The sequence below is a fragment of the Sinohyriopsis cumingii genome, chromosome 14, assembly GCF_028554795.1.
Source record: "Sinohyriopsis cumingii isolate HCF-2022 chromosome 14, ASM2855479v2, whole genome shotgun sequence".
In the NCBI taxonomy this organism is placed as follows: domain Eukaryota; kingdom Metazoa; phylum Mollusca; class Bivalvia; order Unionida; family Unionidae; genus Sinohyriopsis; species Sinohyriopsis cumingii.
In genome coordinates this window covers 9,248,920-9,393,098 of record NC_142974.1, presented here as the reverse complement: position 1 = coordinate 9,393,098, position 144,179 = coordinate 9,248,920, and the positions used below count along the sequence as shown (strand labels likewise).

Below are 144,179 nucleotides of genomic sequence, written 5' to 3'. Positions count from 1 at the left end.
TGAAATATAAGTTTAAAAAAAAACACAACAAAACTTCCAAACAAACAATTAAATTAAATATACATAACAGTGCAGAACTGGTATATGTGCCTAACTAAGCAGAAAACATGTCTAGACCAAACGGAACATCAGTGGTAAAGTACTGAATTTAAGCCTCAAAGGTGAATCCGGGAAAAGGGTGAAAAGATCATATCCTCTAATGGGATTTGAACAATAGGCCGCCATGTTGAAATGTACAGAGATAACAAAAGAAAAAGAAAACCTCTCCAACCACCCTCAAACAGCAACAACAACAACAACCCTAAATAAACCCCACACCTGTTGTCTAAACATTGGTTCAGAGGATTTTCATAGGATGTGTTTGCCTGCTTAGAAAGATTAACTGTAATTTGCTTTGTCTACTTAGGCGGGAAATGAAAGTCCATGGAAGCAAGCATGGGCAAGATGTAACGCATCTATTTATAAATGGTTACAGTGTAAGTTATTGTATTAGACGCCATAGCGGACAAAATCTGGTCCAAAGTGAAAGTTACAGATGAAATTTCGATGTCGCAGGTCGAGAAATCCAATATCACGTGTTGGATCAAATTATATGTACTTAAAGTTCCATTTTCTACATCGAGACTTTAAATTTTATATGTTGGATTATACAGTGGTGGTGTAAAGTTCTATTTCCTATGTCGACGTTTTACAATGTATATTTTGAATTACACAGAGGTGGTTGAAATTTCAATGTCATATGTTGAAAATCCTTCATTCACACGATGTATGTCACTGTTTGTGATGAAAGTTCCATTTCATATGGCGAGTAGCCTAATTTCGTCTGTTGAATTTCACAGCAACAAGAAGCAGCATCCTTTTTTAAAAAATAACGCTGTCCATTCACGAGAGCGACCTCAAGCGACGAAATTCAAAGTAATTATTGACCTGTGAATGTTAACTTTCAAACTGTAAATGAAAAGTAATGGCGCCTCATAATTGAATACACGAATGATGTATCTTAATACTAGATATTATTTTGAATTGTTAATGTGGGCACATCATTTCACCATATAAAAATAAAAATTCTGACAAGCACAATAAAATATCCAACCACCGCTGTGTAATTCAACAGATATAATCTAAAAACTCATCATACTAAATGGAACTTTCAACACAAACTCTTTGAACAGATTCGTAAATTAGGAATTCTCGACGTAAGACTTGAAATTTCAACCACCGCCGTGTAATTCAAACGACACAAACTAAAACTGCGACATAAAAAAAATATAACTTTCAACCACTACTGTTTAATTCAACAGATACAATTTAAAATTTCGACCTAGAAAATGGAACTTTAAGGACTGTAATTTTTTTTATACAACACGTGACATTGTAATTCTGAACATATGACATTACAATTTCAACGGCAACGTTCTAATTCGACCAGCTTTTGTCCGCTACAGCGCCTCATACTATTATATTTATTTATGTGATAATAGGTGGAGTCTAACTTGGAAATTACCACGGCAGCATGTTTTATATTCGGTCTGTGTATGCAAATTTCTGTCGATCTATGAAGAGCGCATTAACTTGAGGTCGGAGAGCAATTAGTTAGATTTATGGGGACAGGTGCTTGTTAAATTGCTATATTGCAATGATGTCTAATGTCTGTGTCGGGAGAGGAAGTGATTCTTCATTAAACCTTTGTTTAATTAGCCGTTAGACGACTAGAAAAGGGACGAGTACCTTCGATTTTCTATTGGAACTGTCAGATTTGAAATTTTCCAGATCTGTTGTTTGGAATTCTATAAGTCATGCTGACCATAATTTTGGCACCTATTTATAAAAGGCAGTAAATATATTTAATCCTGATTGGTTACACTAAAAATGTGGCGTGGTTCCCACATGGAAATCCTTGGGGTTAAATTGCCCTTATCCAAAGAAATCTAGTCAGTCTGCAATTGTCCTGCAAGAGTGAAAATACAAGGGACCCGGAGAGTAAATTTGGAAGAAATTCTCTCGTAAAACATTGGTCAAAGCAACCAGATGACGGAAAATTAGTTGTGGACTTAATTAATTGTTGTTTCGTATATCTTGTATTGCTGAACTTTAATGACAATAAGCAGGGGAAATAACACCCAATAGGGCACTATGGTTTACGTGAGTGATTTCTCTTTCATTCCTGTTTGATTAGGATTTACAGACAGTTGCAAGGAAGTGTTCGATACTCTGATAATGTTGTTCCTTATATTACCATCTAAACTCCAGATTTTACTTTCGTTTCAAAAGCGAAGCTCTGAAAACAAAATATACTGCTACAGTTTTATCTTTTCGATGACATATACAAGCAATGTAATTTCTTGTTGCGGGGGGGGGGGGGGGGTCATGCGCGTCTGTTTAAAAATACTATACATAAAACATATCATTTATAAAGTCGAAAATATTTTTGTGAATTTATATTATACGAGAAAACCCATTAAGTCTTTTTGTGGATAGATTGATGTAGAGAAAGGCAACGCAAATTTTAAAGGTTTTGTAATACACACAATGAACACAATGGTCTCTCGTTGGAGTTTACTTCACATGTATTGTAATTTTAAAATCGATCTAACGCTTAAAGGATGTAAAGGTCCCCCCCCAAAAAAAAAAAAAATGTTAAAAAGTAAATAGTTACAAAATATTATTCAGTCTATAAGTCACGCCCTATTATTTCAATGTAAGCAAGAACGAAACGAAGAACAGAGAGGTTGCCCTCGACTCTGCTTTTTCTGTGTCAGGACGTCAGATTTTACCGAAGAGGCCGCCATTGTGAATTGAATTTATAAAAAATGAACCTCTAACGTAACGAAATAATATATCTTTGTGTATAAGGAAATTATTTATTCATTTCCAAATCTGAAATGGCTTTAACTTAAAATGCCTCATAACAGTGCCCAAAACCCTATCTTTGGTAACTAATACCATTGTTTATAGAACAAACAAAACGGATTACATTGAATGTTATCACCACTAGAATGGACATAATGAAAGGATGTCGGATAGGACTGTAGGAATAATAAACTATTTAAATTATATATATTACTTCAGAAAGATATTACATTTTCCTTTTGCTGTTTTTAATCCGTCCCAGAAAATGTAAAATGACATCTCTTCTCCCGTGACAAGAACTCAGACAGCATGCCATTCAAAAGCCATAGACGAAAACGTTCCTGTACAAAAAGTACAGAATTTGTATAAACAAAAAAATAAAAAGAATAAAAAAAAAAAATAATGGAAGCAACAGTGGGGGTTGGTGGTGTTTCAGTGAAGTATTTAAGAGTTTATTCTTTGGTAACATAACCTACGTGTTCTATGTATGACAACTTACCCTATTTGAACAATGCCAACATAACCAACTCCAGCTATGATAACATATCAGATTTTGATTTATGACAAAACAACCTGTTTCAACTATGGCAACATATTTCATTTCAACTATAACAACTTGACCAATTTGAACTAGAGCCCACATATCCTATTCAGCTCTGGCAAATGAACCTATTTCAGCTATGAAAACAGCCTATTTGAGATATCGCAAGTTAACCTATTTGGACTATGGCAACACTGTGGCAACATATATTTCAGCCATGACAATACAACCTATTTGAAATATGGCAACATAATTTATTTCAATAATGAATACATCACCTATTTTAACAATGACATCATGGCCTATTGGAACTATGTCAACATAACCTATTGGAACTATGTCAACATAACCCATTCAAACGCTGACAACATAGCCTATCCGAACCATGGCCACACAACGTATAGGAACTGTGGCAATATCACCTATTTGGACTATGGCCACAAAACGTATTGAACTATGGCAATATTACCTATTTGAACTATGGCCACACAACGTATTGAACTATGGCAATATCATCTATTTGGATTATGGCGACACAGCGTATTGAATTATGACGATATCACCTATTTGGACTATGGCTACATAACGTACTGAACTATGGCGATATCGCCTATTTGAACTATGGCCACACTACGTATTGAATTATGGCAATATCACCTATTTGGACTATGGCCACACTACGTATTGAACTATGACAATATCGCCTATTTGAACTATGGCCACACAACGTATTGAATTATGGCAATATCACCTATTTGGACTATGGCCACACAACGCATTGAACTGTGGCAATATCACCTATTTGGACTATGGCTACACAACGTATTGAATTATGGCAATATCACCTATTTGGACTATGGCTACACAACGTATTGAACTATGGCGATATCACCTATTTGAACTATGGCCACACTACGTATTATATTATGGCAATATCACCTATTTGGACTATGGCCACACAACGTATTGAACTATGACAATATCGCCTATTTGGACTATGGCCACACAACGTATTGAACTGTGGCAATATCACCTATTTGGACTATGGCCACACAACGTATTGAACTATGACAATATCGCCTATTTGGACTATGGCCACACAACGTATTGAACTGTGGCAATATCACCTATTTGGACTATGGCCACACAACGTATTGAACTGTGGCAATATCACCTATTTGAACTATGGCTACACAACGTATTGAACTATGGCGATATCACCTATTTGAACTATGGCCACACTACGTATTATATTATGGCAATATCACCTATTTGGACTATGGCCACACAACGTATTGAACTATAACATTATCGCCTATTTGGACTATGGCCACACAACGTATTAAACTGTGGTAATATCACCTATTTGGACTATAGCCACACAACGTATTGAACTATGGCAATATCACCTATTTGGATTATGGCCACACAACGCATTGAAATGTGGCAATATTATCTATTTGAACTATGGCTACACAGCGTATTGAATTATGGCAATATCATCTATTTGGATTATGGCTACACAACGTATTGAACTATGGCGATATCGCCTATTTGAACTATGGCCACACTACGTATTGAATTATGGCAATATCACCTATTTGGACTATGGCAACACAACGTATTGAACTATGACAATATCGCCTATTTGAACTATGGCTACACAACGTATTGAATTATGGCAATATCATCTATTTGGATTATAGCCACACAACGTATTGAATTATGGCGATATCACCTATTCGGACTATGGCTACACAACGTATTGAACTATGGCGATATCACCTATTTGAACTATGGCCACACAACTTATTGAATTATGGCAATATCACCTATTTGGACTATGGCCACACAACGTATTGAACTATGACAATATTGCCTATTTGGACTATGGCCACACAACGTATTGAACTGTGGTAATATCACCTATTTGGACTATAGCCACACAACGTATTGAACTATGGCAATATCACCTATTTGGATTATGGCCACACAACGCATTGAAATGTGGCAATATTATCTATTTGGATTATGGCCACACAACGTATTGAATTATGGCAATATCATCTATTTGGATTATAGCCACACAACGTATTGAATTATGGCGATATCATCTATTTGGATTATAGCCACACAACGTATTGAATTATGGCGATATCACCTATTCGGACTATGGCTACACAACGTATTGAACTATGGCGATATCACCTATTTGAACTATGGCCACACAACTTATTGAATTATGGCAATATCACCTATTTGGACTATGGCCACACAACGTATTGAACTATGACAATATTGCCTATTTGGACTATGGCCACACAACGTATTGAACTGTGGTAATATCACCTATTTGAACTATGGCCACACAACGTATTGAACTATGACAATATCGCCTATTTGAACTATGGCTACACAACGTATTGAATTATGGCAATATCACCTATTTGGATTATGGCCACACAACGTATTGAATTATGGCGATATCACCTATTCGGACTATGGCTACACAACGTATTGAACTATGGCGATATCACCTATTTGAACTATGGCCACACAACTTATTGAATTATGGCAATATCACCTATTTGGACTATGGCCACACAACGTATTGAACTATGACAATATTGCCTATTTGGACTATGGCCACACAACGTATTGAACTGTGGCAATATCACTTATTTGGACTATTGCCACACAACGTATTGAACTATGGCAATATCACCTATTTGAACTATGGCCACACAACGTATTGAACTATGACAATATCGCCTATTTGGACTATGGCCACACAACGTATTGAACTATGGCGATATCACCTATGTGAACTATGGCCACACAACGTATTGAATTATGGCAATATCACCTATTTGGACTATGGCTACACAACGTATTTAACTATGGCGATATCGCCTATTTGGACTATGACCACACAACGTATTGAACTGTGGCAATATCACCTATTTGGACTATGGCCACACAACGTATTGAACTATGACATTCTCGCCTATTTGGACTATGGCCACACAACGTATTGAACTGTGGTAATATCACCTATTTGGACTATAGCCACACAACGTATTGAACTATGGCAATATCACCTATTTGGATTATGGCCACACAACGCATTGAAATGTGGCAATATTATATATTTGAACTATGGCTACACAGCGTATTGAATTATGGCAATATCATCTATTTGGATTATGGCTACACAACGTATTGAACTATCGCGATATCGCCTATTTGAACTATGGCCACACTACGTATTGAATTATGGCAATATCACCTATTTGGACTATGGCCACACAACGTATTGAACTATGACAATATCGCCTATTTGAACTATGGCTACACAACGTATTGAATTATGGCAATATCATCTATTTGGATTATGGCCACACAACGTATTGAATTATGGCGATATCACCTATTCGGACTATGGCTACACAACGTATTGAACTATGGCGATATCACCTATTTGAACTATGGCCACACAACTTATTGAATTATGGCAATATCACCTATTTGGACTATGGCCACACAACGTATTGAACTATGACAATATCGCCTATTTGAACTATGGCTACACAACGTATTGAATTATGGCAATATCATCTATTTGGATTATGGCCACACAACGTATTGAATTATGGCGATATCACCTATTCGGACTATGGCTACACAACGTATTGAACTATGGCGATATCACCTATTTGAACTATGGCCACACAACTTATTGAATTATGGCAATATCACCTATTTGGACTATGGCCACACAACGTATTGAACTATGACAATATTGCCTATTTGGACTATGGCCACACAACGTATTGAACTGTGGCAATATCACTTATTTGGACTATTGCCACACAACGTATTGAACTATGGCAATATCACCTATTTGAACTATGGCCACACAACGTATTGAACTATGACAATATCGCCTATTTGGACTATGGCCACACAACGTATTGAATTATGGCAATATCGCCTATTTGGACTATGGCCACACAACGTATTGAACTGTGGCAATATCACCTATTTGGACTATGGCCACACAACGTATTGAACTATGACAATATCGCCTATTTGGACTATGGCCACACAACGTATTGAACTGTGGCAATATCACCTATTTGAACTATGTCTACACAACGTATTGAATTACGGCAATATCATTTATTTGGATTATGGCCACACAACGTATTGAATTATGGCAATATTACCTATTTGGACTATGGCTACACAACGTATTTAACTATGGCGATATCGCCTATTTGGACTATGGCCACACAACGTATTGAACTGTGGCAATATCACCTATTTGGATTATGGCCACACAACGTATTGAACTGTGGCAATATCACCTATTTGGATTATGGCCACACAACGTATTGAACTGTGGCAATATCGCATATTTGGACTATGGCCACACAACGTATTGAACTGTGGCAATATCACCTATTTGGACTATGGCCACACAACGTATTGAACTGTGGCAATATCACCTATTTGGATTATGGCCACACAACGTATTGAACTGTGACAATATCGCCTATTTGGACTATGGCCACACAACGTATTGAACTGTGGCAATATCGCCTATTTGGACTATGGCCACACAACGTATTGAACTGTGGCAATATCGCCTATTTGGACTATGGCCACACAACGTATTGAACTGTGGCAATATCACCTATTTGGACTATGGTTACATAACCCACTTCAGATACGACAATATAACCTATCTGAACTAAGGCTATGACAACTTAACCGATTTGAACTGTGACAATGTAGCCTATTTGAACTGCGGCAAGATAACCCATTTCAAAGTATGATTGGTGAATATATGATTATATAAGAAGCTTAAAAGCAGCGTAACGTCTCAAGCTAACGTTTTCATCAATGGAAATATACAATATTGTTAAGGATAAGGATATAAGTTGACGTTGTCATAGAAATGATGATCGATTCACATTAAATTCTGTTAAAAACAGAATAAGTTCCAAACATTGAAAACCTACCGCTCAGTTTGTTTATATGTTATGTTACACGGTCAGCGTTCGGTCTTACTGTATATTACCATTTCGTAGCGTTCTAAAATGCCTTCCTAATCGTGCGGTCTCCGCTTCGTACCATATTAAACTGTACCGTACTCAGGGTCAGACCCAGGGGGATGATTGGGTGGGCGAAGCCTGCTCCCCTTTCCTCCTCAAATTGTGCGGAAAATAACTGGAACGTTTTCTAGACTAATTTTTCGTTGCACTTGCAAAGTTAAAATTATACCCTGGAAATGCTTAAAATGCAGGAACTTCACATACACACACACACACAACCACACACACACACACACACACACACACACACACACACAAACCGCGGTGGTTCTGTCCCTACTTCTGTATCCCCCCCCCCACTACGATACTGAACGATTTTTTATGTGCACTGTACCTATCAAAAGGGCATCTCCATTTGACTTTTAAGACATACAATAAGGTCGAGACTGTCGTAGCAATTATATTCATTATTTTTATATGGAATAACTACAGGGCATGGCCGGTCACGGATAGATACGGTATTATGTCTTTTGTAAGTAAAGTACCTTCAACTTGTCGAATCTGCTAGTTTTATGAAAAAGTTTGGAGACCTTTTATATGAAGACATTAATAATCTATGCTCCGAACTATTAAACGAACGATGATTAAAATATTTGTTAACACCAATTCAAATCCATAGGCGATTTATTGAATATCATAAAGTACAAAAATGAACATGTATTTATGGCCTTGAATCTGATAGTTTAAATAACAAACAGGCTCCATGCATTAGGAAAATATATCATGGTTCATGATAGGTGACAAATACAGTAAACATGTTTTTACTGCCAACTATTTTTGGATTACAAACATACTGTTTTAGGTTTATAGGACTGACCTTTCGTCCTTTTATGAAAGTCAGTTCTTTGTCTATACATTGTTGATTTGTGTGAACTTTTAATGTTTCTTTGCACGGTACGAATCTGGGCTATATCGCCTGAAGTCCAAGATACGTCCCTTTATATATCCTGTGGATAAACCTGGGAATTTGATTCTTCTAGCCTGAACGCTAGATGTTACATGGAAGACAGTGATAGTTTGTATCGACGATTGGTCATAATACTTGTTTGGTTATAGAAAGTAATTCAAATTTGTCAGTGTTTTGATAATTACGGACATATGAAAGGAATGGAATTGATGACCCCTATCTGTCCCCCCCCCCCCGAAATGTCCATGCACGATGAATTTGATAATCGACTGAGAGAGACAACAAATGTATGTTTCATATATCAGTTAATTTCATAAATGTTCATTATTGGCGTGTTTCCTCATTGGAACAGCTGACCGTTAGCTATACTACAGCAAACTATTAATTCCTCATTATATAGATGTATGTAAACTGTAAATACGGATCACTGTAAATACTGATCATGTATGCAATATATTGGGCCTGCATCAGTCTTACCTTGGGCCTGCATCAGTCTTACCTTGGGCCTGTATCAGTCTTACCTTGGGCCTGCATCAGTATTACCTTGGGTCTGCATCAGTCTTACCCTTGGGTCTGCATCAGTCTTACCTTGGTCTGCATCAGTCTTACCTTGGTCTGCATCAGTATTACCTTGGGCCTGCATCAGTATTATCTTGGGTCTGCATCACTTTTACCTTGGGTCTGCATCAGTCTTACCTTGGGCCTGCATCAGTATTATATTGGGTCTGCATCAGTCTTACCTTGGGCCTGCATCAGTCTTACCTTGGGTCTGCATCAGTATTACCTTGGGTCTGCATCAGTCTTACCTTGGGCCTGCATCACTTCGGTCTGCATCAGTCTTACCTTGGGTCTGCATCAGTCTTACCTTGGGTCTGCATCAGTATTACTTTGGGTCTGCATCAATCTTACCTTGGGTCTGCATCAGTCTTACCTTGGGTCTGCATCAGTCTTACCTTGGTCTGCATCAGTATTACCTTGGGCCTGCATCAGTATTACCTTGGGTCTGCATCAGTCTTACCTTGGGTCTGCATCAGTCTTACCTTGGGCCTGCATCAGTATTACCTTGGGTCTCCATCAGTATTACTTTGGGTCTGCATCAGTCTTACCTTGGGTCTGCGTCAGTCTTACCTTGGATCTGCGTCAGTCTTACCTTGGGTCTGAATCAGTCTTACCTTGGGTCTGCATCAGTCTTACCTTCGGTCTGCAACAGTCTTACCTTGGGCCTGCATCAGTATTACCTTGGGCCTGCATCAGTATTACTTTGGGTCTGCATCAGTCTTACCTTGGGCATACATCAGTCTTTCCTTAGGCCTGCATCAGTCTTGCCTTGGGCCTGCATCACTTGGGTTTGCATCAGTCTTATCTTGGCCTGCATCACTTGGGCCTGCATCAGTATTACCTTGACCATACATCAGTCTTACCTTGGGCCTGCATCAGTTTTACTTTGGGTTGCATCACTACCTTATCCTGCATCAGTATTGCCATGTTTCTGTATCAGCATTGCTTTGGGTCTGCATCAGTCTTACATTGGCCTGCATCAGTCTTACCTTAGGCCTGCATCACTTGGGTCTGCATCAGTTTTGACTTGGGCCTGCATCAGTCTTACCTTGTCCTGCATCAGTATTACCATGGGCCTGCATCAGTCTTACCTTTCGCTTACATCATTCTTACCTTATCTTGCATCAGTATTACCACTGTTTTGTACCAGTGTTACCTTCGGCCTGATTTCATGGGACTGCATTAGTCTTACATTGGCCTACATCATACCTACCTTGGGCCGGCATCAGTCTTACCTTGGGTCTGCATATCAGTCTTACCTTGGGCCTGTATCAGGCGTACCTTGGGCCTGCATCAATGGTACCTTCCAGCAACATAAAGGACGAGGTTAGCAGACAGTAGTAAGATATGACCAATTTTGACTGTAAGTAATTTATGGTTTACATTGTATTGTTTCCGGCAAATGGTCTATACATCTCTTCCAAGATATATTTAGCCTGCTATCAAACATAAAATATTCTTTCGGACAACAGTTTTATGAATTCTGATCAATGTCGAATAGAGAGAATGTCATTTGTTACAATCGTCCTCGGAATTTATCAACAATGAAACTCACTCTAGTCGAAATTTTGAAAGCTGACAGCAACAGACAAAGGCGCCGTCTTAAGGCTTATGTTACATGATCCCGGAGACTCTGTGTGTGTGTGTGTGTGAGATTTAGATGTTTCATGTAGCTTTAACAATTTTAGTCACAATCCTGCGATGTCTGCAGTGTGGCGGTTTATATTGATGTCTAGGACTTGGTCTCAAGCCGCAGACGCATGGCATCATGTCCCAAACAGCCACCTTATCCTGACACCAGGCTGACCAGTCCAAACACTAACCTTTTAATGCTGAGCGCCAAGCGAGGCAGCTGCTAGTGCCATTTTTATGTTTTTGGTATGACTCCCTGGCTCAATACTTGTATCTCACTATAACCAGTATATAACATGCAACTTAAGTATTACACACCATGAGAATTTTGGAGGGTGATTATTATTGATGGAGTTAGACTCACGCAAATCTGAACAATTTCGAATAAAAATAATGTCATTTGTAATACTCATCCACGGAATTTCTCAGCATTCCTTAAGATCATCATAATAAATAGAATTTATGCAATTCTACACAAAACACTTGATTATCTTTAGATACGATGTAGTACATTCGGGGAGGCTATGTTGTTTCCACGTATATCAAATTCATTTACATCTTTCAGTCGAATATAATTTGATAGGGCTCCATATTGCATTAAACTTTAATTGGAGACAATATTCACAATCGGTGCAAGCTCTTGCGTATCTCGCAAAGAGATCTATGGAATTTCTGATTAAGATACAAGAACTCGCCGATAGACGTTTCACCACTTTATCTCAATCCGACCGTGATAGTTACAATTCCCCGGACGGTTCATATTTCCTTTCCACTGCAACATTATTCATCTATCTAGCTCACACTTAGCCAATCGAATCCGGAATTTGGTGGAAAGGTAGCGAAAATCCACACTAGAGAGTGAAGATCTTCAATTTAGGGAAATACAATAAGAAATATTACTGGCTTAGTTTATATATTAGTGTCAGTTTTATAGTCAGTCTGTACACTAAGTTCATTAAATTTAGTTGCAATAATTACCTATGTGCAAACATAGTTCCGTAGTTTGTGACAAATTAATACCTAGAAAGACCAAGACAGAGCGTGCTGAGATAAAACCCCATTCATCGATATCGACCTATACGTATTTGAACTGGTCTTGCTTAACAGCGGGTTTATTTCTGTTTCTCACACAGGTGACTGTCGGGAAAGTTTTCTGTTAACTGGGATATCTGGAACAATAATTAAATCTACTGAAAGTCATGAAGAATATAGTAGAGTTTCTTCTCCTGGTGTCGTGCTCTGCCATGGTGGGTAAGTATATATTAAGTTCAGTTTTATCATTGTGAAATTCATTATATACTTGCTTTTCAAAATATGGATTTGCATTGACAAGGCAGAACATATTTTACCGAACTACCGTCACTTGAACGAGAGAGAGAGAGAGAGAGAGAGAGAGAGAGAGAGAGGAGGGTTGGGGTTGGGGTGGTCAGTGTACTGTTGGTTGAATGGGCTAGACCAACTTTAAGATATTTTGCCCAGAGAATTTGGTTAATTTTGTTAGATAATGGGAGTAAAGAGTATCCCCCACTGACACAAAAAAGAACCTGCCCTAAAATCGAATCCGGTATTCCTTGACGTGAACACAGCATATGAAAATTGGACTTCATTATATTTACACCTTCATATGTCAGTCTCTTCCATCACTGTCTGTTCATGACGTGCCGCTTTTCAATCGTCGTCCAGTTGTACTTATTTAGTACAGAGCATTATCAAACACTATTTTTGTTATTTATTATTGTTGTTGTTGTTGCTATTATTATTATTATTATTATTAGTAGTAGTAGTAGTAGTAGTAGAAGAAGTAGTAGTGGTGGTAGTAGCAGTAGTAGTTATAGTATTATTATTACTATTATTATTATTATTATTATTAGTAGTAGTAGTAGTAGTAGTAGTAGTGACATAAGAAAATTGAACGACGTTACCAACAGTCGATAGTTATAACATTAATTCACATTTATACGTTATCTAGTTATGTTGGAATTAGTACAACAAGCTGAATATGTCAAACATGCAGTGAAATAAAATTCATTTAACTAAAACGTGAATATAAAATATATTCATAGAATTTAATCTTATTAGCAGCTGATTGACCAAACCACAAAAACCTCCATGACCCTGTTTACAATTAATATTTAAATAGCAGACGGTGAAATCATTCCACATCCTTATTCATTTAAGTGCGTGCACGCTGATTCAAAGATGCTTTACTCTACGATGAAAATAAACAGTCCATTAAGCGTAGTATTACTCACAATCAGGCGTTCGTGTGAGCTGTGTAGCTGTATTTCATTAACTGTAATAATAGTTGTATTTCATTGGCTCTAATACTCAAAATCAGGCGTTCTTTTGAGCTGCGCAGTTGTATTTCATTAGCCGTAATAGTAAAATCAGGCGTTCATGGGGGATTTATAATTGTATATCACTACCGGGCTCACACAAACGCCTGATCTGAGTATTACAGATAGTGAAATACAACTAAACAACTCACACAAACGCCTGATTTTGAGTATTACAGGTAATGAAATACAACTACACAGCTTACACGAATGCATGATTTTGAGCATTACGGCTAAAGAAATATCACTACCGGGCTCACACAAACGCCTGATTTGAGTATTTTGAGCATTAGCCGTAATGCTCAAAATCATGCCTTCGTGTAAGCTGTGTAGTTGTATTTCACTACCTGTAATACTCAAATCAGGCGTTTGTTGTTGTTGTTGTTGTTGGGTTTAACGCCCTTTTTCAACACACGACAGGCTATACATGGCGGCCAGTGTTAATAGTGGAGGAAGAACCCGGGAAAACCCCGGAAAGAACCATCGACCCACGAGAAGCTACTGGCAAGTTTTCTCACATACCCACATTGGCTGAATCCGAGACTCGAACCGGCGCAGACAGAGGTGAGATGGCAGTGATCCGTAACGGAGAGCGCTTTAGACCACTCGGCCACTCGGGGCCCCATCAGGCGTTTGTGTGAGCTGCGTAGTTTTATTTTATTAGCTGTAATAGTCAAATCAGGCGTACATGTGAGCTTTATTATTGTATTTCATTAGCTGTAATACTCAACATCAAGCATTCGTGTGAGCTGTGTAGTTGCTTTTCATTAGCTGTAGTAGTCAAATCAGGCGCTCGCGTGAGCTGTGTAGTTGCTTTTCATTAGCAGTAATATTCTCAAAATCTTTAATTGTTACGAGCAGTGTCAATCCATTACCTAACCGGTTAGACAGAAAAATCTTGATGCTTTGGAATCAATAAAATCGGCAGTTTCGCTTGTGGGCGGCCGATAGCTACTAATAACAATAACACTTATTCATCTCTAGAGCGATAAAAAAACAAACTACAGTAAAGTATATGTTAGTTTGGTATTGAAACTTGTATTATCTTTTGGATGTTAATGTACCAGTCGTGTACGCTAAACGATAATCATAGACACAGACAAAGTATGTTTATCTATCCACGCCTACCTATATAGACCAGAACTATGTGATTAGGTTTTGTTCTCACGGTCCAATGATCATTTTCTCCAGTGTAGAACACAGCAAGCCAATATACTGCATCCAATGACCGTAGTCTTGCATCACATGACGATAAAACCGCGTTTTGGTTGGCTCCTCGCCACTTTGAGTTGTTTGAATAATAATAATAATAATAATAATAATATTGTCGAGTTAGTTCAGCGCCCATTCTTTAGAGGATCTAAGTGCAGTACTATATTACATAACAAATGAAGACATATACAACGACGAAAATTACACACACACACACACACACACACACTAACACTATTATGTCGTCAGACACATAACGCAACTATTGTTATCTGATATTATATTGCCTTAATTTCAGTATTTATGTATTGTAATCTATTATTCAACTTTTCATCGAATTGTTTCCGTGTGGACCTAACAGTATACACCTCTTTATACATTGAAAATAATGCAATGTGTATTTTTTGTCGTATTTAAAGTTTGTCTGTACTGACAGGGCGCCATTTTGTTTATCATCGAGACTTTGTAGTCAGGAATGTTAGACGAACTATCTTTATTGTGCATCGTTGTTAGATAGTAAATATTACGAATTTACACAACACCAAATTATTTTTAAAGCTCCACCTTCAGTTATTTATTGTGGCAATGAGAATTTGGAAAAATTGCTTGATTTTTGAACTAAGAAACGCAGTACGCAGGTGAAAACTGTGAAACTATGTACATGTCAAAAACGTGTGCTCCTAAATGCAAACCATTTCACAGATGTACAGACATGTTGTCCTCGACGTATGGATCTTTGTATATATATATATATATATATATATATATATATATATATATATATATATATATATATAGTATGTACACTGTATCAATGATATACCACGAGATGTATATATTTTTCATTAAGAGGAAACGAGGCTTGCCGAGTTTTTATGAAAAATGTATGCCAGTGGTATATCATTGATACAGCGTACATACTATAAATATATTTGCCCTTTGAACGTAGGTAAGATTTGCTACAGGAAGCTGTGTATTCACCGAGTGAATGAACTCGTCACATCCCCAAGTGTGTCCGCTACAAAATGTAGTTTAATGCCTTTTGTGGCTTTTCACAATCACGTTTGCATATTGACAAGTTTATTGTTTTCATTTTTTAGTATTTAGTTTTCGTCACATTGATTAAATCAATATAATACACACTTATGATTTAAGCATGAAAGATGTTTTTAATGATAAAAGTAGAGCACTACAAACACTTGGTTAGCTACGCCATTCACATGAACGCTATGCCATTCATGTACCGTCGCATGGAAATTAATGTGGAATAGAAACTAAGCGAAATGACGAACCAAGAAGAGATAATTAAAACATTTTAATATATTTAGAATTCATCTAAGTCATTATTCTACTTTAGTGACAGTACCATGACCATAATCTCTCTCTCTCTCTCTCATCCTTTGGTCTGTTTGGCTTAACATTTACCGCCATTCATAAGTCCAGAGACATCGTGGGATGACACAAATGATATCTTGTACGCTCGTCATTCGGTAGAAGTTAGACCATATCTGGCTAAGATGGTCCATCCACAGAGAGAGAGAGAGAGAGAGAGAGAGAGAGAGAGGAAGGGGCGGGGGAGATGTGGGCCTTTGGATATTTTCATATTTAATTATTAATAACCGATTTTTAGATCATTATAGTATGTTTAAGAAACAGCAACAACAAAAAAAAAAACAAAAACATTAAATACATAACAGTATGTGCACCACGTAACTGAGAAATGTACTCTATCATATCGACATGTTTGTAATTCTGTATCATTGATAAACACTGTAGATAAATCCCAAGGAAAGTGCACATATATCGTTACGACGAACCATGTTCTTGTAGGTTACATGGTGTAATTTGTATTTAAAGGTTTTAATCCAGCCCAAATTTATTTTCTCTCTCACTCCACATTTCTGCTTAGTTTGCCCGCTATGCATGAGAGGTGAGGGGGAACATAAACCAAAAAGGATTGTGATGAAAATGTGTACCATATTAAATTGATTTAGAAAATGGGGATTATGAATACTTTTTATCGTTATTTTCATACGTCACTAATGATCAATGTGTGGAAATATATCATTGATCTAGAATCAACTGCAAACGAGCGTGAGAACGTTTAAATATGCGTATTATTGCGCTTGGGCGGATTACAATTTGATGTATCAATAGTATTGATATATCAACTTGCTTTATACCAACACTTTAAATGCCATATTATTTTTAATGTATGTGGTATATATATAGTGTGCCCGCCCTGAAAAAATAAAAATGATATATGGTTTCCGTAAAATGTTTTTACTTCGGATGAATGAATATACAATTAGAAAAATTGTTTTTATTGCTTTTGAGTTTATCGTGTATAACGGAGAGAACTTATTACGGAATCGGTTTCGACTGCTGTGAATTGGTTTTATCAATCAGATGCCATACGTTAGATTGAAGTTTAATTAAATTACTACAGCGCGGTAAAACTGATGAGCAAAACATATGCGTTATTCTCCGAGTTTCAGCTAAAGTCAAGCATTTAATAGCAATCACTGATCATATTTTGACATCACCCACGCATCATAAATAAACGCAATGGTCTTCAGTGGGGCGTTACAATCGAGCTATAATCTTGGTTGAGACTATCATAATACTTGGAAGACAAACTCGTATATTCCGAATAGACCATTAGTTTGTATGAGGTGGGTACAGTGCCGGTTTAACCGCTAGGCGACCTAGGCGGCCGTTTAGGGCTCCAAATTTTTTTTGGGAGGTGGGATGGGCACCAAAAATGGAGTACACCAACCGTCATGTTATTCATTTTTTTTGGCCATTAAATTTGATGGCTAACTAATGGCATTAATACATTATAACGAGAAACGTGTAAATAATAATGAACAGTTTGTAATAAGCGATGCCCTGGGGCTGGGTGGGGTGAGTGCGCAAAGTGGAAAATTTGCCTTGCACCGGCCCTGGGTGGGTACAATTCCCTATATTAACTTGCCTTTATTGTTAGTGGTGCCAACAAATAAATAGAAACGGCTTTAGCTGTTTGTGAAATTCAAGCAGTATATTAATAGATCATTAATGGTTATTACATGATGTTGTCTCCTTGCTTGAATGAAACGTTGGGATTGTGCATGCGTTGGGGTTTTGTTTTGTTTATGATAAGTTAAACACCTCTTTATGTCTAGGACTTTTACTATTTTACCTTTTTTGTCAAATTCTAGCTGATGTTTGGACTAAAAGTTTGATTGACAACGATACTAATGATAATGTTTACTATTGTTATTATTATTATTATTATTATTATTATTAGTGGTAGTAGTAGTAGTAGTAGAAGTAGTTATCTCTTATACGGCCATTTAATTGTAAGTTTGATTACTTCTTCTTCTTCCCAAGGAAGGGTCACTTCCCATGACCTTGGAAAGGACCTTTCACTGTATATTTGATATTCTAAAGAGTCCCTCATTTTGCAGCAGACTTTGAGATTACACAGAATTTGAACACTCACGATAAGATTATGTTGAAACTTTTGACTACTGCCTGGTCAGTTATTTGAAATTGGTGGTGGTGGTGGCACCAGACAGATGCTCCCCCCCCACTTCCAAGAAAAGGAAAAAGTGTTTTATGTGTATGTGTATCCCCCAGACATGTTGTTTGTTTTATTTTTTATAAAAAGAATTTTCAATCAAAAATTTATTTATTTTAAATTTTTGATGGTGTATTTATTGTCCCTAGTGTTATCTATTGGGGTGTTCATGCGAGCCAAGTTTCATTCACCTATCTCGAATTCGCTCCCCTAGTTCGTGTTTGTGACCTTTGCAAGAGGTCTCATTAGTCTCGTGTTTGCTATATGTGTACTGCTATGTGTGTGAATGCTATAATTGTTTTCATGTTGAGACAGCATATCAACCAATTTTCCCGTTTTCCTTAGTACCGGTTTTATTTTATATTATTAATTAATATCTTTTTATTAATAATATTTGAAGGGGCGACTGAGCCGTGTACTATTTTCAATAGAAAAAGAAAAAAGCCTAGTGTTTTATATGCGTGCTTATATGTGTCGCTCATCGCATGATTTACTTCTTTGAAATGAGGCGGGCTGTACTCGAGTGAGGGTCCATAATTTATTTATTTATTGTATTTCGCCCGACTCGAGTTTTGGCCCCCTCTGTTATTTATTATGGCCAAAATTCAACTATTATTAGTTAACTATACAGTACTGCAGCTGTATAGTTAAGAGAGAGAACGAGTTAGCAATAGTTAGGAGTGTTATATTTGTTTTTGTGTTTTGCATGTGCTAGTGTTCCATATGGGGCGTTTTTCTAGTGCTATTCGCTGAGTTTTCACACTGTCACAGTGTCCATGGCACGGGTTCTTGTGCTCCCTTCACAACTGATTTAATGGCACTGCCCTTGGTTTGTTTCTTGTTTGCTCCTTCGACGCTAGAGTTCAAAGGTTGCTGATAAATCTATGACACAGGCCTGTCCCCTCCGCCATATAATATTATTCTACTCAAAATCCTACTATAAATTATATTGACTAATCAAGAGGTTGCATTTGCCAAATTTCGAGTAATATTTCCAAATCTTTAGTAACACTGATTACTAGAAATCTTGAATATCCTTTCACGGTAAAGTTGTCAGGTGCCTTTATTTGTTGCCTTTATTTGTCAATCAATGCTATTTTAGCCTCTTATGCTACATCATGTGAAAAGTCTCGACTTTAAAATGCCACAGTAGTTATACCTTGATGTTCTCAACAACTATGTGTACTTAGCCCATACATGTTGTTGTTGTTGATGTTGTTGAAGGGTTTAACGACATTTGTCAGCACACGATAGGCTATACATGGAGGCCAGTATTAATGGTGGAGGAAGAACCCGGAAAATCTCCGGAAAGAACCATCGACCCTCGAGAAGCTACCGGCAAGCTTTCTCACATACCCACATTGGCCGAGTCCGAGACTCGAACCCACGCAGACAGAGGTGAGATGGCAGTGATCCGTAACGGAGAGCGCTGTAGACCACTCGGACACTCGGGGCCCCGCCCATAAATGTACATATATGCCAGATTAAGACCACGGATGTCATGCCAAAACTCTGGTCTAGTGTACTGTACGCAATGATCAGATACTTTACTGGGATTGTTTTCTTCACTGTTTCACATATTCTTCAACTCACACGAGTAGACTCCACGATGCCAGCTGTGCAACAGTGTATGACGGCCATGTATAGACCCTTCAATTTAATTCTGAACAATAGTGCTTTTTTGCCCTTCAAACGAAAATTTTCTACTTTTATTTCTCAAGTCTTTAATTTTCGAGCTTGTAGCAAAAACTTCTAGGTAATTGCAACCTCAATCCACTCCATTTGTTTTAATCTCTGGTTGTTTGCCAGTTTAATGCCTTCTTTCTTTCACGATCGCTATCGTCAATGCTAACAGGCATGTACAGTTTGATTTCAGCTTCCATTTGAATGTCAGCCGTTAAAATCCATATGGAAGCAGCTTGTCTAGCTTCTTATCGTCACAGAATAGCAGGGATTTGTGATTTTGGAGTTCTCTCTTTTGGAGTTCATTTTTGGAGTTCTGATTCCTCTGTTGATATCTTGTCCTATGCTCAGTATACTCGTCCTACTCGAACAGCTTCTCGTAGCGTAACTTTTGATTCGAACTTTGCAATATTTTTGTTGTTGTTGTTGTTGTTCTTCTTCTTCTTCTTATTATTATTATTATTATTATTATCTCAAAATGTGTTAGATTATAAGTCATTTCCATAATGATTAAGTTTGGTACTGGGATTTTTTCTTATCTCATGCAATTTTGTTTTTGAGATTATGCAGTCTGTGATCATTTAAAAAAAACATTTCACATCAAAGCATGTACATTTTACCAAGGAGTCTCTGCATGTTTATCACCTTTTGGTTTATTCTGTACGAGCTAGAGTAAAAGGCACAAACTGCCTCAATAATAATCTAATATTGTACGAATAGTCTGTTTTATTTGATTTCCAAGAGATTCTATTCACAAATGAAGTTATCTAAATGAAGTATTATAAAGACAGTTTGTCAAAACATGCTCTGTTTTCAACGCTATAAGGCTTCTGGAAGCTAAAACTGGTGAGAAACTCCATTAGCACACACACACACACACACACGCGCGCGCGTTTTCCTCGCTCTTCCGGTGGTCGTGATATCGCAAATGCCTATAAACCACCATCTTTGGAAAAGGCGTAAAAATATCCACCATGTAGCGCACCGACACGAAACAACCACTCACTGCAGCTCAGATAAAAACTGGGGTGTAGTTGGTATTCCCAAAGTAGCTGCATGTTTCCAACAGCTCTAAAACCCATTAAGATTATTACGCAAGCTGCATGTTTCCAACAGCTCCAAAACCCATTAAGATTATTACGCAAGCTGCATGTTTCCAACAGCTCTAAAACCCATTAAGATTATTATGCAAGCTGCATGTTTCCAACAGCTCTACAACCCATTAAGATTATTACGCAAGCTGCATGATTCCAACAGCTCTACAACCCATTAAGATTATTACGCAAGCTGCATGATTCCAACAGCTCTAAAACCCATTAAGATTATTACGCAAGCTGCATGTTTCCAACAGCTCCAAAACCCATTAAGATTATTACGCAAGCTGCATGTTTCCAACAGCTCTAAAACCCATTAAGATTATTATGCAAGCTGCATGTTTCCAACAGCTCTACAACCCATTAAGATTATTACGCAAGCTGCATGTTTCCAACAGCTCTAAAACCCATTAAGATTATTACGCAAGTTGCATGTTTCCAACAGCTCTAAAACCCATTAAGATTATTACGCAAGTTGCATGTTTCCAACAGCTCTAAAACCCATTAAGATTATTATGCAAGCTGCATGTTTCCAACAGCTCTAAAACCCATTAAGATTATTATGCAAGCTGCATGTTTCCAACAGCTCTAAAACCCATTAAGATTATTACGCAAGCTGCATGATTCCAACAGCTCTAAAACCCATTAAGATTATTACGCAAGCTGCATGTTTCCAACAGCTCTAAAACCCATTAAGATTATTACGCAAGCTGAAGCTTACTTTGCCCTGGAGTCACATAAGCCCTAGTCTGTGCTCACAAGTAGCTTGGTCATCTTCTTGACTGGCCGCTATGTTACTACACAATGACTGAATTAAATCTAATCAAAAACGAAAGGGCTGTGAATCAGACTTGGCGGTAACGGAATTAAAACTTTCAATTGGCGGCTGCATATCATTACTTGAAGTGCGAAATATAGATTATAATAAATGACAATTGGAACATCCTCGGCCTTTCTCTCACTGCATGCAAGAAACAAATAAATAAATAAAATCCATTTCGACTATCTTATATCAATGCTTGTTTTGTTCATAATAACTTCATGAAGTTACGACAGCTAGTTGACGTATCGTCACTAACAACAACGTAAGCAGCAGTTTCAGGTTACTCTAACTGAATTCTTTCAATAATTGTTAATTACTATTTTGCCGGAAATTAACGTTCCTCGTTGCTGAAATTTCATCGAATGTTATTGTCAACACCTTTCGTTTCATATGACTCTGTTTTTCATTCATCTTGGTCCATGTTTTTCCTCCTAAAGCTGGTAATTTTAGGTTTGAAGCCAGTTCAAAGTGGCCTTGTGTAAATCATTAGATTGTCTAGCATGCGATGGAAAATCCCGGTGACGTTCCTATTTTTAACTTGCCGGTATGGAAATTACGTCATGAATGTGTGAATTACGTCAATGAGTAACCAGACGGGATGCAGTGATTATTCTAGTTACTGGTCTATAATGGTCGACACTTTAGGCGGGTAACAGTTAATGAATCTCACCAAAAATTTTTTAGTCAATATAAATTTAGTATAATTCGCCTTCTTCTCGTCCTGCGTTGTCAGTTGTGAAAATTAATTGATACTTGAAAGATTTCCTATAATCGATAAGAACTTTAACCTCCATTCCACTGACATGAAAATCATACTGATATTGGTAAAATCTGCATATATTCTGTTTACAATATTCAAATGATTGTTATCGAAAGCTTGCATTCCTTTAAAACACTTTGACTTCTAATTCAATACGAAAACATTTGTGTTCAGAAGCGTGAAGTTCATAAATCCACACGTGCATTGATGATATTTTGTGCATCACCAAACATGACGAAATGCATACAACAGTCATATTATCTAGTTGACAGACAAATTGAATATATTATGCAGTGATATATGTATTCATAATGATAAGAGTATTGCAGAGGTGTAGTGTCATAATCAGTACGTATATCAATCTCTGTATTATAATGGATAAGAATAATGCAGACAAGTAACGTCATAAGCATTGTATATACACCTGAACGTATTATAATTGTATTAGAGACATGTAATGTCATACTGTGTATATCAACGAATGTATTATAATGCATGGGTCTATTGGATACGTGTCTATTTCACTACTGAAGACATGTACTGTCATACACTGTGTGTGTATAGATGACTGTATCACAATGCATGTGACTACTTGAGACGTGTAGTCATACACAATGTGTGTCAGTGAATATATTATAAAGTATGTCACTATCGGAGACTTGTACTCTCATTTATTATATGCTCATTTTGTTCCCCGTTAACTTTATATTGTCAGAATCGTTCAATATTACCCGATACTGAACTCACGCGACAATACACATATAGCATTCACGTGCATAAAGGAACTACTTTCTATTGTAAACAAACAATGGACACAGAAGCCAGCACTTTTGATTTTTACACAAATCATGTACACTCGCGTAAGAGGCTCTTTACGTTGTGGTTGTTTTAATTTGTTTCTGAATGAACTAAAACATGTTTCGTGGCCTGCAAAAAACCCAGCTGTTTTGGCACATTCCGCGTTGATGCAATGTTACGGATTTAGGCTAGCTACATTATATAACAGACGGAAGATAAGGTTCTTACAAATAACATAAAAGTGACAAGTCCTATACTCTCTTCTTTAGCTCGTGATAAGAATGGCAAAATAAAATATACTTACAGTTTTACATCCTGAATTTCCTCAAAATGTATTTTCTTAATTATGCAAATCCGAATTACATGAGCCATGTCATAGGTTTTCAATCTGGATTACACATTTCTAAATTCTGATGTAATTTCGATGATATGTGCAATTGCATCCTCCTTACTGCACTCAAAATGAAATAAGCATTAAATTCTATAACGTCTTTTTGATGATTGCAATTGAAAGACTTCATATTTTTCTCATATTATGATTTCAAACATTCAATGACAGAAACAGAAACACATTTGCAGATGTAAACATGCTTCTCCCGCGCCACTTCAATCCGATGTATTTCATGTATAATTTGCACAGATGAATCCAGTCCAAAATCACAAACTTTCGTCGAATCGAAACAAAATATATTCTTTTCAGATCAAATGGTAAAGTTGTTGCAATGCGCATTCATTCACAATATGACTGTACATTTCAATTTTAACTAGACACACCATTTTGTTTCGAAAGTTATGTCGAGCGCGCGACTAAGTTCAAATTTATCTGGGCGAAGTTATGTGCTCATTAATAATGATGTCATTCATTTACGTTGTTTCTTGTAGAGTATTTTGTTTATATAATTAAACCTTAGGTTGAATAAAAAAATGAGCATATAATAAAAAGGTTACTGCATTTGTATGGGAAAATATGAACTCGTTTTGTCGGAAGGATATACTGCACTCCCAAGGTCGTGCAGTATTCCATCCCAAAACTCGTTCATATTTTCTGTTACAAACGCAGTAAGCTATAATTATTATATGCTCATTTTTTTCCGTTAACTTTACATTACCAGAATCGTGCAATATTTTATGATATTGCACACATTCATGTTGAACTCACATGCAGGACACGTGTGCCCAATAGTGTATTAGGAACTAATTTATAAACAAATCATACACACTTGTGTAGCAGACGCTTTACATTTTGGTTGATTAAATTTGTTTCTGAATGAACTAAAGCAAAAGTTTCGTGAACTGCTACTTACCAGCTGCTTTGCTACATTCCGCGTTAACGTTTTAGATACAGTGTTTTGGATTTTGGAGATAGACGCCAGATTTCATAAAATTGATGGGTACCTACAAATAACATGCAAGTTACAAGGCATAAACTGTCTCCTTTAGCTGGTAATAAGAATGGCAAAAAATATACTTACAGTTTTACATCCTGAATTTCCTCAAAATGTACTTTCTTAGTTCAGCAAATCCAAATTACATGAACCATGTTATGGGTTCTCAAGCATGATTACGCATTTCGAAATTGTACTGTAATTTCGACTGTATTCCACGTGCAATTACATCCTCCTAACCGCACTCAAAATTAAATAAACATTTTCTTTAAAAGTGTATGTCTAGCACGCGACTAAGTTCAAATTTATCTGGGCGGAGTTAAGTGCGCATTAATAATGTTGGTGTGTAATGATGAATATGCGCTTGTGTATTTAGTTTGGAATACGGCATACATTCAGTTACGTTGTTTCGTGTAGGGTATTTTTGTTTACATGCGTAAGCCTTAGTAGAATAAGAAAACGAGCATATAATAAAAGGGTTACAGCAGTTGTATAGGAAAATATGAACTCGTTTTGTCGGATGGATATACTGCACTCCTAAGTTCGTGCAGTATTTTCATCCGAAAAACTCGTTCATACTTTCCCATATAAATGCAGTAACCTATAAATACAGTATGTGTATCGTGTACATCGATGACTATATGAAATGCATGTGACTACTGGATACTGGTAGAGTCATGCACAGTATGTGTATTATTAAATATATTGTAACGCATGCCGCTGTAGTGTTGTGCACAATATGTATATAGATGACTCTGTTATAATACATGTGACTTTTGGAAACGTGTAGTGTCATGCTCACTGTGTATCAGTGAGTGCATTTTAATGCACTAGACTATTGCAGGTGTGTTGAATACTAATGTATATCAATATTGTAGACATGTATTTTGATACTCAAAATATGTATTATAATGAACGAGCCTATTGCAGAGGTTCATTCTTTTTTCTCGATGTGTGTGTATCGACGAATTAGTATGATCATCAAACAATCGCAAAGGCAGAGTTTGTTCCTCAGTGTGTGTAGGATAATGTGTTATAACGTATGATACAATTGAAAGGTGCAATTTAATATCACGTGTGTCTATCGGAGAATGTGTTATACTGCATGATAGTATTGAATAGGTGTAGTTTGGTACCAGCTGTGTGTGTCGAAGAATGTTCTATAAAGCATAATACTATTGAAGAGGTGTAGTTTGGTACTCAATTTGTGTAGTAAAGAACGTGTTATACTGCATGCTACCATTGAAGGCATAGCTTGATACTCAATGTGTGTATCGAAGAATACGTTATAACGCATGATACTATGTTAGGGATGTAGTTGGGTTGGTATTAACTGTGTGTATTGAATAACATGTTTTAATGCATGATACTATTGAACTGTATGTATCGAAGAATGTGTTATAACGCATCCTACTAATGAAAAGATGTCGTTTGGTACTCAATGCGTGTATTGAAACATGTGTTATGATGCATGGTACAGGTTTTGTTTGACACTCATTGTGTATATCGATGAATGCATTATAATGCATCAGAATATTGCAGACGTGTAGTTGGATACTCGATGTGTGTACTGATGAATGTATTATAGTGCATACCAATATTGGAAACGTGTAGTTTGATTCTTAACGTGTACTCACGCTATCACGAATGGACATGATTTAACTGGCTTTCAAAGCAAGTTTCTTCAACTGACGTCGTAGATGTGAATTAAATAGATTTTAATTTCCCCAGGGCTTTAATTGTAAATTCAGAATAAATAAAACAGCATTTGTTTACGTTCGATTTTAGCTGAACCATTGAAAACAAACACAATTAGCAGCGACGAGCGCCAATTTCTGCTCATGAATATTTGATTCGACATATTCTTGGCTCTATAGTCTATACCGTCAACTGTGTATTATTAAATTTCATTTTGTTACGGCATACTTTCAGCTACATTATGTAACAACTGAAAATCGATAATATTTTTTTATTTACGACAGAAAATTGGTATTATATTGATGTTTACCAAGCTTCTGTTGAACATTCCAATTTAGTTAAAGAACTGATTCTATGTTTGCTTTCACCGGAACATGCAAAAACAAACACAATCACCGGTATCGAGCTTAACTTCCACTGCAAAATATTTGACAAGTTCTTTGGTACCGGAATATCTATTTTCCTGCATTGAAACAAAACTGAGTCGTATTAACCACGTTGTCCTGTTTAAACCGTGAATGCAGTTCTTGTCGTCTGCTCATCTGCCCTAAATTCTAGCAATCGCCTAGTATCGATGCACTTCTTTAAAGAATTATCTGTATTGTTGATTGTTCGTTTATTTCGTGAGGTAAAAAAAAAGAACAAACGTTTCATAACACTTTTAGGGAGTGCTTGGATAGAGAAAAATTAAATCACATATCTCGTACTATTTCTTTTCATTACGAGACATATTAAAAATAGTTCAGGATGATTGATATGCATTATATCATGAACGAGCACCCACATTAATTCATAAACCACTCATATCGTGAGAAGGTCATTCTCATGCAGTGTCAGTCATGATGAAAGCTGATATTTTTCCATAAATATTTCTTGTGATGGTACACATATTTATCCCTTATTTATAAAAAAAAAAAAAACAGACAAAGAAAACACACACACACACGCAGAGAGAGAGAGAGAGAGAGAGAGAGAGAGAAGAAAACATTGTTCAATGCATGAGTGTGTGTACGTGTGATTTGGATTTTTAACGTAACCATTTTTCAGCCACATCGCTACGATTCCTGAGTGTGACAGTTTAAAGTGATGTCTAGCACTCGGGCATCATGCCGCACACATGTAACACTATGTCCCACCCATTCACATTATCCTGACACCAGGCCGACCAGTCCTAACACTAATGCATTAATTTTTGTGATATATAACATATACGCATATGTATCCCTTATTAAAAAAAAAAAAAAAAAAAAAAAAAAAAAAAACACAGACAAAAGCAAACACACACACGCAAAGAGAGAGAGAGAGAGAGAGAGAGAGAGAGAGAGAGGAAAACATTGTTCTATGCATTATTATTATCATTATTATTATTATTAGTAGTGGTAGTATCAGTAATATTAGTAGTGGTAGTAGTGGTAGTAGAAAACAAACTGGCACGTATTAATAAAGCAGACAAAACAACGCTTTCTTACAGAGCATGATAGAATATTACATTTGCCAACATTTCTCCTTTATTTCTTACTCTCAATCGAAATATAGAAGTTTGATTTAATTTTTTGTATCCATGCATGTCCTTGCTATCGCTATCATTTACATAGCTAATATATAATTTATTATCACGTTTAATCGAACATTGTACTATGGAAATAATTATTTAAATGGAACTGTTTTCTCCGTTTTAAAATTTGTTGCTTCATAGGCACATGTTTAATTTACTTGGTCAAATGAGATGGCTGTTTTCATCCGGAAACTCTGCACTCGGATGATAACATCGGAATGAACATTACTTCCGTTCTACCGCGCATGATCTGCTAATCGTCAGTTCTAAAACATTATCATTCAAAATGCAGCAAATCAAACCTTTTATGTGTCTCATTTGTATGTATCAGTTTGTAACAGTAATCACGTATCAAGATTGAGCAATGTTGCATAAAGTGCAATTAGTAGTTATTATTTCCTTTGCGGCAATCTGATATTTTTCAGATTGAATCTCACTTTATGGAGGAAGAACCAGGGAAATCCTAGGAAAGAACCACCGACCCACGAGAAGCTACCGGCAAGCTTTCTCACATACCCACATTGGCCGAATCCGAGACCCACGCACACAGAGGTGAGATAGCAGTGATCCATAACGGAGTGCGCTTTAGACCACCGGGGGCTCCAGTTATGACTGTCTAAATGACATGATGTTTCTAGCTTCAATATATCTACAATGTGTTGCAGAGTCATATGAATAGATTTCATAAAGCAGATGCTCTGCGGTTAAAAAAAATAGAAAAGATGAGAAAATATGTATTGTCAAACGTTCTCATGGGAGTTAGAATATTTGTAGAATTAATGTGTTGTCTTTCCGGATTTCATCGAAAAATGAGAATTACATTACAGTAACTGACTGTATTTTCTATATCGCTCAAACATCTAGAAACAATCACATAAACTAGATGTCAATAGCAGATTTCTTGCCGTAAATATTTGATGAAATTGGTTGCCGTGGTTTCTATCTTCGAATGTGAACGATAACATCTTAATATTTGTTATCAGAGCGATTGTTTTAGTTTGTATTAGGACTGTATAAACATCTGAGTTGACTTCTAATTTTGGACATATTTCTAAAATAGATAGGTCGATCTGAGCTTGGCATGAACATTTTCCTGCCCTTTTAGAAGAGATGATTCTGCATTACTAGGTATCCTTGATAGTTTTTGGAATCAGCAAGTTGTATTTTGATTTTGTTTTTGTTACAAATAATTACAAACAACCTGATCAATACAGATTGTTTTTGAGAGTGTTACAATTAATGTATTCTTTAAATATTATCTTCCAATGAGTCCGATCTAAGTACTATCCCGGAAGGTCAAAGTACAATCCTGGTAGGTCAAAGTACTATCCAGACAGGGCAAATTACAATCCAGACAGGGCAAAGAACAATCCAGGCAGGGCAAAGTACAATCCAGGCAGGTCAAAGTACAATCTAGTTAAAAGTACAATTCAGGCAGGTCAAAGTACAATTAGGGTAGCTCAAAGTACAATCTAGTCTAGTCAAAGTACAATCCAGGGAGGCCAAAGTACAACCCAATGAGGCCAAAGTAAAATCGAGATAAAAGTACAATCCAGACAGATCAAAGTACAATCCACTCAGGTTAAAGTACAATCCAGCGAGATCACGGTACTGTCTAGGTAAATGTACAATCCAGACAGGTCAAAATACAATCCAGTCAGGACAAAGTGCAATACAGGCAGGTTAAAGTACAATACAAGCAGGTCAAAAGTACAAACCAGGCAGGTCAACGTACAATCTAGGCAGGTCAAATTACTATCCAGGCAGGTCAAAGTACAATCCAGGCAGGTCAAAGTGCAATGTCAAAGTACAATCCAGGCAGGTCAAAGTACAATGTCAAAATACAATCCAGGCAGGTCAAAGTACAATCTCGGCAGGTCATAGTACAACCCAGTCAAGTCAAAGTACAATCCAGGTAGATGAAATTACAATCCAGACGGATCGAAGGGCAACAACGTTGTCATTGGTAGCTGTAAGGTGGGACAATTGACAACCAAAATTATGCGGACAAATGTCATTTTTGCGATCTAAATTGATGGGAGATTTTATCTTTTCCAGATACGTTATCACAAAATATCACATTTCAATATTGACATTGCCTGTGGTAACCGGAGCATGATCACGAGGGGTAGTTTACGATCGATTTTTCATAACATTCGTTTAAGGTAATAACGGCGAAAATTGACTTTTTGATATTAACTAATAACAGTTACAATATAGGTTTTATTAATTTTATCAAGACTGACTGTAAAAAAAAGTTTCAGATAGTACAGCTTCCGTTACACAGTCTGGTATTAATCGAAATTTACCTCATATTATGATTTCTTTCCAATGAACATTCCAGAGTAAAATGTAAATGTAGAATATAAAACAAAAATATATTAATATGTGAACGTGTCTTGTAAAATAGACGGGTCGCTGAAGTCCTAGCGCAGTTTTCATTATAATGTGTGGCTTGATTTTCCCCATTTCAAAATCAGTGTTAGTTCTGTACGGGGTAGTCAATGACCTGGGAGAAATATGTGCTAAGTATAAATCATTTCTTGGTGGTAATTTTATTGCCTTATTGCCATCTGGTTGACAGCATATAAAAAAGCTGTCACTATCCCACCCCCTCCCCGCACTCAAACTTATTTCCTGCCATCTCAGATGACTCATTTACAATTTGCAAGGAAGATGTTGTTCGTTTGAACCCGTATGGCGTGATTCTCTATAATCAATTCTGACTCATTTTAGAGACATTATACGAACGTATAATGTCATACCAGGCATTTTGAACGCACTTGTTGATTAACTTTGTGAGCATTTGTTATTGCCATGGTCTTAAGCCAGATCAACAACTAAAATTCGAAGCTTACAATCAAAATTCAGAATTAAATAAATAACACGAATTATATTCTAGATATTACTTGATTGTACATGAAAGCTTACAAATTAACCAGTTGCGGAGGATGGGAATGTTTAAGCATATGTTTTGTCAGGACCACTGTAGACAGTCTGACCATACAGAACTTTGGTATGCTAAAACATTTATATTTATTCTGTCATAAGCCTACTGAGTAAGATTTCGGCAAACAAGCTGTGGCGTTCTATGACGTTCTGCTACAAGTTGGGGTGGGGTGCTCCCAATATTTTATTTAAATTACTATGGAACTCGTTTTTGTAGGAAGTGAAATTAGTCATAGAGAGAGGTAAAGCTCCGTACCCCCAGTCAGCAATGCCGACAGTTAAATTATTGAGAAAACAAAGGTGAAATTCAAAAGAATAACAATTTAAACGATATTAATTTCTCAACCAATCTTCCTCCTCTCGACCATGTAACAACCAATTTCATCATGTGATTATAGTGTGAGATGGCTTTCCCTGTACTTGGTTTCTACTCATCTGTGTTCTACTCTGCCAATTCCTTTCCTCCTTCCGGCGTTCTCCGTACTACGATTCTTCCTATACTCTTCCCCTTCTTGTCTCCTTTTTTCATCCTCCTTCTCTCTCTCTCTCTCTCTCTCTCTCTCTCTCTCTCTCTCTCTCTCTCTCTCTCTAGCGACTAGGCTTGTTCTCTGCCTACTGCCTTGTTCTATCCTGTGTCCCCTCTCTGAGACTCGGGACTTAACTACCCGGTAGTTCTGTCCCCAAAAGCTTCCTGCGAAAAACACAAGGATGTTAGCATGTTTCGTTAGCCATCTTGCCTCACACTAAAGCAACAATCAATCATCAGATAAAGGCTATCTACATCTTCGGTCACGCATTCGTGCACATCGAAAAACCCATTATTCTGAACAATATCACAGCAATCAGACGCATTTCTGTACATTACACTCCCACAAGTGTACACAAATATTCAAATATGCATATTATTTAATTTTTACACATTGCAGCCATTTCCAAAGTTACAATTCAATTCAACAGTTGCGAAATCTAGAATATCACATGAATAAATACACTAGTTTACTACGAAGTAACCAAATAGCGAATTACAATATTAATTCTGACTACGAGCTACCAATCTACATAATCATAGCTCATTTCTCAAGTACGCATGTAAATTAAACAATACAATTATACGTACTAACGATTCTAGTAAGTAAATATACATACTGCACATAATTACAATTACAATGCCGTAACATTCTGCAACAATCGAACAAAAAACTCACTGACCTTTACGAAGCTTTCTGTCCTTAGAATGTACTAAGGGTTTTCCCGCCAGTTCACGAGTGGCTGACCCGGAGTAAATTGCTCTTGACCAGTACGATGGCTTACAATCACTAATTCGTTCCCAGCCCAAATGACTGTTAAATTCTGGTTCAAATTGATGGCCCCACCCTTCCTCAGTTCCGATTGGATATCATTTCTAGCCCAGTCGGTCTATCTTAACAGACGAGCCTCAGGCCATCTGTCAACGCGGGTAGATTTACAACAGCAACAAGGGTCCTTTCTTATAGAACAAAGCTTCCAACGTCTACATATGAGTTTTGACACCCAACGAAGCGGGGCTCTTGTACAAACACGAATCGCTATGATAGCCGCAGGGTCTACATATATAAAATGGCTGTTAACCCATTCAATGGTTCCTGACTTACGTAAATGCGGGCAGGCAAACGTGACACAAGCCTGTTTGCCAGCTAAAGTTACAAACGATTCTTTTGCACTTGTTATCTTATATTGTTTCAAATGTGCGTAATACTAATTACCATCAAATGTTCTTTAATGAAATATATACAGTTTTTCTCCTTTAAATATGACTTCTTAGACTTTACACTGGTAACATACTTAAATTATACTTTTCTCACATATTAGGCGACGTTTTTCCTCACATTTTTATTTTTTGGTTATTTTCAAACGCAGACTTTACATTTTTATTGACTTAATTTCTCCAATGACATCTTGCCTATGGATAATGTGTGTTTGTTTGATTGTGTGTGTGTGTGTGTGTGTGTGTGTGTGTGTGTGTGAATTGTGTCCTTAAGCAAGGTCTTATTGAGCTGACACATCACATACACTTCCTGTGTTTGTACCTTGATAACCGGTTAACAAGCAACTAGTATTTGCTTACCTCTTCCATGTCTTACAAAATAAACACGCACGCCTATATGAAACATATAACATATCGGAATGTTCCCAACACTATTATCACCTGCTTACCTCATGTACATGTAAAGCATTTTCAGCCTGTCCCACTAAATGTACCGTTTATTTTAGTAGTGTCACTGTTAATGAAACAAAACTTGTCGGGCCCTTTTACTTACTTATTTACACTGATCAACTTTATAGGTGTCTGATTTAGATTTGCAACGCAGTTTTAACAATGTAACAGTCGTATCACTACAATATCTGCAATGCGGCAGTTTATATTGATGCAAAGCACTGGGGCATCATGTCGCAGAAATGTGGCATCAAGTCCCACCCAGTCACATTATTCTGACACCAGACCGACCAGTCTTAAAACTAACCTCTTAATACTGAGTGCCAAGTGAGGCAGCTGCTAGTACCATTTTTATAAGTCTTAGGTATGTCTAGGGCAGGGTTCAACCTTCGACCTCTCGCATCCGAGGCGGTCGCTCTAACAACTTAGGCCACCGGAGTGGTCGACCAGCTTTATATTGCGACATTGCATACATATACACGTATATACACATACACAACATGCACGTAGATTCACGTATTTGATGGATAATACACCAGATTTATATGTATTTACAAGTTAGATTCTTTCCTTCCTGCCATGCCCCGTACTCTCTTGCCGACAATATGTGTAAAGAGAGAAATGGAATGAATGTACACGACAAGGAAGTAGACTAGACACTTGCAATACATCGATAAATAGGTCAGTGCGAGAAACAAAACATATGTACTTATGCAACACACACCTGCTGCTTTCTCACCATTTGTTGAAATTGTTCCTAATTATCAATTTAACGAGAATTTTCGCTTCTTATTATGAATGTTTGCTTAGTATTACCTTTGTTTATCCATCAATTTCTTTTTGAAAAAATCATAATCTTTGCTCAACAAATGTACAAAATTAGCTTTTATTTTATGCCTATAAAACACAAAAGGGCTTATTCCAGAATGGCATAGCTTGACACCAGGGGGCGTTTTTAACTTGGTTACTAAACCAGCTGCTGTAACTATTGCTTTAGGAATACTATGAATAATTTATTATCTGTGATATCAAAATAATTAACCCTGACCTATGTGTGTTTTCCGTGCATTCACTGAGTAGGTTTTTTCCCCAGTAGTATTCTGCTCGATAATCGATAACATATCCAGAGCAAAAAACGCTATATCATATACATTTATTGGAAATCACACAAACAACAAGACTAAAGGCCTATTTCCTGCCGTTTTTATCTAATCGATACTTTTATTTTGTATTAGATTTAATCGGTCCTCTTGGGACGTTCTTGATTAGATTGCATGACATTTCCGTCATTTGCGTGTGTTGCATGACACCGACCATAAGATATGATGAATTCCCAAGTTATTCTCTTTTTAAGTTCTCTTTCATTTAATTTATTTTGGCTTACTGTAACATAGTTGGCATAGAACGTGACAAAATAAAACTCACCTTTAGAATCAGACGCCTAAAATGGAAAGTTTTCATTTCTTTCCTACTCAGATATTTTCGTCTTGTACTGGGAAAAGTAATCTATGGCACAGGGGTTTGATGTTAGTCTGTTTTATATTTTTAATTCTGTAATATTTTCTTTGGTAAGCATTCTGGTAGCACATATTTACATCTAGAACAAAATTTTGCTTTTCCATATCCGTGTTGGGAGTCACTGATGGGGCCCAATGTCTTCTAGATTCGGATATTATTGCTGTATTACAGTTAGGTAAGTTTTCCTAGGAAAGTATCATCTAAAATCGGACGAAACTTTCGATCATATAATTTTAGAAGCAAATTTTAATAATTAAAGATAAAGGCAATTTAAATTTAACATAAATGGGTTTAGGTTTAAAATAAACCAATTATTTATTGAATTTAAACGAATAGGCTCAGTTTGGGGGACTTTAAAAAGTTGAACTCATCTTCTCAAAATTGGCACAACGTACTTTCGTAAATAAATAATATAACGTCATTTGCATGCAAGTTACGTCATTCTGTAAAGGTAAGATATTACCAACCTTCCCACGGGTGCGTGTAACATTAGCAAGAAATAACACACACATATATAATTTTTGTAAGGGAACAATCTTCAAAGTTGAGGCTGTTATAAGTTTATGTTCATGATTTTTATCGTTGCGTTTTAATTCGGCATCGGACTGCAAAATATGTTTAACAGTCTCTCCTGTCGGAAAATGATTTCGTAAAACACTGGAAAGTAATTGGCGATACGGATTGAGCGGCATGGAGCGTGATGAACGTATCCAAATTTTACTCTTATTTTACCACGAAAAACAAGCTAAGATGGAATATATGGAAAAGAATCTTCTTGGAAACATTGCAAGCAAGTCGGAAATGTTTATTATGTTAAAAAAGAGTTTTCAAACTACTCAAACGAAGACAGGTCAGAAGTGGCTTGTGTTTTGATAAACATTGACACATGTTTCACCGATATAACGAGTGATACAAGCATGATTAATCAAATGAATCCTGTGATAGATTGAAATGTGTTATGTATCTATATATATATATATATATATATATATATATATATATATATATATATATATATATATATATAAGTTTACCCCTGTACTGCCTCCGAATAATTTGTCGTCCATATATATATATATATATATATATATATATATATATATATATATATATATATATATATATATATATATTATTCGGAGGAATTACGGGGGTAAAGAGGTTCCGGGGACCAAGATGAAGAAATTTCCACCAGAAAACAAAAGACATTACGTCACTTTGAGGCTGAATGTGAGTAATTTATAATACTTTATAATTTTCGACCTGTTATAGATTCACCTTATATTTCACACACGTACTAAATCGTTTGCTATATTTGTTATTAAAACAACTTTGCAAAGAAGTTTCTGATTTCATAAGGGATGATATTGATTTTCTCAGCCTGTTGCCAGACATCGTGAAGCTGGGACTTAAACTTGCTATTTATTATTTAATGAACACAAATATCCCGATTGACCATTGAACAGAAGTAGTTAACGCTTGACTGATGAAGAAAAGTGAATACATACAATCATGGTTTAATCCCGACTTTACAACTGAATCGATTAACATGGTACTCTTGAATAAATATTCCTAGTTACAAAAGAAAGACACGACAATTTGCACCAAAAACATGATCCCATCATCATGAATCACAAATTACCCAGGAAACACTAATATCTTCTCGATGGTAAGAACATCGGAACAATTACTTCGACGTAGTGATAAAATAAGAAATGTTTTGGAAAGAACTAAAAGTTTGAAAAGTTAGAGACAGCTCAAATAATTTTGAAAATGAATCTGACCGTACATGCATTTAGCTTCATCGAAAGAGACTCCCGGGTAACAAAGTATGGCACGAGTCGATACAGCAACCTGTTTTAAAATAACAACAGAGAACCATTTTTTTTTTCGTTTAAAAGTGTATGATATGTAAAATTAATCAAGACATAAAATGAAATGCTGAAAATATGACGCACTAATTGATATATCTGAAATGTGAAGTTTTGTTTCATTGATAGACGAAATTTGTACCCAGAAAGTGAATGACAACACATTGAAAGCAAACAAGAACACATTTTATCAGATTATTATAAGTTAATAAACAGCTGCATACTTATACAGGAAGAAACTTCAAATTCCTTTCCTCGTATTAATTATTTACTTAAAATGACTATTTAAGAGACATGTATAAACCGTATTTCGTGAATAATCTGCCACCAGACTTTGATAGTTCCAACTGGTTGTTCGAGATTTGAAAAACTGAAATGGGGTGCCTTGTAGTGTGCTGGTGCGTTTTCGTGGCATGATGACAGAACGTTTCTTCGGGACGCCTATTTTGGGCAAATATTTGGTTTGAGTTATCCACTTAGTTCATTTTGCGAATAAACTGATGCACTTTCGCGGCATACTATGCATTGCATGAGCTGAGTACAATTTTTGTCCAGTTTATACTCCTGAGATAATTTTTGAATGTTCCTAATGGGGGATTTTGTAGGATCGTTAGTTATTTTAATACAATTGTCAAACATAAAAGCTATTTAAAAAGTTTTCTGCAACTCACAATACGAAATATTTGTTACTATTAATTAAAAAAATTATCAATACAAAATGGTCTTCATAGTTGAAACATACTTTTAATGATATATGCTACCAATTTTAGTTGCACGATTTTACATGTTGTTTTAAAGTAACAAGTTATCCGTAATTGTAGCCTATATTGAGACATTGCAACACTTGATTGGGGATGAGATGATAGTCTGTAATATTGTTTTGTTTTGTTGACTTTTGAAGGGTATTTAATAGTTTCGTCAGTCTTGCAAAAATGTTTTGTATACACGTTTAGTATGAAGATAATTATATCGCGCTTGACAATCAACCGCTTAAGTGGCATTACAATGACGTCAGTTATACTTAAAAGCGAAAAAAAGAAACATTTTCGCGATATAATTTCCATATTGTTTTGGCTATTATTTTGAGAAAGAAATACTTGAAAGTAAAATGAACATCATCCAGGACGATACTGCAAAAGATTTCCAAATAATAAAGTACGAATGCGTTACTGATTTCCCGTTAAATTAATAAATTATTTAATGCCTGACGAGGCACATGGACATATATACTGTTTCATTCACACATAAATCTTTATGGACCCACCATTTATCGCAGAATTGGGGGATACGAGGAGGTGATTGGCAGGGAGGTCCAAAGTCCTCAAATGTCCAGACCATGTCAGAGCAGAGTGATTGACTCAGTGGCTTAAGCAAATGATTTCAGGACTATGATGGACCAGACAGATAATGAGCGCTCGTCAAGGACGATGCAGCGTGGATTCTACCGTGTTTGTTCTTTTTGCAGCAGACAAACACCAAGTATACTCGAACACCAATTGTTTTTTTAATAGGAAATATTGACAAATATGGCTAAATTTCTGTTATAATTGCATGTATAAACAGAATAATAATTTTAACTTTTCACTTGTGATTTTGAGTTTGTTTAAATTTGTGGTATGTAAACTAAATATTAATGTATTTATGTTAAAATTGCGCTCATCTGTCTCTCATCTTTTCTGCCAATCAAACGAATAAGTTAAGACAAAATCGGTTTTTACGAGATGGTTTCGTTTTGAAAGACGGCCATTAATTTGAAGGCCAAACACTAAAGTGTATAAAACATGTTGAAGAAATGTCGTACAGAGGTTCCACAAAACAAAATGTTATCGTGATATATGAGAGACGAAAGTGATTTGGTGTGTCATTTTTGAAGATTGACGAGAGAGAGAGAGAGAGAGAGAGAGAGAGAGATTCAGTTTGTTATAACTCGAAGGCTTTTTGAGTAAAATTAGGCTTTATAAATGTTATTGGATGCCAAGGATCGAATTGGTGGCAGGGAGACAAACGGTAATATTTTTAAGATGCCACAATAAAGTATGTTTGTGTGTGTATGTTTTTGTGTGTATGATAGTGAGAGTCGTTAACATCGCGACTACTTAATAAAGGCGAGGTTAGGCTATAAATGTATATTCTTCGATTAATTCGATTTAATTGTGATAAAGAGACAAAGGGTTATTTTTTCCCGACACAATAACGTGAGTGCGTGCGTGTGACTGTGTCTAAGAGATATAGAGAGAGAGAGAGAGAAGAAGAAGAAGTCGGTCTCTCAACGCGTATGCAGATAAATAAGTGATGAAAGAAATTTTGATGACAGGTGTAAACATGTTACCTGTATTTGCCAAATTCTTTCTTTATTAATAACGTTCTAGATATTTCGAGTATGAAACTTTTAAGTTTAAAAAGCTACTGTGTGCATATAGATGCGCACCTTCTAAAGCTGTCACATGACATGTATAAATGGGGTAACAGAGAATACCTAAAACTACACAACCGACTCCTCCATTTGATATTTATCCTTTCCATCAGGTCACAACCGGTTAGTACATACATACATATATAGACACACACACACACACACGCATGCATGCATGCATACATACATACATACGTACATACATGCATACACACATACATACATACATACACACATACATACATACATACATACATACATACATACATACATACATACATACATACATACATACATATTAGAAGCAGGAACACAACAACACATGTAAGCTACTTTTATGCAAACTTACTTAGTCTTTCATCGAAGGATGTGTTTCCGCACAGCATGTACTTGATTTAAAGCCAGCTAGTTATCTACTACCATATGTGTCCTCTCGCTAAAGTCACGAATTGACCCTTAAATGAATTTGGTGTACAGGTGGATGGGAATAGAAAATTCTGTCCACACATTCCTTATTTCAATGATGAGTGTCCAAAGTTTGGGATGACATCCAAGTTTTAAAGATTCAGTTTCCTTTTTCAATCCGTGTTGGATGAGTTGAAAACGTTGAATCCATCACTGATTTACTACACATATTATCGGTCTCTCAATAAATCATCGGGTATGGATATGTGCCAGGTAATTTGCTTTTTTCGTTGATTTAGTTTTCTTAGTGAAGAAATATGCAATCAGTTGCATTCTCCACATCTTGGACTACTCCGGTAGCCTTATGGTTAGAGCGTCCGCCTCGGATGCGTGAGATCGTGGGTTCGAACCAAAGACTTATTACATGGCATTAGCAGCTGCCTCGCTTGGTGCTCAGCATTAACATGTTAGTGCTAGGACTGCTTGGCCTGGAGTCAAGATAATGTGACAGGGTGCGACATCATGCTACATGTCTGCGGCAGACCACCATAAACTGCCACACTGCAGCCTTCGTAGTGATATGACTGAAAATTTTTTAAAGTTACGTTATAAATCCAAATCACACACACACACACACACACACACACACACTCTCTCTCTCTCTCTCTCTCTCTCTCTCTCTCTCTCTCCTGGATATGTTTACTTAGTTCAAACCGTGATTTGTTGATAAACTGATTAACAACCTTGTCCAGTTGCCACTGATGGGGATTTTTTTTAACAGGAAAGGGTTTTCAACCAAATCAATAGATGCTGTTAGCTTGAAAATTAGTTGGCAAATGGCCAAATAACCACTTTATGCTGACAAGTCACGATGTTACATTTTGAATACAAGTGACAAAAGCACTTTGTCAATCGTATAAAACGTAACAATTTCATCGGATTATAGAAGAATAACAGACGCATCATATAGTAAAAGCGACAGGTCAAAATTTGATGCATTGCCCGATCTTTCAATGCATTTATTCATTTTGTTGTCTTAATGTCACTTATTTTTAGAAATTTTGTTTAAAAATATCGTTTTAAAAGAACGCGATACATTTGCTGTGTAATTGAATCGTTGTATTTATTGTATGGTGTCTATTACATATTTGCAACGCCTTTTTCCATTTTGAAGCAGTCATTTCTGCTTTTTATCAAGCTATCTACTGGATCATGCAAACGAAATGAGTCGCTATGCAATCAGTTAGTTCAAGTAAACGAAAATACTCATTTTCAGTGAATCGTGAGGGAATGACGTCATGGGGAGGACGAACATGAATATTTCGTTAGTATAAGTGTTTAGTGCTAACTTATCCGCAATGTGCACATATTTATCGTGAATGGAAAGCTTCCTGATTCAAATTCAAACTGTGGTGTGACTTCTTATACTAAAAGTAACGGGGGGGGGGGTGGTGGTGGTGGGGGGTGGGGGTGGGGGGGGGTGGGGGGCACATTGGAGTAAAAGTTGGTGATACGTTTTGTTCGGTATTAATAAAAACAAAATCGTCGGCCTTGACGTGTTCGACAATATTGAGAGACTTCACACAAAATCCTCTAAACATATGACAAATCAAATTAACAAATTCCATTACTTTGTAATTACTCAGAGAATTAATTCATTGTTGTGATATGATGTCAGCTCATATAAATTTGCCCTCTCACACAAGCTGATATTTTAATCTTGACAGTGCACAACGGACGAATTGTACTATCAATAATAATCTTCTTGTGATCCAACACTATCTTTAGCGAATGGCCTCCTACCGACAGAACCATCCATAGAAAAGAGGTAGTCACTTCAAGAATTAGAATTGGCGGTACTTATAAAAGCCACACCGACATATCAAGGGGAGAAGACTCACCTGAGTACGCTTCTTGCAACGAACTCTTCACAATGAAGCACTATATGACGATTGTTTCAATTTCCAACCTACACGTAATCGTTACTACAATGTTCAGCAAATGAAGGAACTTTTTACACGGTAAATGTGATTATCATTTATAATTTCTTGAAGGAATTTACGTTTATTTTAAAATACAGCTTGCGTGCAACCTCATTTCCTTTGAGTATTTTTAACTTTTATTGGTATTGTTAGTCACCCTAATTTGTCTTTTATGATCTAATTATCCTTTATACACACTATTTACATCCCCATTTGTTCAGAACCTTCATATATTTTCACCATCTTATCGTTGTTTCTTTGTAGTTTATCGCTTGTTGATACAAAATTCCTTTCTGATAAATTCTGTTAAAAAATCATATTACCTTGTGGCTGTATAGGGCCTTGCAGTGCCGGTACGCCGATAAATCCACAATCAGTCCATCAACATTCAACGTATGAAGTTCTACATCAAATCTCGCGATTATTTGTGATTGGAAAGGATGTTTTAATTGTTGCAAAGTTTATTGTCAACTAATAAACTGTTGTAACCTACATTATGATTTATATTATTATGATATAGTTTTTCTCTTTCTCGATTATTTCCTGAAGAGGCTGAGCCACAAGCAAAAGCTGCGTAGAAAACCCGTAAATCTTATCTCCAGCAACATCTGCTTCAATTATATGTGTTGTTGGTTAACGCCTTTGTTCCTACCATGTTGAATTAATTTAATGAATTAGTTATAATACAATAGTTATGTATATACATTACATTGTAAGATAGAATGGGCTATAATCGTTGTGCTAGACCACCATTTAAAGCATAAATCACCAATATAATTTCAACACAGTTTCATAACATATATCAATTTGGGGAGAAAATCTCGAAATCTTATTTATGAGAACTTATGTGAAATTACTGTCAAGCCCAGTCGTGCAAAAGGAAAAACAAAAAACAAAAACAAACTCTATTTAATAATAGGTTTGATCGATTTTCCATTTTGAGCCTTGTGTTTTGTGCCATTAAATACGTCCTCCAAATTCCTCCCCGCCACCGTCTGCCATGGTTAGAAAGAAGAGGTGAAACCATCATTGTTTAGAGATTGTATCGCTTTTGCTGCAAATCCACATCTAGGGTGATGAAAATTCGCGTATGTTGATTCAGAGCTATATAAACGTGAATATCATTTGAAACTGAAGACACCGAAGCATGAAGATGTAGTTCTCATAATGTTAGTGCACATCGGAATGAATGGTAGGTAATAGTTTTCAATGATGTTTTACATAATCTTGGCGCTGGAAGAAAGGTGCAAACTATTGAACACTATAATTTTCCTTTAAAATTTAAGAAATATATAGGCGACAAAATGGTGCTATGAACACAGATACAAATTAACGTTTAAATTTTCTGTTTTATCACTCTCCTTAGCAGTGTTGTATCATTCGTTCAGTATATAAAGTAAGAAAATATGTCTGTAAAATAAGAATCGCATATATACGGTTCAACTATTATCCATAAGCTACAGGTAATGTGGTACAAGCCTCCATTAAATTAATCTGTGGCTAAAGATAATTTAAAGAAGAAACCGCTCCGGTGGCAAGTGGTTAGATCCTCCGTCCCGGACGTCGCGTGTTCGAATCCCGGGCGAGTCATACAAAAGACGTATGAAAATGGCAATAAGAGCTGCCTCGCTAGGCGCTCAGCATTAAGAGGTTAATGTTAGGGCTGGTCGACCCGGTGTCAGGAAAATGCGACTGGGTATGACATCATGCTACATATCTGCGGCATGATGCCCCAGTACTAGACATCACAATAAAATGCAGACATTGCAGGGAGATGACTGTGCAATTGTTAAAACTACGTTAAAAATCCAAAAACACACAGAGGAGAAACTGCTAACCAGTCTTTCTAAGCCGAACTGATTACTAGGATTTCTAAGCCAAACTAATAACCAGTCTTTCTAAGCCTACATCGTAAACTCGGAATTTAGTTATATTTAATGTGCCGTGATAAATGAATGTTTTAGATTCTTTATGTCCCTTATCACTAACAAGGCTGATTGTGGGCGAATACGGCAATCATTCATGTTTAAAGAAATTTGATACTTTCGTCCACGACTGTGGAGTATGAGCCATTAAATCACATTCATCACAAATCACATTCTTTTAGAAGATAGCGGTGTCAATAGGTTGTTTTCATCTCTAAGCCACCTAAACATTAGTCCATGATTTTAGTGCCTTCGTTCCTTTGTTCAATAAATATGAAGGGTATAGAAAATGTAATCCGGTGTGTTGCGTTTTATTGTGACATAATTTGTATAACATGACGTGTGCCACGCGCTATCTTGTAACATTGCCACGCCTGTGCTCTATCCCACTGCAAGAAAAGAATTTAAACCTTTTTGCCGTCGAGGTATTTGGATTGACAATTGCATTCTGCGCTAAAGCCATTAGTTAGAAACGTTCACCGCAAACATAGTGTAAAATTGAACGTCATGCATTTTGTCCATCCATAAGGATTTCTCCGTATGGCAGATAATACTAAATTTGAAGCTTTAGTCTGTTATAAAATCTTATAATTTTAGCAATGTATAATGTCCGGTTTGTATAATTCCAGATTTATTGCTTCCAAGTTATACTTATTAATTTATAATGCATGAAGTCCTGTTTGCAAAAGACCAGATGTATTGCTTCCTAGTCATGCTTATTAATTTATCAGATTCGCTAAATAATTAAACTGAAATATATACAAATGTTTGCATCAAATGTTTGTATCTGAGACCGATCCATGTTGAGAGCAAGCAATGTATGTATTTCCACCAAAATAAACACCAAACAAAATAATAATAGTAATAATAATAATAATAATAATAATAATAAAGCATATAACCATACTGTGTTCTATTTATCCATTCTAACAAAAAAGATTTCGTATACATTAACCAGACAAGCTGAGGGTCATTGGGACAAAATATAACATTCGATATAAGCCCATGAAATGACTTGCACATTAGGATGACCTTGTTCTCAAGGTCAGTCGTATCTATTTATAGAAGACAGAGACAACCTCCAATGCTAAAAGATTGGTCATTATGTGTATACACCAATAGTGTTTTCCTGTTCGATTATTTTCTTTGTTTTTTTATCACAATTTCATCCTATAATACATTTATCTGATTCATTGCCTTTAAAATGAATTATGAAGACAACAAAAGTGAGAACTGTTTATGTACATTATCAGATTTTTCTCATCAAATCTTATCGAAGGGTATATATATATATATATATATATATATATATATATATATATATATATATATACACATACATATCTTGCTAGGTATATTTAATTTAATTGATATCTGATTTAATTTAATTGTAAGTTTTAAAATCTCTTTATTTTGTTAAGTTCATTATATGTCAAAATAATGTAGTTTCTTTTATTAGGAACTCGATACTTTTCCAGAAAATAGTTTGACCTTGATCATTTTGTAAACACTCAAGGCTGACCTGGTTCCCGACTTTAATTCTGAATTATAACGGTCACGTAAACAAGTTTTTTATTTTTTAAAATTATTTTTATTGTGGGAATAATAAGATTGAGATCGAGGCTGTGTTTAATACGTGACCCTGAACTTGTAAATAGCTTTTTCTGAAGCAAACAACTTTTATTCTCGGAGTAAAATGATTGGTTCGTATCAAACAGGAACTACCTGATTTTTGATATGTAAACATTATTACGTGACCCTTATCCGGGCATCTGTTTTGCGTAATAGTCAAGTTTTAAACCACCGTTTTAGAGAAATAATCTCAGTTGGGATTCTAAACACTGGGACGTCAAGAAGGTTCTTTTGTTGTGTCTTTTTTTGAATTACATAATGTTTAGTCTGATTATTGGGATTCAAAAGGATTAGTTCGTTTCTCTGGAAATATTCTGAGTGCTCATATAAAAATGTTGAACAAAGACATTTCTTAAATATTTTATTCAGATTTCAAACACAGGATTACTTCTTGCGTTTCTACAAGGAAGTGTAGACCACAATACAATACAGAATACATCATACGTCATCACTTTCCATTTTGGATTCTTAGTCGGGACTCGAACTTGATTTCATTAGAACATTTCAATACTAGGACTTCTAAAATTGTATTCGTGGATTGTTCTTTGATTAGTTTTGAATTTGATTCTTAAAACTGTAAGTTCTTATTTTATTTACAGCATTATTCCAGGGAAAAATAGTTTGTTTAATTTTTCAAAGCTTGTTGTTTTCACGCGTTTTTGTGTTACTGTTTATTCGAGCCTAAACACGTAACAATATATATGTATAATTTTACTATATATTGCTTGCTAGAGCTTAAACACTATATCATGAAAATCGAATTTTGTCTATGACATGAAATATGTTATTTAATTTGAAAACGTCTAACTGTTTTCAGTAGAATCACTATGTTTGAATTAATTACAAAATCACTTAAAAAACATTAAATTATCACTTAATACATCCATTTATTTTGATATGTAATGCTTTTGAACGTCATTAAAAGTCTTTTCTTATTTCGTTTGAAAACTGTAACCAAAGTATATGTTTTAAACACTTCAGGAAAATTTAGGAAATCATGCAAGCTTTGGTGTGAAGGCAGAAATTCTATTGAAATTAATCATAATCCTAACATTTTGTAAGCTATCATGCGAATATTCTTTCTTAGTAATGCCCAAGACTTCGATGTCCTATGGTTTTCCAACCTCTTTCTCGCAGCCTCATAGGAAAGCAATGAAGAAGCGTCACGAAAGCTTATTGAAGGAAATCCAGATGGACCACATCATTTGGGATTTAACTAATTTGTATGTAGCAATTTGAGAATGCCAGTGTCCTTGACCCTTGTATCCAGATTATTGTTCATTACAAAGGTATTTCCTTCGTGTATTGCTACATCCTTCGTGAATTGTTACATCCTTCGTGTATTGTTACGTCGTAAAGGTCTGTAGTTTCTTCACTCGTTTAAATTTTCGTTTGAATAGATAAAGATGTGGCCATTCATCCAATTACGAAACTCATTAAATCGTTATCCATTTGAGATTCTTTGTATCACATAGTTTTTATTTCAGTGGAAATTATTTAGATAGAAAGAAGAACGAGTAATTTCGTTCATTCTGACAGACGATGCACTTTTCATTTGTTGTGCATAACACATAGTCCCAAATAAAGTTGAAGTAGTAAAAGTAGATTGTACTTTCTTTACAAACTATAAATCAAAGAAAAAACTTCCATCCAAATAAACAGAACATTTTATAATGAGAAAATCATTTTTTCAAAGCAGAATGATCAATGATGCCACGTTGTTTGATACGGTATACAGTAGGCCTAGATAACATGTTTACCCTAAAATATCACTTTCTGAACTAAACATTACATTGTTACGATTTTCATGTGAAATAAGATTACTGGATGCAAAAATTCCTACGTTTAATGCAATGCATTTGTGACAGGATATTTGCATCTTTTGATTTGGAACAATAGACTGTACGGAAGACATAAACAATTTTATTTTAGTCGGATTTGCATCCCATAAATACTACGTATAGAAAATGTGATTGGATAAAGTTCTGTCAATTAGGAGACCCATTTATGTCCAAACTCTTCTGTGAACCGATGTGAGTTTATTTACTTCTCTAAGTTACCAATTAAACCATATTTGTATACACGGTGGATTCTATATGTATGTTACAGATATACCGCCCACTCCCCCACTCCGCCACCAACTATCGAATAAGCAATACCCTTAGTTTTACTTCTTATTGTTGTTCTTGTCTTGCTTCTTTACGCCATTTTTTCTTATGATGATATTGTTATACATGACATGACAAACCCCTGTGGTGGTAATATATCCATATTCAGACAGCCAATACAATTTTTCCTCAATTTACTTTCGCGAGTCGAGTTAATAAATGACAGCCAAAAAATGTTCATTCAAAACAAAACATTCCAGAAGGCGGGGTTAAAAATGTTTTCCCGCGATCCAAGCCAATCAGTAAAGATGATACTGCACATTAATTTCACGGGCTTTGTTGACCAATCAGAATCACATAAAGTGATATTCGAACGTGTGGTAATATCAAACATATAAAACTATACATACCATAGGAAAACTATACATACTATGTGATAAATGAAGAAAATTTCGTCAATTAATCTAGCATAGAAAAACTAGAACAATGATAGTTTTTCTTTTTATCTCTAGCAAATATATCTTTCTTCCAATTACGTAAATGTTTGAATAATACAGAGAAAACGTCTTCCTCAGAGGTGGAACTTCTTTTAGGAAATGTTTTTTGTTGTTGTCGAGGATAATACTGTTCATTCAAGGCAGATTTCCAGTAAATTTATTGCTATTGATTTGGATCCGAATTATCCAGGGTTACCTTTCAGCAAGAAGTAAAAACAGCATCTTATTTTACTTTAGTATACATGCTATCAATAGCTAACGTAAATATAATACAGATTTTAGGAGGTTTAATTTTACTCATTTTACTCAGCAAATTACCTGCATCATTAACATGTGAAAATAATGTTTATGCCAAAGATTTCCAATAAAAGTCCATCCACTTGGCACAACACAGTCTAGACTGAACAACCTGAATCAATGGAGGAACCTGGCGGAACTCCCCATAGTATAGTTCTATCTTCCAATTGGAAATAAATAAAAATAACTGGTTCTTAAGGTTTCATAATAGAGTGGTAGAATTTCTTTCGTCCAAAACATTGTCAATAAAAAATTTCTAAGCTCAGGGTTGTCTTCATGATAAATAGGGTTTTGAAAGAATCTGCCAATGCCCCAATTATCGAAAATATACATATCACAGTCTAAGACATAAGTGACATGTTCCTTATCTTATTTAGAAGCAAAGATATCGTTCTAGGATACATTATTCGAAGTTCTGATTTGCTTAGTTTCTAATTTTGAATAGAAACGCCGGACATGCTTTGTTTTAAAATAATCAGAAATGCAGTTCTATACATCACTCTATACATCGTCAGGATGCCAGCTGGATGTGCTATTGAATTTAGATTTACGAGGCTGCCAGGAACAACTAGCAGGCTGCTGTGCAGTCAGAAAAAAGTGGTACATGCACAATTGTGCGCACGCCACTATAATTAAACTCAACAACAAAAGGCTGCTTATTTCGTTTTTGAGTCGCCAAATAGGTGAAATGAAATCTCACCGACAAACGGCTTTCAAATTCTTTTATATCATCATCAAAATGATCTACATTTTCGAGTGTGGACTAAAGGATTTGACTTAGTAAATTTGATTGATAAGAAATGAAGGGTATGATAAATGAAGTTAGCAAACTGGGTTACTATTCTACTTTCTGGTTTATCAAAGAACACTTTAGATTGGTTTCTAATCTCAATTAGTCAGCTTTGTTATGCTTTGAAACATTATCCTTTTTTATTCCTTTCATGAGTTTATGTCCACAAAACACTGGTAAAGGCGACGAGACCTTATATCACAAATCTTTTGCTGGAAATATTTACGTCATTTGTTTATTCATTTACGAAACAGTTGGAAAATTAACAGGGTCTGATCAAGTGTTATTAAAACAAAAATGACGTGATATTTACTTTGTTACACAAGACTGGGATCCTTTTCATTTCGCTGAATGGTATAGAACCTTTTTCTAACTCGCCACGGAACAGCTGTAAAAAAGGCATTAACCCTATGAATGTATTTAGTTCAACGATTTATTCAACTTGATGATGAAGACAAAGCATGATGCATCCAGCATCGATGTTCGTGATCTCGCGTAGAATCTCAGCTACACGATGCACTCTGTTCTGTCAACGGTCTCGAACGATGACTGTACCTCGGACTCAATATCACTTAGATAAATGAATGTGAATTCACTATAAAAGCAATATACATTTAAATTTGTAACATAGTGAATAATTTTTTGACATGTCACTCGTTTCCTACGGTTCTTTCTATCCGGCTACATTTAATCTTTTCTTATTGAATCATCCATTATCCAAGCTCAAGCTGCGATGTTGCTTTTGCTCTTGTAATAGTCGTTGTACGATTTAACTCACATTTGGTCGACAACGTGCATTTCCTGTTAGCTGAACAAGGGAAACATATGTCATTACATGCTGAACTTGCTAGTCAATTAACGAGAATATGATTGAACGTTGTGTACTGGCGGTACTGGATAAAGCACAGATGTCGATAGTGTTCACAATTCTTTGTTGGATGAGATTACAGATCGGGCACGCACGATTAAGTTGAGTATTTGAGAGGTGATTTATTTGTGTTAATTCCTATTTTGGTACTAGTGATATTTTGCTTCAGTTTCTTTAAAACATACGTATTTAAAGTCAAACAGAGACAGACGTTGCAAGATCGCAAATTTCCAAAGATTGATTTTAACTATTGAGAACCAGCAGGTATGACAATGAAATAAATTGCGCTTTCTTCTAAGCCATCATCAAGGATCTAAATATAGCTGTTAATACTTTCAGGAAAACTGAAAAGGTACTAAGAAGAAAAATTATGAAGAATGAAACATACTTCCATCGATTCCATCAGTTTGATCATTGTGAGGATTTGCAGCAATCAAATGGAATAACAATTATAAGGATTCCACCACAATGTACAGTTCACAGAATGTATGACATTAACTACTAACAAAACTAGCCTGGCAGTTACTAAATAATTTTAACAAAATTATTTTATTATGCATAATATTCGCAAAAGGATGCAATTTAAGTTTGCTGTTGCGTTAAACGTTTAAGGCAATAGCAAACATAAATTGTATCTTTTCGCTTTTTGCCTTGCAATCATTTGTTCAGATTTCATGATATCTTTATAAACAACGAGGCAACTAGTGCATTATAAGAATATATCTTAGGAATGGTCTCCCATGCATTGAGTACTTGCAACTGCATTGCTCAACCCTTCTTCATAAATTAGGGCGGGAATAAAATTTTAGAAAAGTTGAAAGCCCTGAAGAAAGAAAACACACAAATAACTCCCCACATAATTTATTTCAAGCGTGTTATTGAAACATATACGCAGGGTAAATATTATTTATGTGTTATATTTCATTACAAGCCAGAGATGCGGTTTTCATTCATGACAATTCTCTTGATGGTTGACCCAAACCATGGACAGCTTCATCATATATACATTTCATTGGCGTCGAAATCTGCTTTGTGAGTGATAGAGGCGGATGTGTCAAAATATTTTACAATTTCAAAAAGGCACTGATCGAAGACTGAGTTTATTCAATTAGCGATGTAATTTCCATGTTTGCGAGACTGATGAGCTCCATATTAAATCATTACCAAATTTTGATTATCTTTAACACGTGGTTTTAAGTTTGATAGAAATTTTTTAGAAAGAACGAAGAAGAAATAATTTAGTTTATTCCTGCTCAGACGCTGTAAATTTCAATTGATGCGCCGAACAATTAGTTCCGGTCGCACGTTAATACGAAGTTCGATAACCAGTAAGTTTACGGAGATTTCTGATTACATTTGTTATTTGATTATATCTGAATGATCAACTGTCTTTTCAACTCAGAAGAACATTTGACGCAGGCAATTTCATTCTTCAACACTGGATATCTAATCTAAATTCCTGTGTTATGTTACATAGCTGACTTGAGTTGGATAGACGAACAATACACATCGAAATCAATGAGACTGTTAACAATGTTTTCACCTAAAGTGTACCTATTCCACTACTATGGATGTAGCATTGTATACGGCAGAAAAAAGTACCAGAAGAAATTATACTAAATCTAGACTACAAATGTGATTGAGTATAGTAATTCCATATTTAGTTTATTTGTGACAACCTCCTAGCCACCAGCCCCCTAAAAAAGAAACGAAAAATAGACAGAAAAACTAAACAGATAAACAAAACAAAATAGAAATATGCAACTGAATATTTAGTATGTGGTTCTTATTAACATTCTTTATGTGCTTGGTGGACTTTATCATGAAATAGTCCCTTTTCGATATGTGGCTTGGTGGATTTTATCATGAAATAGACCCTTTTCGATATGTGGTTTGGTGGACTTTATCATGAAATAGACCCTTTTCGATATGTGGCTTGGTGGACTTTATCATGAAATATACCCTTTTCGATATGTGGCTTGGTGGACTTTATCATGAAATAGACCCTTTTCGATATGTGGCTTGGTGGACTTTATCATGAAATAAACCCTTTTCGATATGTGGCTTGGTGGACTTTATCATGAAATAGACCCTTTTCGATTTGTGGCTTGGCGTCTACAGTGTACGTTAATCGCGTATGAGGAGTGTTTTTTTATATGTGATAGAAAGCCGAATTAGTAGGCAACGTCTTCATGAAATATCAGTGGCGATGAAGGTGGCAGCTTTCTTTCCAACTTGTGTTAGTTACACTGAGTCAAAATTGTGTTGTTACCTGGGAACTGTGGACAACCGAAATGATACTTTTATAAAGAAATGTATTTTTGCCTCACAGTTCCAAGTTAAACAATACCGTTCTCCTGACACGGTCTTATATTTGCACCTTTCTTTTCTGGTGTGCTTAATAACTTTCATTCAAACATATTTTTGAAATGAGTTAGTCTTATTTTTTTTAATTCTTCATTCAGTCATCCACTCCTTTAAGTTACAATCATTTGGTAGATTGGAATGGATTCGCTGTGATAATGCCCCCGTTTTTCCCCATCTGTGCAACTACATTATCTCAGAAGAGGTGGAGAGTAGCGGTAAAGGTAGGTAATGATGTGAACAGGGTCTATGTGATTTTAGTACAAATCTGGTGACGCTTACATATGCATGTATTATCTCTAGGATAGTAATTTGTACATTTGACGTAATGGTATCCACACCAATAAGCAGTTTTCATATTTATTCGTGGTCCGCCTCAGATGTGAGAGTTCGCAGTTCGAACCCCGGCCAAGTCATAGCAAAGACTTACAAAAGAATGGTAATAACAGCTGCCTCACTAGGCGCTCAGCATTAAGAGGTTAGTGTTAGGACTGGTCGACCTGGTGTCAGGATAATCTTACTTGGTGGGACATAATGCTACATGTCTGCGGCATGATGTCGTAGTACTAGACATCACTATAAATTGCCACACTGCAGACACTGTAGCAATAGGACTGCAAAATTGTCAACAGCTTCGTTACAAATCAATATCACACAGACGCACACACACAGACACACACAGACAGACACAGACACAGACAAACACGCACACAAACGACAATATGAAATTTTGATATTCATTCGACTTAATGGTATCCATGACTAAATAAATTTTGTTATTTATTCGACGAAAGATATCCTTAGCAATATCGAAATTTGATAATTATTCGACGCAATGTCATCCATACTAATAAGGAATTTTGCTATTTATTTAACTTATGGTAATGGTTTTCATACCAATATGGAATTTTGCTATTTATTCAACATAATGTAACACTATCTATACCAGTATGGAATTTTAATATTTATTCGACGTAGAAGTATCAATAACAATATGAATTTTCCATATTTGTTCGACATCTTGGTATCCATAGCAACATGGAATTTTGATTTTTATTCGACATCATGGTATCCATAACACTGTCGAATTTTGATATTTATCTGACCTAATGGTGTCCATACCAATATGAAATTTCGATAGTTATTGGACATAATGTAATGATATCCATACCAGTATGGAATGTTAATATTTATTCGACCTAATGTAATGGTAACATTACCAATATGGATTCTTGATATTTATTCGACATAATGGTATCCATACTAATATGGAATTTTGAGCAGAATTTCTTTCATTCTTTCATTACGATAAGGTCGTTTATATAAAATTATTGGCCTGCTTGCAATGCGTGGCGTGGTATTTTTAATTCTATGTTTGTGATGCGTGGCGTGGTATTGTTAAGTCTATGTTATAAAGGTAAGTGTTTGCAACCATTTTTTTTCCGCCTCAATTGATTAAAAAATTTTAAATTTTGCATTCTTTCCTCTTAAATTTGTGTTTTGTATTCGTATAATCACCTATACCAAAGGTATTTCTCTCTTTTTCAGTTGTGAATTCTTCCATGCTAGAGAAACTTATGGACGCTAGCAGACAGAAAGCAGATAAACAATGCCACCTGGCGGATACATTTTCCTGGAACTCCTGTCAGAAACTGCTGCATTGTGAAGGTGCATGTACAAACGGAAGTGATTGTCAGTTTCCATTCTGCAATAATCAGCACAAATGCGAATGTAGAAAAGGTAACGACGACTCTGTGTGTGTGTGTGTGTGTGTGTGTGTGTGTCTGTGTGTGTGTGTTTGAGATTTTTAACGTGACTGTACCATTTTTTCAGTCATATATGTCTGCGGTGTGGCAGTATGTGTGCGTGTGTGTGTGTGTGTGTGTGTGTGTGTGTCTGTGTGTATGTGTTTGTGTGTGGATGTGTGTGTGATCCAGATTTTTGACGTGGCTTTACAATTTTTTCAGTCATATATGTCTGCAGCGTGGCAATTCATAGTCACGCTTAACACTGAGGCATCATGCCGCATACATGCAACATCATGTCCCACCAAGCCACCATTCCCTGACACTAAGCCGACCAGCCCTAACAATCGAAGCAGCTGCTATTACCATTTGTTTTAAAATAAGTATTGGTATGATTCTTCCAGGGTTCGAACCCACAAGCCCCCAACCACAACCGAACGATCTAACCACTTCAGACACAGAAGCGGTCCATGTAACGCTGAAACAATACTCCAGCATATGAATGATACCGCACATTTGTAACAGTTCGCATTTTTAACAGTTTGCATTTTTAACAGTTCGCATTTTAACTCAAGATCGAATACTAGAGGTGGTGGAAAATATATATCTGAATGTTTATTTCAGTATGGATCATATGCAACTAGTCCAGAATATTGGATTTAATATATAACGGAAACAGTAAAGATAGAAAAAGAAAAGCATACATACCTACATGTATGGAACCATTCTCAAATTAAGATGGCTCCCATTGCATTAGAATTATTTATTTCAATTGCAATTACCTTTAGACTGCAATTTTGTACGTTTTAGTTCTTGTCAAGGCTTTAAATACTTTTATAGTATTAACCTTTATATAGTTTTTAATATCTATTTGATGAAAGCAAACTGAACACTATACATTTATATATTCAGAGTTGTGTCAGCGAAAACAAAGAGGCCTCGTCTGGTTTTGTGGTCTAAGGTGCTCGCTGAAAATGGGCTTTAAAGCCCACAAAACTAAATCTAACTGAAAAAAGATTATGAAGTGAAAGACGTATACGCTTATTATGAACATCATGTTTATATTTTTCAGCTTGGTGCACGACAGACCTTTCCTGCGGCTTTTTCCAGATCGGTTGCAACGGAACATATAGCTGTGTGGACTCTTTGTGCATTTGTCACAATTACTAATATTAGGAGTATTTGATATCTCATGTATTCATGGTTTGAATCTGGGATTACTCGAATATCTTGCATACTGTTAAAAAGTAAAGACTAAATGCCTATGAATTCTAAAAAGTTCTCTTTATTTTTTTAACATGGTAACATATTGCAAGGTACACGTACATACATGCCATCAATAATATATAAATTCAGTTCACACATTTTCCACTAAACATATACTCGTTGCAAAAAGAAAAGAAATAATAATAATAATAATAATAATAATAATGTCTTTATTGAAAAAGTTAATTCAAACAATATCAGAACTGTTATCTGTTGGATAAAGACAAGCGGTTTTGATGCGTGTTCTCTCTCTCTCTCTCTTTCGTAAAAATAAGTATATACAAGTAAATAAAACTACTTAGACTTTACGAAAATAAAAGAGGAGGATTTAAGTGCATATACATATTTTTGTTTCATCTTTTTAAAAACCGCATTTCCAAACCACTTTAAGAAAAATCTTCAGGTATAGGTAATAGCTGACGACCACTCCCCGTCAGATAGTGTTATACGTTGACACGTACTCAGGTTTATGTAGTGTTATACTTTGTCGTAAAAATAGTATCTGTGCAAAAAGCAAGACAAAGGCCATGCACCGAGTTTTAAGTGACTTTTAACATTTTATATAATGGTGACATCTAGTCAGCATATATTGACCCAAGCTATACGAATTTTCCTATTCCACTGATATGGTGCATTCCAGAAATGTTTAGGTTGATTGTTGCCAGATATAATTCATGTTGTGCTAAATGATTACATTTTTAATGAAAGAATGCCATTCATTCAAACACACTATTTGCGAGGATTGGCATAAAAAAACATCCATAACTCTTTATATTTTACGTTAAAGCTGATTTGAAAACATTATTGTTGTTTTCTTTCGAACCCCTTAAATTATAGAAGAAGTTGATCAGAATAATTCTGACCAGTTTGTTTGGGAGGTAAAAATTATCACTTTAGAACAGAGGTTATTTGGTTATATTATACATTCTTTGTCACCGAGTTCTATAACGCTCTTCAAACGAATATATCAAAGATTCTGAAAACACCGTTGACCTGACAGCTGAAAATATTTCAATTAAACACAAGAGGTATGCCCTAAGATGTTCAGTGCCATATTGTAGCATACCGTCACATGACCAGCAAATAAAGGGTTACCATCTCATGCACTTAAATGTATGATCTTATAATGCAATGACCATTATACGACAAGGAATGACAGACAATCATATAGTTTCAAGAAATAAAATGTACTCGCCAGTACCAATCGTGTTTAATTTTGTTGAAGACATGTTTATTCAGGGATTGTTGGTCTTATTTGCAGAGTACTCGAATATTTCTGGCCGATTGAAGTGGGTAGTTAAACTCTCATAACCAATTTCAATTTAATTCGAACGCTTAGTCTAATCCAAGTCAAGACATACCAAATTTAGGGCATGGATACTAGGTCACTTTCGCCAATCCAATTATGCATTTCATGTTTCTAAAATTGAAAAAATTATTCAGAACACACTGTTACTAACAATAATTTTCACGAGCACAAACTGCAACGTGTCGTATAAAATATGTAAAATGGGTGTCTGTTAGATCTCTCTTATATCGGGAATATGAAGTGTAACTGAGCGAAAGTATTCAACATCTGCTTTTACTCCATAACAGTAGTGGAGCGTTAGTTGATAAATGATTTTCATCTGAAAATTACGAAGACGATACCAACTGGGCAAAAATATGCATCTGACGAGAAGGAATACTTGTGCTGCACAGCACAACAGCAAGAGGGCTGCATGAAACTCTACGGATATTTTTTAAAAGCAAAATTGTCATTGTCTCTAAAAACCTTGCACGAAAATCAAAGCCTGTTCTTGTATTTTGGAAAATGAGAATATGAAACATTAAAAAGATCAATAATGAAACTTCTGGATTGCTACCATCGTTCCATGATACGTCAAAACTCAATATTTTAATGATGGGAGGTTTCTGTCTAAACTCCCCAACAACTGACCTGCTGGCATTCTTTCTAGCTTCTTGGCATCATTTACTTCTTCGTAAAGTCGAGTAAGCAAGTATATTTAAATACTGCCAACAAATTTAGATATGCCATTTAATGAATATTACCACTGGACAGAGAGAAATAGCAAAAGCAGGAAAAGAAGCTTATTTATTGATCGGAGTGCTCTTTCATACAGTCATTGATTTAACACTTAAGCAGACAAACGAGGAGTGTATACACGTCATTGTTGAAACTCTCGCAATACGTACATTTGCTAATCAATTCACACAAAAAACCGTCCAAATAATGCTAAATTGTAACAATTTAGATGTAATACGTACATTTGCTAATCAATTCACACAAAAAACCGTCCAAATAATGCTAAATTGTAACAATTTAGATGTGATACATTAATTTCTTGCAATAAACCTGAGGTAAAAATTTACCTGAATATCTTTATTTATCAGGCACACACAAATAAAATAATATATATATATATATATATATATATATATATATATATATATATATATATATATATATATATATATATATATAGGATATATGGGACAAAACAAATGTGTATATCAATCATGTTTAATGATAAAAATACTCAGAGTCCGTGAAATAATACGCCAGCATAAAAATCTAGAACCTGAAAGTCACATATAATATAACTATAATTTTGAAATAAACTTTAATTGTATAGAATACGGAATACGAATTAGTAAATAGTAGTTAGTCGCTGGTTATTTAAAACGTAGTTAGTTCCCTTGAATTACTTGACGCAGCCACGATATAAAAGAAGTGATCTATAACTAGTAGATTTTTGCAATAAAACACAAGTTTTTATAGGTTGATGCAAACAGGTAGATGTATTGTCAGTGGATACATGTGTCCAAGTACGGCTGATGAGCGAACTAGGAAGGGAGACGTTAATTTGGAGACATCATCTGAAAACGAAATGCGTGACAATACCAGTGCCGGATTACCCATTAAGCACACTAAGCGCGTGCTTATGGCACCAGCCCAACAGGGGCACCCGAAAAAAAATCAAATTAACCATTGATGATAAAATTTAATTAATTATATATGACCATTTCGATCGGCATGTACGAGAGTTTTGATTTGGAATTATGGTAACACTGATATATAACCACATTTTAGCTTTTAATATTGTTTTCTCGAGTTTCATATTTGTAGAAAGTGCTGCGGCACCATGATATTTTCAGTTCTTGGAGACATGTAAGGCCTTAATCCGGCACAATTCTTGTTATGAATTGCAGGATATTTGGTTAGAAGTGAAAATATGGAGTGATATATCTAGATGAACTTGACTTGACTGATTGCGAAGTACACGACCAAAGAGTCCAATACAAATCCGGATAAAACTTGGAACACCTGATGCTGATTATTTTAATCTTCGGTGTATCTTCTAACTAAACATGAAACTTTCACCCTATATTTCATTTCATTATTAATCCCATGCATGCATTGACTACAAGTTTATAACGATAGCAGAAAGGAAACAAGTATAAGTTGGAACCAAATTCTTCACTATACGTCAGCTTTAATCAACGTACGATAGATTTCCTATGTTACCCATGTTCCATATGATACACTATTTCTTTGACAGAAAAGGGACACACTTATATTTAAACACAAAGTCTGCACTGTACCACAAACGTTAGAAAATCTAGAAAACTCTCTATTTCTTAGTTGGAATTCATAATGATGTACTTTCAGTTCTGAGTTAAAACACTGTATTGCTTTTTTTTGTCCAGACAAGCTTTTAGTTTTTACCTAAGACTGATGTATAGCTACAACTAATCATTTCTTGACAATCGAATACAGACATCTGCATCATTTACAAACGGTTTCCATTTGATATCACCATTGTTCGCAAAACTAGAGAGGCCACATGCATGACCGCCGCCCCCATTCTAGAGATGAGAAAGCATTTTGTTATAGGTTTATAAAGGAACATTTAAAAACAAATAATTTTGCACAATTTAAAATAATTCCAACACCTGCAAAATATGCCAAAGAAGCAACCGATATTACGCGTTGTTCGCAGACCTTCCTTGAGTTCCACAGTGTCTAACCCACGTTCTATTAATCTATCTATCTATCTATCTATCTATTTATCTATCTATCTATCTATCTATCTATCTATCTATCTATCTATCTATCTATCTATCTAATTGGGGCAATATATGGGTTCACAAAGCTAATGAATTATCATATTGCTGCAAACCATATGTGTCATCGAATTTCTCCAAAATGAATGAAAAATTAAATTATTGACACTTCTACTGAGTATATCCAAGTTAAAGACATTTTGGAGATTAAACTGCATACGTATACAACGTGTGTCCAAAAATGGGACAACTTATGTGTTTGCGTCATGTGGCACCTCAGTACATACTAGCAATCTAATTCTGATATTAAAAGTAGTGCCTGTAACAACTACAGTAAGTGGTTCATGGTAACGGGAAACAATAAAAGCTTAGTACGTATGGTATGTTGATCAGGAAATCATCATGATTTGGGGTTTGTATGAGGCATCACCAGTTCACACTCGACACTTCACCTCTTATGATCTCACCTGCAAACTTGGGAAGATGAAACTATCGGAACATGGTATTATACTAACAATGTCATCTTGTATACCTAACTCATAGCCATGCTTCATTTGTATAGGTTTTAATCCGGCTTTTAGCATTTTTCCGAACTCTCACTATGGAAGCATTTTTTTTATATAGATTTGATAATGTATTTAATGTATTGTCTTTATCAATATTGATCGGATACAAACTTGCAGGCTTAAACCAGAAGATTATATTTCTGTTGAAAACATTCAAAACGACACTTTTTTCAAGTTCGACATAAAATAAATAGTGTAAGGTTGTATTGAGTTGCTACCAAATACTATTACACCTTACTTTCTTTGAAACTAAAATAAATTAGGCATATTCGATGCTCTCCTTTCTCGTATGTTTAAAATTTTTCATTGCCTCTTCTATCACTTGTACAAAATTCGTCTTTCCCCTCAGTTTGACCGTTTCAGTTACTTTATTGTAGACGTCTAAGATCTGATCAAAACCTCCACAAAATCTCTATTAGGACAAAGTATGTCAAAAACGACCTGTATGGATTTAGGTTTTAATAAAAGTCATTAAATCAAAGATAACAAAACAGGACTCCAGGAAGGATTGCTTTTCTTCCGATTGGCAAGGCAGTAATTGATGGAGGTCAACCATTATTCTTCGAACAATGTGACGTTTTATTTTAAGCGCTCGACATTTAATTGTACTAGCGGGCAAAACTCAACATTTCTGCACCATTTCGCACTGTATTGTTGGTTGCTCATATTAACACCATATATTATTAACAATATAATAATTGGTATGCGATAGTCAGCCATTACAGACTGGTACTTCGTTAGTTCTAAATAGTACTTCATTAGATCTAAACAGTGTAGCTAGCATTAGGTGTTTTTGTTGGATTAATTCAGTCCTTCAAAACGATTCAGAATTCAACGTACTATTTATTTCTTCAAACTGCTACGGGATTCAACGGATTATTTCAGTCATTCGAATCGCTACGGGATTCAAATTATAACAAACCTTAAATACGTAGATTTACTTTTATTTTTACACATAATCATCATTCTATGACAATGCTAAGTATTATAAAACACTGAATTAAGATAATTGTGTATACAAAGAGACAAACACGTCGTGTTATGGTATGAATTTAGTTCTTTCTTTTCTTTTCAAAACACACAAGCGGGAAACAGAAACCAATCGTAGTTTTAAATCTCAGTGCCGCCATTACAATTTGCTATCACCCGAATAATTTTATGAATTTATAATAAAAATCCTTTTTGTACCACTGATTTCAACGGGAACAAGGTGTCACTAAACGAAACACTGGTATAATTCGATCGTCGTCTAGAGCATCTAGAATTTCCTCAAGAATACAGATTACCTGATAAAATAAAGGAAACGTAGATTATGAATCCGTATTTTGTCACCATGGTAAACAAAATCTAGCGTCCTTGTCACTTGTTCAGGAGTCGTGTCCGTTGATTGCAAATATATGGCAAACCAGAATATGTGAGGAACAACATTTTCATTACTGTTTCCTATTTTTGTTGTTTTTAAACTTAAATGCTCCTCCTGTTTACTCCGTTTCTTGCTCCTAGTGCATAACGTCGGTCATAGATGATAATAGATATGGGCATACTATTTACATACATGAAGATATTGTAAACATGGAAGGAATATGTGGTCTTTGACAACCCAAAATGTCACCGAGACGAAGTCGTTTTTTTTTTGTGTAAAACTTTAACAATTATTACCAGAGGTACAGGCGGAATCTATTGGGTTACTTTGGTATCGAGGATACATAGAATTATATAACTTACTGATAAAAGATTTTAGGCTAAATAGCAACTGAATCCAATATGTAAAAATAACATGTAAATTTAAGAGATATAGCAATTGACAACTTCATCCTAATTACCTTTTTGCATTAATATTTCTTACCATATGATTTGAATTTATTTGATTCACACCATTATGAACCCCAATATATGCGTATAGACCAAACCATGCACATTTCGGTCGATTAGGGCGATGATAATGAATTTACCTAAACCAACTTTCAAAAGATTCATCAGAGAGAGAGAGAGAGAGAGAGAGAGAGAGGCGGGACCTCTGACATTCCATATAAATTTCTTCTATAAATCTTGACTAGGAAAAGACGTCAGAATGTACAGTATTCACGAACATTATTATATCAAAGATTAGTTTCGTTAAAAGGGGCATAGCTCCATAATTTCGTAGCGCAAGGCATTCTTGTGACAGTTTTATTTATCAGTGTTTCGTAATCTGAGATAAGAAATATTCTTTGTAATAGGCATTTGGATCATACGTTTGTGGCGCGTTGCATGAAGTACCAGTCTTTAGCTTGAGAAAGCTTACTGATGAGTCACACAAAGCATTAACAAGAAAAGACATTAAAGTTCGAAATATGTGGTCATTAATTCACTAGATGAATATTATTTGCAGAACGAGTACGTTTAAATTGTCTTGAAGTCCATGGAAATAGGGGAAATATGGATCTCTAGCCAGGCTTACTATGAACTTGTTTGATTCGATCGATAACTAACTCCTTCCTCGTTCTAATATCAGCTTTGGGGTCAATCATTACTTGCCTTATCCGGAGTTCACTCTGAGCTTAACATGGCATTTTGTTAAAATATATTTATTACAACATGATCAATCGACCAGTATATATGAATATATGTTTTCCACTTGTCAACTTTTGCAAGAAAACTTATAATTTATCAGTTAACGAAAACACGTTGTAAAGACGAAAGAGCATATGAATAATATGCAATGTTTGCTAACTACGCGAGGATCGAGTCTGAGAACGGGGACTCAAGTTCTTTTCCGGGTGTTTATGCAGACGTTTGGTCACAAAACGCCTTGTATTAACATTAAGTTCCCAGGTTCATCAACAATATATCAAATACATCGCAAAATGATAATAAGTAACAAAGTAGAACCAGTACACAAGCAACACATAAAAGTCAGATTTTTTTTTATAGTTCTGAAGTCACGAAAAGCGCATCGAGTCAAAATCAGCTCGATCGTGACTGAATACTGAAATCAAATAGGAGTGTATTGCATACTGTACAAGCTATCCTACTATCTGTACACATACCGTTTTGTAAGGGTTCATGTTTGGTCCACTTATATCGTGCAAAGAACACCCATCAAATGTTTTCTGTCTCCGTTCTTGGTTTCCTTCAGTGTAGTCGATACCTAGAAAATATTATAAATAATTCTTTCTAGGTCAGACCAATGTACAGACATGAAACTACAATGCATGGACTCAGAAACTCGTTCCGTCTGTGTATTTTTAGCAAGCACTTTCTTGGAATCCTTTCATTTACTTACGACATTTACGTTTTGCGAAATAATTCGTGGCTCGGGGAAGGATGCTCTTGTTTCCACAATAAAATTGGGATGACTAGGTCTTAAAAATATTCATTAAATGAAATCATCACATCCACGTAAATTAGTATCCCCCGAAAATTGACGAAAGTCACAGTACAGTCTAAGTTACACTTGGCTCCTAGTGTTTAAAAAAATAAAGCTACATAAGTTCTGAAGCACCGAATTTCTTTGAAGCTGTTTGCTTGGAGTTAGTCAAAATCATAGAATGTCCACCCTTGAATGGTTCACGTTTAAAGAATGCTTTCTGAGACGTATTGTCCACAATTAAGAAGGTACCGCAAAGAAACCCGTCTAGGTTGTTTGGGGAGATTCTACTCTTCGTTGGTTAGACGATAAATTTGATATGAATAAACATTGCGTGGAATCGCTTGACAGTTGTCTATTAAACGCCTTCCATCTGTTGTTGTCTCCCTTTCAAAATATCCATCAATGATGTTGACGTAAGCTGTGATTGCTTGTTCAATTATGCATGTACACAAAATGTATATTTCTTTTTAATAGTTACACACATTTATCAATTCGTGTTTTTTTTTTTTTAAAAAAAAAAAAACTTTGAATATATTACAAGAACTCACAGATAAATTTCAGGCACTGATTCAAGAATGACTTTAGGCCTTTAGTCAGGTATAATAAAACAGTAATTATTAAATGGAATGAGTTTAATTGGGGTCTAAAACCTCGTAATCCTTCGTTTCTTATGAACATTCAATTATTGCATCAGTATATTCGTTTGCTTTTTACATTAAAAAGAGTTTAACTTTTCTGCCTTAAATAATTTTCAGGTAAATACCAGTCTATGTACAGCATGATAATTTGCCTGGTGTAAAAACACTTCTTTTTAAAGAAACCAATGGTCTTCTGCAGTTTGAGATACGTACGTGACAAGGTATGTCACAAAGTCAAATGCACCAGTATGTAATTACACATGACTTTAGTCTTATCTAAACAGAAGTCTAATGGGTATTCTGTTTTGGAATACGTACCGAGGTCAAATGGGTATTCTGTTTCGGAATACGTACAGAGGTCTAATGGGTATTCTGTTTCGGAATACGTACAGAGGTCTAATGGGTATTCTGTTTTGGAATACGTACCGAGGTCAAATGAGTATTCTGTTTCGAAATACGTACAGAGGTCAAATGGGTATTTTGTTTCGGAATATGTACAGAGGTCAAATGGGTATTCTGTTTTGGAATACGTCCAGAGGTCTAATGGGTATTCTGTTTCGGAATACGTACAGAGGTCTAATGGGTATTCTGTTTCGGAATACGTACAGAGGTCAAATGGGTATTCTGTTTTGGAATACGTACAGAGGTCTAATGGGTATTCTGTTTTGGAATACGTACAGAGGACTAATGGGTATTCTGCTTCGGAATACGTACAGAGGTCAAATGGGTATTCTGTTTCGGAATACGTACAGAGGTCAAATGGGTATTCTGTTTTGGAATACGTACAGAGGTCTAATGGGTATTCTTTGTCAGAATACGTACAAAAGTGTGATGGGTATTTTGTGTCAAAATACGTACAGAAGTCTGATGGGTATTCTGTGTCATAATACGATTAGATTACTGATGAGTATTTTGTGTTAGAATACGTACAAAAGTTTGACGTGTATTTTTTGTCAGAATACGTACAGAAGTCTGATGGGTATTCTGTGTCAGAATACGTACAGTAGTATGATGGTTATTCTGTGTCAGAAGACGTACATAAGTCTGATGGGTATTTTTTTGGTCATAGTAAGTACAGAAGCAAAATACTATGTTTTTGGAAGAAAGGTCTTTATTTTGTGTTTTTAAAGAACGCACAAAATTCTCTTTTTAAGTGAAACAGATTGTATCATCATCTTTAAAATAAAATATGCATTAAATAAATAATTACTGTAATTGCTTTCTTATACGTAGAGTCAAACTAAAGCTATATAGGCCTTGATCTGTCGTTGCATAGTGCTGATCAGGGTCTATATTTTTTGTTCGGCTGACCAATCCTAACAAACTGCATAGAGCCCAATCTGGTGGCTCATATCCTGATGCAGATCTGGGTCTGTGTTGTTTGCTGTTTGGCTCTATTTGTTTGTAAAACATGGACTTCCATTATCATATCACTTCCTATTGCCTGGTTCTGCTTTTCAATTCTTCGTCTAGGTCTCGTGGGTGCACAGACCGAGACAGCCATCCACATCATACGGACACTGCTCTTCATATTGTTTCATTGAAGAGCTTTTCGCACATATAATACACATCTTTTCGCGGGTGCACAATTCGGCATTAGCTGTATACTTGTACATAGGCTATATGTTCGTTTATGTTTACAATGTTGTTACTTTATATCTTGATTTAGACGTATGGACTAGATAGTCTTGAATAATGAATTCTTATCTTTTCTTATTATGCTTTCTTTTCATTCCATGTTTGTTTCTCTTGTTTGCTGCAGACCCCACCATTTTCTTTATTCATTTTGGGGCTACACAGAGGGCGCTAAATGTGGCAGGCACTCTCTGTGTGGTGGCGGTCTGAGCCCCAAATTTCAAGTACTTGAGCTTCATTATGTATGTAAAGTAAGGCTAAATAATGTATGAAGTGTGCATAGAGAAGCTGTGCCATCATAGCAGTACCTCTGATATGCAGTTGTATATCTTTTGACTTGAATTATGTTTTATTTCCATAGATAATCTATACTGAAGTCACTAAAAGTGGCCTGCAGCAAGAATCATGGAGTATGTTATTTTTTCTTCTCTGTGGCCGAACTCTAAACACGCTTGTAGTGCAGTATCATTCATTATTCCGTTATCTGTGTCCACAGTCTTGCTTTTCCTCGGGCTACAAACAAACACCTAACCACAAATATACATTGTAGGTATATTTACCTATTTATTTATATTGTACACTATGCTTTAATTTCTTTTCTTTTGTAAACTGTCCTCAATTCCTTTTACCGTTTACATAGTATAACAAACATAATTAGGAACATTAACACAGATATAATACTTGTAATAAACACTCATTGTATCAGTCAATACAGAGTGATAGCAGTAACACAACATATAAATTTCAAACCAAGTATATATGCGCGACTAACATCTAACGTAGTAGGTATACATGACTGACTCATTTCCACCGACAAAGGTGTCTTCAGGTTAGATTTTAATTCCTTAGTACAATGTTTCCTAATCTGGTAAAGACAATGGATCACGTGACCTAATTGTTTTGTTGTTGATGAAATATAAAGAAACAATATCGTGTCTTGTTTACACCTGTGCAGAAATTAATCTCTATAACTAAATAGTTTCTATGTAATTATGTGAAGTGAAGTTTGCTTTCATTATAAAGCAGCTCATAAATATTACAACATTTTCATTTCCGGCAATACGTTCTTCCTTTCTGAGGCATATGCATTTCTTGTAACTTCACTCTGAATACCTCCAATATTATCGAAGCATTGTCTTATGCGATCCTAAACTCACAGTGTTCCAAAATAGTCAGAATTGTCATGATTATTGGATATAATCTATAGAAAAACTCAGGACCAGGAGTGCACGTGCAAAATGAATCATATATCATACCTCCCCGCCGAATAGGTGGCAAATCAAATTGTTTCAATTCAAAAGTAATGGCATGTCCCACTTGTTGGAAACGAAGTTACGTTCGACCTAATCTACCGGCGTAGAAAGTACGATTTTATAGCCGCATATTATCTATAAGGACATTAAAAACAATATTTACAGATATGTTACATCCTGATTGAGAATCTACCCAAAGAAGAAAACAAATATTTACTTTTTTGGAGTGTCTTTGCGATGTACCCGGTGTCAACCATAATTCAACTGTATGTTTACAATTCTTTGGGTTAACTGTATTGTTCATGTTGCGAATGCACAGTTTCACATACCTTTGCTATAATCTATGTATAGCTCAGACTTGACTGCTCTGTGTGTACTAACCAGTCTATATGAATACCAAGATGTCCCTGAATTTCAGGACCGTTTACAAACTGCCGTCATATTATATCGTCTTTAGTGTAAATATACCATGAAAATAACTGCAGTACTCTTTCTTTGGGACTTAAGTCTCGATTACACTGAATCCCATCCGTAACGAAGGTGTTTTAACTGTTAAATTTACAACAGTAATATTTTTTGTTTTATAGAGGGCAGTGGAGAGGGAAGTAGGGTGTGTCGGGAAGTTGCTTAGCATGTTCTCTGTGGTTTCACCGGGACACATGTCACTTTGTTTAACGATTGAGCAGATATACGGATGGTAAACAGCGAAAGAACAAACGTTTCCGCCTGTCTCAGCAAAGAGGAAATTTAAGCGTTATCCCTATATTTTCAACAGAATTATCCTCTCCCCACTCTCACTTCGCCACCCAACATGGTATGATATCTCTAACTACCTTTGAAAGGGTTGCAAATATCTTGTTAACGAATAATCTAGGACTAGTGTTACATCTTTGTTTAACAGTATACAACCAAATATAACTGCAAATTGGGTTCTTAAAAGGAACAAGAGTATTGAGAACCCGCCACGTGCACTAGCATGGCATGGTTATCTTGTAGATTAATGGCCAGCTGGTGTTATTGACCTCGGACTTTCGTGAAGATATGCTGTCAGTAGTACTGGAATGATTTTCGCTCCCTTCAACCAAATCCCAAGCCCATCCCCTCCACCTCTTCAAACAGACAAAACGCTGCTAATATAATAAGGAAGGTGTGTTTCGTGTATTCTGGGTGCATAATCTCCTACAAATATGAAGGAAAACATTGGATGATCGTGATAGCTTTTTTGTTGTTGTTGTAGGGTTTAACGCCATTTTCAGCACAAGATAGGCTATACATGGCGGCCAGGATAACTACTGGAGGAAGAACTCTGGAAAACCCCGGAAGAACCACCGACTCACGAGAAGCTACTGGCAGGTTTTTTCACGTACCAAAATTAGCCGAGGCTGAGACTCGAACTCACGCAGACAGAGGTGAGATGGCAGTGATCCGTAACGGTGAGCGCGTTAGACCACTCGGGATCGTGATAGCCATGGGGCACTATGTATACAGTATGAAAAGACATAAAGCGTCTGCATTCATATGGTATATGAAAGCTGGACAAAAATATGAGGACTTCTCTCGTAGTGGCTTCTCTTTCGTAACATTATATCCCGTAACATCAGGTCTCAAATGCCAGGTTTGTGACAAAATACAGGAAGTTTGATCTAATAAATCTCTGCAACGAAGATTAGTAAGCTAAAACTTTATTTCATGAACGCAGAATGGTTGAATATTTGATTGCAGAATAATTAAATACTAACATTCTCTCAAAGCTAAACACTTATATTATGCAGCTCAGAATATAAACATCACCCGCCAGGTTTCTCACCTGACTGTGACATGAAAAGAATGTTGCGCTCGCATATGCATGTTTTGAATTCAGATCTAGTAGAAGTAATGCAGTGTTTCTAATGCTTTCGAATCAAGCACAGACTGAGGAGACACTTGATGCTTTACAATGACCACTTAGAAATGATGCAGTACAACCAGTAGCTAAAATGTGCACTGACTGCTTTCTTATTGACGCTTTGACGCCTTTGGAAATCTTAACTGTAATAGCCTGGTTGTGTTGGTTGGGTATATACGACCGGACGAAAATGCTAACGGCAACACTGATAGGTCGTGACATTTAACTGCTGGCATGCAGGCCATACCGAATAAGGGTGATAGCGCATGGCACAGCTACGATACTGTCAAATATGTTAAAAGGAAGGTGAGAAAATAGGTCGCTTTTGGCACTCATTCGTTTATTTGTTCGTTAGGTAGCATCATATGAAATGAGATAGGCTTCGAGTGAGAAAGCTCTTGTTCCGAAGGTGTTGTTATTGCCACTATATCAGCTGACCAAGCACAGCGCATTGGGAAATTATATATAGAGTTTTCATAGTCATCTCGCTGGCTTCTGCTTTTATGCGGGATATCACTTGTATTTTGCTATTTCGTTAGTTACAACCGAAGTGTACGCCTGGTGTTTTGCAGCAATGATTTTAGTTTCAAAGTTGCATATTTGTCACCTTTTTCGAACTTGAACTTTAAATCTTCTTTGGAGTTGGCATTGTTGTGGACTGCCTTTAATATATGTTTGGATATTGTTTTAGGATTTGTTTCACATAATAAGTGGATTTTGTTGTACCTTATACCTTTCATAGTTTGGTCCATGATTAGAATCTCTAGCCATATATCACAGCACGCACGCCAGAACTGCTGCCAAAAAAGCATCCGCAATGAGAACAGCGGTTCTTATTGTCAACATATGAAAATCCGCCACACAGACAGAATCAACAACATTCACTGCATTGACAGCATGTCTGTACTGTTTATACAGAATGTGTCAATGTTCGGCCTCACATCTCAAGAATGTTTTCAATTCACAGAGTTTTATTGGTTTTTCATTTAAAAAGATCTTGCTGCTCTTGTGGCGTTAGATATGGCGACATCATATTTACTTTATGAGGAGTGTGATAGAAAAGTTTGATTTAGTGGAGGGGGATAGCTGTTCGGGTACGTACCTCGAACATGTTGATCTGGTGCACTGAACAGATGGTGTTGATTTGCATAAAATGTCAGCTTCATTAATGATCTTAGTCTCCCCAATAGCTAGCTCTTCAACAAGTAGCAAATATTTCTCCAATCGCTATTCATATGCATTTTCACTTGACCTACATAGCAATGGAATTGGACATTTTCCAATAGAAACACGTGGTATAACTGTATGCAAGGCTATTTGTTAACTCAAATGGTAACATAAACATTCTATTTGCAACGTAGAATCATGGACAAATGTTAAGCACGCAATTCAAATTAAATATAAGAAAGCTGTTCGTTCCACAAAATCGAACACGAGTCGCCCAAATCGCTTATGTAATGAAGTTGCTGAAAACCAGGTTGTCTTCCAGGTATTATTTGTTGTAAGATATTGTTTATTCTGTAAGCAATGACTGCATTGAAAGTTTTAGATCGTGATTCTAGAAAGTCGCAATGGTATCGATAAGAGTTTGATTTTCTTTCATTAGAAAGGCATGTGATTACTGATAATTATGAAATATATAGACTAACCATAGTTATCATATGTATAATTTACAACTCTAAACTTAAAAAATCACCGACCCATCAAAGGTAGTTACATAACTCTTGGATGAAACTTATCTAGGCCATTCTACGTTTTGTTTTCAGTATATGCTGAAATAAGAAAGGAACCCAAAAACTTCAGCGTCTCATGCTTAAACGTATCCTGAAAAAGAAATGGCAACTCCAATACGCCTGCTGTAATATATGGAATACATTTGTTTGAAAACCACATCGTCTCCAGTAACGTTTTATATTTTCCGAAGAATGCGTATCTAGTATAGAAGCTGAACAAAGTCTTTTCTCTGTCTATGGAGACAATGCATCTCCTTTTAACTTGTCTTTAAATAATAATCATGGATAATTTGGCTTTCGAAAACGGACATTAATGACTTATCAGATGGCATAGTTTGCAGAGATCATTTTCAGCACCTCACAAACTATAGGAACTGTGAAATTTGGTACTGAAGCGACTAAACTCATATTCCATATAAAGCCCATTCCCTTATAAAACATTTAATTAAAGAAACAGTCTCAGAGCCTTAACGCTATTCAATATAATATCATTTATGAATGATTTTGAGTTTGTTTGATCTTGAAAATAACTTTATTTACGATAGAGAATTATCACCAGAATATTTATATATACCTCTATCTTACTGGCATCATTAGTCACACATTTAAAACGTATGTTGTTATTTTGCCAAGAATATTGTCAAATTGCATCTGGTAAATATCCAAAGCTAATACTGATAAAATGATTGCTGCTCAATATCGTATCGACACTGCGTGACATACGAATGCTACAGAAAAAGCATACCTTTTTTAGTTTCAGAGCATTGAAGGAGAATAATAACAAACATTAACTTTTGGTGTAGTTTAATAATTACTTGCAAGGAATTTCAGAAAAGGTAAACTTTGTTAGAAATTAAACGAAAAGAGCAGTGCTTCCGTATAAACCATCTTGATGCACGTCTGTAGAGAAAAGACCCCCGCCCCCCCCCCCCAAAAAAAAGCCCAAAATGAGTGTGGGATTTGGATTTTTAACGTAGCTTTACAAATTTTCATTAATTTCGCTGCGATGACTTCATTGTGGCAGTTTATAGTGATATCTAGCACTCAGGCAATATGCCGCAGACATGTAATGTAGCGTGTTCAACCCAGTGCATTATCCTTACAACAGTCCTTACACTAACCTCATAATGCTGAGCGCCAAGTGAGGTAGCTGTTAGTACCATTTTTTAAAGTCTTTCGTATGACTCCGTCTATTTCAAACCCACAACCCAAAACTGGACAGGTGGAACTACTCTGATTATAAAACTAGTAACTGATATTTTTCTTTTTCACTGCAATACAATATAAGAGCATAATTCGCCATATTGATGGAGGTTTGGATTTTAAGTTTACCTGTCTATAAGTAGGTAGGTGGGTTAGCAGATCGGTAGCATGTAAATATCTTCTGCATTGAGACACCCTGGATAAACGTTTACCTAGTGTTACGTGTTTATGCTCTTACAAAACGTAACAGAAAAGAGTTAAGACAACAAGATGTGTACAATTTAACAATTAATTTATTTCCCTAGAAAAACAAGGTAAAAATGAGAAAAAGAACTTACGGTTTTACGAATCAAAACCAAAATTAATCCAAGAATTACAAATAGAAGTCTTATTATTAAAAAGTTCTAAATGGATCTGAGTTCGAGACCTGATGAAATCCAAAACGTCTGTCGCAGCATTTAAAGTGCTGTCGTGTCAACAGTTCCTTATTGAATCACAGAACAAACAACCCAAATTATATATAGGAAACAATTTTACATTAATATCGGACTCAAAACAGATTCCCGTATGAGGGTCACATCGCCACCCTTCTAGAAAAAAATAGAAACTTTTACATGTCTACTCCCAGTATTGCTTTCACTGAAATCAATGGTTCTTACTTTTGGAGAGAAAAATGCAAGTTGTTTACCAGAATCATTGCTGGTTCTGAATCAAGGTCAGCAGCTAGATACAGTGTTTCTATATTATAACAGTCAGGTCAAATAGAACTGAACTTTTGAAATAATTGTCAAATCCAGTAGACAAAAATACCTTATAATTGCATGTAATGGAATAAATTTTAAAAAAACATAACAAACAAATAATTAAATTACAAATACATAACACTAGTAATAGATTCATCAAAGCCAACGAATTCAAACATGTTCAAAACTTATAGGCGCATAAGAGTCATTATTCATTCCTAGAACCCAAACGGATTATGTCGATACATTCTTAAGTTAATTTAATTCAACGGAGGAAAGCAAACTAAGCAAATGTATATAGATACAGATTATTGCAAATCAAATAAATAAGTTACAATTCAGAAAATACCTCAGTAGCTTGATTGAGACATTTACAGTATTAATGGCGGTAATATGAAAATAAAATCAGAATGCTATTTGAAGTCATGTTTATTTTCCAGTCCAATCATGTACAGGATGACCGAATAGACGACGCTGTTTTTCAGTGATTAAAAGCAATATAAATGCAATTAACCAAATTTATCAACATAAGTATGGGCATTCATACAATCTATAATACAAAACATTCATTCTTTTCCTGAAGTATTTCTCTATATATTTGGCTTTTAGGTATTCATACAATAATCATTCAAGGACAAAATGATATTTTTTTGCAAGGAGACTACAAAACGAACAAAGTCTGTAATGAATTAGTCAAGACGGTATCGCCCACCGCCCACGTTTAATTTCGAGTTTGTGAGAGGATACTCTCAATTTTGCAATTTCAGTTCCGATTTTAAAACATTGATGCTGTCTAGGTACAGTTGTCACCGAATTGTATATATCCATTTATTCATTAGATACATGTATTTGGGTTTCGTTTTTTGTGTACAACGATACTCGAGGGTGAGTTATGTACATTGTGCAATATTTCAAAACAGTGAGTACGGTTCATCATATGCCGCACATGTGAAATGCTTTCGATGGAAATAACCGAATACTTCCAGCGCACAGATGATGTATGACTGCATCGTCTGTGTACAAATACTTCACCGTAAGACTAAAATCTTCACATTATGGGATGTCTTGTCAGTGAGCGGTCTACTTAGGTCTTGCACATCTTCAGCTGTAGAGGTATGTGCGTTATTAATCAATTTCTTGTGCATAAGTTATAACTATAGTACTACCACGTTTGTGTTTGTATATTTTCTATGTACCTTCGGCTTACGTAGTATAACGCAAATAGTTTCTATTTTTGTTTGTGACTTAGCAGGAGATTAATATTAGCAAAATAAAGTTTCATTTTTAAGAAAAGGTGAGTAAAGAAGGATTCTTATCGGACACGGGTCGGTTACTTCTGAACCTGTTTTATTTTTGTTTAGTAATTATTGTGCCGATGATTTAATCTGTATAGCTTACCGTATATAACGTCATTACGTTTTATCGTACATGCCAGTGTCATACATAGTACACGGTGTTACATGTAGTTTCAGTTGATCAGAGTTGCAGCTGCAGTGCTGATCGGAGTCAACGTGGTACCAGCTGTAGAGCTAACCATAGAAGTTAAATATTGCAGCTGTAAAGCTGAACCATAGCAGCTGTAGAACTGAGTGAACAGTGTTGATGGTCGAGTAGCAGGTGATCGGGCGTTGTTGACCTATTCGTGTGCGCTGATTGCTTGATTGACTAAGGAATTGAATGGTGGTCGGTGACTACCTGGAATACTGACTACTTGACTGACCAGTGTGACTGGTAGCCATGTGTGCCGTTGACGGAGTATGCAACTCTATACATGTAATCTTTTAGCCGTGTGCTAATTTTGGGGTTTGTAATACCTAGTGTTTTGGGATTGTAAAGATATTTTGCTTATCTGTCCCTTTCTTTTCATCATTTTACTATTGGAGTAAAATATCTCATTTTTCACTATTTGAGTGAATTCAGTTTTACTATTTGAGTAAAACTCATTTTTGTCGTGTGAAAATAATAGATCATTCACCCTTTTCCTTGTACTGTGTAAGGTTATTGATGTGTATTAGTTGTCTTTTTAGGTTCGTGCGGATTATGTTGATTTGTCTAATATAAGGATCTGATACATAATACTCATAATTCTGTTTTCCTTGAAGTTATTCATCACGTATTTGTATCACCATCAAAAGTTTACAGCTGTAAATCCAAAATCCAACCTGATTATCTTGTTACAAAAGGTTTTATCCGAACTTTTCAATATTTACATAAAAAATGCTCGACTACTGTCCATAAGACGATCCATCCAGAGTTTCATAAAACTGTCCGATAGACCAATCTAAAATGTTGTAAAAAATATGTAATTGTTACAAATTCCTCGACTAAACCGAACATCGTACAATCCTAATATTGTCAATCGATCTTTAACTAAACATGCCTAATAAACTTTATTTGGTATAGTTTCTAAATCGTTTAATATCCAAGCTTTATATGTATATTATAAATTATGCATTTGTCATCCTTTGCTTAAAACAAAAATACTGTACAATGTACTACCTTCCATCTACTATCATTGTTGTACGCCATAACACCCCATCAATGAAATCATTTTATATATTTCTTCACTCTTAATTTATTTTACCAAATTGTAAGTTAAATATTTCAACGATACTTAGCATGAATAATATCCGCAGTTCGCAGGAATAATTTGAGATATGTTATAATAGTCATGACATACCTTCTGTATAATGATGTGAATTTGTAAAGATATTTTCCAGTACATACTAAAGCTTTCTGAACCTGCTAATTTTTAGTCTCCATTTAGCACAGTAATCGTTCAATTAATTTAGCTCTGTCTGTTCCCATTAGGGTCAACCTGAAACATTGTAATGTCATATGCGTATAAGGCATACTATGTGTATAACGGTAATATTGGTACTGTTATGATTCGCATCATAACCTTCTTCTTATCTCTTGCTATGAGAAGGGATTACTCATAAGTTAAGAAATGTCGTTGTCCATGGTAAGAGAGAGAGAGATGAAGTAATTCAGGCTCTCTAACAAGGGTGTCACCAATAACCGTGGAGATAATGACAGCTGTTCGGACTCGAGCAACGAAATTGTATTGATATATATATATATATATATATATATATATATATATATATATATATATATATATATATATATATATATATATATAATGCTAAATTCTAAAGATACATTTATAAAGCCTTTATATTTAAAATACAAGAAATACATATAAACATACACTTTTCTATCGTGCTTCACAACTTCATTGTATATATTGATTGGTAACTTTTAGAATGCAACATAGTTAAATCTCGATTAACGTCATGATATCCAACGAGTATAAAATTCGATAGTTGCGAATAATGCAACGATCATTTTGAAGAAATGTATCGTGCTAAAATAGGATACTAATTTGGAATAGGTTACTAATCATTACTCAATATTACTTAAAGAATCTTTTATCTTCAAATTAAATCTAAACGTGAAGTTGGTAGTGAATTCATCTTTTCCAATAATACATACTACAAATACAATTAAACATTCCATTATATTATAATATAAAATATAAGAACTAACAAAAAGGATGGAAAATATGAACTTTACCGTTAAAGTCTCAAATATTAAAAAGTACACATTCTTTAAAGAAGTTTACGAACGCAGACGATTCTTACCTGTAAGGAAAAGATATAGCACGAAAAAAAAAAGAGAAGTACAGTCTGTTGTAGCAATGGCACGTACAAAGCAAACTAAATAGCGATTTGGATGCCCCCACCAGACCGTGGTTTAATCCGTGAATATGCTTGACCGTTTTAAGACTGCCAAAATCTCAACAAGGAATTTAATATAAATATAATACAGGAATCTACAAAAGAAGAGGAAATATCCTAAATATACTATGGAAAAAGGAAAAATCGACTGTCAATCAAGTGAAAGCAAAGCACGTGGAAACATGGCGACTAGAAACGAGCTGAAAAAGTTCTTTAGGCTTAAAGATTTGATACGCACGAAGGGAGCTACATTGAATGTGAATATAAGGAAGGAACACAAGAACTGGATATGCCGCATATACCCAGAGAAATAATACCCGGAACAACAACTGTGATGATTGCACTGAAAGTCTTAAATCCGGATTGCATAAATAGAGTTTACTCAATAAATGCAAATGGATACAAAGGATACATCATAAGATCCAAAGGAAAAACACCGGTACTAACATACGGATATATATATATATATATATATATATATATATATATGGAAATAAAAAGCAATGGTTATGGAGCCAACGCCCATCTTAAGGAAAATAAACGGGAAAATTGCATGTGACTGATATTCCCCTGGGAATCCCACTAGAAGAAGTAATGAAACGTTTTGAAGAAATATTCAATATTTCAGTAATATCATCGAGACTGAGAACGATCCCTTTAACAACAATATACGATGGGACACGGATAGTAGAAATTGAAAAAAGACAATTGAAGAAATAAAGAGAGCATTCTACATTTTTTTTTTTTTTTTTTAGCAAAAACATGGTACAAAAAAAGGATGCATTTTCGACCGCAAATGCAATAGATGTGAAAAGACAGGGCATACATTCTTTAAATGTCCAACAAACCAGGAAACACCAACCGAAGACATAGGCGTGCAAGAAAGAAACCTACAACGGCAACAACAACAAAATCAACCAAATAAACAAGTAAATGCGAATAGTCAGCAGGAAGGACTCCAGCCCCAAAACAAATGCAGAGAAACCAACAGCAACAACAAGACAATAAGCAACAGCAACAAGCACAGCAAGAAGACCAACATCACCAGAAAGCACTGGTACAGAGACAAGCAGAAAACAGACGTACAAGAAAGGAACCAACAACGACAACAAAAACAACACCAACAAAACCAACAAGTAACTGAGAATGGGCACTCTTAACAGCAAGTCCCAAAACAAATACAGAGAAATTAACAGCAACAACAAGGACAAAAGCAACAACAACAGGAACAAGAAATACAAGAGAGTACTGAGCCATTTCAGAAAGAAAATACAACTCTAAAACAAATGCAGGTAACTCAACAACATCAGCAACAACAACAAATACTGGTACAGAAACCAACAAAAGAAATACATGCAACTGAACAAAGGAACAAGATTCAACAGAACACACAAATGATACAGAAAACAACAGTATCGATGCCCCGAATACGACATAACAACGATCATAGAACCAACACCACGACTAAAAGAGAATAAAGAAGCAACAAAAAACACGGAAGTAAGGCGATCTCAGCAGCAAGAAAATCCAATTTCCAAACATTCGCTCAGAACTCAACAGCAACAACAAGAAAAACATGATCAGATCCAACAGATAACACAACTACCACAAATAACAACAGGAAAAACAGAACAAATGCTCCCAATACGACCAACAATGATCCTAGAACCGGGAAAACTAAACAACCCACTGACGAACAAAGCAGAAACAATGGGAAAACAAACAGCGCAAGAGAACCAAATAGCTAAAATAAACACCGGAGAAACGGAAAAACAAGATACCACTGAAAGAAACGAGCATCAGTCAGTAACAAACAATCCAGAAATACAAGAAGCAAACAGAGAAAGGAGGAGAGAAAAAAGAAGACGACTAAATGAAGCAGAACAGAGAATGGCAGAAGAATGCTGGTTTGACACGGATGAATATTTAGAATGAGAAAGAAATTTTTTAAAATAAAAAACCTCAAATAAAACAAATAAAAAATAAAAAATGATATGCAACAACACAATTATAACAACACCTACAAGATAGCAACCATTAACATGCAGGGAAGGAGGTCCTCCCTAACTGGTCTGAAAAGATCAAACAGAAAGATAGTATCCTCCCCCTCAAAAAAAAAAGAAAAAAGACAGAGCTGTTCTGACTGGAGCAACGAATTTATTCTTCGTAAGCCTGATTCGCTATTTATACAGTTATTGTCGTTCGCTCAGTCTTAGTGAGAACATGCCCCCTTGAACTTTTCCATGACGATCGTGTGAACCATCTGCGTAACGCATCCATTATTGATATAATAATAATTTGTATGTTCTGCAGCTTCCCTCCAAATCTAAATTGATGACATTTAGATACGAGCGAAATGTATTTTGTGCTGACAATTGTTGATATTTAGTTACGAGCGAAAGGTATTGTATGGGTTTCTGCACCTGCTTGTAAAGTGCGATCTTTATAAAATATCATACAGTTATATTACACAAATATATAAATTTTATCTATCTATATTTTAGTGGAAAATTATTTTTAATATAAATTAATGAAAAATTACTTTTAATACAATTTATAATAAATTTCAATCGTAATATTTTTACTTAAAAGTTCTGTCCTAATAGTACCACCAATTCCATACATGCCAAACTCTTTCCCTCAATCATTTACAAATATTAAAAAAGAAATGTTGATAAGCATTCACCATGAGTCACACCAAGAATACAAAATAATTGTTTCATTTATGTTATATTTTTATCTTAGCTTTACATAATTTCGCACAGATTTGATTATTTCTAGAATATTTCCCTTAAAACAAACTCTTACTTTTATTCTATGCGTAATTCCTTCCCATGTAAACAAACGCTTTTTATGAAATCAATAATAAAAAACCCAACGTTTTCCCTTGATTAATAATTTATGAGATAAGTCTAGAGAAGATGAAAATATTGTCGACTGTACTCGTGGTTTTGTTTCTAAATCTATATACATTTGCAAAAAAGAAGTAAATTAATAGAATCTAAATTGCCCTTTTTGCTTGCAACGGTAGAACTGTAACCTTCGGGCCACAATAATAAAACACATCATTATATAATTTATATAATGAATTTAAACGTATGCCTTTATCATGGTCAAACTCGCATTAAATAATGCCCCTACCAGCACTGCGGTCTAATTTTTCTGAACTAAATGGCGTCTATCTCTTGAATGGAAATATATTCACTTAAGATAAGTAGTTGTCAACATTCTTCAATAGTTGGTACGAAGTGTCTCAATCTTTCAAAGCATTATGTAATCAGCACAAATTGAGGCCTAAATTATGATATTCCTTATGATTCTGTCTTTAGTTGACTTATGTTACATACTTACGATGTTTTCCATTCAGACATTCTGTAAGATTTCGAGATCAGAATAAATTAAACGAGAGAAGATTTTTTTAAACATTATATTTCCTATAACGGTAATGATTAAATTTCCTTTTCTATCTTCTATGCCTGTCATATTTTCTTGCAAACCTAGATGCTGTTTATACTCAAATCTTTGAACAAAGTGACAGCTGTGTGTATCAAAGCTAAAGGGACGTGACTTACATATTGTATTTGTAATTAAAGTAGGTTCTAGAGAACACTAATACAAATAAACAAATGAAATTGTTAAAGTTCGTAAGCTGTAAAAATATTCTACAATGGGATATGAAAACAAATGTAATTACCAAAATGAATGACTCCGTGCTGACTGTGAAATCACCAATTTTTCAATTAGGCCAGAGGGTCAGCCTTGTTCTGCATCTTTACTTGCAGGAATTGGTATCTAGCTTCACTTTGTTCAATACTTTTGACCAATCAATCTTGGGTATATGTTCTTCAGTATAAAGATGTCTTAAGAAATGAATTATACACCATTCACTAGGTTTGCGTAAAGTTTCATAAAACTGTCCGATAGACTAATCTAAAATGTTGTAAAAAATACTTTTGACGAATCAATCTTGGATATATGTTCTTCAACATATATATTAATACAGTATACAAATGTCTTAAGAAATGAATTATAAACCATTCACTAGGTTTGCGTAAAGGTTCAAGAGTAATTCATTCCTTCCTCAAAAGCTCATGGTCTTTGATAATCTTGTATTGTTCCGGAATCTCCATTAAAGCACGTAAAGCAAGCGCTGCACATGGGTTCTTTGCTCCAGTGACAGCATCGTGAAAATCGACGAATTGAAAGTTGTCGAATTTGCGTTCTGGTAATCCATCATCAAAAGATCTCATCGTTTCCCAAGGACCATCACCAACGCCAATGACCACGATTGACAGCGGCCAATTTGAAGCCTCCACTATGACGTCTTCGTTGATCTTCTCATCCGTAACCTGACCATCCGCTATGATAACCAGAATGTGATACTGCTCAGGAAATAATAATAATAATAATAATAATAATAATAATAATAATAATAATACCATTATTATTACTGCCATATGTCTGTATATTTTCTGACGATGATAAATTATTAGACACCTGGATGAAAAAAGATTTTAATGCGTTTAGCTTAAACTAGGATAACTGAGATGGTCATTAAACCTGACTTAGTCACTTGTAGTAGAAATATTGAAAGAAAAGACTTTGCGACCCGATAACGTTATCTGTAATATATTGCCCTTGAAAGTCATTACTGCTAGGGTTTCTATTAGTGTTAGCATCAGACTCTGCTCTAAAAAGATCACATAAATGTTAAGTGATAATCGAAATCTCCGTTGATAAAAAAACAATGACTATTGCATTTTTATGAAACATGTTGGTATGGATCTAATTTAAGGAAAACAAATATTTCCTTAAAAGGGATCAATATTCATTAACAAACCACCGGGCACGTTTATACAGATCATCAGGTTTTATAACGCTACGTTGTTATTTAGTCCCTTAGATTAAAATGACTTTGTAAGTCTTTGTTAATTAGAGCTGATATGGTCTATTAATTCAATGATAAACAGTAGGACATAATCGAATCATATAGCAAATGTAGCGGGAATTAATGAAAACTAATGCTACGACGCAATGCAAAAAATTCTTTGGTTCCAAATATAGCCTGAATGTGTCGAAAAACTGTTCACTTTTTATACAGTTGCTCCAGCATCACAAATAAAGCCTTATATTTGAAACATTTCAGATAAAACGTGCATTGCCTTTGTGCCAATTCCAATTTTTAAACATCATTAAGTAGTTGTTTTCATCTTTAAACTTGACAAGAAAATAAAATGAACTTATAAATAAATTATGGTTATTCAAAATGAGTGCATCCTGTTTTTGTCTCGAAGCTGGCATTTCTAAATAATACTTCGATCTCTAATTTCAGGAACAAACGTCAAAATTAGTTGTTTTCATATAAGTGTGTCTAACGAGGGGAAGATATGATTTTTTTCGTGCATGAAATGTTAGATATTAAATGATTTCGATAGAAACTGAGCATTTTCAAATGTTGAATGAAATGTTGGTGCACCTATACAAACTCTGTTGCATTCATGTATGTGTCGTGTATCCCAGAATACAAATTTTGTAATGGTGCCTTTTGTAAAGACCAGACTTATTTAGTTTTGGTATACATTTTTTCGTGTCACCTTTAAGTAATGAAACAATGAAACACTACCATAAAAACGTTGTTATGAAAACCATTCTAGCTGCCTTGTCATTTCTGGGGTACCTTGCCTTCAAACTGCCTACAATGCAAAGTAAAATATTCTTGTACATGGACTGGTGAGAAACGTACCATTTGTGTGCACCTAAAGGGAAGTGTTGTGTGAACTCTTTAGAAAACATCACAGTCATTCTCTTTGACAAGTCAGCATTTTAATATAATGCAGTAATACATAATTCTCCCATAAAGTACAATGCTTCCAGAAATTTTGTTTTTCTAGTGAGTAACGATTCTTTTTTGAAACCCTAGGTGAATTATGTTTGAAATTTCTGCATAAACATATTTGTTAATCAGGCCTTAGAGATGTTCGGTAAGAATAATTGAGTTTTGAATGTTCTCGTTACTCGCTATTATAAAATTTCCTTTCAGGAAAACAACTGCATCACGCGCACTAATTTTCAGTAAAGCATTCACGAGGAGAGATCTGGTACCGTTATGCACGTTTGATAACAGCTGTTAAATAGTTTAAAACGTAACATACAAAATGTGCGGTATGCATTTCTGCATGAAGAAAATATGTCATGTAAATAAATATCTTTGGAAATGAAGTAAATGAGATAGTTCTTACTGGAAGATGCTATATAATGGAAATAGATATATTCATACATTTTTAGATTTCAGGGATTTCTGTGAAGCGGTCACAAGTAAAGACAAACGCTCTCTGATCTCAGGATTTGTAAATATTCCTACCCAGTGGTATATAATTAAGTCACCAGTATCTCATGGTTTCCTGACAATTTAGTTCTTTTGTTTTTCTCGCATATAAAACATTAAGAAATTCCCACAGAGTATGGTCAAGTATCAAAGTTCTATATTTTGCAATAGATTCAAATAAACAAGACAATTTAACTTTGAAATAGGGAATACTATAGCATGTGCAGTGTGTTTGGTGATATCTGATTAAATTTTAACAGAAACAAAGCGCAACCTTATTGCTCAAGATTCAGAGAGTAGTGTCATTTCTGTAAATAATTGTAAGCGTGCAGTATACTATATAATATTAACAAACCCTTACTCTGTAAGCGATTACCTTTCTGGTCTTTTTAACAGTTTCCACTGCTTCTTGTATAAGTGGGACAAAATTAGTGGGTCCGCTAAGTTGCAGCGTGGGTGTGACTTTATTATAGACGTCCAAGACTTCATTAAATCCTTTGCATACACCCTAAAATAGGAGGAGAAACATACTCATTGTCTTCGCCATCATGGTTAACTGAGGGAAGCATTTTTTGTGGTGAAAGGCTTCCGATGAATAAAACCTGTTATCAGGCTTCATGCTTTTGTATCAGAAACTGACTTCATTTGTTGTTGCAATATTTCGTAACCAATTATCATTTATGAAACGAAATATTATTAAATCTCTTTTTTAAGCAAATTTAATAATATCACCGTTGTCTTTTCGATATCTCCCGTCTTTAATATAGCAAAGTGAATGGAATAATTGGGACTCTTCCATTCAATAACTCAGTTTCTCTGAAACTTCGTGCATCGTACCTACTAAAATAATGCTTTTATTCTACGTATTAGAAAAGAGGCAACCAAAGTGTTTCCTCCAGAAAAAGATGAACGTTGATGTTGGCAGCTCATTCGTTTCCTACATAATGCGATCTTTGTTGTATCCAAAATGGCACTTATCTCTATTTACAAGGCCCATACAACACTTAAGTTTAATTGCAAAGACGGAAACGCATGTTGATTACAATTCTGTTGATTTCCTTGTGTCCGCATACCTCGGCTTTTAATGAAAATATGGACTTGTCCTTAGATTTGGAGTCACCAAACCCGAAAGCTGGTATTTCGCCATCATCGTCAAGTTCCTCTAGCGTTTCCCCAAGGATACATATCACCTGAAGAAACAAAGAAAAGTTACACATGCGGCCCGATTAGCTAACATTGTTTCATACGCGTGAACGTCGTGAATAATGGGTATATTTTCGTTGTACCTGCTCATCAGGATGTCAAACTGTTACTACGTGTCAGAGATTGTCCTGGATTTTCCTCCATATTCACTGAGATAATATTAACACAATTTAATAGTTTAGATATGTAGCTGGGACGTATGAGATTTCAACTGTTACTATTTTTCCGGCCATTTTGGGAAATTTACTTTTAATGGATTGTCAAGAAGGGACTAATCTGAGTATGTATTTCATGAATGTTTACCTCCTACACCGGACGCACAGTTCGTTTGAACATTCGAAGGTTAGATATGTAGGAAATGTTGATGCACAAATAATGTTCAAGTTATATTCGAACGTTTAAGACTTTGAAACAACTGGACATTAGTATAGGAGTCGGATTGGATCTGTCACTGCTTGATAGCAACTGCGTTGATAAATTGTCTTCGTTTCCTTAATTGGTGGAAAAATTGTTTATTATGTGGATTTATGTAAATAGCAGGAAAATTGCAGTCGTCCCTATGTTTTCTTTAGTCCATCTGTTTATTCATCTTTTGTCCTCGCTTATTATGACACACCACATAGAGTTTTAATGCTACATTGAACGCTATACATGTAACAAAGATTTACATTACTTGCCTGGCCATTACTTTCTTTACGGCACGAGTCAATCATTTCACATTTAAATAAATAAGTAACACTAATGATGGTGATGCAGAAACCAAAAAAGGTAAGGATGATACCTCATTTTGTCTGACAGGCTATGAGATCGAGATTATGGTTTTCATAACAACTGGAATGAAACCGGTCCTGATGAAACGACTGGTTCTTTGGAGAATGTCCAACACCGGGTTTTCAACTTCGAATGGGTTGTCAAACCAGTTACATGTATCTGATATTGGTTTATATACAAACATACATACATACATACATACATACATACATACACACACACACACACACACACAAACACACATACATACATACATACATACATACATACATACATACCTTTTGGTATGGATTCATTTGTGGTCCACTGGTATCATGCAGAGAACGTCCGTCAAATGTCCTCTGTCCCTGTAAGCGGTTGCTCATCGTGTAATCGATGCCTAGACGACAGAGTAGTAATACTCATTGTGTAATCGATGCCTAGACGACAGAGTGGTAATACTCATTGCGTAATTGATGCATTGACGACAGTGTGGTAATAGTCTTTGTAAAATCGATGCCTAGGCGACAGAGTGGTAATACTTATTGTGTAATCGATGCCTAGACGAGCAGCAGGAAGGGCGAACAGACCACTTGGTTGAAATATAATTTGCTTAAAACAAAACATTATGCGAAAAAAAATAAGGTCACGGTTTATTTTTCGTATGTACTTTGTTTACATATATGAGGTCATGCCCTTCCTGCTGCTATTAATTAAAAAAATTATTGTAATAAATAATAGTACATCCGGAATCTCATACTGCAAGGATAGCTCGAGAACGATTAGAAGCAATGAATAAATTTCTTCCTGTTAGAGATTCATTTAGAAAAAAACTACAAGCGCAGCAGGAAGCACAAGTGGAGTACGAAGAAGACACTAAATAACTATTTAAACCCGTCACTACAGCTACTGAAAAAGTTGCACTGACTACTAAGAAAGTTGCAGCGGCTGCTGAAAAACCTATATGGGGAGATATTAAGGAGGAGGATGAGAAGAGGATAAAGGGTATTTTTCCAGTATTAAAACAAGCCGCAGAACAAACTAAAAAATGGCAAGAAGAACCAAACAAACAAAACAGATTTTAAAAGATCTTCCAACTGATATAGCTGCAGCTCGAACTCCACCTGTCGGTGAAGAAATACTTGAAGTTATTGGAAAACTTCATACTGATGTCGCCGACGTGAAAAAAGAATTTGCACCTAAATGTAAAACAGGAAAAGGAAATGTTAAATTGATTGCAAAATTTAACGAAGGGCTTATCGAAGATATTAGAAATACTAAAGAAGAAAAATTACCCGAAAAAATATTATTTGGTATTTTTAATAAAACTGATATTTTAAAACCCGGTTATGAAAAAACAAACAACGAAAATTTTATTAAATGGGTATATCATATATATTACAACATAAAACAAGTAAAACATAATGCTTATAGATACGATGCACTTGTTAAAGAAATAAAAAGACTTGATAGAGAGAGACTGGAACAAATAGAACAACAGCAGGAACCTTCATATCAACTTCCTCCACCGCAGCAAAAACCTTCACCCCTGCACCGAGCAAACACCCGACAACTTACTATATTGAAGGAACCAACTGAGGAGTTTAAAAGAGAAAGGGAACAGACGTTAGCAGGAAAGGATGATGATGATCCTCCGAGTGCTGTAGGAAGTGGTTTCCTGACTACACCAGGAGAAAATATTTCTGTTTGTCCTGATAATATCAATGACTTGTCACGGTTAGAAGTTCTTATCGAAGGAAAACGTGCCGGAAATAACTCACCAGAAATAATTAATGAAGCAGCTGATATTTGTCGGCGATTATTTCAAGGTGGTATCATGGATATTGGTGTTTACCGAGAACTTATCGATGAACTCGTTGATGATTGCAGTGACTAGTTGTTCAATAAATGGTAAATAAAATAAAAATGATCATGTACAATATACATTATAGACCCGTACAGGTCAGTCGGTAAACTCGCGATTACCAATCTACAGAGCAACTTACTGAGATTGACTTGGTGATGTTGTTCAGGTTATTTAGAAGATTAGCTCCAAAAGTAGCACCTGTTGCAAAACAATTATCTATGAAAGCTATTGATGTCGTTCGTGAAAAAGCTCCTGGTGCAATTGTCAATGTTGCTGGTAAGGCGTTCTCGGCGATCAAAGATAGGCTAGCACGATTAATGCGACGAAAATCACAACCAGTAAAATTACCAAGCACTACAGATATGCCTGTAGATGTCAGCAGGATAATACATCAAGCCGCAAATAAAAAATACTAGCAGCCTTGATGGATCAAGAATCTGATGAAATACAAAGAAATATTACTGCAAATTTGATAGCAGGAAGTGGACTTCGTGTTTGTCGATAATTGATTTAAATCGAAGATATATAATAAAATGTTTAAACGTATATCCGACTCAGCATTTAAAATGGATGAACCGGTCCTCAAGGATGAATCGGTACGTGATTATCAATTTTATTCCTATGATGCAAGACAACCAAATCAACGGGGGCGTATCGAACTTCAAGTTCAGGATACAAGTATATATTTCTTATCTGCTGAGGCGTTTATTGAAGTAGAAGGTGAACTTGTAAAGGCGGATGGTACTGCATAATATGCCAATGCACGAGTTGGTTTTGTCAACAAAGGGATCATGGCATTATTTTTGCGCCACATACATGATTGATGGAAGAAATATCGAATTAATTCATAAGGATGTCGATTTTGCTACAACAATAACTGGTCTAGCAAGATATTCTGATGATTATACAAGATCAGCTGGTCCATCAATGATGTTTGCCAAAGATATTGCCAACTACGCCGATCATGTTCAATATATTAAAGTACAAACACCACGAGGTACTGCATCTGATCCACAATGTTGATTTTGAACATGAAGATAGACCAGGTGCTGCTTTTGATGTTATAAAAGGTATTAATGAAAATTTCAACTTGGGATTTGCAACACGCCGAGCAATGTTGTTAGGAAATATAAATTTTTCGTGTGCGATTCCGCTGTCTCACATCTTCGGATTTTGCAGAGATGTTAGAAAAGTCATCTTTGGAGTTAGACACACAGTTGTACTTGTAAGAAACGGTGATGATAATGATGCGATCTGGAGAGGGGATGGTGTTGCTGATGCTGGTAGAGTAAACATAACGAAACTGTCATTGTGGATTCCTGTATTAACTCCATCGGTCATAGAAAAACATAAATTATTGTCTTTTATGGATCAAGGCGGTAAATCATTACTATCATGGTTAACAGTAACCACAGATGCTGTTCAATGTACCGTTAGAGGTATATTTACGTGGCATATAGCATCACAGAAAGGTGTTTCTGCGCCACGACATATTTTGTTTAATCGGTTAAATAGTCAGGAACGTTCACATATGATAGTTGACAATTTCGGTGTTAGCGAGGTTTCGTTGAGGATAAACGGACAACAAGAACCATCCGAAGATATATCATTAAATTATACCATAAATCATGTGGCACGCGCATATCATCGTTTGATGACATTTATGGAACGTGATCTAAACATAGACACAGGGCTGCAAATATCACAGTTAGATTTTACAAGACTGTATCCGATTTATTATTTTTCGCTGGAGCATCTTGATTTATCCAAACAATCTGTCGTTGATATACACTTCCGAGCACATGTTAATACCCCGCCAGTACTTGCGCCTGGTCCACCAGTTGTTTATGGTTCTTACAGAGCAATCGCGATTATACTTAGTGACAAAACCATGTTACTTGAAGGTGGTAGCGGTCGAATGAGAATCGTTGATGCACCAGTGGAAAATCTATAATCATTATTTGGAGCGTGGCAAGTATTTATCATAAAAATGTCATACAGTCACGTTAATGTCACTCTGACTCCCGGTCAGGTGAAAAAACATCAATCAAATTCAACAAAAAACTGCGGAACAAAAATAACGTTAAAACAAGATCAGATTTCTAGTGGTGGTCCAAATAAACTGTCACGAACAAAAAAATCAGATTAAACTCTTTAATAAAGCACTAAAATCAAAAACTGGAATTCAACTTGTTCTTTCTCCGAGTGCCATCAAGGACATGATTAAAACAGGTGGTATTTTTCCACTTCTTGCAACAATAAGAGCGTTAATAGCTGCTACCGCTCCAGCCGTAGCAAAAGCAGCCACGTTAGGTGCTGATGGAACAGCTGCTGGAAGGCATTAAAAAAGGCAACAGGAAAATGATATAAAAAAGGGAAGGGGTCTAAGATTACCAGGATCTCGTTGGGGAAGAGGTCTGAGGCTTCCAGGATCACTTCGTTAGACGCTCCAGCATCAAATTTTGATTTACTCGATGCTGCTAAACGATTAAAGATAAAAAAAACTTCAGAGATGTTTTTATGCGAAATTAATTACCGAATCAACCAAACAGTGTTGAAACAGGTATTATTAATCTCGACTCGAATTCAGGACCCGGTACTCATTGGGTATCATATGCGGTTGATCCACGTGGAATCGTTTATTTTGATTCATACGGGTTAGCTCCACCGCGTGAGTTTATCAAGTATGTTGCACCACTTCACGCGCAAGTTTGGTATTCAACGCTACCCACACAAACAATAACAGATCCGCCAATATGTGGCCATGAAGTAATTAATGTACTTAACGCTATATCAAAATCATCCAAACTGCCACATAAGGTCGTGCATGATTATACAAGCAACCCATTCGTTTTAAACATATCTTAAATTATAATGGTTGATATTTACGGAAGAAGATCTTCTTTTACCGGCGTTAAAAAAAGAAAGATGACATTGATCTGTCGAAGTACGCGACTGAAGATGAACTCGCTTATATTATGAATCTTGATGCAGTTGACCGGGATGAGGTTGTTATTTTTCAGGATCGATATGGTAAACTAAAAACTAGCAATATCAAATGGAATGATATAGTTCGACGAGTACTCGGTGCGGTAACGAATAATATTCCTGTGTTTACTGACAGCGGAAAAATCAGGGACTCAAGTATATCGTTTACAACTATCAGAGATGAAATTACACGAAGCGTTGCTAATCGCGTGAAAATATCCGGTGACACAATGACGGAGAACTCAGCATGAACGGGAATAAAATAGTGGTTTTGAGAGATCCAATATCCGACGAAGATGCCGCAACGAAAAAATATGTTGACGTCAACTACAGCACCGCAGATGGTAAATTATCCACGTTGCGGGCCGAGTATGACGTTCACGTAAACGCGTTTACATATCTCCGTAGAAATTTTAGAAAACTTAACGAAACCGCAGATGAATGTTTTGGTAATCCGTTGACCGTTGACGCAAACTATCTGATATAAAAAAACAACATTAGATACGATTAAAAAAACACAAGAAGACATCTTAGCGGGGATTCCTGAAATCGTTAATAAAATTAGTCTGATTAAACTTCCAGCGAGATTAACTCCCGGGCATATTACCAGCATCGTGTGCACAGTATCATCTGGATTTGCAACATGGTCAGTGCAGAATAATGCTTTCAAATATACCGCAACAGTCACTGGCGTGTACAGGTTGTCTGTGTTCAGTGCTGCAAAATTTGAGATATTCACAACATATCCTTGGCGACATTCCACCGATAGGTTTTCCGGGGTTGTGACTGTTGTATTAAATAAAGGAACCGAAGAAATATTTGCACTGGAAGCAGCTGATAAGACATTAACATCAGCTTCTTACTGGTGGTATTTGGAATTTGTAGCTGAAACACCTCAATCATTTACTGCATAAAATAATAATGAATACCCAAATCGACGTTCAAAATGATGTTGCATCTCAACATTACAGGTACAATCAAGCGCGTGAATGGCAAGCAGCGGTGAAAGATATTATCGAACAATACACAGTAAAAATAAAAAAATTTCGACGACGACTAGTTATCGTCGACGTGATTGTTTATTCAGTATCCTGTTGTTGCTTGAATCGGTGTATTATTATCAACAATGACAATGATGGCACCAGTAGCTGTGACAATGTGTATTTCAGCTACAACAACGATTGCAGTTGTTCTTAATATCATCGCAAAAATAATATCTACTTGCACGATTGAAAAATTATCCGATTACATGATAAAATTACATACGGCGACGGTTGCATACTCGAAGTTATCTTCGTTGTTATCAGCGAGTCTCAGTGATGGAATTATCTCTGATTTCGAATTTTCAGAGATGATTAAAATATACAACTGCGCTGGTATTAAATGTACGAGTATTAATAATGACATCAGTAGAGCTGCTGCAGCAGATCGTGACAAACACAACCTAGCACAAGACCACGATGATCTCAGTAAGCTCGAGTTATCCTAAATTTAAACATCAATTTTCCAACTGCAATTCCAGTAAAAGAAATTGCACTAGCGCAATTACGAGTATATTCTAGTTGCCCAAATATCAGATCGAAATCATTTAATGGTACACCAGCGAATAATTCGCTTGTATTTGCTAATAAAAACAAACCGGATGGAACACCTGATTTAACGTTGGTGGGATACCCACTGGAAGTTATGAGATTCAGCAAATCAACGATGAATTTCAGCGCAGAATAAAAAATATCACCGGAAAAGAATCAAAAATATAAATTAACGTTCATGAACCAACACTATCTTCTGCAATCGAAATGTACTCTCCCGATCATGTCGTAGATATTGATCAATCTTCAATCACAACTGTTTTAGGTTGGCCTGATATTGTGCCAGAATATCATGGACCATCAGAACCGAAGTTAGATGAATTTCTTGCGAACGTGGCCAAATATATAGATGAACTAAATTATCTTGATGGACAATCTGCTCGCGGGTACGTTAGTAGAATTCTCTATAAATTTGAAATTTCTATTAAAATAATTACCAAACAAGTAATTGAATCAATAAGTAAAAAAATTAAGGATGAATATCAAGCTCGATTTAAAATTTTACCAAATTTATTTTCTAGTATTACACAATTTTACAACGACGATGTAAAACAACAAATCATTGCGTCGATACAACCTTTGAATAAGGTTATATCAGATCTTCATGTTGCTAATGAATACGCGGTTAATAGATCAGTCACAAGAATTGTATATGATGGTAAAGTAACAGATTTAAGATTAAATTATTCTTTTAATGATTTATTTACTAGTCATTATAAAATACCACCGAGGAAATATTAAAATTTACAATACCAAAATTTGACACAACTGAATTAAGAAAATCACTTAATGATCTTATCACGAGAAACTTTCCTAAAATCGTCTAATCATGGAGTAAAATAGCTCCACCTCCTGTTGTTCTTACAGACAATAATGATCCACACGGAGGCGGTAGACATATATCTCCCGGAATAGTTAATATAACATCGACAATCGCGGTTAATCTAGTTTGTGATGTGATCGATGGCGGTTATCAAATAGATCTTGGAAAATCAAGTCAGGCTCAGCAAGGATATATCTTATACACGTTCACACCACAAGTTTCCCCAGGAAGTTTAAACCTGCAAGAACCAACTAATGCTGTTTATCTGCGGTGTCATACTAATATGTTTACACGAATAAATTTTAAGTTCACTGACCACCTCAAACGCTTAACTGACCTACGGGGAGAGAAATTAATTGTGAATTTGTATGTAAAATCGTTGATTTTTATCGTAATGATCTTTGATTGGAAATATTTTATTTTATCAGAAATATTTATTTATTCTGAAATATTTTATTTTTTATCAGAAATATTTTTTTTATCAGAAATATTTTATTTATTTTGAAATATTTCATTATTATTCTGAAATATTTTATTTTTATCAAAAATATTATATTTATTCTGAAATATTTATTTTATCAGAAATATTTTATTTTATCAGAAATATTTATTGTTATTCTGAAATATTTTGTTTATTCTGAAATATTTTATTTATTCTGAAATATTTTATTTTTATCAGAAATATTTTATTTTATCAGAAATATCTTATTATTGTTCTGAAATTGTTCCGTAGTTAGGTAGTCAAAATTAACAAAATCAATCAATTTTGTAATTCTGATGGGGTAGATGGTACTCAAAATTATACTAATCGATCAGTTTGTTAAGTCTGATGGGTAGTTAGGAAGTCAAAATTATACAAATCAATCGGTTTTGCAAAAAATACCTCAAAAATATCTTATTATTATTCTGAAATATTTTTTTAAATCTGAAATTGATGAGGTGGTTGGTACTCAAAATTAACAAACTCAATCAATTTTGTAATTCTGATGGGGTGGTTGGTACTCAAAATTAACAAAATCAATGAATTTTGCACAAAAAAATCTTATTATTATTCTGAAATAAATTTTTTTGATCAGAAATATTTTATTTTATCAGAAATATCGTATTATTGTTCTGAAATTGATGGGTGGTTGGTACTTACAAGTATACAAATCGATCAGTTTGTTAATTCTGATGGGGTGGTTGGTACTCAAAATTATACAAATCGATCAGTTTGTTAATTCTGATGGGGTGGGTGGTACTCAACAGTAGACAAATAGATCAGATTTTATGGAGAAAAAAATATTTCAGAATAATAAAATATAAAATATTTAAGAAAAATAAAATATAAAATATTTCAGAATAAATAAAATATTTAAGAAAAATAAAACGTAAAATATTTCAGAAAAATAAAATATTTCAGAATTAAAGAATATTTGAGAATAATAATAAAATATTACACGTACTCATGTTCGGTAGCAAAGTTACTTTGGATCGTTTCACGATATACCATAATTTTTCTTAATCGTCTTACACGAGCATTAATCGATTTCTTTGCCTCGTATTCACGAGATAAACCAAATCTAATTTTTTCTACTTCGGCAGAGAGAGGGATGAATTCCTTGACCTGATCATCTTTTACTGCAGCTAGTAATTAGAATATCGCCGCCTGAATTCGTTTTATAAACTTGTATTCAAACGACAGTGTTAAACGACCATCAATTTTACGTTATTCAAAAATATCAAAATCGGAAATAATCTTTTCAGGATTCAGTTCGTCAGATATATTAATACCGTCTTTTTCTAAGTTTTTAATAGCAACAATTACATCATTGATATTTTCATGGTTCATTATTTAGTATATATATATTTAAAAGAAAAAATATATCCCCATGTGAACCTCTAGTCGAGTGTTCCAACAGACTCAGGAGGATGTTTCAAGGACAGCACAACGTATATGATGAATGAATGAATGACGACACAACATATAATCCCCTTATGAACCCCTAGTCGAGTGTTCTAGCGAGTTGAAGAGGGCGTGTTTCAAGGACAGCACATGATGTATAATGAATGAATGAATGAAGGACGGTACAACATACACCCTTAATTAAGTTAATTCTAGGGACGGCACAGTACATGTAGAAGCATATTTACAGCATTGAATTTACATATTTACATGATTGTATTTACATTTTTACATAATTGTATTTACATAATTACAAGTTCGACACAACATGTAGTATTTACATATTTACAAGGACGGCACAACATATACGGGACCTTCTCTACACTCAACAGATTTTGACACCCTGCTAATAATCAGCCCGTGGCTGATTCAAAACATGTATCCACCACTGGTGACGTGGTGGGAGGGTGTTTTTTCTGTTGAGTTTCGAGGTTTTAAGCGGAGCCCCCAATTAATTATACAAATTGCAAATAAGCGTAACCACCGACAGTTGTCAGTTATGGGACTCCATCGCCAGACCTCGAGTTTCATACTTCGACGCGTTTTTTTCTTTTAATTTTTAATAGTTCGACGCGTTCGCAATGAGCTACGAGAGCATTTGATATACATACGTTTCAGAAATTAGTATGTAGTTATGGTTTCTGAATAGATTATAAGTTATATATATTTCTGCATTAAAACAACGGTTTCTGAATAGATTGTAAATATTTCTGCATTAAAACAACCCTTTATGAATAAATTGTAAAATATCTGCACCAAAACAGCGGTTTCTGAATAGATTGTAAAATATTTCTGTATTAAAACAGCGGTTTCTGTATAGATTGTAAATATTTCTGCATTAAAACAACGTGTTCTGAACAGATCTGAAAATAACTTGCTATATTGTACGATGTAACCATGTTATTTTTCTATTTTGTAAGTTAGGAACCACAAAAATCCTTTTACGAGTATAATTATGTTACACTATTGATATTAATTACGACGTAGATGGTTAATTAACTAATTATGAACATAAAAATCACAATCTACGGAGAAATATATTTTTACAGAATTATCTCCCTTCGATCAAGTCGAAAAAAATCAGTAGTATGTGAGTGGGAATTTCTGACCAAAAAAAAAATTAATCAATTAAATAAATAGCTAATAAATATAATTCGAGGTAATTACTTGCTAAAGATGATAGTTTATCTGATTAACAATAATAGAAAATAATTGTTTGTTTATATTTTTTTGAGAAAGCGGATTTGTATAAATTTTCCGCTACTTTTTGTACTGAATACGGATGAATATCAAAGTATTTCGCAGCAAAATTGATTGATTGAAAAATTTTCTCTTCGATAATCTCTCTATTGAAGGTTTTAATTGCTCTAGGAATCTTTATGTACTTACCAGTCCCTCCTCGTGCAGAATTCTCACTTTGTGTGATAGCCTGAAGATTGGTTAAATTATTATTAAGTTTGTTTATATCAATATGATCGATCACGAAACCGTCTTTGATCAACCCCAAGAAACACTCGTATGTGAATCGGTGACAGAAATAATTTTTTCTTACCCCAAACACCAAATTTAAGATAACCATGATTGTTAACAACGCCAACTGGTCTCTTCAACCTGCAATTTCTATTCAGACCATCACGATTTGATTCGTAGTTTGTCATTGTAGGATGTTTCACAAACTCGTGGTTCATTTATATACTTATATAATTTGTTTAAATCATAATTTGTCTGAAAACTTAGTTAGATAATCCTCCATGGATTTTATCGCGTTGTTACTGTTATTGTTTTATCATAATATCTTTTAAGCTCGCGATATTTTTTCCACCACAATTTCCACACAACTGCGTTTTTCTCCTCAAAACCAAGTCGCAGACACAGCATTGGCCCTAAACAACCTCTACGAACGCTCTGCAAGTGTTGTCCTTAGAATTCCTTTTTACAGGATTTATTACAAGGAGTCAAAGAACCGATCATCAACCATTTGCATCGAGACATTGTATATGTAATATTTTAATTTAAATATTTCTTTGAAATATAATATGAGCGAATTCGATAGATTGTCCCGAATAAAGCCTTGGAAAGCAGCTAAATTTAATCTCGACAGAATATCTCCTGACCTACAGATGCAAGATCTGGTTGATCCGAAAAATTAAAGTTTGAATAATAAAATTCACGACGCCAAGAAAGAATTTCACGCAGATGGTTCATCTCATGTCTGGTCAACGTTCAAGATTATAGGCAACAAAGATATCGTCGACGCTACGATGAACCACAAACGAGCAGCAATTATCGTTAACTACCTTGATAATCGCAAATATCTTTTCAGAATAAAATTTGTCGTGCTAACAGAAACAGATGATTGGATTATCCGTGACAAATATGATCGTGTTCACGCTAATAAAAAACTGTCGTACTAAGTAAAGATTCCAAACCAGGTCTATTAACTGGTATTGACAAACCGTTTTATGAACGAGCATACCATGTAACAGCAATTATTTATGGAATCTATCCGATGAATGAAAAACCCAGCGTTGATAATCAAAAGCCGATGAAATTTTCAAAAATAAACTGTGTACCTGAACGAGTAACAGAACATAAAATAATAAAAGAATGGGGAGAAATGGTTAAATATACCGGAGCGTCTATTAAAGATGTCGCTGAGTTAGAAAAATATTAAAATTCGCAATAACCGTAGCGACTATAACAGGAGAGATTTTGTATGAATCAAAATATAAATCAAAAGGAGCTTTGATTACAATTATTGATCATATCGCACACGCGTGGACTAACGAAGTAACAATATTTCCACGAGATCGAACTGTTAAATTTTACCGCGGAGATATGTTTGATTTTATTAAAGAAATAAGTAAAAACGATCCTGTGTCAGCATGGTTGTTTCAAATTTCTGAAAACGACGAATCAGATATGGAAATAAAAGTAAATTTGATTAATTTGTAAGACTGAATGGTGTTATTTATCGAACAGATCTTCTTCACGAGAAAATGAAAAATCTTGCACTGCAATATACTGATGATACTGACGAACTATTGAGCAATTGTTTTACTGTTCCGTCAGTTGCGGCTCATTTTGCTAGAAAGAAAAATTCGTGTAAACCAACTAGATTTGATTTTCTTGATGATATTATATCGAGTTGTGTCGAATACGGGCACGGTGGACTATGGAATACTAAATACGATCATAAAGATGTTATTTCAGTTGATATGGTTGCATGTTATCCGGGAAGTTTTCTTGGATACGGAGATTATTCTGTATATTTTAAAAGATTTGGTCATCCGACACACGAAATGACGCGAGTATCGCTAAATGGATCATTACCGGATTTTGACCTGACTGGATTTGCTTGTGTCGAATCATTCGAGTTTGCTAAAGATCTTCATACGATCTATTATGTTTGGTTTGGTAGGCATTTTTCAGAAAAAAATGTGGGCACCAATAGTACTATTACGGTATATGCTTGATTGTGCAATATTAATATCGCTGATTGTAAGTGAAGCAATTATATCATATCGAAAACAAACCGAAGTTTGGTTACCACAACAAAAGGAATATTCCGATGATGAAAACCCCCATAAAACAGATTACGAGAATAAAATCGAAAAAGATCTTGGCAGAAAAATAATTCGCAAGTTCACCCAAGGAGGATTATATGATCATAAACGACATTGTAGAAGATTGATCATGGATGATGCTGAGTTAGATTTTATAGTCGCTAATACAACGAATAAAATCACGTTTATAAATCGAGAAATAGCTTTCATGCCAAATGGAACTAAATTAGGTACAATTGTGAGCTATATGGACGGTGAGTCACCTCAATATACTCATTTAAGATCATCAATGTTAGCGTACGTTTCGATAAATTTATTATCGATGATAAATAAGGTTTCTAAGTTTGCTGTCAGAGTCGCTACAGATTCGTTTTATATCAATAAAAAATATTCAGGACTGTTAGAAATATTAAATATAGACACTTGTGCATCGTGGGGTTCGTGGTGAATAAAAGAAGAAAATATCCTTAATTATTCCGAATCCGTTGATGTTGCGGTTAAAGATATTAACCTGATAAAATCAGGTAGAAATAATCAGATATCGTCTGCACTGTCGGTATATGATCCAATAATCAGAAATGAAACGGTTTATCTAAACGGACCTGCAGGTTCTGGTAAAACCACTCGAGCGATCGAACAATTTCAAAATTCAGATATGACCGTGCTAACACCTACACACAGACTTGCGCGAGAAATGAAACAACTAGGAGTACAATCATGTATTTATCATACATTTTTAGGTACAAAGATGATGTATGGACTCCTGATCGAATGGGAGAAAAATGTATTCCGAGGATTATCGTTTGGGATGAAATATGTACTGTGTCCTTGGAAAGAGTAAAAATATTTCTCGATTGGTTATTAACAAGAAATACTGTTGTGATAATGTGCACCGATCACGGTCAACCACCACCTATAGATGGACCATCTCCACATGATTGGCTGAAAAATTTCGTTGACTACTATGAAGAAATAACTGAAGATCATAGAGCACTTGATGTAAAATTAAAGGAATTTAAAAAATTAATCAGACTACAACCGAATAAAATTCAATGTGAAGTAATGCGAGAGATAATTTCAGAAACACAACAATGAACGACTTTTTACAAACGTGGAGACCAAACGATTTGATAGTTGCAAGTAGAAAGATAGTTCGTGATACACTTCAACGGGAGTTGTTTCAGTTACAACGAGAGAAATTTCCAACGTTGCCAGTTCCGTTATGTTATCGACCATCAGATACGCGACGGCAAAATATTGACGTTGATATACCAGGACAGGGGAAACAGAATCTTGTGTTGAATGATATTGTCGGAGTTGATATTGATTTCGTTGAAGATGCTCTATGCGCTGATAAATCCCCGTGGACGTTTGGATACGCGATGACGATTCATTCATCTCAAGGATCAACTATTACTGATACAGTTGCTTGGATCGTTGATGATCGTATCGAATGGTTGAACTTGGTTTATCTTGCAGTGTCTCGAGATAGAAAAATATCTCAACTGCAGAGAATCGTCATGGACTCGTCAGTGATCAGTAATGACCTCGACGGTGATATAATAAGAAAAAAATTCTCTGGTTATAAACAAAGTGACAAAAAACAAACAAACTCCATTTTGATCTTGATACTGAATATATTAACACGCTGAAACAACAAAAGAATAATCATTGTGCAAGTTGTAATTGTATAATGTTAAGGCGGTATCTGAAAAATGATTCAAGACAATTTACCGCAGATAGAAAAAATAACAATCTTGGTCATACCCGAGAAAATATCATGTTGACCTGTCTTGAGTGTAATCGACCTAGAGGTGCTAGTTAAGTGATTTGGATGGTAATTGTGTGTATTCGGGAATTATTTGTAATTGTTCACGTACAAATCCACGTTGAGGAGCAGTTGAATAAAGTCTGTAGATTGCTGGTCTACCAGTGGATCTTGTTACGCTAGATATCATGTGCGTCGTAATACTCCATATAGGATCAGTCGCTCTTTTTTTGCCACCTTCAAGTTCACTGGGTTCATATAAATACCTGACAGTGGTATTACCTCATACTGGTTGTCTTGAAAAATCACGTTGTTGTATTGGTATATGTTTTCTTGAAATTGCATGAATAGGTTTCATGTTGGTTGTTCGAATAATCTCATTATTTAATGCAGTTATCACATTTGTAATCTTGCCACCCATTCGCGAGAGCTTTTATCTTGAATAAATTCCTTCGCGTATTGATATCCAAATAACCGCTCAGCGAGTGTTCGATTAAATCTTTCAACAATTGCCTGATCACGATGAATTGCAGTATGTCCACGTCGTATTTTGACAAATCGGATTGCAAAATAGAGGTCAAATGAAGTAGGTAAAATTGTGGAAAAACGTATATTTTTGAAATGTATCGATTCATTGATTTCTATCAGTATATATTCCCATTAAAGGTAATTAACATCATGACTTCTGGCTGATTAACAGTGCTAGTGACTTCGCAAGCTTTTGACGGCCAGATGATGCCACAGGCAGGAACTATTAAAGGTAATACCATAAATATCATTTTATTTCGTTTTAATTATTTGCGTCATGGTGAATGTTGGAAAGGAGTTTATTCTTTTTGTCATACTCACCGAATATTAGCCCACACTCCTCTAGACCAGCTTCTTTTATAGACACGGTGATGTCATGAAGAGTCTGGAAATTATCCCTTATAACGTAGAAATCCTTCCCAATCCATTTTGTACGAAAAAGGTCTTTCTCCATCTTTAAGCTAGATCTGTGAAAAGATGCATTCGATTCACGTTGCTTAAGTTTGTCAGACATTTTCTCAAATGAGGAATATAGACGTGTCAGTTTAACATGCAACTACTTCAGTAGCGACGTCCTCGTCACTTTTCAATGCGATTCCAATACTTATGTAGCTCTGAAAGGATATCGGAGGCAACCGTAGTGATTCTCCATATCATTATGGCGGATGAATATCCAGCTATATATTAAAAAATATATCGTTGGTATAAATAATAGAAGTTGGGATAATACTGGACGACATAAAAATCCTGTTAGGCTAATATTGAACGATATAAAAACCCATGCATCTGCTTCTCTAAATTATAATGTTACACTTTTAACCTTTGAATTAAACAATTTAATCTGTTTAAGTTCCAGTCCATCCCTTACACTGCTAATATTTGTGTCGTGATTGAGGTAATTATAACGTAATATCAACAGTTACCTTGAGGTATCTTAAATTAGTAACAGTTTAAATTCGAGTTCATTTTTAAGCATTTGTAAATAAGAAAGGTAAACGTTCTGATTGATTAAAACTTTCTATGATGCTCAAATTTACAATTTCCAACCGGCCCACATAAATCTTGGTCACGTGTAGAAATAATACAATTTCATTGCGTACCTTAAGCAAAGGGTAAATAGAAGAAAAATATATACGTGATTTGTATTTAACTGAAAAGTAATAGGTCGTGCGATGTTTTACATTGTGTCATATTTAATGCAATAAAGGTCGTCGCACATGAGGTCATTAAGAAAGAAACCAATTGTTTATCTCTCTTTTAGTACCCATGTGTATTTTACATTGTTGCTTTGTCTGGCCATGATTTGGTCTTGATAACATCAAAAATACCAATTCATAACATAATTATCTGTTTGATAAACATTTTAATTAGATGTATGCATGTCTATTGTATCCATTTGGTGAAGTCCTTTTGAAAACTATTATAACGTTTTCTCTATTTTGACAGTTTATTGCAATTAGCAAGGAAGTTCTCGACAGTTTCGTATGAAGGTCTACCTTGTTTTGCTCTCCAACATCGTCTGCAATGTCCTCTCAATAATAATTTGTTTCTTGCAAAGAATATGATTGCTTTGACAATGGCAGTTTATTTGACGTCTCGAAAGTTGAAACCTTGCAATTGATTTAGCTGTTTTAATACACATCTTCTGAAGTGTCGCCTTTGACGATGTAAGAGTTTGAATACTGATTTGTAGTGAATACTACATATATTTTGTTATGACAGGTTTGTAGGCCGATGCATGGAGGATTGTGAAAGGCACGTTTATATGCAAAATAGCTTTGCAATTTGAAAGCTATTTTATTGCAACGTAATTGATTCAGACTAGTAATTATATTTGAACTATTGCAGAACAAATAAGGACAAATATCTATTGCGTATGATGGCTTACTTGGTAATTAAATTTTTTTTTATACCGAGGGAAGTATTAGCTAGATATCTTAACAGCAGGAACATCAATCGCTGAATTTTGACGCTAGTTACTAAATAATTTTATTAGATGTGCAATGATTCTTTTAGACACTCAAGATCAAAGCGAATAATATTCACACAGTCTGATCAGGTTGAATTTTGTATTGCTTTTTACTTAAAAAGCTTAATGATATAAAAAAGCCCAAACGATGCATAATTTATAAAAATCACATGCTCTGGTTCATGCTACTTACACATAGAGATGTTAGCACTGTAAAGATTCAATGGGCCAGAGCAGACATTATAGTCCATACCTAATTGGCATTAAGCTGTAGTAAAGCCATGCGAAACAGTACACATTTGGGTGGGTAACTATTTATGAATTTTAACGGAAGTTCTTAAAGTTATGAAAATTTGAAATGGGATATATTATGTTGTACAACCCGCGTATGTGTTCCAACTGACTCATGGCGCACTGCTAGACTGCGCCAGAAACGTGTGGAAAGATTATTACGTGTTGTAAAGAGCTGGAAGATTAGATTGATCTGCTGGCTAAAGGAGTTTCAGTTACGAGTATTTGCTTAATAATATTTTTGCAGTAGGCTCTTTATTAGTAATTGGTATATGAATGGGAAGTAGATACATAAGACATTGTTATATGTTTCCAGGTTGGATGAATTAAAAGCTTAATGCAGTTTTTTATTTTCATTCGAAGTTGATGTATCAACGGTCATTCATATCGTTAACGTTCTGTAAGTATTTACTCTTGTGTATGGTATCTTTAACTTGCGTGTAGTTACATGTGAATTTCTAATATTGATAGAGTATAATTATCTATCACAGCTAGTGGAAGGACGAAAGTATATTTGTAGAGTGCATTATAACCAGGTAGCACTTGTCATTTCGTCCAATATTTACCAACTGAAAACAATAATTCTTTTATTGCTCTGTGGTGGTCGCACTGAACTGCTGACACAGTAGACAGCAATAAATCTTACATAAATAATGCAATAATCTCTCTAACTTATGGTTGTTCAAGTTTCTACCGATGTTTAAGACCTGATAATAATTCCATGCTGAACATATATAAATACCATTTAAACTTGCAAAGATTTGCTTTGAAATATAAAGATCGATGGAGAGACAGAAAAAAGAAAGTTATGTCAAATATTTACGGCTCTTGAAATGCAGTGTACATGGCAAGGCAAGTGGGGACATTAGTTTTACAGCTACACCAACAAACAAAAAATGAGAGAAGAAATAGAGAACACATATCTCCTCCCAGTAAATTTAAATGGAATTTAAATGGGAAAGCCATTCGTTTCTCTGACACACTGAGTAAGGGCAAATGAAGGTGTGGCATGGCCCATAAAATAATTTAATATCCATGAACAAAGGGCAAATTCATTACATTTATATCCTGTAAGTGTCATTAATGTCTATTAATTTTCACTTATTATGTGTGCCTAATTTCAAATGCAGATAATATATGCCAGTAAAACCTTATGGTATATAAACGTTTACATCAAAGGTCATATCCATGATTTAAAATACAAAGCTAATATCAATTTTTGACGCCCGTATTGAGAACCCGAGGCTTTAAAAATGATGTTTATGCTTGCCGAAAATGCAAGATGTCAGTTTACAAAATACAGCAGACAGCCATTTACAGAATATACCAGACAGTCCTTGTACAGAATATACCGGTGAGACATGTACAGAATATACCAGACAGCAATTTACAGAATATACCAGCCAAACTTTTACAGAATATACCAGACGTCCATTTACGTAATATACCAAACAGCCATTTACAGAATATACCAGACGGCCATTTACAGAATATACCAGAGAGACTTTTACAGAATTTACCAGACAGCCATTTACGGGATATAGCAGACAACCATTTACAAAATATGCCATGCAGCCATTTATAGAATATACCAGATAGTCATTGTACAAAATTTACCAGACAGAATTTTACAGAATATACCAGACATCCATTTACAGAATATGCCAGACAGCCATTTACAGATTATAGCAGATAGTCATTGTACAGAATATAACAGAGAGACATTAACAAAATGTACCAGAGAGATATTTACAGAATATAACAGAGAATTTACAGAATATAAGAGAGAGACATTTACAGAATAGAACAGAGAGCAATTTACAGAATATCCCAGAAAAACATGTACAGAATATACCAGACAGCCATTTACAAAATATACCAGATAGTCATTGTTCATAATTTACCATACAGCCATTTACAGAATGTACCACACAGCCATTTTCAGAATATACCACACAGCAATTTACAGAATATACCAGATAGTCATTGTACATATTTTACCACACAGCAATTTACAGAACATGCCACACAGCAATTTACAGAATATACCAGACAGCCATTTTCAGAATATACCACACAGCAATTTACAGAATATACCAGACAGCCATTTACAAAATTTACATAATTTACCATACAGCCATTTACAGAATATACCACACAGCCATTTTCAGAATATACCACACAGCAATTTACAAAATATACCAGACAGTCATTTTCAGAATATACCACACAGCAATTTACAGAATATACGAGACAGCCATTTACAAAATATACCAGATAGTCATTATACATAATTTACCACACAACCATTTACAGAATATACCACACAGCAATTTATAGAATACACCAGACAGACATTAACAGAATATACCAGACAGCCATTTACAGAATATACCAGACAGACATTTACAGAATATACCAGACAGACATTTACAGAATATACGAGATCTACATTTACTGAAAATACCAGACATAAATTTACAGGATATACCAGACAGCCATTTACAGAATATACCAACAGATATTTACAGAATATACCAGTCATACATTTACATAATATACCAGAGAGCCATTTGCAGAAAAATCAGTTAGTCATTGAACAGAATATAACAGGGAGGCATTAACAAAATATACCAGAGAGATATTTACAGAATATAACAGAGCAATGTACAGAATATGCCAGAAAAAGATGTGCAGAATATATAGACAGCCATTTACAGAATATACCACACAGCCATTTTCAGAATATACCAGACAGACATTTACACAATATACCAGATCTACATTTACAGAATATACCAGGCAGCCATTTACAGAATATACCAAACAGCTATTTTCAGAATATACCAGACATACATTTAGAGAATATACCATATATACATTTACAGAATATTCGAGATATACAGTTGCATAATATAGCAGATATACATTTACAGAATATACCAGGCAGCCGTTTACAGAATATACCAGATCTACATTTACAGAATATACCAGACAGCCATTTACTGAATATACCAGACAGCCATTTACTGAATATACCAGACAGCTGACAGCATTTACTGAAAATACCAGACAACCATTTACTGAATATACCAGAGAGCCATTTACGGAATATACCAGACAGCCATTTACAGAATATACCAGACATTTACAGAATATACGAGATATACAGTTGCATAATATAGCAGATACACATTTACAGAATATACCAGACATACATGTATATAATTTACGAGACTGCCATTTACTGAATATACCAGATAACCATTTACAGAATATACCAGATCTACATTTACATAATATACTAGACAGCCATTTACAGAATATACCAGACAGCCATTTACAGAATATGCCAGATATACATTTACATAATATACCAGACAGACATTTACAGAATATAGCAGTCATTTACAGAATATACCAAACAGCCATTTACAGAATATACCAGACAGCCATTTACTGAATATACCAAACAGCCGTTTCCTGAATATACCAGACAGCCATTTACAGAATATACCAGACAGACATTTACAGAATATACCAGACAGCCATTTACAGAATATACCAGACAGACATTTACAGAACATACCAGACAGATATTTACAGAATATACGAGAAATACAGTTGCATGTTATAGCAGATATGTATTTACAGAATATACCAGACAGCCATTTACAGAATATACCAGACAGCCATTTACAGAATATACCAGACAACCATTTACAGAATATACCAGACAACCATTTACAGAATATACCAGACATACATGTACATAATTTACCAGACCGCCATTTACTGAATATACCAGACAGCCATTCACATGATATACCAGATCTACATTTACAGAATATACCAGACAGCCATTTACAGAATATACCAGACAGCCATTGACAGAATATACCAGATCTACATTTCCAGAATATACCAGACAGCCATTTCCAGAATATACCAGACATTTCCAGAATATACCAGACAGCTATTTTGTAGACTAAACCAAATAGCCATTTTAAGGAAAGAACGATGGAGAAAATTACCTTTTTAATATGACCATGAAAGCTGCCATTTATCTTTTTCACATTTCCAAGATCAATGCTCACACGCACGTTCAATGCTTAATTTAAATCAGTGTGTGTAATTTATCATAAAGTTTTATACCATAGATTCGTCAACGATAGGATGTTTTGCCTGGATCAGTTTCAAAGCAAGACCATTCATCCCAGTTTTTCATTTTCTAGGAACTATGAACTTGGATTGACTTTGGTTATTGTGCACTTAACCTGATCTCCGTTGATATATGTATATATATATATATATATATATATATATATATATATATATATATATATATATATATATATATATATATATATATATATATATATGAATCTGTGGGCATTGGGAGGGGGAGTTATCGATGATAACTTAAGATAAGCAAGGAGTACAAGCTTACATGACAATGACTGATGGTCGTCAGTTCATGCATAACTTACTGCGGTGTTTACAATTTTGTGTAACATTGATAGCCCAATGCAAACTAAGCAAAGTACTTGCTTAAACACTTGGGATACTTTTGACATAGAAACGGCTGATTAAAACATGTATCACTTAGAAAGAAAGCAATTCTTGAAATGTGATGTAACTGAGATTAAGCTAAGAAATTTCCCGCTATCTGATGGTTTCAAGAACGAAATTGGTCTTATGCACACAATGCCGGCAGTGAAAAATACTAACAACGACAACCAATCATATAGACATACAAATATTGGAGACATAGCAAAATCGTTGCACTACCATGATGCAGGCGTACCTGCATAACGATTCATACAAATAGCACATACCACTAAAATTATAGAGGTACCAAAGGTTTGCAAAAATGACCACAGTTTCGTGTAACAAGTATGTACGTCACGGTATCATGATAATTACAGGATGGAAATATGGTTTTTTATCAGGAACAGCGGTTTTCTGTATGGCAGAAAAAAGTAGACTGACAGAGGAGGGGTGATAGGATTCGCTGTTTCAAAACCTAACGAGTAAATTTGTACCTACAACTCAATATCTTGGTGTTCATCGAGGGGCAAGTTATGCTAGGGAATTTCGCTTAACATATCGTACTTTCTTGGTAAGGAAGCTAAACAACAGATTAAAAAATAACAATTTGCATTTCAAGATGAAATATGTTGCAGCGATATTGTCCAACCCATCCGTGGTAATCAAACATTGCAGTAATCAATACATAATAAGATTTATGACATGAAATGGTGAAGTGTATATTCCTTTGTATACAGTAGGTGTAACCTGATTTTAATCCTATCCGTTTGTCTATCCATCCGTACATCTGCACACAGGTTGGTGCGTCAGCAAATGCCACAAAACTAATTAAATGTAAGTAAATGCAATTATGATGGCATATTGGTATGTATATGCAGATTAAGTCTCCCGGTCTTGTTGAACATTTTTCTTGTGATTTTCCAAATGTTTCGGATGGAGGCAATATATTGTATCGTTCCATCCCAAATCAAGCACGGTAGTTCGTGAAGACAATGCTGGCTCTTCAATGTATAACTGAAGACGAGCAGTAGAGAACGCTGAATAAATTACATACTTCAAGGTTGGAAATCTCTAGTCCACCACTGACTGAAGGTATTTAATGTTGTTGTTCGTTTTAACGTAACATTAAACATGTTGTTGCTGTATCATACAATGGAAATTCAAGACAAACACCTTTCTCACACACATGGGTTGCCTGCATGGAGGTTAATTACAAATCAATAAGATATTACACAGCAGCATATATTTAGAACAATCCAACTGCAAACATTTGCTTTCATAAAAATATTAATCAATAGTACTTACAACTGAAAAAAATATTTAATTTAGGCTGCAGATAAGTATTGTTTCACTAAATGCATATTTAACTTTGCCATAGACTTAAGACCAGTCTACTAGTAAGACGGAAACATTGTCTTAAATTTGCATGTCGATGCAGGCAGTACGCATCTAACGAACGATTTTTGCAGTAATGAGCATAGCAATAAAGAAGCATGAGTAAACAAGTAAATACTAAAGTGGAAAAGCCAAACCTTCGTAGTCATGTTCTCAATGGTCATTCGGAATATAACTGTCCCTAAACTCAGATTCTTAATACTGGATAACTAACGTTTAGCGTGGAGCCTTGAACTTTGGCGGAAGTCAAATAGCCAGTAGGTAAATGAAACGTAACAGTTGCTTGTTTGGGCTTTTGGTTAATTTCTTGCGACAACTTCTTATATTAATTTTAATATATATCTATAAAATATAATCTCACGTGATGAAAATAAGATTAAAATAATCTCTCATGGAACGAACGTGAGATTCACATAATCTCATGGAATGAAAGTGAGATTCACATAATTTCATGGAATGAAAGTGAGATTCACATAATCTCATGGAATGAAAGTGAGATTCACATAATCTTACGTGATGAAAGTAAGATTCAAATAATCTCATATAATCAAAATGACTTAATTGTACTCAATTAAAACAATAATCAGTTGAAACAATCTTATGACTCCGTCATTTATACAGCCGTATAATTAATAAATTTTGCAAACACTTGCAGATGTGTCCACTGACAATTCATACAGTTCTCCTGAATTCTTGGGTTGACCTACACTTTTGTCGACCGCACACACCCTTCATGGATCCACCATGCGCACAACTTTGTATGGCCTTGCTGATTACCTCATTTTCCATATATATATATATATATATATATATATATATATATATATATATATATATATATATATATATATATATATATAACACAGATGCTACCAGACAGACAGCTTCATATACCCGCACACACATACGTACATACAGAACACAGTTATCCTGAATTGGGTGGGCCCACACTTGTATTGGTCACACCCACCCTGGATCCACCATACGCACAGACATATAGACATACATAAATACAGCCACATGGCTTTAGAACAAAAAATGGAAAACGTTCACTCCTTCACTTGATCCAAAAGACCAGTGTGTCAATTGGAAAAGAACTTGCCTTAAATCTACAGGAGAGATAGAATATTAATCAGGGTAAAATAACCGTGCATACCGTGATTTTAGTGTCTATAGCCGCAAGAGATGAGATACATGCTAATTCAGTTGCTTACCTTGAAAAACAAGTATGCACCCTAGGTAACGTTGTACGCATATACGAAGAAAATAATCAAATCGTTCTTAGGCGAAACTAAGTTATTTCATGCTTTATTCTGTGACAAAGGACAAATATATGCATTTGTGTGTGACATAAATAAAATATATGTATAGTATGTACGCTGTATCAATGATATACCATTCGTTGTATAAATATTTCATAGAAAAGAAACTCGGCAAGCCTGGTTTCCTTTTAATGAAAAATGTATTCATCTCACCAGCCCAATACGTGACAGGCACGTTCGTCCACAGAGGTTGCAGGTGAATGTTTGGGTTGTGGCAGGTGATGCCGATAGTTTCCAGTGTTTTCTTCGCCATCGTGTTTCGTCCCAGCTGGCCCCTCTTTTTGTTGAAAGGTGGCAGTGGCCCGGTGAACTGTACGTCGCAAGCGTTTACGGTCAGCTTCTTGTGATGCCCATTGTCGCTGATCGATGACACAGGTGGTGAGGGTCTTTTTCAAGGAGTCTTTATATCTCTTTCGAAGAGTGGCCAGTGGACAGATCACCATACAGTGCGATCTTTTGCAAGCGAAGATCCTCCATGCTGGACACGTGCCTTGCCCAGCGTAACTGTATCTTCATGAGCGTGAATCCTGCTTGTTTGAGGACTTCAGTGTTGGTGACGAAGTCACTCCACTGGATATTGAGGACGTTGCGGAGGCAGCGCTGATGGAAGCGTTAAATGAGGCGGAGGTGGCTGCTGTAGGTGACCCAGGATTCGGCGCCATATAGGAGGGTGGTCGGTACACAGCTTTGTAGACGCTGATCTTTGTATCTCTCCTGAGACTGGCGTTTGTACAACACTCGTTTTTAGAGTCTTGCCTTAAATCTACAGGAGCTTTAAGTATATATATATATATATTATAAGTTAATTGATCCTCTGTTGGATGTTTTTCTTTCAAAAGATAAGCGACAGCACACAATAGTCGTTTGACAGGATTGAATAACTTATCACGCACATAGTTAAATACCATCCACTGTGGAAAGCCCAAACGAGACGCTGAGTGAAGGTTTGGACTGGAATACCTAAATGATTGATCAAAGCGAATAAGCAATTCGTAATTTACCAGGAATGTTTACTTAATCCAAAGTTATTCAAGTCATGCAATTACACGAGTAACACCAAAATTAATCAGTACTATAGATTGCACATGACAACGTTGTTTGGGTCTATAACATAAACACCTACGCCTACGTAAGGAAAGCTTATTATGTCCACTATTATGTCCACAGTTAGTAACTCTATCAAGAGATGCAGTGTCAACAAAGTCTTTCCAAAATTAGTCACTCCACAGCCGGACGCAGTGCAAACATAGTCGTTCCACAATTAGTAACTCTATCGAAAGAGATACAGTGTCAACGAAGTCTTTCCAAAATTAGTCACTCCACAGCCGGATGCAGTGCAAACATAGTCGTTCCACAATTACTCCCTGGATGGAGATGCATTACCAACGAAGTCGTTACACAAGTAATCACTCTACAAGTTATTATTTTGATACGCTCCTTTAAATACTGTTACACCTGATAAAAACATATCTGATCTTACTGACATTTAAATGCTTTCTTGAATATCTGAAACTTTTTAAAGATACACGCTTGTAGCTTTGACATTGACGGGCTAGGTTGATGACAATTGTCGTGTTCAAGCTATATTATATAAGACTTCAAGCTTGTAGCACTGACTTATGTGTACTTCTCAAATCAACGTCGGTAGCAATTCCTATCAATATAAGCACAGTATATATCTTTTTGACTATTAAGTTTTGAAATAAAAGCCTACAAGAGACTATTTTCGATGCCGTAGTTGTGATTTCGATCTTATGTTGTTTGAGTAGCGTCAACATAAATAATGATACAACTAAGGAAGAACAGAACACAGAGGGAGTGAAAAATGATTTGCTAGCATGGGAATTTAAAATAATATTTCAACAGTCTTTCCTCGCACGCACACTCACATATAAAAAACATGAAAAATGGATAGCACACGTACCAGCATCTTTTACATTAGATTGCACTAATTTAAACATTTTGTTCACACATATTCTAAACAATGGTGCCAACACATTGTTAGCATCATCTGTTCGTTCATATCCAATACAAAGAGACAAAATACCAGTGGCAATCAGACTATTTGGGTTTATTTTTAGAAGTGGTATCGTTAAAAGTTTGCTCAGTTCTCTTGTTGCTAGGTCTGTGTATAATACTAAGAGTTGATGGCTTTTCCATTTTATTTCAAGAGCTGTCTTTTCTGCTTGCAGCGAGTTATTTATTTACTTCACCTTGATATACATATTATTTATTGTGCTAAAAGAATGTCTTGCCTTTGTCAATACTACTTTTAAAACCTGTTTAAACATTCACAATAGCAACAAATCTAATAAATGCAAATGTAATAAATATGAAGTTGTATTTTACTGATCATAAAAAGGTAGAAATATAGCATTAAGTTCAAATTGTATTGGCTTTGAAATGGTTGCTGCAAGAGGGAAATCCTATGGGTTATTAAAAATGCATAGAGCAAAGTCTTAATGAATTGTCCAGCAGTATTCTCTTACTTATTGATCTGAATATTTCCTTTTCTTTCCTATGCTAGTTTAATAAATTATTCAGCTTTTATCTTATTATTTGCCTCTGGTGTATAATTTCATCTTCATCTTCTCTAGTACAAGAAATAACTTGGACCTACTTTGACTTTCGAAAACAGCTTGATACAAACCTATAGCTACTCTAACAATTACTTCTTCTGCATATTTTGTTCTAGTAAGAACTAATAATTCAGCACTTCACTTTGAAAGTAATTGATCCTTATTTGAATGATTTGCTAAAATATAATTTCGTATTGTATTCCAGTTTCTGACTGTTTATGTTTTAGCTTGTGGAGTCAATACAGTTATAACAACATTGTCTTCTTAGAAATAATATACACGTTACCCTCAAAGAGTCGAATAGAAAAAAAAATGTAAGTTAGTTTAAAGGTTCAATAAACAAACTGGAATTTATCTGAACACGTCTACATGTTTCTTTTAACGTCATATTACTATGAACCACCTAGTAACGCCAATTATTTATTCAGCAACATGTGACATAGCATAATGAAATAAATAATTGCAAACTAGTGCCGGATGTATAGTTTGAGATTCAACATAATAAACCCATTTTGTATCCAAAATGAATACCAAATTTTTATATTTGTGTCTCTTGCACTAAAGAAAATGTAGGTCCTCAATAAAAAGTTATTTTGAATATTAAGCTCTCCTCCTTTTACATGAAGCCTTTATATTAAAGTTGGAGATGTCTATTGGGAACTAGATAATATCTTGAATCTCTGAGGGAACAATTCCTGTGATCATAAAATCATTTTACTGTTCAAGTCTTTCTGTTATTCATGATCAGATACCAATAAAAATATCTTCAATATCTGTTCATTTAATTAAATATAAATTAACATGTAAGTTAATACGCTGTGTAAAATTAAATTAAAATGTAAGTTAATACCACTATGTATTCTTGGTATAAAAACCATAGAGTAACATGCTTTATTGTTTTAGCATACTTTTCCTAATTCAGACTCTTATTAGGAAACAGTTAAGTTATTTTTGGACGTTTCGTTGTTTGTATATTTAGTTAAAAACTGCTTGCACCTTACGGATACTATCAACCATGTTTTGGCTAATATGATCTAAACGTTTCTTTTTCTTATCGATTATTATTGTTATGCAGTTTACAAATACATATTTTGTGTGAATATCGCTGGCTGTAAGACTTATATTGGTATACTTCTGATTATGTGCGTTAACAATTCACATTCTCTTTACTGTTGTTATTTTTTTTTCCATTGGATCGGATTTCATCTCAACTCAATCAGTAGCAACATATTGAATAGCTGTTAATTTTTACCGTCACGTTGTTCTTCAAACTATCACCCTTTTCAAAATATTCTATATTAGCTGTGTCCAACTTTTGTACAATATTCGGCAGATCTGTAATATGGCCATGATTTATATGTAAATCAATGTTACTTGATTGTCTAGTGTTTTTCTTCTCTCTCTCTCTCTCTCTCTCTCTCTCTCGATTTTGTCTAAAATAAGTGAATAGCAGCTGTTCATCTCAGTAATTGCTAAGCCATTATTTGAAAGAGTAGAACGAAGTGTATATGAAAAAAATCACAATTTAATCCGGAAGAGTTAGGCACATGTTACAAAATAAAACGCAGATCAGTAAAATATAAGTTTAGCTTTGCTGTGCTTGTCTACGATAAATCTAAATTCTTAATTCACATGTACATTGTTTAATAATCTAAATTAGACGAGATTGTTGATCATTGCAATCATTTGAAATAAATTATTTGGAGCCGATGATTCTCTTCAAAGGTCAAGGTCAGGTGATATTGTTATTTTGATTTCGCATAGTAAAGCATCAAATAGTTTGATGAAGTCACATCAGTTGAGGATTAAGGAATTTCAATCCAAGCTCTTGCCTTATACAAAGACGTTTTCGAAGGCCATTTTGAAACAATCCATTATCCAAATCCAGACATCAAGGCAACTAGTTTCAAACATATTGTATTACGAATATTACAGCACAGAAGGGTGGACTTCAAGTTATCATGACTTATAAACAGCCCTTCTCTCAAAATCACGAGTGGTTACATGAAATGTAGCAAGGACTACCAGTATGTGTATATAGTTATGAAATACAGTGCATCATATCACGAATAATTAGTCGTATTTCCTCGTATTGTCTAATAAAGTCACGCAAACACATTCTTCACTTGTGAGGTTTTGTGATGGAGAGAAGACTGAAGACTATATTATGTAACCGAAGGCTGTTACGCTATGGAGGCTTGTCACACTTCAGGGTACCTTTTGAAACACATTGAACAGGTAATATCTTTATATAACGATATTTAGTTACCTTGATGCATACTATGTTCAGTATCAATGTATCTCATTAATGATTTTAAGACTAACATGCTTAATTCTTGTAATGATTAACATGATTCATTCTTTCAATGCATTCTGATTCGGTTAGTCATATTCGGTGTGTCATGCCAGTACCACACTCTTCTTTGTGGAGTTATTGGAATTACGTCACGAGGCGGTATGCGTTAGGCGTTTTGATTGGGTGACTGAGTTTCCATTAGCTACCGCATTTGCATATAAAGGCGACTGCATTGAGAGATGAAAGCTGATTTGTATAAATAAGTCTGTCATATTTTACTTATTCTGATTTAGGTTTCTTTATGTCAAGTGATAGGCTGAGACGAACCATTTTATAAAAGCGATGTCTTTAATAGTATCAAAATAACGTTACAATCAAGAAAACTGAATATCATACATTTCATTGTAATTGAATATGTAGTATATAAGACGTGTTTAACACACAATGTAAACAAGGTCCTTGAAATCTTTGAGCAAGTTTATATAAAAGAATGCACACACACAGCGCCATTGAAGCCTGACCGGAAATAAGATTTTGTTTTCAAAAAGGCTGGACAAAACGAGGCAAAAAATGAGTGTTAGCTATTGTGGTGGAGGTGGAACTCAAATACATGCTTGAAGTACCACGTTTTCAAGGACAACCAGGAAATATAGATTCAGCCACTAAATAACCAAGTCTTTTAATGCAAGTAGAGGAAAAAATTAAGTTAGGCCTGATGAATATCAGAAACGAATAGAAAGCGGATAAGCAAGGAAACATGCCCAAAAGAAGAAATTTAGTACTGAATTAAGTTTGAAACAGGTGAAAATATATAAAAGCTCAGGCAGTTGGAGTGAAATTTTAAAGAAAATACTGTAAGCATTAATGCAAAATTATTGCTAACTTTCTGCTAGGTGAAATATGATGAGTGTATCGCAAGTATTAATATAGTGACAGCGGCAGCGTTAGCAATGCTAAGATATGTTCTGTATGTAAGACATTTTAGTAAAATGGTACTAACGTTTCTACAACGGATGAACCACCTCCTCGTTGCCCCTCATCTCCGTTTGTCTGATTGAACCGAAACACAACAGTACCAATGCCTGATATCAATGTTTGCTTGGAAAGGTAGTTATTTATGAATTCTGGCTAAATTGGTTCGTTTCTAGACCGTACCATTGTGTTACATGTATTGATAATACAAGTCTTGTGTGTAAATGAACAAGTTTATCGCATCATATCTCCGATAATGATCATATAAAATATTAGACTTTGCTGCGAACGAATTTAAAACAAGGTTTTTATTTTTGCATGCAATATCATTTGCACAAGTAACATAATGTGCTATTCCGACAGTGTTTCATGAAATTTGTAAAAGATTAATTTGTTTGGGAAAACCAGTACCAATTAAATGCTAATAAATATCACCAATTGATATTTCCAACCAGTCTACCGAGTAAAATATTTTCATTTTCCACTCTGATACTAGTTTAGTCTACGCAGTCATGACGTCACTGGATTATGATGCAATTTCCTCTACTTTTTTTTTCTTCGCACTTGTTTTTAAGCATGTCACTGGCGAAAATTTTATTTAAAGAATGAACGTGCAATTTAGTTTCATGTTTATTATATCTTTCACTGGACATCAGATTAAAGTTCTGAGAAATCTGGATACTGCAAGATGATAACTGTATTTGCTACTGCAAGATGATAACTGTATTTGTTGTAAAACCACGTACAATATCCACTGACCTTAGGTAATATTTTGTGACAAGATAAAGTTTATATCGTTTTTAATTCAAGAGACAATGCGTAGCTGATGTTTAAAGGGACGTGCATATTGTTCTTTCGTCTAACTAAATTTGATTGAAGTCTAAGTCGTCTCGTTATTATATTAAAATTTATTCGAGTTTGATTACTTTTCATCTTGATCAAAATCAGGATGTTATACATGTTGTTTTTAAACTGCATTTGTTCCACATATTTTCGGAGATGTTTCAATCAACATCAATAATTGTGCTGCACATTATGGCATCAATTAATTCATTGGAATTTGAGGAACGAACGAAACAAAGTACAGTATGCCCAAACGTCAAAATAAAATGAACAACAACGAACTTTAGAACCATTCTAGTACGGTTAACAGGCATCATGAGTAACAAGAAACAAGATAACAAATTAGAATATAAAAGTACAGAGTTAGAAAATGGAAACTTATTACCTGCTTTATGATTTGGCTCGTACACAAGATGCCAATCCCTTCTCGCAGTCCTTGGAAACAATTCGACAATATATATTTAAATTGTGCACTTCCAGTATGACGAACCAGAGAAACTTTTCTGGACTGGTTCATACATGTACAATATTTGAATAAGCAAGCTTGCATTTTATTCAGCATGGTTGATATTTATTGCGTAGATTGTAAAATGACAAAGATCACTGAACAATCAGGAAGTTTTTCTCCATGCACTGTAGGCCTCATTGCATTTAATGTAACGAATGAGATCTTTCACTGCCAACGTGTGATAAGTATACATTAATATATAATGGATATCCATAACAATCCAACCTCAGATAATTTAAATCATCTCTTATATGTTGATTGAGGTTTGTATTAATAGAGATATAACATCCGTACATGAGTAGGTACTTGTGCACATTCAACATAAGCGTAGGTGGGTTCATAGATATTGACTCTATGTAACATTAGAGATCCTACAAGAGAATAAAGAAGTTTCTTGCGGTCCTTTGTATATTTATTTATTTTCGTTAGAATATTGAACCTCAACTCTCATCACATAAATACACCCATCGAACACAGATGAGATTGTTTTCATAAAGGGAGTCATATGACAAAATTAGAGTTAAGAACACTCAGTGGGGATTTAAGAAGAATAAATTCTCTTCAATAAACAAATATTCTGTTCCGTTTAAAATTAAAATTAAACCGCTGCATGATAAATATTCAGGAAAATCTACTGTCTTAAGAAACGTCGTTGGAGAAGAGTACATGCACTAATAAAACATTATTCAACCTATTGTGCTTGTATCCCATCCAAATAATGTTTACGACGACTCTTGTATAAATCTGACAAACCAATTAAATTATTAGCGACTCAATAATATATAGAACTGTCATACCATTTGCACTGTTACTTTATCTTTAGGATTGAATTTATATTGCACTGTAGTGCTGTAATTTATGACACATAATCGCAATCAGAGATTATAAACTATATTATATTTATTGAACTCCTTTACAAACTCGTAGTGCTTGCACAATTTGACGTGCAGTGGTTGTTATGCGGCTGGCCATTTGACTCAAGGTTGACATCAATGTTAACACGCTGTTTATATGTTTCATTTCATAGTCCCTTGCTAAGGGTATTGTTATCAATTCATGTCTTAATATTAAAAAAATTAAATACAGCTAGACTTCTAACGCTCTATTTGTCTCAGTGAGTGTTTTGATTCAATGTTATTTAAATATGAACTTATAAATAGACCCAAAACTCATTTTGCTCCAGAAAATATATCATACACTTTAATTGTTATGGAATAATAGAATATAAATTAAAACGGGCTTCTCGTCCAAATATATTAGACACGTCCCTCCACTACTTTTGTCTTATATTCCATTACTTCACTCCGTGCACGAGGATTTGCGTGTGTGTGAGAGAAATGTAGAAAATGGTGGATTGAACATTTGTAAAAAATAAAAGTTATGACCTTTGTTATATATATATATATATATATATATATATATATATATATATATATATATATATATATATATATATTGTACAATAGACAACAAAGAGTAAACATAGCATATAAAATAGAATGAATACTTTATTATTATTTTGAAATTGGCAAATTGAAAGTGCCACTAACTAAATCCTGTCGACTGGTAATCTTTTTCTTTCGAATGTCAAATATATCCAGAATGTATTTTTCGTTAATGTTATGCTACAAAATCATACCTGATATATACTGGTATTTTTGAAACTTTCTATGAAGGGGAATATCTTTACGAATTTGAGAAATGCAAAAAATTTATTCTTTAGCTAAGCAGTTTAAAATGAAATACAATTTTGAAGCCTACAGTAAAGAAATTAGTATTCTTTAACTCTCTAATGCAAAATAAAGACAGAATCAGTCTCATAATATAAGGAACAAGACGTTTATGTTGTTATTACATAATAATTATATAAACACATCCAAAACATCCAAATAACGTGATACACTCCATAGATGAAAGAACAATATCTTTGGTACATGCAACACTGAGGGTAACTATTTAGTTCTACAGGATGATTCATGTTTGATCGACAGTGTTTTCAGTTCATTATATAGACCTATGTATAAAAAAATTAGAAAGTCACTATCTTTTTAAAATTTAAACTTCTTGCTCATATTGATCTAGACATAAAGTTGTCACTCGGTGACGATACTCTAAACGACACCGGTAATACTTGTGTGTTTAAAAGGGTTTGGGCTTTATTTCAGACCTGACGGTTTTATAAGCCAATAAATCTAACAAGAGAATCCAGCGAAGTTAAAATTAAATGTGAGTTTATCCATAATATTATTGTAGTGGTTGCATATCTCAAGCACTAGTGTATTTGCATTGCCTCTCTCATCGTCCTTTGATTAAACTATAAACTAAAGACGGGAGAGGTGGTGCTTTATGCCTTGTGTGGGAGATAATAAACATCACAACATAGATAGACGGATAAACAAGACATAAAATAGTTTGTGACCATGTCTCTGTAGTATCTCTGTTTCAGCGCCGAAGATGGCAACTGCACTTTTTGAACCAGGCTTTTAAGCAAGGGCAGACTTAAATTTTGTTTCTGCATATCCCGGCAAAGACGGAGATTAAAAAATTGGAGAGGATACGTTCAACACCAAATCTTCCGTATTCGAGGGATTGGGTGTTGGTCTGACTGATGACACTGGGGTTACTGGTGCTCATATTTTTTCGGTGTTACTGATGCTTGTATTCTGCTACATTTATTTAGCTTCGTTTTCTCTCTAGCAAAACCTAGAATGGACTTTTCCCCATCATTTGTAGAGGCCTTGTTGTTGATTTGCCTGTGTCTCCTTTGCTCCTACAATCCTAATTGATTTTATCTCTTCTTCCAACGCTTTTTTTTATTAATCTTTTAGTAATTTCCATCTGAATATACATAGAGTCGGGAAATAGATGCTCATCCAGCTTGAGAATTGTTTCACCCAGTCAATCGTTTCCATGACTGTCGTGATGATTATGGCAGATCTGGTAATTTTTATTAAATCGATACATAATGTCAATGGGGTAACGCACAACTTTAAAAAAGACCTGATACGGGTTTAAATGTCTCCAACGATTTAAAAGTATGGCATATTCAATCAGCCATATTGTTATTGTTGCTGTTGTTGTAGTGTTTAACGTCATTATTCAGCGCAAGATTGGCTACACAAGGTGGCCTGTATAACTAGTGGAGACAGAACCCTGTAATACCCCGGGAAGAACCACCAACACACGAGAAGCTACTGGTAAGCTTTCGTAGCAGAGCCTGAGATTAGAACCACACAGACAGAGATGAGATGGCAGCGATACGGAACGGTGAGCACTTTAGACCACTCGTCCACCTCGGGCCCAGCTATAGTGATAGGTGTGTATCTACCAATGAGTATGCTGGGTGATATGAGATGTAATTTTAAGGTGAAGTCTCTGTAGGACGTACCAAGTAACTTCCGGATTAATGTAGAGGAAATGACACATGTAAATATATTTATTTAATTACATTTCAAACAAATAAAACAATATTTCAAAAAGAATATTGTTTATTAATTAAATTACACACATTCTGACATTAACAAATAAATGAAATGCTAATTCCCACAAATACCAATTCCCACATTTTACTCATTCTTAAATACAAACAACAGAAACGTTGATGATGCACGCATAAGCAAGGTTATAAACGTTTCATAGCAAGGATGACTTCCAAAAATTTAGAACAGTTTCATTGTGCCATTTCAATTGAAACAATGATTCTGAAATGGACAAAGTAGAAATATTCAATAATCACTATTCCACACATTTGTTTGTTTTTCTCTGCGAAAACCAAGTAAAATCAATAAGGAAGTCTCTAAAGGGAATTTCCAGACTTCGCTAATGACAAAATTACTCGCAACTTAGTCCACATACCATCGAATATGATTCTTTTAATCCAACATTATGTAACTTAATGGATACAACATGTCTTCTCCTAAAGTACGTGATATCTAAACAAAATAATCCGCGAGAGACAAAAGATTCTACCTTGTATGACCGCTACCCAGATGAGTCCTAGTTGAAGAATGGCTTTAGGTCTTTGATCAAGAAGATCAACTTTAGCACAATTCACGGGAGTCAAAAGAGATTTGTAAGAACTGTAAATCAGGGGTTATTCAAATGTCCAGGCATTCATTTTCTCGTCTCAAAGGGGCTAAATGCAGATTTGGAAAGTTTTTTTTTCCAGCCTATACAACTTTTTAAGCTTGTCTCCTCTAGGATGTGTGTCCACCTCTCTTTCAGATAACCCGTCTACCTTTCTTACAGTCTCATCACTAAATGCTTTCCGTCTTTCATTTGACTCGGATGATAGATTTGACAACCATAAATACATTCTCTTTGCATTGAGCAAAACAGGAAACGATGTGTTTTTCATGTTTAGGCCATCTTAACACTATTAATTCATTTTTACCACTCCTCGTTTGATGTTGTGCCTAATATGCACATTGTTCTTGATTTGATTCTCATCTGTGTACATGGAAAGCGCTTTAATATTTTGTACGAACGCTGAATAGCTTCTATGAAATTATTGATTTCAAGGCTATTATTGCATTTGACAAACAAAACCACGTTCACCATGTTCCCTTAGGCTTGAACAAAGAACAATTTATTACGGAATTACTGATTCTATTGGTCACTGTCTTCTTCTTGGGTGAAATTCAGCCTCCACAACCAATGCCCTGTTGCAGACGATTCGTTTGAAATGTCTTTGGTTTTGTTCGCCTTTCGACAGGGTGAAGCAATTCTTCTCGCGAAAATTACGTTCAAACTGTCTATAGTACAACTTATGAATGTCTTGAATGACAGTCAGCTTTGACACTTGTTAGGATGAAACTGGAGTAGAATTTGATGACAAAGCCAAAAGCAATTGTTTGGAGAGATGACATGATCTTCAATTTCAGAGTGCAATTTAGAGTCGTATGGGGCACTACGATGTTTGTTTTTGTTGGTAAGGGCCTAGTAGTGCAGATGCTTCTTATGAACTTTTACATGCATGTGCACACTTTATGTTTGCATGTATCTCGGGTGATACGGAAACTTTAAATGAAAACGAAATAAACATACATATTGATCAAATAAAATTCTAAGCCACGAAGAAATATAACTCAGAATGGTATAATATCCACAAATTAGGAGTTATCATTAAAGGAAACACATATTATATACCGATTACATAGGTACGCTAAAATTTATACATTTGACCCCCAAATTATTACTGACATTTTGATCAAAATAAAACAATAATTGCTACTTAATAGTGAAACATGTAGCAACGTTTTTCAATACGATTTTGTTGGCACAATATTGATTAAACTGACTGAGACACTGAAAATAATTAATAAATACCTGATGGTCATGCCAGTTTTCTTGGCGCTACATTACTATAAATTGCTTGTTGTGCTTGCTTCTGTATCGCCAATGAAAATCAATGTATATATTGCCTTCACCATATACAGCAATCATCATATTGGTTTTGTTTTCGTTCAGGATTATATTCATTGCACACGAAAAGGATCACGTGATCGTCGTTCGGCACAAAAATCATGTAAAATGTCTGACGGTAGCTAACAAAGGTCGAAATGTTCAATATGCAGACTGATTTGATAATCGCAATTTGTGGTAATCATGGCCTCTATATTCTTGTCGACAATTTAAGTTCCAATTTCTCTATAAATGCAGACCTTTCTTTCCAAATGCAATCTGAGCAAGTATACCGTACAATGAACATGCATTACTTGTCGCGATGAATCTTATGGCGTTGGGAATTAATTGCTTTCAGGATATCGCTAAAGAAAATGTCAGTTCAACATTTAACATTAAGGTGCAGTTATGACGTCCAGTCTGAACGCTTTTGTACCTAGATCGTCCTGTTATAATTCTGTCTATGTCTCAGGTTAACAGAACCATTGATTATACAATTTGTTTTCTGAGACCCCATTAACTTCTTTCGAGTAGTAGTTGCAAAGAACAACTGTACTGTATATACATTTCGATAAAAGTTTACGAGACAATTACAATTGGTGTTGTCAATAGCCTCCATAATTTTGTATAAGTTGTCGCTCGATACGAATACCAAGATTGAGTATGATTAGATCAACATTTTTCTTGTAGTAAATTTGCTGATCATTTACTTCAAGGTCTCGTTCAATTTATATTTTGATAGCCTCACTACAATATTGTCGTCGAAACATTTAGCATACTTCTACGTGCAAACTACATATTACTGATTCTAGTTTAATATTCGTTCTTACGAACTGAAAGCATGTAACCCTCTACTAATATTCAGATGTCAACTATTATTAACGTATTAATTTGCAATTTGTCTACTTTTGATAGTCAATAATAAGTGGTGTAATCTACGATTCTAACACCTGAGAAAATTTTAAATCAACCAAAACACATCAATAAACATAACATGTACAACAGTTATTCCCATCGTAATTTGCTATCGCGCCAATTTAAATATAGGTAATGAAAATTAGGTTTAAATATTTCATTTCTCTACATTAGATACAGATATATTTCGTCACATAATATGACACTAAGAAATCATTTTTTCTAGTAATAATTTACTGTTATTTTGAATACTTTTTATTCAAATTGGAAATCAACCTTTAAATTCGTTTATGAACCAAGACAACATGTTGCATATGATCTCAATTATATTATTATATCTTACGAAATATGTTTATAATCATCATCAGGGTTTTCATTTCAATTCTATACCAATGACTCATTTCTCTTCGTCAAGATTTCATGATCTTTAATAAAACGGAATTGTTCAGGAATCTCCATTAATGCTCGCAAAGCAAGTGCGGCATATGCGTTCTTTGCCCCAGTGATAGTTTCATAAAAGTCTACAAACTGAAAGTTGTCAAATATGCGTTGTGGTAATCCGTCATCAAAATTATGCATGTCATCCCACGGGCCATCCCCCACCCCTATTACCACAATGGACAACGGCCACTTTGACGCCTCCACAATGGCATCTGCGTTGATCTTCTGGTCAGTGACCTGTCCATCAGCTACAATCACCAGGATATGATACTAGAAAGATACAAGATTAAAAAATATCCATTAAAACCATTGTATAATTGCCTATTTTCTTAGCTATTGACTTGATAATATCATACAGGTTATGGTAGAATAAAGGTAGAGTGTACTGGATTATATAATGGTCGGTATTTTGATGGATACTACTAGAGCAGGTGAAGGGTCTTTATGATCAAAAAACATAACCTTTGACAAAGTGCATGCAATAACACTTCTGCAATCTATACAATTCGATGGACATTTGGTTTAAGATAAAAAGATGAAAAACTCGTGCACTAATTCCAGTCAATGCTAAAATAAATATTCACGGTCGCCTAAGATAAAAGGTGATTTGCATAGTATTTATGGAGAGAATGTAGTGGAGTAGCCCAGATTACATAATATCTTTAACAGTAAAAATCAATGAGCATGTGAAGATAACTAAAGATATATATAAGGCCTTTTTAAGTTTCCTTTCTGTGTTTTAGATCTTGGTATCAAATTTCCATTTACTTCCGCTTTGCAGTGCAAACCAAACAAATAGTAACAAGCGTGTGAATGAGATAAAGAGAAGAAACAAAAAAATACACTTGAAACAAATAAGAAGCCATGTTGTCCTACATTACGTTACATTGCAGTTTATGAGTATGTGCATACTATACATCTTTACGTATTGAGTTCAATGTACACGTGTTTCTACTTTGTTGGTAAAAGCTCATCCTCTTAATGTTTGACAAAAGATACTTAGGTAAATACAGTTTACTAAACGCTTCAAAAGCTCAGCTTTCGTACAACGCAGTATCTCCATTGCATATTACAGTGTCTTTTCTAGTGTGGAGCATGATTGCATTCACCCATACCGGACCTTACACACAGATAACTGATCCTAAATTTTAGATACAGGTACAATACGATTTCTATGAACTATTATTTTGCTTCTCGGCTCAGATTTAATTTAATTAGCTTATATTTTGATGTGCTAACTGCATGAAATAAAGCGTTTCTATTATTTCAAATGCAGTCTAAAGTTCTTCAATTGCCTGCCATTGCATTAGATCATTATATATATATATACCTGTCTTGGTTTTCATTTTGACATGATATATAGAACAATAACGAATAAATCCAAGGATTCAAGGTCTGGAAAATGCAATATACTGGCCTGCAATCCAATAATTATGCTGTTGTTAATTTTACCGCTTGAAAAACGTACGAAAAGTGCCTTTCGTGTGTCTCGTGTATAGTGGTAAATTGCTTAGTATGGTGCTTGTAACAATATCGCGGAATAAATATAAATATCTCTAAGGCTGAATACGAATGGCTTGCGTTGAGCTGAAAATACATAAGGAGGTAAAAATACAAGTCCCCTTAGTGCGATTGTTACTTAAAGTTGGAAATAATTTACTGTTATAAATATGTTGCATGTGCGAATTCCAGCAAATACAGTTCAGATTGACGCCGAGAGATAAAGACAAAAATCAAGTAAAATTTAGTTCGCCATGGACTTTTCATTTGAAAACATATAAAGATAAAATTATGAAAAACCCAATTCTAAAAATCAATGGCGATTACAGAAACAAAGTGTAGAAGCACAACGTCTTTTTATATGAATAGCGGTTCTAAAATAATGTCGAATAGCTGCCCTTATAGCACTATCATTAAAATATTGCTTGAAATAATGTAATCACTCACAACAGCGGTTTTCATTCCGAAGAGAATTTTCTTATCATATATATATATATATATATATATATATATATATATATATATATATATATATATATATATATATATACGTTTATCTTCTCCTGTTCTGACTTTAACTATATACATATCTATCCACAGAGTACAGTTATACATAGGTGTCCTCGAAATTTTACCGAGATGGTGCAATTTTACATTTTAGAAAGAACAATATAACCTTTTTAATGTGGCGTCTATTGACCTTAATGGAATACGGACTGCTTCCAGTAGTCATTATACAATATTTGAAAGTTATTCTGTCCGCCAGTCGTTGTCCTTGGTTCTCGTAATACTTGCTTGAATTCTTCGATTTTCTTGCGGAGAAATGGTGGTCCACGTACCGTTCTGATTATATAGAAATCTGATAACACATCATTCTCAGTGATCTTTCCAGGACTTGAGAACATGTTTCTTTCCAATTCGCCTCATACAAAAGGTCTTATATTTTAATGCGGTAATACAAAGGACTTGAAGTGCAATTCATTGACCTAAATATTTTAGAATTAGTTTGGAAGTTAGGCGCATATGCTAAATTGTGTTTTTATTGAAGTACAGGACTGTGCTTTGTTCACTGTATACACATGGAATATAGACCACCAGAGTGTACACTTAAATCCTAGATATTCACCAGCTAAATCACATTCAACATAATTCGAACAGAACTAGGAAAATCGCATGTTGTACAATATTTGAACTTATTTTCTTAAGTTACCTTTTTTGTCTCTTTTACAATTTGTACTGACTTTTCTATGAGTGGGGCGAAATTAGTTGGCCCGCTAAGTTGCACCTTAGGCGTTATGTTATTGTAGACATCTAAAACTTCACCAAACCCATTGCACATGCCCTGCAAATTAGAAAAGATAGAAATTGCGCCTTGATAGCACACTACCATTTTGGATCATGAATATTGAGTGAATGGTAATGTAATATATCAATACAGTAGAGCAGAATCTTGAGTAACGAAGGTTATATGTTGATAGGCGTGCAATATAACAATATGTATTTCGACCTACCTTTTGAAATCTAGATCGAACCATGATATTCGTTTTCATTATCGAATTATAACAAATTGAAAGAAGTTACATTTATATGTCTTACATAATTTTCTTCTTAAGAATGACACATTCAGTAGTTGTATATATGTTTCAATGTACATAAGGCACCTAAAATCCGTGATTAAAACTACACATTCTTTCTATTTATGAAACAAAATATGTCATGTATTTCTGGCGGTGTCACTTTTTGTTATTATGCTATTTCTTGAAAATATTCAGTTGCACTCAGTCCTTGGTGAGCTGATTAATATATGTTTAACACCACAGTGCCTTCATAATGAAACCATACTAATGCAAGAGTGTTGATGTTATATTGCGACGTGCTTATATTTGATTTGCTTCCTATAATCTAAGTGTATCGTCATAAACAGGTGATACTATATTGTCTTCATTTTGCGAACTGGACTTTTCAAGGAGAAAATATATTCATGCCACTTACGTCAGCTTTAAGGGGAAATATAGTTTTATCCTTGGTGATTACGTCCCCGAAGCCATAAACCGGTATGCTGCCGTCATCGTCTAGCTCCTCGATTGTTTCTCCTAGAATGCATATTACCTGCAGAATTAAAAATGAGAAAAAACGCAAACATTTACTTTGCATGGAATTTGAATGCAGTATCATTTCCAAACAGCGATATTTGTGATTTGAAACAATGAATGATATCCTCGAATATCCAAATAATAAATTCACTATATTCAACAGAACGGCAAATATGGAAATGTTGAACGGGTTAAAATAGTGTAATAGTCGGGTATAAATTCGGTGTAATGTGTGGATGGAAATTGTTTATGTGGATAAAAATAAAACATCCTGCTATAATTTGTCAGGTCTAACATCCACGTTGTCTATGAAGCTATTGTATTATATATGGGGATCCAAAGAACACAATAACCAATAACGCATGAGCCTCCATACATAATAATACAAATATTTTAAATTGACAATGATTCATTTTATTTTTATTTAGATGAATTGCTTTGTTTCATGGCATTCGCTAAACTATCCAGTCAAACTAAATCTGCAACAAAAGGGCACATATCAATATGCAATAAAGCTATATCACCAAAGTGAGAATGGGTATCAATCTATAAACTGCACTATATGATACTATGAGAATAATATGCATAAATGCATTATCTCTTATTACAGTACGGAGCATTAGAAGGAACAGTGTAGCATCCATGCTTTAAATCACTGAAATGTAAATTACGAGCTCTGACTTCAGTAGAGAAAGGAAGGTTCCGCGAGCATAGCGAAACCCTAGATACAGCCTAGAAGCTTTCTTAAGAATAGCCTAATTATACATCTATTGGGCCAAACGTTTTGATATTGAAAAGTCCGTCTATGTTTTTGATTTTGTCAGTTCCTTTCATGTTTTTCTTTCTTTCTATATATTATGAATTAGCATTGGAGCTGTATCCAAATCCATAAGATTTGTTTTTTGTTTTCCCCAATCTAACGGTAAAGATGGAAGCATACCAGCTTTTGCTCGCAAGATGTCTGACTTTTTAGAACGTTTCAGAGGTTATTTTATTGATTTGGTCATATGTTCCTCATTTGGAGTATATTGTGCCTTCTGTGTTTGGATTCCTGGCACCACAAACGTTGATTTCTTGCTAAATAACACCAGTTAAACTTTCCGGATCCAAATTATGTCTAGCTCGTCTTGGTCCATTTGTCTAAGGGTAATAAGGTTTTATGCGTGGTCTACAAATGCTTTTCTAATCCTTCTACAAATCTTAAAAGAAGTACTTTGGAAACTTGTGTGTTACCTTTCATATGTGTGCATCAACATGAGAATGGTGGACTCCGAAAAGGGACCCTTGGTACCGCTTAGAACATTGGTTCAGAGGGTTAAGGTCGATCTTTGCTTGCCTAATGCATTATACTTGCAAATATAAAATGTGGGTTTTGAAACATGAATCATTTGTTGTTAGAAGACTGTTTTGAATTTCATGAGCTTCGGATCAAACAGCAAGGAATCACATCTATGGCGATGCCAAGAACGGCTGGAAATTCGTATCGAGGTGGATGCCGAGAGGTAGTGGTGAGATCAATTTTTAACATAGATATTTTAAAATGACTAGAGTGGTACGTTATGCCATCACACATAAGAATTACGCGGTTGAACCTATCCAGTTTAGGGCATCTGAAGCAGGCTCAATTCCAAATCTTGTTTCTTTATTAATGACTTAATAGCATGGAGTTTTTGTTCCTTTGCTGAATAATGAGTTGTTGTATATGTAACTCTTTACTGGTTCATTTTTGCCACCATCACAGAAGAGGTTGTGTAACGGTTATTTGAGCATTTACTCACGGTGTACATGATAGGGCAGCTGTTTTGATAGCATATCTGTGCCTAGATGTTTGGGGACCAGGTCTACTACACCCAAGCTTTGCACTACCGTGGCAGCAAGATCTAAGTAAATCCCTTCATGCAGCTAGCTGACATATTACTCCTGACACAGGTGTTATTCTTAAGACTGATATCCTAAGCAACGCGAGCATATCATTTGACTATGATGAAATATGGAATGTAGCAATGTGCATATAGAAACCACTGATTGTTGCACCTTGAACACAGAAATAAGCATAACTTTGTTTGTTTCTCACTTGATAATAACAATTTTCTGCTGTGTGTTCATCATAATTAATGATTCATGTGACGATGATATTGACTGCAAGTGTTAGGTATTATGTATATTTGATTTAATTATACCTGATTTAACATATATTTATTTCAATGTAATTGCTTGTTAGTTTAATTGTTTTTATTTTTTTCATCACATGATATTGTAATGTAAATTTATTCATTAGAGATGATACATTTTTTTTTGAAAATAGTTTGACCTGGACTGTTAGTTTATAACACCAGGTGTTGATATAAATCCTGACATTGTTTCAGACTTTGTAGCAACCTTCGTAAACAAGTTCTATTATTTTTAAGAAATGATTGGTTGTTTCCAAGGTTATGATGGGACCTTGTCTTTAAGATATAAACAATTTTTGTATTTTTTATTTCTTAGACTAAACATGATTGGTTTTGGTCAGTATCACACTGGGTAAACGTGAAATCGGTAGAACATGTTGTTATTAGGACTATTAAATGTTTATTCTTGGATAATTCTCGTATTATTTTAATTTGATTCGATGAAACCGTAAGTTCATAGTATTGTTTATATAATTTTTCCAGGGAAATAAATTAATGTATTTTTTCCAAGCTTTTTGTTTTACAGTTTATTTGAGCCTAAACAGGTGACATAAGGTAGGAGAGTCTTAAAAATCTTTGCTTTAACTATCAAAGATCTCATTGCCAACTGTGATCACACAGTTTTATGATTCGGAAATGGTCATTTTGAAACTTACAGATCGGCATTTTACACATGAATTTTAGAGTGATCGAGCTTTTTGTTCACTTCGGATATGGCTGTTCGTGTAAAATTAGTATCCTCAGACGTTTGCGATTTCTCGAAGTTTCTTTGCTTCGGTAGGTAATCGTTGATGGTCCCAATTGCGGTGAACCGCAGTATTGAATAGCATCAGATTATGTAGTACCTTGTCCCCGTCTTGGATGATATTCTGTTTCAACTGGAGATATCACCATCCCAGCAATAAGCGTTACTAATTTATTTGAAATCAATTTGTATCACACATCTGACTATTGCTGACTATTGCTCTCTCTATAATGCATAAACATACATACATACATACATACATACATACATACATACATACATACTTGCTCTCTTGGTTGAGTCCCTCGACAGAACCTCCACAGCATACCATATGCAGATTAGTGCCTAAAAAACCAAACAGATGACAAACAACACCAATGATATCAGTGCAGAAATAAATGTCATTGGAAAGAAGTTGGAAAGGTTCACAAGCTTCATTCACTTGGGATCAATTATCACAGACGAGGGGTCCAAACCAGAACTACTTTGCAGGATTGCCCATACAACAGCAGCAATACAAAGGCTGAGACCAATTGGAAAGACACTAACATTGCTCTTGGTTCCAAAATAAATAAGGCTGATGAGCTCGACTGTCATATGCATGTTTCTGTATGCTTGTGAAACATGGAAGCTCACATCAGATCTACAATGAACTATACAGACCTTCGAAATGAGATGCTACCGCAAGATTTTGGGCATCTCATACAATGACCATGTGATCAACAAAGAGGTCCAAAATACAACCCAACGAGCCATCGAATCTAATGAAGACCTTTTGGGCACCGTCAAAATGGCACAAACTGAAGTGGTACAGTCACGTCTCAAGATCAACTGGACTGGCAAAAGCAATGGTGCAAGGCACAGTGTGAGAATACAGAAGAAGAGGCAGACAGGAAAGAAGATGAGAAGAAAACATTAAAGAGTGGACAGGCATGGGATTTGGAGATTCTCAAAGGGCAGTAGAGAACAAAGGAAAGATGGAGATAATTGGTTGTAAAGTCATCTGTGGTGCCCCAACGGCCTCTTGGGTTAAGGGATTCATGATAATGATGATACATAATAACACAATACATACATACATACATACATACATACATACATACATACATACATACATACATACATACATACATCCATCCATCCATACATACATACATACATACATACCTGTTGATATGGATTCATTTGCGGTCCACTGGTGTCGTGTAGAGATCGTCCACCAAATGTCTTCTGTCCCTGCATGCGGTTGCTAATTGTGTAGTCGATACCTGTGTAAGACAAACACGACTTCAATCAGCCTCAATGGTAAAAGATTTTGTAATGGATATTTATATCCATATTGCTTTGTAAAATGTATTGGGATTTCTAAAGTAGAATGCACATGTCCATACAAAAACTTAGATTGCTTTGTATTGGTTCTTGTCTCTTAAAATCAAATGAATATTGTTGTATTTTCTACGAACCCTATGAATTGAAATGAAGTATACTCACAGGATGTCAATATTCCATTTGCAAATGTCCTAACAGTTTTTGAGACCTCATATTGGTTCCTGTTGCTGATAAATATAAGGGGTATCCGTTTGTACACATTTAAATGCCTACTTAGTGATCAACATTATTTTAGTTTTTAGAATGATGAACCACATCAAGTGCAAATTCGTTTTTAATATTAACGATCACTAAATTGCATAATTTAGAAAGTATCTAATGAGCATTAGTAAGAGTTGGTGTGTTTTAAAGATGGAGCAATATTGCTGTACATGACATGCCTTTTTGACTGATCATTATTTAGAATTTTTTGGGCGGTGGGTGTGTGGATGAAAGGTGTATTGCTGGACAAGCAAACTAAATAAGTGTAATGAACATTACCTCAGTTACAAATTTGCAATGTAATTAATATGCATCATTTCCTATATGTGATGTGTGCTTTATATAGGGTAATATGTATTATGTACTTATCTCGGACACGTATTGCAGCATTTTTGCAAGTGAATTCTGTTATCTGAATTGTGTATTGGAACATGCTGACTCACGATACTTTGACACCATAGGATAAACAGAGTCTGTATGTATTGAAACCTTGTATGATTATTTTGTAAATATTTTACGTGTTAGTAATAGCAGTATAACGAAACTACCTTGAGGCTCCATTGCATTTTCCCCACGGGAGTCGATCACCTTTGTTTCCCGTGATTATCTGGTTTATATAAATCTGGTATTAAATCTTAAATGCTTATGTATATGTAATTGCATTGACATTCAGTGACAGCATGTACGCCTGTTCTTGTACTTAAGGTAATTTACAAATAAATGCTTTTGATGTTTATTCTATACGGTCTGGTGTTATTCTTTCTAATAAAAGGCTAGACAGGTTGACCCAAACATATTGTAACCCGGATACGGCGTTACACGAGGATAACTGATAATAACGTATATGTTGCTTCCTTATGAGTAAAACTTACCGAATATAAGTCCGCAGTTATTAACTCCGGCGCTTTTAATGGATTGAGAGACATCATGAAGAGTTTCGAAATTATCTCTGATTGTATGAAATTCCTTGGCATTGTGAAAGAGGTCAGAAGGATTTCTGCTGATTCTCATGAGAGACATGTTCTGAATGAATAAATAAACACAATGTTGACATGGTGTTTCTATCACAGGATGTATTCATGAGTCTAACAACTATCATGAATTGTAACAAGTCAATCACACACAGGGTAAAAGCAGGCTTTAATTTTGAGTATTTCCTTTTGCATTTTCATTGGAATCAGGATACAACAAATTCATAAAAGATTATGGAAATCAACGATATTCTGTAAATTTACTTTTTCTCTCCTACTGCATGAAAACAATTTCGAACAGATACTATGTATGACGTACATGACAGTAGACTCTTTCACTACCAATCACGTGCAAATACCAGTGAATGAATGAATGAATATATATATATATATATATATATATATATATATATATATATATATATATATATATACGTATTTGAGATTTCTCCGATCATAGCCGAAAACTATTAACAAATGATTCAATTTACTTTTGTCTCATGAAAATCTGATCAACGTTTAAATGTACATGAACCAAACATTTACAAAATGAACGAAGTTTCTACTTTAGAACACAGTTTTTGGTTGAAAGAACGTTATTCAACAGGAAATAGGCCAGAATGACAAGGTCGATTGTGTCCATATCCTTGTACAACTGTTACTGTGCGAGTTCCACAGACAGTAAGCATATGGCTTGACATACGTTTCGAAAGAAGTACTAGATATTCATCGTTTAGGAGGTTGTTAGTACCGTTAAATCAAAACACATCATACCCTTAGCTGTCCGAGCATTTAAACAAGTGAGTCATTACTGTTTGCGTGGGTGTCGCAAACAACATAATCTAAAAGTGGTTTTTGCAAGAGAAATTATACTTTCGGCTTCTGGAACAAGTACAATGCCTCTTAACTTCGAATTACGTAACTCGTGCTCAATTTGGTTAATTTATGTGGAAATGTCACCTTCCAAATTATATGTACACGCATGTAAGTAATTATAGTTACAATATACCTGCAATACATCATAATCTCTGTGTCTAGTAACTGTAATTACAATGTAAATACAGTAAATCAACTCAATGTCTAGTAGCTGCAATTATTATTTTAATGGAATAAATCATAATCTCAGAGTCTAGTAGCTGTAATTACAATTTTAATGGAATAAATCACGATATCAGAGTCTAGTAGCTGTAGTTACAATTTTAATGGAATAAATCACGATATCGGAGTCTAGTAGCTGTAATTACAAGTTTAATGGAATAAATCACGATATCAGAGTCTAGTAGCTGTAATTACAATTTTAATGTATTAAATCAAGATATCAGAGTCTAGTAGCTGTAATTACAATGTGAATGGAATAATCATAATCTCAGTGTCTAGTAATTATAATTACAATTTTAATGGAATAAATCATGATATCAGAGTCTAGTGGCTCTAATTACAATGTGAATGGAATAAATCACAATCTCAGTGTCTAGTAATTATAATTAATATTTTAATGGAATAAATCATGATCTCAGAGTCTAGTAACTGTAATTAACATGCAAATGGAATAATAATAATCTCAAAGTCGTGTAACTGTAATTACGATGCTTATGGACAAAATTTGTAATCCCACAATCTATTAAATGTAATTACGATCTTGATGGACTAAATCATAATCTCAGAGTCTAGTAACTGTAATTACAATGTAAATGGAATAGTCAAACAGAGTCTAGTAACTGTAATTACAATAAATAATAATCTGAGTCTAGTAACTGTAATTACAATGCAAATGGAATAGTCAAACAGAGTCCAGTAACTGTAATTACAACAGATAATAATCTCAGAGTGTTTATAACTGTAATTACAATGTAAATGGAATAATCATCATCTCAGTTCCTACCAAAATAAACTCTATAAGACTCACCAAATAAAGGGTCGTAGACTTTATGCAAACTGAAGGCTTAAATTTCCTTTCTTCTTTAAAAAGAAAAGTTTCAAACAAAAGTTCCTTTGACACATTTCATGCGTTTTGGCACATACTTTTATCGGACAATAAACGTTCTGTTTATGTTCCACTAGGTGTAGCGTTGATTCATACAGTTATACAACTCGGTTTGTCAGGCAGTCCAGCCTTGTGTGGAAGGTTTGTATTTGGGTCAGTTGGGGAGAAACTTTGGTGAGGCATTTGTGTTAGGTGAACACATACCTACCTACCTATCTACCTATATCCATGTATACATACATACATGCATACATACATGCATGCATGCATGCATGCATCCATCCATCCATCCATCCATACATACATGCATGCATACATACATACATACATACATACATACACACACACACACGCGCGCACATACATACATACATATATACATACATACATACATAAATAAGTACATACATACATATCTATGCGTTTCTGTTACTTTCTGTTATTATTCATCTTCTTAAACATTTTCTCTGCATAAATAATAGCAGTGTTATACAGTTGCCAGGCTAATAAATTCGGGATCAAGAATTGTGCAGGTGAAGTCGTCAAACCATCGTTTTCTTTTAAATGAATTTAGATTCTAAAGACACACCCGGTGACTGAGTTCATTTTTGTTTAGCCTCAGAATAAAACAAACCGTTCTTAATGTTTTATAAATAGTTAGGTTTGCATATTTATATCGGTTAGGTGTATTTACATCCATCAACGCGATTCGCTGTCATTGGTATGTATTGCGACATTATGGGCATAAACTAAGTAATAGAAAGAAGCAAAACCAACAAGGTTAGTAAAACGTAACAAACGATTTAATTTAACAATGTTACGAATAAATATGCGAGAGGAACTTGCAGTATCATGAGGTGAATCCAAAATAATCCATACAATTTATATTAAAGTCAAAAAGAATAAAAAGCTTCGTAATGTTTCCGTACCGGAAATGTACTAGTCCGCCAAGAATCGTAAAGATTGCGCAGTCCAGAACGTCTTTGAATAATTCACAATAGTTCCAGACTAATATTATAGTCCAACTAATGAGCACTCCCTATTTGCAGTAGACACAGTCCAAACAAATGTTTCTCCCTTCAATGAGTATCCAAGTACAACATAAACCACGTCTGCAGACTTAAAGCAGGAACACAAGAAATACGAATTATTCCAAATTAGTAATTAATTTGATTGCTCAGTTTTCTCGTTATATACACATTATATTACAACTGTAGTTGACTACATACCCCCACGTAACAGATCATACTCCCAATGAATATTCCGAAGAATAATATCCATGTGACCTAGCCCATCCAATGGGAAACTACGTATCTTTCTTCTAGAACCATCCATACACGACATGCCAATGCGAAATTCACATAAATCTGTCCGCATGTCTTATTATTAACATTATTATTAGTAATTTACAACACACACGTAAGCATCAATTTATAGATTATATGTAATTTTAGGCTCCAAGTATTCCTAAAACAGACCGTAGTCTAGTAAACAAACTCTATCTAAAGATAATCACTACAATTTGCAGCCGTGAATACAGATTTCAAAATAGATTAAGAAACGTGTTAGGAGTTACAAAAATATAGATATAAATGATAACATGAAATAAAATTCACTAGTACGCGTGTGCATACTCTTATACATACAGAAGACATACGTTTGTGAGCAACTCAGAGTAATAATGATTATTGTATGAACCCTAAAAATTCATGCAATAAAGAAAATCTTGATTGAAGTTATTAAAAATGTATTTTTCTCTTTTTTATATTTGCCAGTTACTCACTCTCTGTATAGTTTTGACGTTCGCATGCATTAGGTAATATGTATAATTTACTTTCATATGATAATTATATTTCGTAGAATACGGAAGACATTCAAAATAAAGCTCACACTCACTGCTTGCTAAGCCACGATTTACCTATTTCGTCTGTAAAATCACTCCCCAGCATAACGTCAGATGCATTCATGTCAGATTCTATAAAATGGGTTACTATAGAGCTGGATGTTACTGATGGCACAATTTAAAGAAAACAAGTTTCTATAAGTTAACGCTCCGGCAGATGTTTAATTTTATTGATATGTATATTTTAGTTTGTATCGCATACGTGGCTTTTGTCATGGTTGATTCCTGAATGTCTTTGATTTATGTAATGATTCTAAACAAGATGTAAGGTCAATGCCTATTCTTGTTTACGAATTAGTTAAAGTTTCCCATTGAAATAACTTTCCAAAACATTATGGACGTCATAGATCAGATGACAGATGTTTTGTAAACAAACCATTGGTTCCTTTTTAATAGCAGTCTTTCTGAATCGGTTTAGTTATAAATTGTGAACAATTCTTTCTTTGAATTATTCATTGGCATTACAAAGTACTCGTTGGTTTAGTCGAATAAATACTACTTTGGGAATATTGGGAACTCATTCCAAGACATTCTGCATAACATCATTGTGGTACATCAGAAAATTCAAAAGCTCGGAACTCACTCTGAGCATTGTACACGTGTTGACATATGATATAACATTTATGATTATTAGGGATTTAATTCACAGTGCAGTACCAAATATAGGTTCACAATCATTAACACCAGCTTATTAGACGGATCTATTGACCAAATGAAGGGGTCGGAAATTCTTTCAGATTATATACACTTGTCTCTCACCTCTTTTGATTTCTTTACGTTTTTCATCCTCCTCAATCAAACTCTTGTTAATAAAAGAGAAACCGAGAGAAACAATCAAGAGATGAACCTGACATTGTCCTTAATTTAACAATATTTTCCTCGTAACCGCTGTATTATATTTTATTATCCCTTGCAATCATTACCTTGAACAGAAAACGTCATTACGTGGTAAACGTTTTTGTTTGTTTAAGTTACTGCACATGCAATATATTAACTCGTCTGTCCATGTAGCAGGTTGTTAATACGTTTCAGTGCCACTAATTTCTTATCACAGATTAGAGCGAGTTATAACTGGTATGTTTTTTTTTATACGCTATTGAACATTTTTTTGGAGAGTTAGGGAATATGTAGCAGATCTTTTGTAATAGCTAATAACATAGATACTTCGGCTGATAAACATGGAAACTTGGAAAAGTACCAATCCACGTGCGAAGTTTCATATATTTTCCTGGAAATACATTTATGCGGTGACCTCTTTTAAATACCACAGTAATGCCATAACCTGTTTTTGGAAATTAAATTATCGCTTCTTGCTATATTCCAGTGTGGAAATAAAATTTAAACGCCGTTTATTTTCTAAAAATACCAGTAGGTTACCTTAAAAGAATCTATCCTACTTCCAATCGCAAAATTTGGCTCGGGCCTACGCAGTGACTGAAATAAACGTTATATTGATGCCTTAAGGGTATCTTGGTAATGTACATGTTAATAGACACAGCTCAATTGCATATTGATAGTTCTCATATTTAAATGTAGCGTCATTAATTTAAATTAGGAATGGCTATGTACCCGGCTCGATCATCCAGACCAGGTCGGGTTTTCCACAACACGGATATACACAGCCCTGTCGGGTGCTAATAATAAACTTTGGTTTTGCCTGGTTGGGTCCCGCGCTAGCATTGATACAATTACCCACATCTACAATAGAGAGAAAATTCCCGTATTCGTTAGCTTGAAAAAAAAATAGGGCTGCAGGACAAAATGGGAGTGGACAAACCAGACCCAGTGCCGGGTTGACTAGACCACTGACGGGTACCCGTTTCGTACGCATTCTTACCTAATTTAAATGCAAATTATCACCTACCTTTATTCTTTGTATTCCGCAGAATTTACTGTGAATGTGCGCACTACTTAGTTCATGAAATCTGTCTTGTCAATAAATGTATTGTTACTAAACGCTGATATATCGTTGTAGAGTCTTAAGCATCGATTGTTCAAGTCACCTACGGTTTAATTTTATCTATACATATCTGACACAACTAAGTTTTATCTTGGTCAGACGAAAGAATCGCAACTGATTAATGTGTTAATTTTGTTATAATTGTTTAAAACTATTTCAATATTAGCAGTTTTGCACAGTTAAATACGCGCTTCTTCGAAATCTATTACTTTTCAATGTTGGTTAAAACCTAGAAGGCATTTGCTTACTAGTTTTCTATGCAGCTTCGATGCACGGTGATTAAACTGCATAAGTGTTTCTAATAAATGTCAGCACGGTATATAGGTAACTGTATCATTGCGCCATTGCAATTGGAGACTGTTATTGGAATAGGTTATCAGTTTATTTTTTCTGCCAAGAGAATCGATATAAATCTATTGGAATAAAAAAACTATTCATAAAAGCTTTTAATCTAATATTGAAGAGAAGTACCTTATTTCAAAATTCGAAAATAAAATAAGCTAGCTAAACTATATATGTATTTGTAGAATATTACAAAATCGGAACGAAGCGTGATAAGTAATCAATCAAAATGTAGTACTAAATAACCAATATTTGCGGGACTGTTGTATGCAAATACCACACAAAATAAGAAACTTATATTCGTGTATAAAAAAAGAAATAAATAGCAAACTAACCCGGTTTAAATGCAATCTTGCAAAAGGTTAATACGTTTGTGGTATTGTAATTGGAATGCTAATTTTGAGTATGTCTATGATTGTAAAAATGTTAAATTAGGTAAATTTTATACCATCTCGACACAATGAGGAGTCTTTAGCTCAAAAATTATCAACATAGTATTTTAATCTTCATAGCACGAACTATAATTACTATTATTACTATTATAAAAATCAATTTTATATGCACATTTAAGTAAACGGAATAGTGGATGTCATATATAGGAATGAATCGTGGGTACTTGATGTATTCACTTACCATCAACCTGACCATATATCTGCCACGTATGTCCTCATAAAATAAATACTACTTCTTCCTGCTTCCAACTTATATTTTGGTTACAACAGACTGGTAAAATTACGTGTATGAATGCTTGAAACAATGCAACACTATAAAGAAGTCCAGATTCCTAGAGCTTTATGAACAAGAAACATACACTCACGTTTACCCTTTGGGTAATACTAAATTCTGTAACATTATTGTTAAGTCAGAATCATAGAGTTTTAAGTACGTAAAATATTTAAAGAATGTTTTGCCAGATAATTGATATATGTACGTATCACATTTTCATAAAGGTGTGGTGCCGAAACGGAATTTTATTATTTGGTTGACAGCTGTAATTGCCTGAGTGTAACTAGAGGATTATTCATGCGGGTTGATGGAGTCGAATAATTTATATCCCTTCTTAACATCTGCGAGGTTTTCACCCATAAATTTCATAAGAGGATACGTCAATAATATAGTAACAGTTTAGTAATAAAATCGGATAAAGCCACTCGTGTTGGTTACAAGACAAACATTTAAACCTAATGTTTATATACCATGTATACAGGGACAGCGCAACGATAAAAAATGATATGACAAATTTAGCACACAGTAATTTTGTTTCTATCAATCCTCCAACATAAGGATTTACAGATTTACTGATAAAATATAATTCAACAGCAGTTAATATTTGGTATTCATTTTTTAAAAGACGATATAAATAATTGAAGAAAAGTTAAATACAAAAGGTTTTAGACTGAATTAAAAAATGATTAATATGCTCAAAATCAAAAGAACAATGCCTATTTGTTTCAAACCCCATGTACATTTAGGATAGGCCTTTCGTTTATTCGTTGGTACAATAATTCATTGGGATTCACAGTACAGAACGAATGATATTTATATTTACGTAAATTAAATAAATGTTGAAATATTCATTAGAACATCTCTTGTTGTAGCTAGTAATTTCCTCGTTTTCTTTATAACACTTTATTCCGATTCCAATGAAATGTAAATGTTCCCATTTAACAAATTCAGAGCTTTTACGCATTAACCTCTAGGTCAATCACTAGCTCTCACGCATTAACCTCTAGGTCAATCACTAGCTCTCACGCATTAACCTTTAAGTCAATCACTAGCTCTCACGCATTAACCTGTAGGCCAATCACTAGCTCTCACGCATTAACCTGTAGGCCAATCACTAGCTCTCACACATTAACCTCTAGGCCAATCACTAGCTCTCACGCATTAACCTCTAGGCCAATCACTACCTCTCACGCATTAACCTCTAGGTCAATCACTAGCTCTCACGCATTAACCTCTAGGTCAATCACTAGCTCTCACGCATTAACCTTTAAGTCAATCACTAGCTCTCAAGCATTAACCTGTAGGCCAATCACTAGCTCTCACGCATTAACCTCTAGGCCAATCACTAGCTCTCACGCATTAACCTCTAGGCCAATCACTACCTCTCACGCATTAACCTCTAGGTCAATCACTAGCTCTCACGCATTAACCTTTAAGTCAATCACTAGCTCTCACGCATTAACCTGTAGGTCAATCACTAGTTCTCACGCATTAACCTCTAAGTCAATCACTAGCTCTCACGCATTAACCTCTAAGTCAATCAATAGCTCTCACGCATTAACCTCTAGGCCAATCACTAGCTCTCAAGCATTAACCTCTAGGTCAGTCACTAGCTCTCACGCATTAACCTCTTGCTCAAAAACGTTTATATTATTTAGATTTTCTTCATAAACTCAGTTTCGATCATGAGAAGTCCAGGTAGCTGCTGAGATCACGAAACCGACAATGCTTCTAGTATTGGTTGATTACCGTCGTATTAGTCAACTTCACCTATATTCATTTATTCAGAAAACAAATTTCGTAACAATTTACTTCAACTAACTTTCAGTGAATTCCCAGCTGTTGCGTATGTCACATTTTCCTATCCATTTTATCACTGCATACATGCCACGTGCCAACCTTTCATGTTCAGTCTCTCAGTGTTCAATATTTCCTGCGTCCATTTTCGAAAATTCGTTTATTCCCATAAACAAAACTAATGGTCTAATAGTGTACTTTTCCAATGTTCACAGTTAGTATCGTGAGCAGTTATAAACCTATGCAAATTCTATAGTACAGTTGACTCGGTTTGTTGTAAAATTTCTTAAGTTCAAGTAATATCCTTTGATATGCGATATAATTATCATCTAAAACATTCACATAATATCATTCTTGCAAAATTTGTTTTCATCGTGAAATATAATATCCTAAGGTATCATAGAGTTCTTCATGTTAATTTTTTAGCATTTGTTTCTCTCATTAAATAGGACTTTCTAACATATCTTACTACCTCATCATCGTACGAAAGTCATACCAAATGCAGTCCTAATTTCCTCCCCTTCCTTCCTTTTCAGTTACTTAATTTAGGCATATTAATATAAAAACAGCGACAAAAGCAATACAAATACGAGAAACTACAAACCAACAAAATAACGAAAAACATCTACAGCAACAACATATCTTGTTGACTTCGTTAAAATTCGTAAATACAGGTTTATCAACTTGCCACTGGCCATCTATCACTTTGCAAATACGTTCTTGAAATTGTAGGATTTATCGTTTAGTGTGAAGTTTGTAGTTAAATATATAGTTCAGCTATAGTTTATAGTCATTATACTTTACCTTGTTGTTATATTCAACAGAGTTTGCTATTTGCGCCAACAAAGCTATACGCTGATGTTGTGATAGCCTGATCTAGTTCAAGTTGTGTTTTTAGAACAATAAATCCATTCTAAATGATTTTTATATTGCAAACTATGCACACAATAGCTATGTTCATTTTTTCTCAGTTTAAAACCAGATCATTTTATTGATATATACACTTCCCTCAAAGCAGTAAGCTGCCTTTGTTTCAAACTTAATCATGAAACACACACTATTCAAGCAAATGCTTAAGCATGCTCACACAAATAATACAAAAAAAAGGACACATTTATTGTGTCATTCAAAATAATAATAATTGATATTCTACGTGCTATGGGAATTAAAAACGTTTATCTTGCCCTGAAGGTATTCACCGACACTGCTTTAGCATTCATTTAAGGACTATATATATATTTAAGGAGCTGTAGGGAACACCTTAACTTAATTAGACATTCTTAGTAGTACTACAGAAAATTTATTTTTATGATCATTTATTGGAATCACACTGCCCTAGCGTTCATTTAAGACTATATAGATATTTACGAGCTGTAGGGAACACCCTAACTTAATTAGACATTCTTAGTAATACTATAGAAAATTGGTTCATATGATCATTCATTGGAATCACACTGCTCTAGCATTCATTTAAGGACTATATAGATATTTACGAGCTGTATGGAACACTGTGAATGGATTCAAAGACATTTGGATATACCGCTGTATTATAATTACCAAGAACTCATTTAATGCTATTTTGGAATTATCTCAGTGATTTCTTCTCTACTCTAGACATATCAGTACATTACTGAATATAGTTTGAAATACCTTTGGGACTCATTTGGATTACTCGAATTTATAAAACATTCATGCGTTTAGGAGTATAATCAACGTGATTTAATTAATTTTGTTCCCTTTGTCTTTTGGAGAAATAAATTAATATTTTCTATTATAAACAAACATGATGTTATTGGCGTTATAAAAGGTGCAAATAACAGCAAATACAAAATCCTTTGATGTGTGTGTGTGAGTGTTTTTTGTTGTTGCGATCTTATTCATTCAATATGTAAAGCAATGAGACACCACTTTATTGTTATATAGATTTGTACAAATCTGTAAATCTTACAAAATCCAAATATTTCTTAAAGCATAATGTGCTGACGCAGTGTAAGCTCTTGAAAATGATCAAATTCTGGACTGCGAATTTCGAATATAATTGTACGGTCGGATGTGGTTTGAACGAATGTAAGAAAACCTTGATCCTTCTAACAGCTTCATTTATCCAAACGTCAACCGTATAACTTCTATTTAACGCTTCCAGGACTACCCATACCCAGAGTTTGCTTCTATCTTTTCAGTAAATCTCAATAATGCCATTGAGAATCATGCCGAGATTAAAACTACTGTTATTTCTTTGAAACTAACTGTTCAAGAAAGAAGGATGTCGACCAATTGTCTCACTAGGCATCATATAATGTACTGATGTTGGGGTGAAGGATGATGTTCAGAGTCTGTTCATTTCATATTCTTTGTGAACTAATTTATCAACCAATGAAATACAAGCAAGATGATGTCATAGTCTCGTAAGTATGTTTCTCAAAATGCATGAAGCTGGAAGCAAGGAAATATATAAAGGTAGGTGGGAGGAACTAAAATGAAAGTACACAAGGTACCAACACCAATACCAATAAGTAATAAATAGTATAAAAGGACAATCCTGCGTAGCACATTCAGATTAATCTAGTGTTACATTTATTTTGACTGTCACCTCGTTGTGGGCACATTTGTCTACCTTTATCATGCTTCATGCTAACTAGACCATAAATCCATCAAAGGGGTGTAGAAAATGTATCCTAGATATTATTGAAACCAAACGTGTAATAAATCAGAAGACGAGGATGGCGCTACACCGGAAAATTTAATTTTTATTGATGTTAAATCATAGGGTCGTCTCCCACTCCTATCAGCAATGAATAATATACAAGCAAGATCCACTTATTTATTCTGATTACATAATGTGAACTTTGAATTGCTAAATAGAATACAACCGAAAGGACCCTAATAAATAAAACAGAGTTAAGTAATAAGTTTTTATGATAGGCATAAATTATCCTAGAGAGAATTTATGCTCTACTTTACAAACACGTGCCTCTTGATCTTGCAAAATGTTGTAATATGAAATTTACAAAAAGACTATCTCAATGAGTCTGTAAATATGCTCAAGTGAAAAGCATATATAGATAAGAAATGTTTGAAATTCATAAATTTAAAGTAGTAGGAGCTCTTTGTGGTGGATCGTTTAAGACTGATGTCGCCCGAGGTACAATAAATAAACTAGGAAAGAAGCCAATCATAAATTAAATAGCCGCAATGTCAGTTACATCGCATGTGCTTTTCCTGGTTGTCTTTACGACTGTGCGAAATCACTTGTAACTGGTGTCTGACTATGTGTATGAGTATAAACACCTCCTCAACCACACGTTCATTTCTCTTTCTTTTGCCAGTTTTATATTACTTGTATCTCTTGAACATGTACGAGACTCTTTTCCCACTTAAGCTCTTGCAATAATTACGG

At 34.9% G+C, this 144,179-nt stretch overlaps 3 protein-coding genes across 8 annotated transcripts; 1 reads left to right on the top strand and 2 right to left on the bottom strand.

The window, feature by feature from the left end:
• The first annotated feature begins 12,433 nt into the window (after window positions 1-12,433).
• Window positions 12,434-55,678, top strand: LOC149783193 (uncharacterized). The gene is made up of 3 exons (XM_089933082.1): window positions 12,434-12,859; window positions 53,879-54,070; window positions 55,148-55,678. The coding sequence occupies exons 1-3, from the start codon at window positions 12,808-12,810 to the stop codon at window positions 55,243-55,245; spliced, it is 342 nt and encodes a 113-aa protein (XP_089789208.1). The 5' UTR covers window positions 12,434-12,807; the 3' UTR covers window positions 55,246-55,678.
• Window positions 55,679-60,903: 5,225 nt separating this feature from the next.
• On the bottom strand, window positions 60,904-116,347 carry LOC149783192 (uncharacterized). Of its 3 annotated transcripts, XM_089931424.1 has the most exons (7): window positions 116,119-116,347; window positions 99,837-99,982; window positions 84,738-84,838; window positions 83,559-83,675; window positions 82,862-82,993; window positions 63,005-63,105; window positions 60,904-61,261 (listed from the first exon to the last, which is right to left on the bottom strand). In XM_089931424.1, the coding sequence occupies exons 2-6, from the start codon at window positions 99,967-99,969 to the stop codon at window positions 63,034-63,036; spliced, it is 555 nt and encodes a 184-aa protein (XP_089787550.1). In that variant the 5' UTR covers window positions 99,970-99,982; window positions 116,119-116,347; the 3' UTR covers window positions 60,904-61,261; window positions 63,005-63,033. The 3 variants fall into 3 exon arrangements, with proteins under 3 accessions (XP_089787550.1, XP_089787548.1, XP_089787549.1); XM_089931422.1 differs by lacking the exons at window positions 60,904-61,261; window positions 63,005-63,105 and adding an exon at window positions 71,950-80,542 and having other exon boundaries at window positions 116,119-116,341; XM_089931423.1 differs by lacking the exons at window positions 60,904-61,261; window positions 63,005-63,105; window positions 99,837-99,982 and adding an exon at window positions 71,950-80,542 and having other exon boundaries at window positions 116,119-116,342.
• Window positions 116,348-119,711: 3,364 nt separating this feature from the next.
• On the bottom strand, window positions 119,712-139,071 carry LOC149783191 (uncharacterized). Of its 4 annotated transcripts, XM_089931419.1 has the most exons (7): window positions 138,893-139,071; window positions 137,527-137,655; window positions 131,972-132,122; window positions 130,677-130,777; window positions 126,493-126,609; window positions 125,711-125,842; window positions 119,712-123,270 (listed from the first exon to the last, which is right to left on the bottom strand). In XM_089931419.1, the coding sequence occupies exons 3-7, from the start codon at window positions 132,117-132,119 to the stop codon at window positions 122,944-122,946; spliced, it is 825 nt and encodes a 274-aa protein (XP_089787545.1). In that variant the 5' UTR covers window positions 132,120-132,122; window positions 137,527-137,655; window positions 138,893-139,071; the 3' UTR covers window positions 119,712-122,943. The 4 variants fall into 4 exon arrangements, with proteins under 4 accessions (XP_089787545.1, XP_089787544.1, XP_089787546.1 ...); XM_089931418.1 differs by lacking the exon at window positions 137,527-137,655; XM_089931420.1 differs by lacking the exons at window positions 137,527-137,655; window positions 138,893-139,071 and adding an exon at window positions 137,822-137,956.
• Window positions 139,072-144,179: the final 5,108 nt, after the last annotated feature.

Coding starts and splice junctions, on each gene's coding strand:
- LOC149783191 (XM_089931418.1), bottom strand. Junction 126,610..130,676: donor AAATGAATCCATATCAACAG/GTATGTATGTAT, acceptor TTAATTCTGCAG/GTAATATGCATTCTAGGAGA. Junction 123,271..125,710: donor TTGTAAAAGAGACAAAAAAG/GTAACTTAAGAA, acceptor GTATCTTTCTAG/TATCATATCCTGGTGATTGT.
- LOC149783193 (XM_089933082.1), top strand. CDS start 12,808: ATGAAGAATATAGTAGAGTTTCTTCTCCTGGTGTCGTGCTCTGCCATG. Junction 12,860..53,878: donor GTCGTGCTCTGCCATGGTGG/GTAAGTATATAT, acceptor TCTCTTTTTCAG/TTGTGAATTCTTCCATGCTA. Junction 54,071..55,147: donor CAAATGCGAATGTAGAAAAG/GTAACGACGACT, acceptor TATATTTTTCAG/CTTGGTGCACGACAGACCTT.
- LOC149783192 (XM_089931422.1), bottom strand. CDS start 99,969: ATGGAGAAAGACCTTTTTCGTACAAAATGGATTGGGAAGGATTTCTAC. Junction 84,839..99,836: donor GGAGTGTGGGCTAATATTCG/GTGAGTATGACA, acceptor TCTGTCGTCTAG/GCATCGATTACACGATGAGC. Junction 83,676..84,737: donor AAATGAATCCATACCAAAAG/GTATGTATGTAT, acceptor TTGTTTCTTCAG/GTGATATGTATCCTTGGGGA.